Source organism: Balaenoptera physalus, assembly GCF_965194825.1.
Source record: "Balaenoptera physalus genome assembly, chromosome: 5".
In the NCBI taxonomy this organism is placed as follows: Eukaryota; Metazoa; Chordata; class Mammalia; order Artiodactyla; family Balaenopteridae; genus Balaenoptera; species Balaenoptera physalus.
Window position 1 is genome coordinate 42603346 of NC_138884.1, and position 143302 is coordinate 42746647.

Genomic DNA, 143302 nt, shown 5'->3' on the forward strand with positions numbered 1-143302 from the left:
CCAACTAGGAACTGGAAGCGCAAGGTTTCGTACGGGAAAACTCAATATCTTCTCAGAACCGTGCAGGCAGTGACTAAAACCCCGACAACAACAATGCTTTTCAGGTAGCTTCGAGGCCGCATGAACGGAGCTTTCCTAATGGGAGAAGAAGGCTTGTGCCATCAGTCTACAATTTCTAGGTTGATACGCAGCATCCACGCAGGACCAGAGCTTCCTGTCTCTAGGCAGTTTTCTGATACCGAAACGTGTGCTGAAGCAAGGTTCCTAGGAGTCTTGGAAAGCTTACTACCGTTAAACTAAAGCAGAACTGCCATGAAGGCCTCATGGAGCTGCCTCATGCCTCCTGATTTGCAAGGATAATTAGGGCCTTACTTGGAGGTAACTGCTCACGTTGATTTTCACTTTTGGTATAGAGGAGAGCAGGGTGAGCTTCCAACTAGGAACTGGAAGGACAAGGTTTCTTTGGTGAAAATTCATTTTCTTCTCTGAGCCGGCAGTAACTAACAGCCTGGTAACAGCAGTGCTTTTCAGGTAGTTTCAAGACTGCATGAGTGGTGCTTTCAAAGTTGGAAACAATCTTTGGGCCATCAGTCTGCCATTTCCAGATGACACGCAGCATAAGTACAGGGTGATGCTAACAAGTCAAAAGAGATTCACGATACCCACTGGAGCTTTCCCTAATTCTAATTTTTTCTACGACCGCTTTTTTGCGTGCAGTCAAGTGCCTAAACAAAGGATGCGCGAGGGCGATATAGGGGCCTGTGCTTCTTCCAAAGTCCTGCCGTGTTATACCAAGAACTGTGCTTAAATTGTACTTGGAATGCAAGCCGACCACCTCCTGAGGATGCGTGACTCTAAGTGTAATAGGGGAAAAGGGATTAAAAAGAGTGTTCTTCTCAAAAGAGTTCAACTAGGGGAATGAGGTTACATCCATTTAATGGAGGACAGTCTAGAAGTGTGTTCCTTAATCCTGTGTAGAGCTGAGGTAAACTGGCTCTCTCAAGGAAGAGTGCAGTGTGTTGCCTTTCTCTAGCCAACACTGGGGTGTCCCAAAAGGCCTACGGGGCTGAAGTTCCTTACCTGACCCTGAGCTTCCTGGCTTTACTCAGTATAATGGTAGCAGAACGGGTGTGCAACAAGGTCCCTAGAAGTGTGGAAAAGCTTACTACCGAGAAACTAAAGCAGAACAGTGAAGAAGGCCTGATGGAGCGTCTCCATACCTCCCGTTTGGCAAGGCAAATCATGGCCTTACTTCGGGGCTAGGGCTCACGTGGACTTTCACTTTAGATATAGAGCAGAGCAGGGTGAGCTACCAAGTAGGAAGTGGAAGCACAAGGTTTCGGACGGGAAAACTCAATATCTTCTCAGAACCGTGCAGGCAGTGACTAAAACCACGGCAACAACAATGCTTTTCAGGTATAAAGGAGGCCGCATGAACAGAGCTTTCCAAATGGGCAAGGAAACCTTGTGCCATCAGTCTCCAAATAGTAAGTTGGTACGCAGCATACACGCAGGACCAGAGCTTCCCGGCTCTAGGCAGTTTTCTGATTGCGATAGGGGTGCTGAAGCAAGGTCTCTAGGAGTCTAGGAAAACTTACTACGGTTAAACTAAAGAACAGCGATGAAGGCCTCATGGAGCTGCTGCACGCCTCCCGTTTTGCCAGGATAATCAGGGCATTACTTCGAGGCTAGTGTTCCCTGACTTTCACTTTAGTTATAGAGCAGAGCAGTTGAGCTTCCAACTAGGAACTGGAAGCACAAGGTTTCTTTCGAGAGAACTCATTTTCTTCGCAGAAGCAGGCAGGCAGTAACTAAAAGGACGGTAACAAGAGTGCTTTTCAGGTAGCTTCCAGACTGCATGAGTGGAGCTTTCAAAATGGGAAAACAAGATTTGTGTCTCAGTCTCACATTTCCAGATTCACACGCAGCATAAGGAGATGTTGATGCTAACAAGTCAAAAGAGATTCACGCTACCCACTGGGGCTTTCCCTAATTCTAATTTTTTCTAGGTCCGATTTTTGCGTGCAGCCAAGTGCCTAAACAAAGGATGCGCCAGGAAACTTAGGGGCCTGTGCATCTTCCAAAGACCTGCAGTGTTACACCAAGAACTGTGCTTAAATTGTACTTGGAATGCAAGGCGACTGCCTCCTTGAGGATGCGTGACTCTAAGTGTAAAAGGTGAAAAGGGATTAGAAGCAGAGTGTTTTTCTCAATAGAGTTATGCTAGGCGAATGAGGTTACATCCATTGCATGGAGGACAGTCGAGAAGTGTGTTCCTGAAACCTGTGTAGAGCTGAGGTAATCTGGCTCTCCCAAGGAAGAGTGCCGTGTGTTGCCTTTCTCTAGCTAACCCTGCAGTGTTCCAAAAGGCCTACGGGGCTGAAGTTGTTAACTGCCCCTGAGGTTCTTGGCTCTACTCAGTATACTGGTACCGAAGCAGGTGCTGAAGCAAGGTCCCTAGGAGTCTTGAAAAGCTTACTACAGTGAAACTAAAGCAGAACACTGAAGAAGGCCTGATGGAGCTGCTCCATACCTCCCTTTTGGCAAGGCAATTCAGGGCCTTACTTCGAGGCTAAGGCTCACGTGGACTTTCACTTTAGGTATAGAGCAGAGCAGGGTGAGCTTCCAACTAGGAACTGGAAGCGCAAGGTTTCGTACGAAAAAACTCCATATCTTCTCAAAACCATGCAGGCAGTGACTAAAACCCCGGCAACAACAATGCTTTTCAGGTATAAAGGAGGCCGCATGAACAGAGCTTTCCAAATGGGCAAAGAAGCCTTGTGCCATCAGTCTCCAAATAGTAAGTTGGTACGCAGCATACACGCATGACCAGAGCTTCCCGACTCTAGGCAGTTTTCTGATTCCGATATGGGTGCTGAAGCAAGGTCTCTAGGAGTCTTGGAAAACATACTACCATTAAACTAAAGGAGAACAGCGATGAAGGCCTCATGGAGCTGCTGCACGCCTCCTCTTTCGCCAGGATAATCAGGGCATTACTTCGAGGCTAGTGCTCCCCTTGACTTTCACTTCAGTTATAGAGCAGAGCAGGTGAGCTTCCAACTAGGAACCGGAAGCACAAGGTTTCTTTCGGGAGAACTCATTTTCTACGCAGAAGCAGGCAGGCAGTAAGTAAAAGGACGGTAACAAGAGTGCTTTTCAAGTAGCTTCAAGACTGCATGAGTGGAGCTTTCAAAGTTGGAAAACAATCTTTGTGCCATCAGTCTCCCATTTCCAGATTGACACGCAGCATAAGGACATGTTGATGCTAACAAGTCAAAAAGATTCACGATACCCACTGGGGCTTTCCCTTATTCAACCTGTTTCTACGACCACTTTTCTGCATGCAGCCAAGTGCCTAAACAAAGGATGCGACATGGAGACATAGGGGCCTGTGCATCCTCCAAAGACCTGCAGTGTTACACCAAGAACTGTGCTTAAATTGTACTTGGAATGCAAGGCGATCGCCTCCTTGAGGATGCGTGACTCTTAGTGTAAAAGGTGAAAAGGGATTAGAAGCAGAGTGTTTTTCTCAATAGAGTTCAGCTATGGGAATGAGGTTACATCCATTGCATGGAGGAGTGTCTAGAAGTGTGTTCCTGAAACCTGTGTAGAGCTGAGGTAATCTGGCTCTCCCAAGGAAGAGTGCCGTGTGTTGCCTTTCTCTAGCTAACCCAGCAGTGTTCCAAAAGGCCTACGGGGCTGAAGTTTTTAGCCGCCCCTGAGGTTCTTGGCTCTACTCAGTATACTGGTACCGAAACAGGTGCTGAAGCAAGGTCCCTAGGAGTCTTAAAAAGCTTACTACAGTGAAACTAAAGCAGAACACTGAAGAAGGCCTGATGGAGCTGCTCCATACCTCCCGTTTGACAAGGCAATTCAGGGCCTTACTTCGAGGCTAAGGCTCACGTGGACTTTCACTTTAGGTATAGAGCAGAGCAGGGTGAGCTTCCAACTAGGAACTGGAAGCGCAAGGTTTCGTACGGGAAAACTCAATATCTTCTCAGAACCGTGCAGGCAGTGACTAAAACCCCGACAACAACAATGCTTTTCAGGTAGCTTCGAGGCCGCATGAACGGAGCTTTCCTAATGGGAGAAGAAGGCTTGTGCCATCAGTCTACAATTTCTAGGTTGATACGCAGCATCCACGCAGGACCAGAGCTTCCTGTCTCTAGGCAGTTTTCTGATACCGAAACGTGTGCTGAAGCAAGGTTCCTAGGAGTCTTGGAAAGCTTACTACCGTTAAACTAAAGCAGAACTGCCATGAAGGCCTCATGGAGCTGCCTCATGCCTCCTGATTTGCAAGGATAATTAGGGCCTTACTTGGAGGTAACTGCTCACGTTGATTTTCACTTTTGGTATAGAGGAGAGCAGGGTGAGCTTCCAACTAGGAACTGGAAGGACAAGGTTTCTTTGGTGAAAATTCATTTTCTTCTCTGAGCCGGCAGTAACTAAGAGCCTGGTAACAGCAGTGCTTTTCAGGTAGTTTCAAGACTGCATGAGTGGTGCTTTCAAAGTTGGAAACAATCTTTGGGCCATCAGTCTGCCATTTCCAGATGACACGCAGCATAAGTACATGGTGATGCTAACAAGTCAAAAGAGATTCACGATACCCACTGGAGCTTTCCCTAATTCTAATTTTTTCTACGACCGCTTTTTTGCGTGCAGTCAAGTGCCTAAACAAAGGATGCGCGAGGGCGATATAGGGGCCTGTGCTTCTTCCAAAGTCCTGCCGTGTTATACCAAGAACTGTGCTTAAATTGTACTTGGAATGCAAGCCGACCACCTCCTGAGGATGCGTGACTCTAAGTGTAATAGGGGAAAAGGGATTAAAAAGAGTGTTCTTCTCAAAAGAGTTCAACTAGGGGAATGAGGTTACATCCATTTAATGGAGGACAGTCTAGAAGTGTGTTCCTTAATCCTGTGTAGAGCTGAGGTAAACTGGCTCTCTCAAGGAAGAGTGCAGTGTGTTGCCTTTCTCTAGCCAACACTGGGGTGTCCCAAAAGGCCTACGGGGCTGAAGTTCCTTACCTGACCCTGAGCTTCCTGGCTTTACTCAGTATAATGGTAGCAGAACGGGTGTGCAACAAGGTCCCTAGGAGTGTGGAAAAGCTTACTACCGTGAAACTAAAGCAGAACAGTGAAGAAGGCCTGATGGAGCTTCTCCATACCTCCCGTTTGGCAAGGCAAATCATGGCCTTACTTCGGGGCTAGGGCTCACGTGGACTTTCACTTTAGATATAGAGCAGAGCAGGGTGAGCTACCAAGTAGGAAGTGGAAGCACAAGGTTTCGGACGGGAAAACTCAATATCTTCTCAGAACCGTGCAGGCAGTGACTAAAACCACGGCAACAACAATGCTTTTCAGGTATAAAGGAGGCCGCATGAACAGAGCTTTCCAAATGGGCAAAGAAACCTTGTGCCATCAGTCTCCAAATAGTAAGTTGGTACGCAGCATACACGCAGGACCAGAGCTTCCCGGCTCTAGGCAGTTTTCTGATTGCGATAGGGGTGCTGAAGCAAGGTCTCTAGGAGTCTAGGAAAACTTACTACGGTTAAACTAAAGAACAGCGATGAAGGCCTCATGGAGCTGCTGCACGCCTCCCGTTTTGCCAGGATAATCAGGGCATTACTTCGAGGCTAGTGTTCCCTGACTTTCACTTTAGTTATAGAGCAGAGCAGTTGAGCTTCCAACTAGGAACTGGAAGCACAAGGTTTCTTTCGAGAGAACTCATTTTCTTCGCAGAAGCAGGCAGGCAGTAACTAAAAGGACGGTAACAAGAGTGCTTTTCAGGTAGCTTCCAGACTGCATGAGTGGAGCTTTCAAAATGGGAAAACAAGATTTGTGTCTCAGTCTCACATTTCCAGATTCACACGCAGCATAAGGAGATGTTGATGCTAACAAGTCAAAAGAGATTCACGCTACCCACTGGGGCTTTCCCTAATTCTAATTTTTTCTAGGTCCGATTTTTGCGTGCAGCCAAGTGCCTAAACAAAGGATGCGCCAGGAAACTTAGGGGCCTGTGCATCTTCCAAAGACCTGCAGTGTTACACCAAGAACTGTGCTTAAATTGTACTTGGAATGCAAGGCGACTGCCTCCTTGAGGATGCGTGACTCTAAGTGTAAAAGGTGAAAAGGGATTAGAAGCAGAGTGTTTTTCTCAATAGAGTTATGCTAGGCGAATGAGGTTACATCCATTGCATGGAGGACAGTCGAGAAGTGTGTTCCTGAAACCTGTGTAGAGCTGAGGTAATCTGGCTCTCCCAAGGAAGAGTGCCGTGTGTTGCCTTTCTCTAGCTAACCCTGCAGTGTTCCAAAAGGCCTACGGGGCTGAAGTTGTTAACTGCCCCTAATGTTCTTGGCTCTACTCAGTATACTGGTACCGAAACAGGTGCTGAAGCAAGGTCCCTAGGAGTCTTGAAAAGCTTACTACAGTGAAACTAAAGCAGAACACTGAAGAAGGCCTGATGGAGCTGCTCCATACCTCCCGTTTGGCAAGGCAAATCAGGGCCTACTTCGAGGCTAGGACTCACTACCGTTAAACTAAAGGAGAACAGCGAGGAAGGCCTCATGGAGCTGCTGCACGCCTCCCGTTTTGCCAGGTTAATCAGGGCTTTACTTCGAGGCTAGTGCTCCCCTTGACTTTCACTTTAGTTATAGAGCAGAGCAGGTGAGCTTCCAACTAGGATTTGGAAGCACAAGGTTTCTTTCGGGAGAACTCATTTTCTTCGCAGAAGCAGGCAGGCAGTAACTAAAAGGACAGTAACAACAGTGCTTTTCAGGTAGCTTCGAGACTGCATGAGTGGAGCTTTCAAAATGGGAAAACAAGATTTGTGTCTCAGTCTCACATTTCCAGATTCACACGCAGCATAAGGAGATGTTGATGCTAACAAGTCAAAAGAGATTCACGAAACCCACTGGGGCTTTCGTATTCAACCTTTTTCTACGACCACTTTTCTGCATGCAGCCAAGTGCCTAAACAAAGGATGCGACATGGAGACTTAGGGGCCTGTGCATCTTCCAAAGACCTGCAGTGTTACACCAAGAACTGTGCTTAAATTGTACTTGGAATGCAAGGCGACCGCCTCCTTGAGGATGCGTGACTAAGTGTAAATGGTGAAAAGGGATTAGAAGCAGAGTGTTTTTATCAATAGAGTTCAGCTAGGGGAATGAGGTTACATCCATTGCTTGGAGGACAGTCTAGAATTATGTTCCTGAAACCTGTGTAGAGCTGAGGTAATCTGGCTCTCCCAAGGAAGAGTTCTATGTGTTGCCTTTCTCTAGCCAACACTGGAGTGTTCCAAAAGGCCTACGGGGCTGAAGTTGTTAGCTGCCCCTGAGGTTCTTGGCTCTACTCAGTATACTGGTACCGAAACAGGTGCTGAAGCAAGGTCCCTAGGAGTCTTGAAAAGCTTACTACAGTGAAACTAAAGCAGAGCACTGAAGAAGGCCTGATGGAGCTGCTCCATAACTCCCGTTTGGCAAGGCAAATCAGGGCCTACTTCGAGGCTAGGACTCACTACCGTTAAACTAAAGGAGAACAGCGATGAAGGCCTCATGGAGCTGCTGCACGCCTTCCGTTTTGCCAGGATAATCAGGGCATTACTTCGAGGCTAGTGCTCCCCTTGACTTTCACTTTAGTTATAGAGCAGAGCAGGTGAGCTTCCAACTAGGAACTGGAAGCACGAGGTTTCTTTCGGGAGAACTCATTTTCTTCCCTGAAGCAGGCAGGCAGTAACTAAAAGGACAGTAACAACAGTGCTTTTCAGGTAGCTTCGAGACTGCATGAGTGAAGCTTTCAAAATAGGAAAACAAGATTTGTGTCTCAGTCTCACATTTCCAGATTCACACGCAGCATAAGGAGATGTTGATGCTAACAAGTGAAAAGAGATTCACGCTACCCACTGGGGCTTTCCCTAATTCTAATTTTTTCTAGGTCCGATTTTTGCGTGCAGCCAAGTGCCTAAACAAAGGATGCGACATGGAGACTTAGGGGCCTGTGCATCTTCCAAAGACCTGCAGTGTTACACCAAGAACTGTGCTTAAATTGTACTTGGAATGCAAGGCGACTGCCTCCTTGAGGATGCGTGACTCTAAGTGTAAAAGGTGAAAAGGGATTAGAAGCAGAGTATTTTTCTCAGTAGAGTTCAGCTAGGGGAATGAGGTTACATCCATTGCATGGAGGAGTGTCTAGAAGTGTGTTCCTGAAACCTGTGTAGAGCTGAGGTAATCTGGCTCTCCCAAGGAAGAGTGCCGTGTGTTGCCTTTCTCTAGCTAACCCTGCAGTGTTCCAAAAGGCCTACGGGGCTGAAGTTGTTAACTGCCCCTGAGGTTCTTGGCTCTACTCAGTATACTGGTACCGAAGCAGGTGCTGAAGCAAGGTCCCTAGGAGTCTTGAAAAGCTTACTACAGTGAAACTAAAGCAGAACACTGAAGAAGGCCTGATGGAGCTGCTCCATACCTCCCTTTTGGCAAGGCAATTCAGGGCCTTACTTCGAGGCTAAGGCTCACGTGGACTTTCACTTTAGGTATAGAGCAGAGCAGGGTGAGCTTCCAACTAGGAACTGGAAGCGCAAGGTTTCGTACGAAAAAACTCCATATCTTCTCAAAACCATGCAGGCAGTGACTAAAACCCCGGCAACAACAATGCTTTTCAGGTATAAAGGAGGCCGCATGAACAGAGCTTTCCAAATGGGCAAAGAAGCCTTGTGCCATCAGTCTCCAAATAGTAAGTTGGTACGCAGCATACACGCATGACCAGAGCTTCCCGACTCTAGGCAGTTTTCTGATTCCGATATGGGTGCTGAAGCAAGGTCTCTAGGAGTCTTGGAAAACATACTACCATTAAACTAAAGGAGAACAGCGATGAAGGCCTCATGGAGCTGCTGCACGCCTCCTCTTTCGCCAGGATAATCAGGGCATTACTTCGAGGCTAGTGCTCCCCTTGACTTTCACTTCAGTTATAGAGCAGAGCAGGTGAGCTTCCAACTAGGAACCGGAAGCACAAGGTTTCTTTCGGGAGAACTCATTTTCTACGCAGAAGCAGGCAGGCAGTAAGTAAAAGGACGGTAACAAGAGTGCTTTTCAAGTAGCTTCAAGACTGCATGAGTGGAGCTTTCAAAGTTGGAAAACAATCTTTGTGCCATCAGTCTCCCATTTCCAGATTGACACGCAGCATAAGGACATGTTGATGCTAACAAGTCAAAAAGATTCACGATACCCACTGGGGCTTTCCCTTATTCAACCTGTTTCTACGACCACTTTTCTGCATGCAGCCAAGTGCCTAAACAAAGGATGCGACATGGAGACATAGGGGCCTGTGCATCCTCCAAAGACCTGCAGTGTTACACCAAGAACTGTGCTTAAATTGTACTTGGAATGCAAGGCGATCGCCTCCTTGAGGATGCGTGACTCTTAGTGTAAAAGGTGAAAAGGGATTAGAAGCAGAGTGTTTTTCTCAATAGAGTTCAGCTATGGGAATGAGGTTACATCCATTGCATGGAGGAGTGTCTAGAAGTGTGTTCCTGAAACCTGTGTAGAGCTGAGGTAATCTGGCTCTCCCAAGGAAGAGTGCCGTGTGTTGCCTTTCTCTAGCTAACCCAGCAGTGTTCCAAAAGGCCTACGGGGCTGAAGTTTTTAGCCGCCCCTGAGGTTCTTGGCTCTACTCAGTATACTGGTACCGAAACAGGTGCTGAAGCAAGGTCCCTAGGAGTCTTAAAAAGCTTACTACAGTGAAACTAAAGCAGAACACTGAAGAAGGCCTGATGGAGCTGCTCCATACCTCCCGTTTGACAAGGCAATTCAGGGCCTTACTTCGAGGCTAAGGCTCACGTGGACTTTCACTTTAGGTATAGAGCAGAGCAGGGTGAGCTTCCAACTAGGAACTGGAAGCGCAAGGTTTCGTACGGGAAAACTCAATATCTTCTCAGAACCGTGCAGGCAGTGACTAAAACCCCGACAACAACAATGCTTTTCAGGTAGCTTCGAGGCCGCATGAACGGAGCTTTCCTAATGGGAGAAGAAGGCTTGTGCCATCAGTCTACAATTTCTAGGTTGATACGCAGCATCCACGCAGGACCAGAGCTTCCTGTCTCTAGGCAGTTTTCTGATACCGAAACGTGTGCTGAAGCAAGGTTCCTAGGAGTCTTGGAAAGCTTACTACCGTTAAACTAAAGCAGAACTGCCATGAAGGCCTCATGGAGCTGCCTCATGCCTCCTGATTTGCAAGGATAATTAGGGCCTTACTTGGAGGTAACTGCTCACGTTGATTTTCACTTTTGGTATAGAGGAGAGCAGGGTGAGCTTCCAACTAGGAACTGGAAGGACAAGGTTTCTTTGGTGAAAATTCATTTTCTTCTCTGAGCCGGCAGTAACTAACAGCCTGGTAACAGCAGTGCTTTTCAGGTAGTTTCAAGACTGCATGAGTGGTGCTTTCAAAGTTGGAAACAATCTTTGGGCCATCAGTCTGCCATTTCCAGATGACACGCAGCATAAGTACATGGTGATGCTAACAAGTCAAAAGAGATTCACGATACCCACTGGAGCTTTCCCTAATTCTAATTTTTTCTACGACCGCTTTTTTGCGTGCAGTCAAGTGCCTAAACAAAGGATGCGCGAGGGCGATATAGGGGCCTGTGCTTCTTCCAAAGTCCTGCCGTGTTATACCAAGAACTGTGCTTAAATTGTACTTGGAATGCAAGCCGACCACCTCCTGAGGATGCGTGACTCTAAGTGTAATAGGGGAAAAGGGATTAAAAAGAGTGTTCTTCTCAAAAGAGTTCAACTAGGGGAATGAGGTTACATCCATTTAATGGAGGACAGTCTAGAAGTGTGTTCCTTAATCCTGTGTAGAGCTGAGGTAAACTGGCTCTCTCAAGGAAGAGTGCAGTGTGTTGCCTTTCTCTAGCCAACACTGGGGTGTCCCAAAAGGCCTACGGGGCTGAAGTTCCTTACCTGACCCTGAGCTTCCTGGCTTTACTCAGTATAATGGTAGCAGAACGGGTGTGCAACAAGGTCCCTAGGAGTGTGGAAAAGCTTACTACCGTGAAACTAAAGCAGAACAGTGAAGAAGGCCTGATGGAGCTTCTCCATACCTCCCGTTTGGCAAGGCAAATCATGGCCTTACTTCGGGGCTAGGGCTCACGTGGACTTTCACTTTAGATATAGAGCAGAGCAGGGTGAGCTACCAAGTAGGAAGTGGAAGCACAAGGTTTCGGACGGGAAAACTCAATATCTTCTCAGAACCGTGCAGGCAGTGACTAAAACCACGGCAACAACAATGCTTTTCAGGTATAAAGGAGGCCGCATGAACAGAGCTTTCCAAATGGGCAAAGAAACCTTGTGCCATCAGTCTCCAAATAGTAAGTTGGTACGCAGCATACACGCAGGACCAGAGCTTCCCGGCTCTAGGCAGTTTTCTGATTGCGATAGGGGTGCTGAAGCATGGTCTCTAGGAGTCTAGGAAAACTTACTACGGTTAAACTAAAGAACAGCGATGAAGGCCTCATGGAGCTGCTGCACGCCTCCCGTTTTGCCAGGATAATCAGGGCATTACTTCGAGGCTAGTGTTCCCTGACTTTCACTTTAGTTATAGAGCAGAGCAGTTGAGCTTCCAACTAGGAACTGGAAGCACAAGGTTTCTTTCGAGAGAACTCATTTTCTTCGCAGAAGCAGGCAGGCAGTAACTAAAAGGACGGTAACAAGAGTGCTTTTCAGGTAGCTTCCAGACTGCATGAGTGGAGCTTTCAAAATGGGAAAACAAGATTTGTGTCTCAGTCTCACATTTCCAGATTCACACGCAGCATAAGGAGATGTTGATGCTAACAAGTCAAAAGAGATTCACGCTACCCACTGGGGCTTTCCCTAATTCTAATTTTTTCTAGGTCCGATTTTTGCGTGCAGCCAAGTGCCTAAACAAAGGATGCGCCAGGAAACTTAGGGGCCTGTGCATCTTCCAAAGACCTGCAGTGTTACACCAAGAACTGTGCTTAAATTGTACTTGGAATGCAAGGCGACTGCCTCCTTGAGGATGCGTGACTCTAAGTGTAAAAGGTGAAAAGGGATTAGAAGCAGAGTGTTTTTCTCAATAGAGTTATGCTAGGCGAATGAGGTTACATCCATTGCATGGAGGACAGTCGAGAAGTGTGTTCCTGAAACCTGTGTAGAGCTGAGGTAATCTGGCTCTCCCAAGGAAGAGTGCCGTGTGTTGCCTTTCTCTAGCTAACCCTGCAGTGTTCCAAAAGGCCTACGGGGCTGAAGTTGTTAACTGCCCCTAATGTTCTTGGCTCTACTCAGTATACTGGTACCGAAACAGGTGCTGAAGCAAGGTCCCTAGGAGTCTTGAAAAGCTTACTACAGTGAAACTAAAGCAGAACACTGAAGAAGGCCTGATGGAGCTGCTCCATACCTCCCGTTTGGCAAGGCAAATCAGGGCCTACTTCGAGGCTAGGACTCACTACCGTTAAACTAAAGGAGAACAGCGAGGAAGGCCTCATGGAGCTGCTGCACGCCTCCCGTTTTGCCAGGTTAATCAGGGCTTTACTTCGAGGCTAGTGCTCCCCTTGACTTTCACTTTAGTTATAGAGCAGAGCAGGTGAGCTTCCAACTAGGATTTGGAAGCACAAGGTTTCTTTCGGGAGAACTCATTTTCTTCGCAGAAGCAGGCAGGCAGTAACTAAAAGGACAGTAACAACAGTGCTTTTCAGGTAGCTTCGAGACTGCATGAGTGGAGCTTTCAAAATGGGAAAACAAGATTTGTGTCTCAGTCTCACATTTCCAGATTCACACGCAGCATAAGGAGATGTTGATGCTAACAAGTCAAAAGAGATTCACGAAACCCACTGGGGCTTTCCCGTATTCAACCTTTTTCTACGACCACTTTTCTGCATGCAGCCAAGTGCCTAAACAAAGGATGCGACATGGAGACTTAGGGTCCTGTGCATCTTCCAAAGACCTGCAGTGTTACACCAAGAACTGTGCTTAAATTGTACTTGGAATGCAAGGCGACTGCCTCCTTGAGGATGCGTGACTCTAAGTGTAAAAGGTGAAAAGGGATTAGAAGCAGAGTATTTTTCTCAGTAGAGTTCAGCTAGGGGAATGAGGTTACATCCATTGCATGGAGGAGTGTCTAGAAGTGTGTTCCTGAAACCTGTGTAGAGCTGAGGTAATCTGGCTCTCCCAAGGAAGAGTGCCGTGTGTTGCCTTTCTCTAGCTAACCCTGCAGTGTTCCAAAAGGCCTACGGGGCTGAAGTTGTTAACTGCCCCTGAGGTTCTTGGCTCTACTCAGTATACTGGTACCGAAGCAGGTGCTGAAGCAAGGTCCCTAGGAGTCTTGAAAAGCTTACTACAGTGAAACTAAAGCAGAACACTGAAGAAGGCCTGATGGAGCTGCTCCATACCTCCCTTTTGGCAAGGCAATTCAGGGCCTTACTTCGAGGCTAAGGCTCACGTGGACTTTCACTTTAGGTATAGAGCAGAGCAGGGTGAGCTTCCAACTAGGAACTGGAAGCGCAAGGTTTCGTACGAGAAAACTCAATATCTTCTCAAAACCATGCAGGCAGTGACTAAAACCCCGGCAACAACAATGCTTTTCAGGTATAAAGGAGGCCGCATGAACAGAGCTTTCCAAATGGGCAAAGAAGCCTTGTGCCATCAGTCTCCAAATAGTAAGTTGGTACGCAGCATACACGCATGACCAGAGCTTCCCGACTCTAGGCAGTTTTCTGATTCCGATATGGGTGCTGAAGCAAGGTCTCTAGGAGTCTTGGAAAACATACTACCATTAAACTAAAGGAGAACAGCGATGAAGGCCTCATGGAGCTGCTGCACGCCTCCTCTTTCGCCAGGATAATCAGGGCATTACTTCGAGGCTAGTGCTCCCCTTGACTTTCACTTCAGTTATAGAGCAGAGCAGGTGAGCTTCCAACTAGGAACCGGAAGCACAAGGTTTCTTTCGGGAGAACTCATTTTCTACGCAGAAGCAGGCAGGCAGTAAGTAAAAGGACGGTAACAAGAGTGCTTTTCAAGTAGCTTCAAGACTGCATGAGTGGAGCTTTCAAAGTTGGAAAACAATCTTTGTGCCATCAGTCTCCCATTTCCAGATTGACACGCAGCATAAGGACATGTTGATGCTAACAAGTCAAAAAGATTCACGATACCCACTGGGGCTTTCCCTTATTCAACCTGTTTCTACGACCACTTTTCTGCATGCAGCCAAGTGCCTAAACAAAGGATGCGACATGGAGACATAGGGGCCTGTGCATCCTCCAAAGACCTGCAGTGTTACACCAAGAACTGTGCTTAAATTGTACTTGGAATGCAAGGCGATCGCCTCCTTGAGGATGCGTGACTCTTAGTGTAAAAGGTGAAAAGGGATTAGAAGCAGAGTGTTTTTCTCAATAGAGTTCAGCTATGGGAATGAGGTTACATCCATTGCATGGAGGAGTGTCTAGAAGTGTGTTCCTGAAACCTGTGTAGAGCTGAGGTAATCTGGCTCTGCCAAGGAAGAGTGCCGTGTGTTGCCTTTCTCTAGCTAACCCAGCAGTGTTCCAAAAGGCCTACGGGGCTGAAGTTTTTAGCCGCCCCTGAGGTTCTTGGCTCTACTCAGTATACTGGTACCGAAACAGGTGCTGAAGCAAGGTCCCTAGGAGTCTTAAAAAGCTTACTACAGTGAAACTAAAGCAGAACACTGAAGAAGGCCTGATGGAGCTGCTCCATACCTCCCGTTTGACAAGGCAATTCAGGGCCTTACTTCGAGGCTAAGGCTCACGTGGACTTTCACTTTAGGTATAGAGCAGAGCAGGGTGAGCTTCCAACTAGGAACTGGAAGCGCAAGGTTTCGTACGGGAAAACTCAATATCTTCTCAGAACCGTGCAGGCAGTGACTAAAACCCCGACAACAACAATGCTTTTCAGGTAGCTTCGAGGCCGCATGAACGGAGCTTTCCTAATGGGAGAAGAAGGCTTGTGCCATCAGTCTACAATTTCTAGGTTGATACGCAGCATCCACGCAGGACCAGAGCTTCCTGTCTCTAGGCAGTTTTCTGATACCGAAACGTGTGCTGAAGCAAGGTTCCTAGGAGTCTTGGAAAGCTTACTACCGTTAAACTAAAGCAGAACTGCCATGAAGGCCTCATGGAGCTGCCTCATGCCTCCTGATTTGCAAGGATAATTAGGGCCTTACTTGGAGGTAACTGCTCACGTTGATTTTCACTTTTGGTATAGAGGAGAGCAGGGTGAGCTTCCAACTAGGAACTGGAAGGACAAGGTTTCTTTGGTGAAAATTCATTTTCTTCTCTGAGCCGGCAGTAACTAAGAGCCTGGTAACAGCAGTGCTTTTCAGGTAGTTTCAAGACTGCATGAGTGGTGCTTTCAAAGTTGGAAACAATCTTTGGGCCATCAGTCTGCCATTTCCAGATGACACGCAGCATAAGTACAGGGTGATGCTAACAAGTCAAAAGAGATTCACGATACCCACTGGAGCTTTCCCTAATTCTAATTTTTTCTACGACCGCTTTTTTGCGTGCAGTCAAGTGCCTAAACAAAGGATGCGCGAGGGCGATATAGGGGCCTGTGCTTCTTCCAAAGTCCTGCCGTGTTATACCAAGAACTGTGCTTAAATTGTACTTGGAATGCAAGCCGACCACCTCCTGAGGATGCGTGACTCTAAGTGTAATAGGGGAAAAGGGATTAAAAAGAGTGTTCTTCTCAAAAGAGTTCAACTAGGGGAATGAGGTTACATCCATTTAATGGAGGACAGTCTAGAAGTGTGTTCCTTAATCCTGTGTAGAGCTGAGGTAAACTGGCTCTCTCAAGGAAGAGTGCAGTGTGTTGCCTTTCTCTAGCCAACACTGGGGTGTCCCAAAAGGCCTACGGGGCTGAAGTTCCTTACCTGACCCTGAGCTTCCTGGCTTTACTCAGTATAATGGTAGCAGAACGGGTGTGCAACAAGGTCCCTAGAAGTGTGGAAAAGCTTACTACCGAGAAACTAAAGCAGAACAGTGAAGAAGGCCTGATGGAGCGTCTCCATACCTCCCGTTTGGCAAGGCAAATCATGGCCTTACTTCGGGGCTAGGGCTCACGTGGACTTTCACTTTAGATATAGAGCAGAGCAGGGTGAGCTACCAAGTAGGAAGTGGAAGCACAAGGTTTCGGACGGGAAAACTCAATATCTTCTCAGAACCGTGCAGGCAGTGACTAAAACCACGGCAACAACAATGCTTTTCAGGTATAAAGGAGGCCGCATGAACAGAGCTTTCCAAATGGGCAAGGAAACCTTGTGCCATCAGTCTCCAAATAGTAAGTTGGTACGCAGCATACACGCAGGACCAGAGCTTCCCGGCTCTAGGCAGTTTTCTGATTGCGATAGGGGTGCTGAAGCAAGGTCTCTAGGAGTCTAGGAAAACTTACTACGGTTAAACTAAAGAACAGCGATGAAGGCCTCATGGAGCTGCTGCACGCCTCCCGTTTTGCCAGGATAATCAGGGCATTACTTCGAGGCTAGTGTTCCCTGACTTTCACTTTAGTTATAGAGCAGAGCAGTTGAGCTTCCAACTAGGAACTGGAAGCACAAGGTTTCTTTCGAGAGAACTCATTTTCTTCGCAGAAGCAGGCAGGCAGTAACTAAAAGGACGGTAACAAGAGTGCTTTTCAGGTAGCTTCCAGACTGCATGAGTGGAGCTTTCAAAATGGGAAAACAAGATTTGTGTCTCAGTCTCACATTTCCAGATTCACACGCAGCATAAGGAGATGTTGATGCTAACAAGTCAAAAGAGATTCACGCTACCCACTGGGGCTTTCCCTAATTCTAATTTTTTCTAGGTCCGATTTTTGCGTGCAGCCAAGTGCCTAAACAAAGGATGCGCCAGGAAACTTAGGGGCCTGTGCATCTTCCAAAGACCTGCAGTGTTACACCAAGAACTGTGCTTAAATTGTACTTGGAATGCAAGGCGACTGCCTCCTTGAGGATGCGTGACTCTAAGTGTAAAAGGTGAAAAGGGATTAGAAGCAGAGTGTTTTTCTCAATAGAGTTATGCTAGGCGAATGAGGTTACATCCATTGCATGGAGGACAGTCGAGAAGTGTGTTCCTGAAACCTGTGTAGAGCTGAGGTAATCTGGCTCTCCCAAGGAAGAGTGCCGTGTGTTGCCTTTCTCTAGCTAACCCTGCAGTGTTCCAAAAGGCCTACGGGGCTGAAGTTGTTAACTGCCCCTGAGGTTCTTGGCTCTACTCAGTATACTGGTACCGAAGCAGGTGCTGAAGCAAGGTCCCTAGGAGTCTTGAAAAGCTTACTACAGTGAAACTAAAGCAGAACACTGAAGAAGGCCTGATGGAGCTGCTCCATACCTCCCTTTTGGCAAGGCAATTCAGGGCCTTACTTCGAGGCTAAGGCTCACGTGGACTTTCACTTTAGGTATAGAGCAGAGCAGGGTGAGCTTCCAACTAGGAACTGGAAGCGCAAGGTTTCGTACGAAAAAACTCCATATCTTCTCAAAACCATGCAGGCAGTGACTAAAACCCCGGCAACAACAATGCTTTTCAGGTATAAAGGAGGCCGCATGAACAGAGCTTTCCAAATGGGCAAAGAAGCCTTGTGCCATCAGTCTCCAAATAGTAAGTTGGTACGCAGCATACACGCATGACCAGAGCTTCCCGACTCTAGGCAGTTTTCTGATTCCGATATGGGTGCTGAAGCAAGGTCTCTAGGAGTCTTGGAAAACATACTACCATTAAACTAAAGGAGAACAGCGATGAAGGCCTCATGGAGCTGCTGCACGCCTCCTCTTTCGCCAGGATAATCAGGGCATTACTTCGAGGCTAGTGCTCCCCTTGACTTTCACTTCAGTTATAGAGCAGAGCAGGTGAGCTTCCAACTAGGAACCGGAAGCACAAGGTTTCTTTCGGGAGAACTCATTTTCTACGCAGAAGCAGGCAGGCAGTAAGTAAAAGGACGGTAACAAGAGTGCTTTTCAAGTAGCTTCAAGACTGCATGAGTGGAGCTTTCAAAGTTGGAAAACAATCTTTGTGCCATCAGTCTCCCATTTCCAGATTGACACGCAGCATAAGGACATGTTGATGCTAACAAGTCAAAAAGATTCACGATACCCACTGGGGCTTTCCCTTATTCAACCTGTTTCTACGACCACTTTTCTGCATGCAGCCAAGTGCCTAAACAAAGGATGCGACATGGAGACATAGGGGCCTGTGCATCCTCCAAAGACCTGCAGTGTTACACCAAGAACTGTGCTTAAATTGTACTTGGAATGCAAGGCGATCGCCTCCTTGAGGATGCGTGACTCTTAGTGTAAAAGGTGAAAAGGGATTAGAAGCAGAGTGTTTTTCTCAATAGAGTTCAGCTATGGGAATGAGGTTACATCCATTGCATGGAGGAGTGTCTAGAAGTGTGTTCCTGAAACCTGTGTAGAGCTGAGGTAATCTGGCTCTCCCAAGGAAGAGTGCCGTGTGTTGCCTTTCTCTAGCTAACCCAGCAGTGTTCCAAAAGGCCTACGGGGCTGAAGTTTTTAGCCGCCCCTGAGGTTCTTGGCTCTACTCAGTATACTGGTACCGAAACAGGTGCTGAAGCAAGGTCCCTAGGAGTCTTAAAAAGCTTACTACAGTGAAACTAAAGCAGAACACTGAAGAAGGCCTGATGGAGCTGCTCCATACCTCCCGTTTGACAAGGCAATTCAGGGCCTTACTTCGAGGCTAAGGCTCACGTGGACTTTCACTTTAGGTATAGAGCAGAGCAGGGTGAGCTTCCAACTAGGAACTGGAAGCGCAAGGTTTCGTACGGGAAAACTCAATATCTTCTCAGAACCGTGCAGGCAGTGACTAAAACCCCGACAACAACAATGCTTTTCAGGTAGCTTCGAGGCCGCATGAACGGAGCTTTCCTAATGGGAGAAGAAGGCTTGTGCCATCAGTCTACAATTTCTAGGTTGATACGCAGCATCCACGCAGGACCAGAGCTTCCTGTCTCTAGGCAGTTTTCTGATACCGAAACGTGTGCTGAAGCAAGGTTCCTAGGAGTCTTGGAAAGCTTACTACCGTTAAACTAAAGCAGAACTGCCATGAAGGCCTCATGGAGCTGCCTCATGCCTCCTGATTTGCAAGGATAATTAGGGCCTTACTTGGAGGTAACTGCTCACGTTGATTTTCACTTTTGGTATAGAGGAGAGCAGGGTGAGCTTCCAACTAGGAACTGGAAGGACAAGGTTTCTTTGGTGAAAATTCATTTTCTTCTCTGAGCCGGCAGTAACTAAGAGCCTGGTAACAGCAGTGCTTTTCAGGTAGTTTCAAGACTGCATGAGTGGTGCTTTCAAAGTTGGAAACAATCTTTGGGCCATCAGTCTGCCATTTCCAGATGACACGCAGCATAAGTACATGGTGATGCTAACAAGTCAAAAGAGATTCACGATACCCACTGGAGCTTTCCCTAATTCTAATTTTTTCTACGACCGCTTTTTTGCGTGCAGTCAAGTGCCTAAACAAAGGATGCGCGAGGGCGATATAGGGGCCTGTGCTTCTTCCAAAGTCCTGCCGTGTTATACCAAGAACTGTGCTTAAATTGTACTTGGAATGCAAGCCGACCACCTCCTGAGGATGCGTGACTCTAAGTGTAATAGGGGAAAAGGGATTAAAAAGAGTGTTCTTCTCAAAAGAGTTCAACTAGGGGAATGAGGTTACATCCATTTAATGGAGGACAGTCTAGAAGTGTGTTCCTTAATCCTGTGTAGAGCTGAGGTAAACTGGCTCTCTCAAGGAAGAGTGCAGTGTGTTGCCTTTCTCTAGCCAACACTGGGGTGTCCCAAAAGGCCTACGGGGCTGAAGTTCCTTACCTGACCCTGAGCTTCCTGGCTTTACTCAGTATAATGGTAGCAGAACGGGTGTGCAACAAGGTCCCTAGGAGTGTGGAAAAGCTTACTACCGTGAAACTAAAGCAGAACAGTGAAGAAGGCCTGATGGAGCTTCTCCATACCTCCCGTTTGGCAAGGCAAATCATGGCCTTACTTCGGGGCTAGGGCTCACGTGGACTTTCACTTTAGATATAGAGCAGAGCAGGGTGAGCTACCAAGTAGGAAGTGGAAGCACAAGGTTTCGGACGGGAAAACTCAATATCTTCTCAGAACCGTGCAGGCAGTGACTAAAACCACGGCAACAACAATGCTTTTCAGGTATAAAGGAGGCCGCATGAACAGAGCTTTCCAAATGGGCAAAGAAACCTTGTGCCATCAGTCTCCAAATAGTAAGTTGGTACGCAGCATACACGCAGGACCAGAGCTTCCCGGCTCTAGGCAGTTTTCTGATTGCGATAGGGGTGCTGAAGCAAGGTCTCTAGGAGTCTAGGAAAACTTACTACGGTTAAACTAAAGAACAGCGATGAAGGCCTCATGGAGCTGCTGCACGCCTCCCGTTTTGCCAGGATAATCAGGGCATTACTTCGAGGCTAGTGTTCCCTGACTTTCACTTTAGTTATAGAGCAGAGCAGTTGAGCTTCCAACTAGGAACTGGAAGCACAAGGTTTCTTTCGAGAGAACTCATTTTCTTCGCAGAAGCAGGCAGGCAGTAACTAAAAGGACGGTAACAAGAGTGCTTTTCAGGTAGCTTCCAGACTGCATGAGTGGAGCTTTCAAAATGGGAAAACAAGATTTGTGTCTCAGTCTCACATTTCCAGATTCACACGCAGCATAAGGAGATGTTGATGCTAACAAGTCAAAAGAGATTCACGCTACCCACTGGGGCTTTCCCTAATTCTAATTTTTTCTAGGTCCGATTTTTGCGTGCAGCCAAGTGCCTAAACAAAGGATGCGCCAGGAAACTTAGGGGCCTGTGCATCTTCCAAAGACCTGCAGTGTTACACCAAGAACTGTGCTTAAATTGTACTTGGAATGCAAGGCGACTGCCTCCTTGAGGATGCGTGACTCTAAGTGTAAAAGGTGAAAAGGGATTAGAAGCAGAGTGTTTTTCTCAATAGAGTTATGCTAGGCGAATGAGGTTACATCCATTGCATGGAGGACAGTCGAGAAGTGTGTTCCTGAAACCTGTGTAGAGCTGAGGTAATCTGGCTCTCCCAAGGAAGAGTGCCGTGTGTTGCCTTTCTCTAGCTAACCCTGCAGTGTTCCAAAAGGCCTACGGGGCTGAAGTTGTTAACTGCCCCTAATGTTCTTGGCTCTACTCAGTATACTGGTACCGAAACAGGTGCTGAAGCAAGGTCCCTAGGAGTCTTGAAAAGCTTACTACAGTGAAACTAAAGCAGAACACTGAAGAAGGCCTGATGGAGCTGCTCCATACCTCCCGTTTGGCAAGGCAAATCAGGGCCTACTTCGAGGCTAGGACTCACTACCGTTAAACTAAAGGAGAACAGCGAGGAAGGCCTCATGGAGCTGCTGCACGCCTCCCGTTTTGCCAGGTTAATCAGGGCTTTACTTCGAGGCTAGTGCTCCCCTTGACTTTCACTTTAGTTATAGAGCAGAGCAGGTGAGCTTCCAACTAGGATTTGGAAGCACAAGGTTTCTTTCGGGAGAACTCATTTTCTTCGCAGAAGCAGGCAGGCAGTAACTAAAAGGACAGTAACAACAGTGCTTTTCAGGTAGCTTCGAGACTGCATGAGTGGAGCTTTCAAAATGGGAAAACAAGATTTGTGTCTCAGTCTCACATTTCCAGATTCACACGCAGCATAAGGAGATGTTGATGCTAACAAGTCAAAAGAGATTCACGAAACCCACTGGGGCTTTCGTATTCAACCTTTTTCTACGACCACTTTTCTGCATGCAGCCAAGTGCCTAAACAAAGGATGCGACATGGAGACTTAGGGGCCTGTGCATCTTCCAAAGACCTGCAGTGTTACACCAAGAACTGTGCTTAAATTGTACTTGGAATGCAAGGCGACCGCCTCCTTGAGGATGCGTGACTAAGTGTAAATGGTGAAAAGGGATTAGAAGCAGAGTGTTTTTATCAATAGAGTTCAGCTAGGGGAATGAGGTTACATCCATTGCTTGGAGGACAGTCTAGAATTATGTTCCTGAAACCTGTGTAGAGCTGAGGTAATCTGGCTCTCCCAAGGAAGAGTTCTATGTGTTGCCTTTCTCTAGCCAACACTGGAGTGTTCCAAAAGGCCTACGGGGCTGAAGTTGTTAGCTGCCCCTGAGGTTCTTGGCTCTACTCAGTATACTGGTACCGAAACAGGTGCTGAAGCAAGGTCCCTAGGAGTCTTGAAAAGCTTACTACAGTGAAACTAAAGCAGAGCACTGAAGAAGGCCTGATGGAGCTGCTCCATAACTCCCGTTTGGCAAGGCAAATCAGGGCCTACTTCGAGGCTAGGACTCACTACCGTTAAACTAAAGGAGAACAGCGATGAAGGCCTCATGGAGCTGCTGCACGCCTTCCGTTTTGCCAGGATAATCAGGGCATTACTTCGAGGCTAGTGCTCCCCTTGACTTTCACTTTAGTTATAGAGCAGAGCAGGTGAGCTTCCAACTAGGAACTGGAAGCACGAGGTTTCTTTCGGGAGAACTCATTTTCTTCCCTGAAGCAGGCAGGCAGTAACTAAAAGGACAGTAACAACAGTGCTTTTCAGGTAGCTTCGAGACTGCATGAGTGAAGCTTTCAAAATAGGAAAACAAGATTTGTGTCTCAGTCTCACATTTCCAGATTCACACGCAGCATAAGGAGATGTTGATGCTAACAAGTGAAAAGAGATTCACGCTACCCACTGGGGCTTTCCCTAATTCTAATTTTTTCTAGGTCCGATTTTTGCGTGCAGCCAAGTGCCTAAACAAAGGATGCGACATGGAGACTTAGGGGCCTGTGCATCTTCCAAAGACCTGCAGTGTTACACCAAGAACTGTGCTTAAATTGTACTTGGAATGCAAGGCGACTGCCTCCTTGAGGATGCGTGACTCTAAGTGTAAAAGGTGAAAAGGGATTAGAAGCAGAGTATTTTTCTCAGTAGAGTTCAGCTAGGGGAATGAGGTTACATCCATTGCATGGAGGAGTGTCTAGAAGTGTGTTCCTGAAACCTGTGTAGAGCTGAGGTAATCTGGCTCTCCCAAGGAAGAGTGCCGTGTGTTGCCTTTCTCTAGCTAACCCTGCAGTGTTCCAAAAGGCCTACGGGGCTGAAGTTGTTAACTGCCCCTGAGGTTCTTGGCTCTACTCAGTATACTGGTACCGAAGCAGGTGCTGAAGCAAGGTCCCTAGGAGTCTTGAAAAGCTTACTACAGTGAAACTAAAGCAGAACACTGAAGAAGGCCTGATGGAGCTGCTCCATACCTCCCTTTTGGCAAGGCAATTCAGGGCCTTACTTCGAGGCTAAGGCTCACGTGGACTTTCACTTTAGGTATAGAGCAGAGCAGGGTGAGCTTCCAACTAGGAACTGGAAGCGCAAGGTTTCGTACGAAAAAACTCCATATCTTCTCAAAACCATGCAGGCAGTGACTAAAACCCCGGCAACAACAATGCTTTTCAGGTATAAAGGAGGCCGCATGAACAGAGCTTTCCAAATGGGCAAAGAAGCCTTGTGCCATCAGTCTCCAAATAGTAAGTTGGTACGCAGCATACACGCATGACCAGAGCTTCCCGACTCTAGGCAGTTTTCTGATTCCGATATGGGTGCTGAAGCAAGGTCTCTAGGAGTCTTGGAAAACATACTACCATTAAACTAAAGGAGAACAGCGATGAAGGCCTCATGGAGCTGCTGCACGCCTCCTCTTTCGCCAGGATAATCAGGGCATTACTTCGAGGCTAGTGCTCCCCTTGACTTTCACTTCAGTTATAGAGCAGAGCAGGTGAGCTTCCAACTAGGAACCGGAAGCACAAGGTTTCTTTCGGGAGAACTCATTTTCTACGCAGAAGCAGGCAGGCAGTAAGTAAAAGGACGGTAACAAGAGTGCTTTTCAAGTAGCTTCAAGACTGCATGAGTGGAGCTTTCAAAGTTGGAAAACAATCTTTGTGCCATCAGTCTCCCATTTCCAGATTGACACGCAGCATAAGGACATGTTGATGCTAACAAGTCAAAAAGATTCACGATACCCACTGGGGCTTTCCCTTATTCAACCTGTTTCTACGACCACTTTTCTGCATGCAGCCAAGTGCCTAAACAAAGGATGCGACATGGAGACATAGGGGCCTGTGCATCCTCCAAAGACCTGCAGTGTTACACCAAGAACTGTGCTTAAATTGTACTTGGAATGCAAGGCGATCGCCTCCTTGAGGATGCGTGACTCTTAGTGTAAAAGGTGAAAAGGGATTAGAAGCAGAGTGTTTTTCTCAATAGAGTTCAGCTATGGGAATGAGGTTACATCCATTGCATGGAGGAGTGTCTAGAAGTGTGTTCCTGAAACCTGTGTAGAGCTGAGGTAATCTGGCTCTCCCAAGGAAGAGTGCCGTGTGTTGCCTTTCTCTAGCTAACCCAGCAGTGTTCCAAAAGGCCTACGGGGCTGAAGTTTTTAGCCGCCCCTGAGGTTCTTGGCTCTACTCAGTATACTGGTACCGAAACAGGTGCTGAAGCAAGGTCCCTAGGAGTCTTAAAAAGCTTACTACAGTGAAACTAAAGCAGAACACTGAAGAAGGCCTGATGGAGCTGCTCCATACCTCCCGTTTGACAAGGCAATTCAGGGCCTTACTTCGAGGCTAAGGCTCACGTGGACTTTCACTTTAGGTATAGAGCAGAGCAGGGTGAGCTTCCAACTAGGAACTGGAAGCGCAAGGTTTCGTACGGGAAAACTCAATATCTTCTCAGAACCGTGCAGGCAGTGACTAAAACCCCGACAACAACAATGCTTTTCAGGTAGCTTCGAGGCCGCATGAACGGAGCTTTCCTAATGGGAGAAGAAGGCTTGTGCCATCAGTCTACAATTTCTAGGTTGATACGCAGCATCCACGCAGGACCAGAGCTTCCTGTCTCTAGGCAGTTTTCTGATACCGAAACGTGTGCTGAAGCAAGGTTCCTAGGAGTCTTGGAAAGCTTACTACCGTTAAACTAAAGCAGAACTGCCATGAAGGCCTCATGGAGCTGCCTCATGCCTCCTGATTTGCAAGGATAATTAGGGCCTTACTTGGAGGTAACTGCTCACGTTGATTTTCACTTTTGGTATAGAGGAGAGCAGGGTGAGCTTCCAACTAGGAACTGGAAGGACAAGGTTTCTTTGGTGAAAATTCATTTTCTTCTCTGAGCCGGCAGTAACTAAGAGCCTGGTAACAGCAGTGCTTTTCAGGTAGTTTCAAGACTGCATGAGTGGTGCTTTCAAAGTTGGAAACAATCTTTGGGCCATCAGTCTGCCATTTCCAGATGACACGCAGCATAAGTACATGGTGATGCTAACAAGTCAAAAGAGATTCACGATACCCACTGGAGCTTTCCCTAATTCTAATTTTTTCTACGACCGCTTTTTTGCGTGCAGTCAAGTGCCTAAACAAAGGATGCGCGAGGGCGATATAGGGGCCTGTGCTTCTTCCAAAGTCCTGCCGTGTTATACCAAGAACTGTGCTTAAATTGTACTTGGAATGCAAGCCGACCACCTCCTGAGGATGCGTGACTCTAAGTGTAATAGGGGAAAAGGGATTAAAAAGAGTGTTCTTCTCAAAAGAGTTCAACTAGGGGAATGAGGTTACATCCATTTAATGGAGGACAGTCTAGAAGTGTGTTCCTTAATCCTGTGTAGAGCTGAGGTAAACTGGCTCTCTCAAGGAAGAGTGCAGTGTGTTGCCTTTCTCTAGCCAACACTGGGGTGTCCCAAAAGGCCTACGGGGCTGAAGTTCCTTACCTGACCCTGAGCTTCCTGGCTTTACTCAGTATAATGGTAGCAGAACGGGTGTGCAACAAGGTCCCTAGGAGTGTGGAAAAGCTTACTACCGTGAAACTAAAGCAGAACAGTGAAGAAGGCCTGATGGAGCTTCTCCATACCTCCCGTTTGGCAAGGCAAATCATGGCCTTACTTCGGGGCTAGGGCTCACGTGGACTTTCACTTTAGATATAGAGCAGAGCAGGGTGAGCTACCAAGTAGGAAGTGGAAGCACAAGGTTTCGGACGGGAAAACTCAATATCTTCTCAGAACCGTGCAGGCAGTGACTAAAACCACGGCAACAACAATGCTTTTCAGGTATAAAGGAGGCCGCATGAACAGAGCTTTCCAAATGGGCAAAGAAACCTTGTGCCATCAGTCTCCAAATAGTAAGTTGGTACGCAGCATACACGCAGGACCAGAGCTTCCCGGCTCTAGGCAGTTTTCTGATTGCGATAGGGGTGCTGAAGCAAGGTCTCTAGGAGTCTAGGAAAACTTACTACGGTTAAACTAAAGAACAGCGATGAAGGCCTCATGGAGCTGCTGCACGCCTCCCGTTTTGCCAGGATAATCAGGGCATTACTTCGAGGCTAGTGTTCCCTGACTTTCACTTTAGTTATAGAGCAGAGCAGTTGAGCTTCCAACTAGGAACTGGAAGCACAAGGTTTCTTTCGAGAGAACTCATTTTCTTCGCAGAAGCAGGCAGGCAGTAACTAAAAGGACGGTAACAAGAGTGCTTTTCAGGTAGCTTCCAGACTGCATGAGTGGAGCTTTCAAAATGGGAAAACAAGATTTGTGTCTCAGTCTCACATTTCCAGATTCACACGCAGCATAAGGAGATGTTGATGCTAACAAGTCAAAAGAGATTCACGCTACCCACTGGGGCTTTCCCTAATTCTAATTTTTTCTAGGTCCGATTTTTGCGTGCAGCCAAGTGCCTAAACAAAGGATGCGCCAGGAAACTTAGGGGCCTGTGCATCTTCCAAAGACCTGCAGTGTTACACCAAGAACTGTGCTTAAATTGTACTTGGAATGCAAGGCGACTGCCTCCTTGAGGATGCGTGACTCTAAGTGTAAAAGGTGAAAAGGGATTAGAAGCAGAGTGTTTTTCTCAATAGAGTTATGCTAGGCGAATGAGGTTACATCCATTGCATGGAGGACAGTCGAGAAGTGTGTTCCTGAAACCTGTGTAGAGCTGAGGTAATCTGGCTCTCCCAAGGAAGAGTGCCGTGTGTTGCCTTTCTCTAGCTAACCCTGCAGTGTTCCAAAAGGCCTACGGGGCTGAAGTTGTTAACTGCCCCTAATGTTCTTGGCTCTACTCAGTATACTGGTACCGAAACAGGTGCTGAAGCAAGGTCCCTAGGAGTCTTGAAAAGCTTACTACAGTGAAACTAAAGCAGAACACTGAAGAAGGCCTGATGGAGCTGCTCCATACCTCCCGTTTGGCAAGGCAAATCAGGGCCTACTTCGAGGCTAGGACTCACTACCGTTAAACTAAAGGAGAACAGCGAGGAAGGCCTCATGGAGCTGCTGCACGCCTCCCGTTTTGCCAGGTTAATCAGGGCTTTACTTCGAGGCTAGTGCTCCCCTTGACTTTCACTTTAGTTATAGAGCAGAGCAGGTGAGCTTCCAACTAGGATTTGGAAGCACAAGGTTTCTTTCGGGAGAACTCATTTTCTTCGCAGAAGCAGGCAGGCAGTAACTAAAAGGACAGTAACAACAGTGCTTTTCAGGTAGCTTCGAGACTGCATGAGTGGAGCTTTCAAAATGGGAAAACAAGATTTGTGTCTCAGTCTCACATTTCCAGATTCACACGCAGCATAAGGAGATGTTGATGCTAACAAGTCAAAAGAGATTCACGAAACCCACTGGGGCTTTCCCGTATTCAACCTTTTTCTACGACCACTTTTCTGCATGCAGCCAAGTGCCTAAACAAAGGATGCGACATGGAGACTTAGGGTCCTGTGCATCTTCCAAAGACCTGCAGTGTTACACCAAGAACTGTGCTTAAATTGTACTTGGAATGCAAGGCGACTGCCTCCTTGAGGATGCGTGACTCTAAGTGTAAAAGGTGAAAAGGGATTAGAAGCAGAGTATTTTTCTCAGTAGAGTTCAGCTAGGGGAATGAGGTTACATCCATTGCATGGAGGAGTGTCTAGAAGTGTGTTCCTGAAACCTGTGTAGAGCTGAGGTAATCTGGCTCTCCCAAGGAAGAGTGCCGTGTGTTGCCTTTCTCTAGCTAACCCTGCAGTGTTCCAAAAGGCCTACGGGGCTGAAGTTGTTAACTGCCCCTGAGGTTCTTGGCTCTACTCAGTATACTGGTACCGAAGCAGGTGCTGAAGCAAGGTCCCTAGGAGTCTTGAAAAGCTTACTACAGTGAAACTAAAGCAGAACACTGAAGAAGGCCTGATGGAGCTGCTCCATACCTCCCTTTTGGCAAGGCAATTCAGGGCCTTACTTCGAGGCTAAGGCTCACGTGGACTTTCACTTTAGGTATAGAGCAGAGCAGGGTGAGCTTCCAACTAGGAACTGGAAGCGCAAGGTTTCGTACGAGAAAACTCAATATCTTCTCAAAACCATGCAGGCAGTGACTAAAACCCCGGCAACAACAATGCTTTTCAGGTATAAAGGAGGCCGCATGAACAGAGCTTTCCAAATGGGCAAAGAAGCCTTGTGCCATCAGTCTCCAAATAGTAAGTTGGTACGCAGCATACACGCATGACCAGAGCTTCCCGACTCTAGGCAGTTTTCTGATTCCGATATGGGTGCTGAAGCAAGGTCTCTAGGAGTCTTGGAAAACATACTACCATTAAACTAAAGGAGAACAGCGATGAAGGCCTCATGGAGCTGCTGCACGCCTCCTCTTTCGCCAGGATAATCAGGGCATTACTTCGAGGCTAGTGCTCCCCTTGACTTTCACTTCAGTTATAGAGCAGAGCAGGTGAGCTTCCAACTAGGAACCGGAAGCACAAGGTTTCTTTCGGGAGAACTCATTTTCTACGCAGAAGCAGGCAGGCAGTAAGTAAAAGGACGGTAACAAGAGTGCTTTTCAAGTAGCTTCAAGACTGCATGAGTGGAGCTTTCAAAGTTGGAAAACAATCTTTGTGCCATCAGTCTCCCATTTCCAGATTGACACGCAGCATAAGGACATGTTGATGCTAACAAGTCAAAAAGATTCACGATACCCACTGGGGCTTTCCCTTATTCAACCTGTTTCTACGACCACTTTTCTGCATGCAGCCAAGTGCCTAAACAAAGGATGCGACATGGAGACATAGGGGCCTGTGCATCCTCCAAAGACCTGCAGTGTTACACCAAGAACTGTGCTTAAATTGTACTTGGAATGCAAGGCGATCGCCTCCTTGAGGATGCGTGACTCTTAGTGTAAAAGGTGAAAAGGGATTAGAAGCAGAGTGTTTTTCTCAATAGAGTTCAGCTATGGGAATGAGGTTACATCCATTGCATGGAGGAGTGTCTAGAAGTGTGTTCCTGAAACCTGTGTAGAGCTGAGGTAATCTGGCTCTGCCAAGGAAGAGTGCCGTGTGTTGCCTTTCTCTAGCTAACCCAGCAGTGTTCCAAAAGGCCTACGGGGCTGAAGTTTTTAGCCGCCCCTGAGGTTCTTGGCTCTACTCAGTATACTGGTACCGAAACAGGTGCTGAAGCAAGGTCCCTAGGAGTCTTAAAAAGCTTACTACAGTGAAACTAAAGCAGAACACTGAAGAAGGCCTGATGGAGCTGCTCCATACCTCCCGTTTGACAAGGCAATTCAGGGCCTTACTTCGAGGCTAAGGCTCACGTGGACTTTCACTTTAGGTATAGAGCAGAGCAGGGTGAGCTTCCAACTAGGAACTGGAAGCGCAAGGTTTCGTACGGGAAAACTCAATATCTTCTCAGAACCGTGCAGGCAGTGACTAAAACCCCGACAACAACAATGCTTTTCAGGTAGCTTCGAGGCCGCATGAACGGAGCTTTCCTAATGGGAGAAGAAGGCTTGTGCCATCAGTCTACAATTTCTAGGTTGATACGCAGCATCCACGCAGGACCAGAGCTTCCTGTCTCTAGGCAGTTTTCTGATACCGAAACGTGTGCTGAAGCAAGGTTCCTAGGAGTCTTGGAAAGCTTACTACCGTTAAACTAAAGCAGAACTGCCATGAAGGCCTCATGGAGCTGCCTCATGCCTCCTGATTTGCAAGGATAATTAGGGCCTTACTTGGAGGTAACTGCTCACGTTGATTTTCACTTTTGGTATAGAGGAGAGCAGGGTGAGCTTCCAACTAGGAACTGGAAGGACAAGGTTTCTTTGGTGAAAATTCATTTTCTTCTCTGAGCCGGCAGTAACTAAGAGCCTGGTAACAGCAGTGCTTTTCAGGTAGTTTCAAGACTGCATGAGTGGTGCTTTCAAAGTTGGAAACAATCTTTGGGCCATCAGTCTGCCATTTCCAGATGACACGCAGCATAAGTACAGGGTGATGCTAACAAGTCAAAAGAGATTCACGATACCCACTGGAGCTTTCCCTAATTCTAATTTTTTCTACGACCGCTTTTTTGCGTGCAGTCAAGTGCCTAAACAAAGGATGCGCGAGGGCGATATAGGGGCCTGTGCTTCTTCCAAAGTCCTGCCGTGTTATACCAAGAACTGTGCTTAAATTGTACTTGGAATGCAAGCCGACCACCTCCTGAGGATGCGTGACTCTAAGTGTAATAGGGGAAAAGGGATTAAAAAGAGTGTTCTTCTCAAAAGAGTTCAACTAGGGGAATGAGGTTACATCCATTTAATGGAGGACAGTCTAGAAGTGTGTTCCTTAATCCTGTGTAGAGCTGAGGTAAACTGGCTCTCTCAAGGAAGAGTGCAGTGTGTTGCCTTTCTCTAGCCAACACTGGGGTGTCCCAAAAGGCCTACGGGGCTGAAGTTCCTTACCTGACCCTGAGCTTCCTGGCTTTACTCAGTATAATGGTAGCAGAACGGGTGTGCAACAAGGTCCCTAGAAGTGTGGAAAAGCTTACTACCGAGAAACTAAAGCAGAACAGTGAAGAAGGCCTGATGGAGCGTCTCCATACCTCCCGTTTGGCAAGGCAAATCATGGCCTTACTTCGGGGCTAGGGCTCACGTGGACTTTCACTTTAGATATAGAGCAGAGCAGGGTGAGCTACCAAGTAGGAAGTGGAAGCACAAGGTTTCGGACGGGAAAACTCAATATCTTCTCAGAACCGTGCAGGCAGTGACTAAAACCACGGCAACAACAATGCTTTTCAGGTATAAAGGAGGCCGCATGAACAGAGCTTTCCAAATGGGCAAGGAAACCTTGTGCCATCAGTCTCCAAATAGTAAGTTGGTACGCAGCATACACGCAGGACCAGAGCTTCCCGGCTCTAGGCAGTTTTCTGATTGCGATAGGGGTGCTGAAGCAAGGTCTCTAGGAGTCTAGGAAAACTTACTACGGTTAAACTAAAGAACAGCGATGAAGGCCTCATGGAGCTGCTGCACGCCTCCCGTTTTGCCAGGATAATCAGGGCATTACTTCGAGGCTAGTGTTCCCTGACTTTCACTTTAGTTATAGAGCAGAGCAGTTGAGCTTCCAACTAGGAACTGGAAGCACAAGGTTTCTTTCGAGAGAACTCATTTTCTTCGCAGAAGCAGGCAGGCAGTAACTAAAAGGACGGTAACAAGAGTGCTTTTCAGGTAGCTTCCAGACTGCATGAGTGGAGCTTTCAAAATGGGAAAACAAGATTTGTGTCTCAGTCTCACATTTCCAGATTCACACGCAGCATAAGGAGATGTTGATGCTAACAAGTCAAAAGAGATTCACGCTACCCACTGGGGCTTTCCCTAATTCTAATTTTTTCTAGGTCCGATTTTTGCGTGCAGCCAAGTGCCTAAACAAAGGATGCGCCAGGAAACTTAGGGGCCTGTGCATCTTCCAAAGACCTGCAGTGTTACACCAAGAACTGTGCTTAAATTGTACTTGGAATGCAAGGCGACTGCCTCCTTGAGGATGCGTGACTCTAAGTGTAAAAGGTGAAAAGGGATTAGAAGCAGAGTGTTTTTCTCAATAGAGTTATGCTAGGCGAATGAGGTTACATCCATTGCATGGAGGACAGTCGAGAAGTGTGTTCCTGAAACCTGTGTAGAGCTGAGGTAATCTGGCTCTCCCAAGGAAGAGTGCCGTGTGTTGCCTTTCTCTAGCTAACCCTGCAGTGTTCCAAAAGGCCTACGGGGCTGAAGTTGTTAACTGCCCCTAATGTTCTTGGCTCTACTCAGTATACTGGTACCGAAACAGGTGCTGAAGCAAGGTCCCTAGGAGTCTTGAAAAGCTTACTACAGTGAAACTAAAGCAGAACACTGAAGAAGGCCTGATGGAGCTGCTCCATACCTCCCGTTTGGCAAGGCAAATCAGGGCCTACTTCGAGGCTAGGACTCACTACCGTTAAACTAAAGGAGAACAGCGAGGAAGGCCTCATGGAGCTGCTGCACGCCTCCCGTTTTGCCAGGATAATCAGGGCTTTACTTCGAGGCTAGTGCTCCCCTTGACTTTCACTTTAGTTATAGAGCAGAGCAGGTGAGCTTCCAACTAGGAACTGGAAGCACGAGGTTTCTTTCGGGAGAACTCATTTTCTTCCCTGAAGCAGGCAGGCAGTAACTAAAAGGACAGTAACAACAGTGCTTTTCAGGTAGCTTCGAGACTGCATGAGTGAAGCTTTCAAAATAGGAAAACAAGATTTGTGTCTCAGTCTCACATTTCCAGATTCACACGCAGCATAAGGAGATGTTGATGCTAACAAGTGAAAAGAGATTCACGCTACCCACTGGGGCTTTCCCTAATTCTAATTTTTTCTAGGTCCGATTTTTGCGTGCAGCCAAGTGCCTAAACAAAGGATGCGACATGGAGACTTAGGGGCCTGTGCATCTTCCAAAGACCTGCAGTGTTACACCAAGAACTGTGCTTAAATTGTACTTGGAATGCAAGGCGACTGCCTCCTTGAGGATGCGTGACTCTAAGTGTAAAAGGTGAAAAGGGATTAGAAGCAGAGTATTTTTCTCAGTAGAGTTCAGCTAGGGGAATGAGGTTACATCCATTGCATGGAGGAGTGTCTAGAAGTGTGTTCCTGAAACCTGTGTAGAGCTGAGGTAATCTGGCTCTCCCAAGGAAGAGTGCCGTGTGTTGCCTTTCTCTAGCTAACCCTGCAGTGTTCCAAAAGGCCTACGGGGCTGAAGTTGTTAACTGCCCCTGAGGTTCTTGGCTCTACTCAGTATACTGGTACCGAAGCAGGTGCTGAAGCAAGGTCCCTAGGAGTCTTGAAAAGCTTACTACAGTGAAACTAAAGCAGAACACTGAAGAAGGCCTGATGGAGCTGCTCCATACCTCCCTTTTGGCAAGGCAATTCAGGGCCTTACTTCGAGGCTAAGGCTCACGTGGACTTTCACTTTAGGTATAGAGCAGAGCAGGGTGAGCTTCCAACTAGGAACTGGAAGCGCAAGGTTTCGTACGAAAAAACTCCATATCTTCTCAAAACCATGCAGGCAGTGACTAAAACCCCGGCAACAACAATGCTTTTCAGGTATAAAGGAGGCCGCATGAACAGAGCTTTCCAAATGGGCAAAGAAGCCTTGTGCCATCAGTCTCCAAATAGTAAGTTGGTACGCAGCATACACGCATGACCAGAGCTTCCCGACTCTAGGCAGTTTTCTGATTCCGATATGGGTGCTGAAGCAAGGTCTCTAGGAGTCTTGGAAAACATACTACCATTAAACTAAAGGAGAACAGCGATGAAGGCCTCATGGAGCTGCTGCACGCCTCCTCTTTCGCCAGGATAATCAGGGCATTACTTCGAGGCTAGTGCTCCCCTTGACTTTCACTTCAGTTATAGAGCAGAGCAGGTGAGCTTCCAACTAGGAACCGGAAGCACAAGGTTTCTTTCGGGAGAACTCATTTTCTACGCAGAAGCAGGCAGGCAGTAAGTAAAAGGACGGTAACAAGAGTGCTTTTCAAGTAGCTTCAAGACTGCATGAGTGGAGCTTTCAAAGTTGGAAAACAATCTTTGTGCCATCAGTCTCCCATTTCCAGATTGACACGCAGCATAAGGACATGTTGATGCTAACAAGTCAAAAAGATTCACGATACCCACTGGGGCTTTCCCTTATTCAACCTGTTTCTACGACCACTTTTCTGCATGCAGCCAAGTGCCTAAACAAAGGATGCGACATGGAGACATAGGGGCCTGTGCATCCTCCAAAGACCTGCAGTGTTACACCAAGAACTGTGCTTAAATTGTACTTGGAATGCAAGGCGATCGCCTCCTTGAGGATGCGTGACTCTTAGTGTAAAAGGTGAAAAGGGATTAGAAGCAGAGTGTTTTTCTCAATAGAGTTCAGCTATGGGAATGAGGTTACATCCATTGCATGGAGGAGTGTCTAGAAGTGTGTTCCTGAAACCTGTGTAGAGCTGAGGTAATCTGGCTCTGCCAAGGAAGAGTGCCGTGTGTTGCCTTTCTCTAGCTAACCCAGCAGTGTTCCAAAAGGCCTACGGGGCTGAAGTTTTTAGCCGCCCCTGAGGTTCTTGGCTCTACTCAGTATACTGGTACCGAAACAGGTGCTGAAGCAAGGTCCCTAGGAGTCTTAAAAAGCTTACTACAGTGAAACTAAAGCAGAACACTGAAGAAGGCCTGATGGAGCTGCTCCATACCTCCCGTTTGACAAGGCAATTCAGGGCCTTACTTCGAGGCTAAGGCTCACGTGGACTTTCACTTTAGGTATAGAGCAGAGCAGGGTGAGCTTCCAACTAGGAACTGGAAGCGCAAGGTTTCGTACGGGAAAACTCAATATCTTCTCAGAACCGTGCAGGCAGTGACTAAAACCCCGACAACAACAATGCTTTTCAGGTAGCTTCGAGGCCGCATGAACGGAGCTTTCCTAATGGGAGAAGAAGGCTTGTGCCATCAGTCTACAATTTCTAGGTTGATACGCAGCATCCACGCAGGACCAGAGCTTCCTGTCTCTAGGCAGTTTTCTGATACCGAAACGTGTGCTGAAGCAAGGTTCCTAGGAGTCTTGGAAAGCTTACTACCGTTAAACTAAAGCAGAACTGCCATGAAGGCCTCATGGAGCTGCCTCATGCCTCCTGATTTGCAAGGATAATTAGGGCCTTACTTGGAGGTAACTGCTCACGTTGATTTTCACTTTTGGTATAGAGGAGAGCAGGGTGAGCTTCCAACTAGGAACTGGAAGGACAAGGTTTCTTTGGTGAAAATTCATTTTCTTCTCTGAGCCGGCAGTAACTAAGAGCCTGGTAACAGCAGTGCTTTTCAGGTAGTTTCAAGACTGCATGAGTGGTGCTTTCAAAGTTGGAAACAATCTTTGGGCCATCAGTCTGCCATTTCCAGATGACACGCAGCATAAGTACAGGGTGATGCTAACAAGTCAAAAGAGATTCACGATACCCACTGGAGCTTTCCCTAATTCTAATTTTTTCTACGACCGCTTTTTTGCGTGCAGTCAAGTGCCTAAACAAAGGATGCGCGAGGGCGATATAGGGGCCTGTGCTTCTTCCAAAGTCCTGCCGTGTTATACCAAGAACTGTGCTTAAATTGTACTTGGAATGCAAGCCGACCACCTCCTGAGGATGCGTGACTCTAAGTGTAATAGGGGAAAAGGGATTAAAAAGAGTGTTCTTCTCAAAAGAGTTCAACTAGGGGAATGAGGTTACATCCATTTAATGGAGGACAGTCTAGAAGTGTGTTCCTTAATCCTGTGTAGAGCTGAGGTAAACTGGCTCTCTCAAGGAAGAGTGCAGTGTGTTGCCTTTCTCTAGCCAACACTGGGGTGTCCCAAAAGGCCTACGGGGCTGAAGTTCCTTACCTGACCCTGAGCTTCCTGGCTTTACTCAGTATAATGGTAGCAGAACGGGTGTGCAACAAGGTCCCTAGAAGTGTGGAAAAGCTTACTACCGAGAAACTAAAGCAGAACAGTGAAGAAGGCCTGATGGAGCGTCTCCATACCTCCCGTTTGGCAAGGCAAATCATGGCCTTACTTCGGGGCTAGGGCTCACGTGGACTTTCACTTTAGATATAGAGCAGAGCAGGGTGAGCTACCAAGTAGGAAGTGGAAGCACAAGGTTTCGGACGGGAAAACTCAATATCTTCTCAGAACCGTGCAGGCAGTGACTAAAACCACGGCAACAACAATGCTTTTCAGGTATAAAGGAGGCCGCATGAACAGAGCTTTCCAAATGGGCAAGGAAACCTTGTGCCATCAGTCTCCAAATAGTAAGTTGGTACGCAGCATACACGCAGGACCAGAGCTTCCCGGCTCTAGGCAGTTTTCTGATTGCGATAGGGGTGCTGAAGCAAGGTCTCTAGGAGTCTAGGAAAACTTACTACGGTTAAACTAAAGAACAGCGATGAAGGCCTCATGGAGCTGCTGCACGCCTCCCGTTTTGCCAGGATAATCAGGGCATTACTTCGAGGCTAGTGTTCCCTGACTTTCACTTTAGTTATAGAGCAGAGCAGTTGAGCTTCCAACTAGGAACTGGAAGCACAAGGTTTCTTTCGAGAGAACTCATTTTCTTCGCAGAAGCAGGCAGGCAGTAACTAAAAGGACGGTAACAAGAGTGCTTTTCAGGTAGCTTCCAGACTGCATGAGTGGAGCTTTCAAAATGGGAAAACAAGATTTGTGTCTCAGTCTCACATTTCCAGATTCACACGCAGCATAAGGAGATGTTGATGCTAACAAGTCAAAAGAGATTCACGCTACCCACTGGGGCTTTCCCTAATTCTAATTTTTTCTAGGTCCGATTTTTGCGTGCAGCCAAGTGCCTAAACAAAGGATGCGCCAGGAAACTTAGGGGCCTGTGCATCTTCCAAAGACCTGCAGTGTTACACCAAGAACTGTGCTTAAATTGTACTTGGAATGCAAGGCGACTGCCTCCTTGAGGATGCGTGACTCTAAGTGTAAAAGGTGAAAAGGGATTAGAAGCAGAGTGTTTTTCTCAATAGAGTTATGCTAGGCGAATGAGGTTACATCCATTGCATGGAGGACAGTCGAGAAGTGTGTTCCTGAAACCTGTGTAGAGCTGAGGTAATCTGGCTCTCCCAAGGAAGAGTGCCGTGTGTTGCCTTTCTCTAGCTAACCCTGCAGTGTTCCAAAAGGCCTACGGGGCTGAAGTTGTTAACTGCCCCTAATGTTCTTGGCTCTACTCAGTATACTGGTACCGAAACAGGTGCTGAAGCAAGGTCCCTAGGAGTCTTGAAAAGCTTACTACAGTGAAACTAAAGCAGAACACTGAAGAAGGCCTGATGGAGCTGCTCCATACCTCCCGTTTGGCAAGGCAAATCAGGGCCTACTTCGAGGCTAGGACTCACTACCGTTAAACTAAAGGAGAACAGCGAGGAAGGCCTCATGGAGCTGCTGCACGCCTCCCGTTTTGCCAGGTTAATCAGGGCTTTACTTCGAGGCTAGTGCTCCCCTTGACTTTCACTTTAGTTATAGAGCAGAGCAGGTGAGCTTCCAACTAGGATTTGGAAGCACAAGGTTTCTTTCGGGAGAACTCATTTTCTTCGCAGAAGCAGGCAGGCAGTAACTAAAAGGACAGTAACAGCAGTGCTTTTTAGGTAGCTTCGAGACTGCATAAGTGGAGCTTTCAAAATGGGAAAACAAGATTTGTGTCTCAGTCTCACATTTCCAGATTCACACGCAGCATAAGGAGATGTTGATGCTAACAAGTCAAAAGAGATTCACGAAACCCACTGGGGCTTTCCCGTATTCAACCTTTTTCTACGACCACTTTTCTGCATGCAGCCAAGTGCCTAAACAAAGGATGCGACATGGAGACTTAGGGGCCTGTGCATCATCCAAAGACCTGCAGTGTTACACCAAGAACTGTGCTTAAATTGTACTTGGAATGCAAGGCGACCGCCTCCTTGAGGATACGTGACTAAGTGTAAATGGTGAAAAGGGATTAGAAGCAGAGTGTTTTTATCAATAGAGTTCAGCTAGGGGAATGAGGTTACATCCATTGCATGGAGGACAGTCTAGAATTATGTTCCTGAAACCTGTGTAGAGCTGAGGTAATCTGGCTCTCCCAAGGAAGAGTTCTATGTGTTGCCTTTCTCTAGCCAACACTGGAGTGTTCCAAAAGGCCTACGGGGCTGAAGTTGTTAGCTGCCCCTGAGGTTCTTGGCTCTACTCAGTATACTGGTACCGAAACAGGTGCTGAAGCAAGGTCCCTAGGAGTCTTGAAAAGCTTACTACAGTGAAACTAAAGCAGAGCACTGAAGAAGGCCTGATGGAGCTGCTCCATAACTCCCGTTTGGCAAGGCAAATCAGGGCCTACTTCGAGGCTAGGACTCACTACCGTTAAACTAAAGGAGAACAGCGATGAAGGCCTCATGGAGCTGCTGCACGCCTTCCGTTTTGCCAGGATAATCAGGGCATTACTTCGAGGCTAGTGCTCCCCTTGACTTTCACTTTAGTTATAGAGCAGAGCAGGTGAGCTTCCAACTAGGAACTGGAAGCACGAGGTTTCTTTCGGGAGAACTCATTTTCTTCCCTGAAGCAGGCAGGCAGTAACTAAAAGGACAGTAACAACAGTGCTTTTCAGGTAGCTTCGAGACTGCATGAGTGAAGCTTTCAAAATAGGAAAACAAGATTTGTGTCTCAGTCTCACATTTCCAGATTCACACGCAGCATAAGGAGATGTTGATGCTAACAAGTGAAAAGAGATTCACGCTACCCACTGGGGCTTTCCCTAATTCTAATTTTTTCTAGGTCCGATTTTTGCGTGCAGCCAAGTGCCTAAACAAAGGATGCGACATGGAGACTTAGGGGCCTGTGCATCTTCCAAAGACCTGCAGTGTTACACCAAGAACTGTGCTTAAATTGTACTTGGAATGCAAGGCGACTGCCTCCTTGAGGATGCGTGACTCTAAGTGTAAAAGGTGAAAAGGGATTAGAAGCAGAGTATTTTTCTCAGTAGAGTTCAGCTAGGGGAATGAGGTTACATCCATTGCATGGAGGAGTGTCTAGAAGTGTGTTCCTGAAACCTGTGTAGAGCTGAGGTAATCTGGCTCTCCCAAGGAAGAGTGCCGTGTGTTGCCTTTCTCTAGCTAACCCTGCAGTGTTCCAAAAGGCCTACGGGGCTGAAGTTGTTAACTGCCCCTGAGGTTCTTGGCTCTACTCAGTATACTGGTACCGAAGCAGGTGCTGAAGCAAGGTCCCTAGGAGTCTTGAAAAGCTTACTACAGTGAAACTAAAGCAGAACACTGAAGAAGGCCTGATGGAGCTGCTCCATACCTCCCTTTTGGCAAGGCAATTCAGGGCCTTACTTCGAGGCTAAGGCTCACGTGGACTTTCACTTTAGGTATAGAGCAGAGCAGGGTGAGCTTCCAACTAGGAACTGGAAGCGCAAGGTTTCGTACGAAAAAACTCCATATCTTCTCAAAACCATGCAGGCAGTGACTAAAACCCCTGCAACAACAATGCTTTTCAGGTATAAAGGAGGCCGCATGAACAGAGCTTTCCAAATGGGCAAAGAAGCCTTGTGCCATCAGTCTCCAAATAGTAAGTTGGTACGCAGCATACACGCATGACCAGAGCTTCCCGACTCTAGGCAGTTTTCTGATTCCGATATGGGTGCTGAAGCAAGGTCTCTTGGAGTCTTGGAAAACATACTACCATTAAACTAAAGGAGAACAGCGATGAAGGCCTCATGGAGCTGCTGCACGCCTCCTCTTTCGCCAGGATAATCAGGGCATTACTTCGAGGCTAGTGCTCCCCTTGACTTTCACTTCAGTTATAGAGCAGAGCAGGTGAGCTTCCAACTAGGAACCGGAAGCACAAGGTTTCTTTCGGGAGAACTCATTTTCTACGCAGAAGCAGGCAGGCAGTAAGTAAAAGGACGGTAACAAGAGTGCTTTTCAAGTAGCTTCAAGACTGCATGAGTGGAGCTTTCAAAGTTGGAAAACAATCTTTGTGCCATCAGTCTCCCATTTCCAGATTGACACGCAGCATAAGGACATGTTGATGCTAACAAGTCAAAAAGATTCACGATACCCACTGGGGCTTTCCCTTATTCAACCTGTTTCTACGACCACTTTTCTGCATGCAGCCAAGTGCCTAAACAAAGGATGCGACATGGAGACATAGGGGCCTGTGCATCCTCCAAAGACCTGCAGTGTTACACCAAGAACTGTGCTTAAATTGTACTTGGAATGCAAGGCGATCGCCTCCTTGAGGATGCGTGACTCTTAGTGTAAAAGGTGAAAAGGGATTAGAAGCAGAGTGTTTTTCTCAATAGAGTTCAGCTATGGGAATGAGGTTACATCCATTGCATGGAGGAGTGTCTAGAAGTGTGTTCCTGAAACCTGTGTAGAGCTGAGGTAATCTGGCTCTCCCAAGGAAGAGTGCCGTGTGTTGCCTTTCTCTAGCTAACCCAGCAGTGTTCCAAAAGGCCTACGGGGCTGAAGTTTTTAGCCGCCCCTGAGGTTCTTGGCTCTACTCAGTATACTGGTACCGAAACAGGTGCTGAAGCAAGGTCCCTAGGAGTCTTAAAAAGCTTACTACAGTGAAACTAAAGCAGAACACTGAAGAAGGCCTGATGGAGCTGCTCCATACCTCCCGTTTGACAAGGCAATTCAGGGCCTTACTTCGAGGCTAAGGCTCACGTGGACTTTCACTTTAGGTATAGAGCAGAGCAGGGTGAGCTTCCAACTAGGAACTGGAAGCGCAAGGTTTCGTACGGGAAAACTCAATATCTTCTCAGAACCGTGCAGGCAGTGACTAAAACCCCGACAACAACAATGCTTTTCAGGTAGCTTCGAGGCCGCATGAACGGAGCTTTCCTAATGGGAGAAGAAGGCTTGTGCCATCAGTCTACAATTTCTAGGTTGATACGCAGCATCCACGCAGGACCAGAGCTTCCTGTCTCTAGGCAGTTTTCTGATACCGAAACGTGTGCTGAAGCAAGGTTCCTAGGAGTCTTGGAAAGCTTACTACCGTTAAACTAAAGCAGAACTGCCATGAAGGCCTCATGGAGCTGCCTCATGCCTCCTGATTTGCAAGGATAATTAGGGCCTTACTTGGAGGTAACTGCTCACGTTGATTTTCACTTTTGGTATAGAGGAGAGCAGGGTGAGCTTCCAACTAGGAACTGGAAGGACAAGGTTTCTTTGGTGAAAATTCATTTTCTTCTCTGAGCCGGCAGTAACTAACAGCCTGGTAACAGCAGTGCTTTTCAGGTAGTTTCAAGACTGCATGAGTGGTGCTTTCAAAGTTGGAAACAATCTTTGGGCCATCAGTCTGCCATTTCCAGATGACACGCAGCATAAGTACATGGTGATGCTAACAAGTCAAAAGAGATTCACGATACCCACTGGAGCTTTCCCTAATTCTAATTTTTTCTACGACCGCTTTTTTGCGTGCAGTCAAGTGCCTAAACAAAGGATGCGCGAGGGCGATATAGGGGCCTGTGCTTCTTCCAAAGTCCTGCCGTGTTATACCAAGAACTGTGCTTAAATTGTACTTGGAATGCAAGCCGACCACCTCCTGAGGATGCGTGACTCTAAGTGTAATAGGGGAAAAGGGATTAAAAAGAGTGTTCTTCTCAAAAGAGTTCAACTAGGGGAATGAGGTTACATCCATTTAATGCAGGACAGTCTAGAAGTGTGTTCCTTAATCCTGTGTAGAGCTGAGGTAAACTGGCTCTCTCAAGGAAGAGTGCAGTGTGTTGCCTTTCTCTAGCCAACACTGGGGTGTCCCAAAAGGCCTACGGGGCTGAAGTTCCTTACCTGACCCTGAGCTTCCTGGCTTTACTCAGTATAATGGTAGCAGAACGGGTGTGCAACAAGGTCCCTAGGAGTGTGGAAAAGCTTACTACCGTGAAACTAAAGCAGAACAGTGAAGAAGGCCTGATGGAGCTTCTCCATACCTCCCGTTTGGCAAGGCAAATCATGGCCTTACTTCGGGGCTAGGGCTCACGTGGACTTTCACTTTAGATATAGAGCAGAGCAGGGTGAGCTACCAAGTAGGAAGTGGAAGCACAAGGTTTCGGACGGGAAAACTCAATATCTTCTCAGAACCGTGCAGGCAGTGACTAAAACCACGGCAACAACAATGCTTTTCAGGTATAAAGGAGGCCGCATGAACAGAGCTTTCCAAATGGGCAAAGAAACCTTGTGCCATCAGTCTCCAAATAGTAAGTTGGTACGCAGCATACACGCAGGACCAGAGCTTCCCGGCTCTAGGCAGTTTTCTGATTGCGATAGGGGTGCTGAAGCAAGGTCTCTAGGAGTCTAGGAAAACTTACTACGGTTAAACTAAAGAACAGCGATGAAGGCCTCATGGAGCTGCTGCACGCCTCCCGTTTTGCCAGGATAATCAGGGCATTACTTCGAGGCTAGTGTTCCCTGACTTTCACTTTAGTTATAGAGCAGAGCAGTTGAGCTTCCAACTAGGAACTGGAAGCACAAGGTTTCTTTCGAGAGAACTCATTTTCTTCGCAGAAGCAGGCAGGCAGTAACTAAAAGGACGGTAACAAGAGTGCTTTTCAGGTAGCTTCCAGACTGCATGAGTGGAGCTTTCAAAATGGGAAAACAAGATTTGTGTCTCAGTCTCACATTTCCAGATTCACACGCAGCATAAGGAGATGTTGATGCTAACAAGTCAAAAGAGATTCACGCTACCCACTGGGGCTTTCCCTAATTCTAATTTTTTCTAGGTCCGATTTTTGCGTGCAGCCAAGTGCCTAAACAAAGGATGCGCCAGGAAACTTAGGGGCCTGTGCATCTTCCAAAGACCTGCAGTGTTACACCAAGAACTGTGCTTAAATTGTACTTGGAATGCAAGGCGACTGCCTCCTTGAGGATGCGTGACTCTAAGTGTAAAAGGTGAAAAGGGATTAGAAGCAGAGTGTTTTTCTCAATAGAGTTATGCTAGGCGAATGAGGTTACATCCATTGCATGGAGGACAGTCGAGAAGTGTGTTCCTGAAACCTGTGTAGAGCTGAGGTAATCTGGCTCTCCCAAGGAAGAGTGCCGTGTGTTGCCTTTCTCTAGCTAACCCTGCAGTGTTCCAAAAGGCCTACGGGGCTGAAGTTGTTAACTGCCCCTAATGTTCTTGGCTCTACTCAGTATACTGGTACCGAAACAGGTGCTGAAGCAAGGTCCCTAGGAGTCTTGAAAAGCTTACTACAGTGAAACTAAAGCAGAACACTGAAGAAGGCCTGATGGAGCTGCTCCATACCTCCCGTTTGGCAAGGCAAATCAGGGCCTACTTCGAGGCTAGGACTCACTACCGTTAAACTAAAGGAGAACAGCGAGGAAGGCCTCATGGAGCTGCTGCACGCCTCCCGTTTTGCCAGGTTAATCAGGGCTTTACTTCGAGGCTAGTGCTCCCCTTGACTTTCACTTTAGTTATAGAGCAGAGCAGGTGAGCTTCCAACTAGGATTTGGAAGCACAAGGTTTCTTTCGGGAGAACTCATTTTCTTCGCAGAAGCAGGCAGGCAGTAACTAAAAGGACAGTAACAACAGTGCTTTTCAGGTAGCTTCGAGACTGCATGAGTGGAGCTTTCAAAATGGGAAAACAAGATTTGTGTCTCAGTCTCACATTTCCAGATTCACACGCAGCATAAGGAGATGTTGATGCTAACAAGTCAAAAGAGATTCACGAAACCCACTGGGGCTTTCCCGTATTCAACCTTTTTCTACGACCACTTTTCTGCATGCAGCCAAGTGCCTAAACAAAGGATGCGACATGGAGACTTAGGGGCCTGTGCATCTTCCAAAGACCTGCAGTGTTACACCAAGAACTGTGCTTAAATTGTACTTGGAATGCAAGGCGACCGCCTCCTTGAGGATGCGTGACTAAGTGTAAATGGTGAAAAGGGATTAGAAGCAGAGTGTTTTTATCAATAGAGTTCAGCTAGGGGAATGAGGTTACATCCATTGCTTGGAGGACAGTCTAGAATTATGTTCCTGAAACCTGTGTAGAGCTGAGGTAATCTGGCTCTCCCAAGGAAGAGTTCTATGTGTTGCCTTTCTCTAGCCAACACTGGAGTGTTCCAAAAGGCCTACGGGGCTGAAGTTGTTAGCTGCCCCTGAGGTTCTTGGCTCTACTCAGTATACTGGTACCGAAACAGGTGCTGAAGCAAGGTCCCTAGGAGTCTTGAAAAGCTTACTACAGTGAAACTAAAGCAGAGCACTGAAGAAGGCCTGATGGAGCTGCTCCATAACTCCCGTTTGGCAAGGCAAATCAGGGCCTACTTCGAGGCTAGGACTCACTACCGTTAAACTAAAGGAGAACAGCGATGAAGGCCTCATGGAGCTGCTGCACGCCTTCCGTTTTGCCAGGATAATCAGGGCATTACTTCGAGGCTAGTGCTCCCCTTGACTTTCACTTTAGTTATAGAGCAGAGCAGGTGAGCTTCCAACTAGGAACTGGAAGCACGAGGTTTCTTTCGGGAGAACTCATTTTCTTCCCTGAAGCAGGCAGGCAGTAACTAAAAGGACAGTAACAACAGTGCTTTTCAGGTAGCTTCGAGACTGCATGAGTGAAGCTTTCAAAATAGGAAAACAAGATTTGTGTCTCAGTCTCACATTTCCAGATTCACACGCAGCATAAGGAGATGTTGATGCTAACAAGTGAAAAGAGATTCACGCTACCCACTGGGGCTTTCCCTAATTCTAATTTTTTCTAGGTCCGATTTTTGCGTGCAGCCAAGTGCCTAAACAAAGGATGCGACATGGAGACTTAGGGGCCTGTGCATCTTCCAAAGACCTGCAGTGTTACACCAAGAACTGTGCTTAAATTGTACTTGGAATGCAAGGCGACTGCCTCCTTGAGGATGCGTGACTCTAAGTGTAAAAGGTGAAAAGGGATTAGAAGCAGAGTATTTTTCTCAGTAGAGTTCAGCTAGGGGAATGAGGTTACATCCATTGCATGGAGGAGTGTCTAGAAGTGTGTTCCTGAAACCTGTGTAGAGCTGAGGTAATCTGGCTCTCCCAAGGAAGAGTGCCGTGTGTTGCCTTTCTCTAGCTAACCCTGCAGTGTTCCAAAAGGCCTACGGGGCTGAAGTTGTTAACTGCCCCTGAGGTTCTTGGCTCTACTCAGTATACTGGTACCGAAGCAGGTGCTGAAGCAAGGTCCCTAGGAGTCTTGAAAAGCTTACTACAGTGAAACTAAAGCAGAACACTGAAGAAGGCCTGATGGAGCTGCTCCATACCTCCCTTTTGGCAAGGCAATTCAGGGCCTTACTTCGAGGCTAAGGCTCACGTGGACTTTCACTTTAGGTATAGAGCAGAGCAGGGTGAGCTTCCAACTAGGAACTGGAAGCGCAAGGTTTCGTACGAAAAAACTCCATATCTTCTCAAAACCATGCAGGCAGTGACTAAAACCCCGGCAACAACAATGCTTTTCAGGTATAAAGGAGGCCGCATGAACAGAGCTTTCCAAATGGGCAAAGAAGCCTTGTGCCATCAGTCTCCAAATAGTAAGTTGGTACGCAGCATACACGCATGACCAGAGCTTCCCGACTCTAGGCAGTTTTCTGATTCCGATATGGGTGCTGAAGCAAGGTCTCTAGGAGTCTTGGAAAACATACTACCATTAAACTAAAGGAGAACAGCGATGAAGGCCTCATGGAGCTGCTGCACGCCTCCTCTTTCGCCAGGATAATCAGGGCATTACTTCGAGGCTAGTGCTCCCCTTGACTTTCACTTCAGTTATAGAGCAGAGCAGGTGAGCTTCCAACTAGGAACCGGAAGCACAAGGTTTCTTTCGGGAGAACTCATTTTCTACGCAGAAGCAGGCAGGCAGTAAGTAAAAGGACGGTAACAAGAGTGCTTTTCAAGTAGCTTCAAGACTGCATGAGTGGAGCTTTCAAAGTTGGAAAACAATCTTTGTGCCATCAGTCTCCCATTTCCAGATTGACACGCAGCATAAGGACATGTTGATGCTAACAAGTCAAAAAGATTCACGATACCCACTGGGGCTTTCCCTTATTCAACCTGTTTCTACGACCACTTTTCTGCATGCAGCCAAGTGCCTAAACAAAGGATGCGACATGGAGACATAGGGGCCTGTGCATCCTCCAAAGACCTGCAGTGTTACACCAAGAACTGTGCTTAAATTGTACTTGGAATGCAAGGCGATCGCCTCCTTGAGGATGCGTGACTCTTAGTGTAAAAGGTGAAAAGGGATTAGAAGCAGAGTGTTTTTCTCAATAGAGTTCAGCTATGGGAATGAGGTTACATCCATTGCATGGAGGAGTGTCTAGAAGTGTGTTCCTGAAACCTGTGTAGAGCTGAGGTAATCTGGCTCTCCCAAGGAAGAGTGCCGTGTGTTGCCTTTCTCTAGCTAACCCAGCAGTGTTCCAAAAGGCCTACGGGGCTGAAGTTTTTAGCCGCCCCTGAGGTTCTTGGCTCTACTCAGTATACTGGTACCGAAACAGGTGCTGAAGCAAGGTCCCTAGGAGTCTTAAAAAGCTTACTACAGTGAAACTAAAGCAGAACACTGAAGAAGGCCTGATGGAGCTGCTCCATACCTCCCGTTTGACAAGGCAATTCAGGGCCTTACTTCGAGGCTAAGGCTCACGTGGACTTTCACTTTAGGTATAGAGCAGAGCAGGGTGAGCTTCCAACTAGGAACTGGAAGCGCAAGGTTTCGTACGGGAAAACTCAATATCTTCTCAGAACCGTGCAGGCAGTGACTAAAACCCCGACAACAACAATGCTTTTCAGGTAGCTTCGAGGCCGCATGAACGGAGCTTTCCTAATGGGAGAAGAAGGCTTGTGCCATCAGTCTACAATTTCTAGGTTGATACGCAGCATCCACGCAGGACCAGAGCTTCCTGTCTCTAGGCAGTTTTCTGATACCGAAACGTGTGCTGAAGCAAGGTTCCTAGGAGTCTTGGAAAGCTTACTACCGTTAAACTAAAGCAGAACTGCCATGAAGGCCTCATGGAGCTGCCTCATGCCTCCTGATTTGCAAGGATAATTAGGGCCTTACTTGGAGGTAACTGCTCACGTTGATTTTCACTTTTGGTATAGAGGAGAGCAGGGTGAGCTTCCAACTAGGAACTGGAAGGACAAGGTTTCTTTGGTGAAAATTCATTTTCTTCTCTGAGCCGGCAGTAACTAACAGCCTGGTAACAGCAGTGCTTTTCAGGTAGTTTCAAGACTGCATGAGTGGTGCTTTCAAAGTTGGAAACAATCTTTGGGCCATCAGTCTGCCATTTCCAGATGACACGCAGCATAAGTACATGGTGATGCTAACAAGTCAAAAGAGATTCACGATACCCACTGGAGCTTTCCCTAATTCTAATTTTTTCTACGACCGCTTTTTTGCGTGCAGTCAAGTGCCTAAACAAAGGATGCGCGAGGGCGATATAGGGGCCTGTGCTTCTTCCAAAGTCCTGCCGTGTTATACCAAGAACTGTGCTTAAATTGTACTTGGAATGCAAGCCGACCACCTCCTGAGGATGCGTGACTCTAAGTGTAATAGGGGAAAAGGGATTAAAAAGAGTGTTCTTCTCAAAAGAGTTCAACTAGGGGAATGAGGTTACATCCATTTAATGCAGGACAGTCTAGAAGTGTGTTCCTTAATCCTGTGTAGAGCTGAGGTAAACTGGCTCTCTCAAGGAAGAGTGCAGTGTGTTGCCTTTCTCTAGCCAACACTGGGGTGTCCCAAAAGGCCTACGGGGCTGAAGTTCCTTACCTGACCCTGAGCTTCCTGGCTTTACTCAGTATAATGGTAGCAGAACGGGTGTGCAACAAGGTCCCTAGGAGTGTGGAAAAGCTTACTACCGTGAAACTAAAGCAGAACAGTGAAGAAGGCCTGATGGAGCTTCTCCATACCTCCCGTTTGGCAAGGCAAATCATGGCCTTACTTCGGGGCTAGGGCTCACGTGGACTTTCACTTTAGATATAGAGCAGAGCAGGGTGAGCTACCAAGTAGGAAGTGGAAGCACAAGGTTTCGGACGGGAAAACTCAATATCTTCTCAGAACCGTGCAGGCAGTGACTAAAACCACGGCAACAACAATGCTTTTCAGGTATAAAGGAGGCCGCATGAACAGAGCTTTCCAAATGGGCAAAGAAACCTTGTGCCATCAGTCTCCAAATAGTAAGTTGGTACGCAGCATACACGCAGGACCAGAGCTTCCCGGCTCTAGGCAGTTTTCTGATTGCGATAGGGGTGCTGAAGCAAGGTCTCTAGGAGTCTAGGAAAACTTACTACGGTTAAACTAAAGAACAGCGATGAAGGCCTCATGGAGCTGCTGCACGCCTCCCGTTTTGCCAGGATAATCAGGGCATTACTTCGAGGCTAGTGTTCCCTGACTTTCACTTTAGTTATAGAGCAGAGCAGTTGAGCTTCCAACTAGGAACTGGAAGCACAAGGTTTCTTTCGAGAGAACTCATTTTCTTCGCAGAAGCAGGCAGGCAGTAACTAAAAGGACGGTAACAAGAGTGCTTTTCAGGTAGCTTCCAGACTGCATGAGTGGAGCTTTCAAAATGGGAAAACAAGATTTGTGTCTCAGTCTCACATTTCCAGATTCACACGCAGCATAAGGAGATGTTGATGCTAACAAGTCAAAAGAGATTCACGCTACCCACTGGGGCTTTCCCTAATTCTAATTTTTTCTAGGTCCGATTTTTGCGTGCAGCCAAGTGCCTAAACAAAGGATGCGCCAGGAAACTTAGGGGCCTGTGCATCTTCCAAAGACCTGCAGTGTTACACCAAGAACTGTGCTTAAATTGTACTTGGAATGCAAGGCGACTGCCTCCTTGAGGATGCGTGACTCTAAGTGTAAAAGGTGAAAAGGGATTAGAAGCAGAGTGTTTTTCTCAATAGAGTTATGCTAGGCGAATGAGGTTACATCCATTGCATGGAGGACAGTCGAGAAGTGTGTTCCTGAAACCTGTGTAGAGCTGAGGTAATCTGGCTCTCCCAAGGAAGAGTGCCGTGTGTTGCCTTTCTCTAGCTAACCCTGCAGTGTTCCAAAAGGCCTACGGGGCTGAAGTTGTTAACTGCCCCTAATGTTCTTGGCTCTACTCAGTATACTGGTACCGAAACAGGTGCTGAAGCAAGGTCCCTAGGAGTCTTGAAAAGCTTACTACAGTGAAACTAAAGCAGAACACTGAAGAAGGCCTGATGGAGCTGCTCCATACCTCCCGTTTGGCAAGGCAAATCAGGGCCTACTTCGAGGCTAGGACTCACTACCGTTAAACTAAAGGAGAACAGCGAGGAAGGCCTCATGGAGCTGCTGCACGCCTCCCGTTTTGCCAGGTTAATCAGGGCTTTACTTCGAGGCTAGTGCTCCCCTTGACTTTCACTTTAGTTATAGAGCAGAGCAGGTGAGCTTCCAACTAGGATTTGGAAGCACAAGGTTTCTTTCGGGAGAACTCATTTTCTTCGCAGAAGCAGGCAGGCAGTAACTAAAAGGACAGTAACAACAGTGCTTTTCAGGTAGCTTCGAGACTGCATGAGTGGAGCTTTCAAAATGGGAAAACAAGATTTGTGTCTCAGTCTCACATTTCCAGATTCACACGCAGCATAAGGAGATGTTGATGCTAACAAGTCAAAAGAGATTCACGAAACCCACTGGGGCTTTCCCGTATTCAACCTTTTTCTACGACCACTTTTCTGCATGCAGCCAAGTGCCTAAACAAAGGATGCGACATGGAGACTTAGGGGCCTGTGCATCTTCCAAAGACCTGCAGTGTTACACCAAGAACTGTGCTTAAATTGTACTTGGAATGCAAGGCGACCGCCTCCTTGAGGATGCGTGACTAAGTGTAAATGGTGAAAAGGGATTAGAAGCAGAGTGTTTTTATCAATAGAGTTCAGCTAGGGGAATGAGGTTACATCCATTGCTTGGAGGACAGTCTAGAATTATGTTCCTGAAACCTGTGTAGAGCTGAGGTAATCTGGCTCTCCCAAGGAAGAGTTCTATGTGTTGCCTTTCTCTAGCCAACACTGGAGTGTTCCAAAAGGCCTACGGGGCTGAAGTTGTTAGCTGCCCCTGAGGTTCTTGGCTCTACTCAGTATACTGGTACCGAAACAGGTGCTGAAGCAAGGTCCCTAGGAGTCTTGAAAAGCTTACTACAGTGAAACTAAAGCAGAGCACTGAAGAAGGCCTGATGGAGCTGCTCCATAACTCCCGTTTGGCAAGGCAAATCAGGGCCTACTTCGAGGCTAGGACTCACTACCGTTAAACTAAAGGAGAACAGCGATGAAGGCCTCATGGAGCTGCTGCACGCCTTCCGTTTTGCCAGGATAATCAGGGCATTACTTCGAGGCTAGTGCTCCCCTTGACTTTCACTTTAGTTATAGAGCAGAGCAGGTGAGCTTCCAACTAGGAACTGGAAGCACGAGGTTTCTTTCGGGAGAACTCATTTTCTTCCCTGAAGCAGGCAGGCAGTAACTAAAAGGACAGTAACAACAGTGCTTTTCAGGTAGCTTCGAGACTGCATGAGTGAAGCTTTCAAAATAGGAAAACAAGATTTGTGTCTCAGTCTCACATTTCCAGATTCACACGCAGCATAAGGAGATGTTGATGCTAACAAGTGAAAAGAGATTCACGCTACCCACTGGGGCTTTCCCTAATTCTAATTTTTTCTAGGTCCGATTTTTGCGTGCAGCCAAGTGCCTAAACAAAGGATGCGACATGGAGACTTAGGGGCCTGTGCATCTTCCAAAGACCTGCAGTGTTACACCAAGAACTGTGCTTAAATTGTACTTGGAATGCAAGGCGACTGCCTCCTTGAGGATGCGTGACTCTAAGTGTAAAAGGTGAAAAGGGATTAGAAGCAGAGTATTTTTCTCAGTAGAGTTCAGCTAGGGGAATGAGGTTACATCCATTGCATGGAGGAGTGTCTAGAAGTGTGTTCCTGAAACCTGTGTAGAGCTGAGGTAATCTGGCTCTCCCAAGGAAGAGTGCCGTGTGTTGCCTTTCTCTAGCTAACCCTGCAGTGTTCCAAAAGGCCTACGGGGCTGAAGTTGTTAACTGCCCCTGAGGTTCTTGGCTCTACTCAGTATACTGGTACCGAAGCAGGTGCTGAAGCAAGGTCCCTAGGAGTCTTGAAAAGCTTACTACAGTGAAACTAAAGCAGAACACTGAAGAAGGCCTGATGGAGCTGCTCCATACCTCCCTTTTGGCAAGGCAATTCAGGGCCTTACTTCGAGGCTAAGGCTCACGTGGACTTTCACTTTAGGTATAGAGCAGAGCAGGGTGAGCTTCCAACTAGGAACTGGAAGCGCAAGGTTTCGTACGAAAAAACTCCATATCTTCTCAAAACCATGCAGGCAGTGACTAAAACCCCGGCAACAACAATGCTTTTCAGGTATAAAGGAGGCCGCATGAACAGAGCTTTCCAAATGGGCAAAGAAGCCTTGTGCCATCAGTCTCCAAATAGTAAGTTGGTACGCAGCATACACGCATGACCAGAGCTTCCCGACTCTAGGCAGTTTTCTGATTCCGATATGGGTGCTGAAGCAAGGTCTCTAGGAGTCTTGGAAAACATACTACCATTAAACTAAAGGAGAACAGCGATGAAGGCCTCATGGAGCTGCTGCACGCCTCCTCTTTCGCCAGGATAATCAGGGCATTACTTCGAGGCTAGTGCTCCCCTTGACTTTCACTTCAGTTATAGAGCAGAGCAGGTGAGCTTCCAACTAGGAACCGGAAGCACAAGGTTTCTTTCGGGAGAACTCATTTTCTACGCAGAAGCAGGCAGGCAGTAAGTAAAAGGACGGTAACAAGAGTGCTTTTCAAGTAGCTTCAAGACTGCATGAGTGGAGCTTTCAAAGTTGGAAAACAATCTTTGTGCCATCAGTCTCCCATTTCCAGATTGACACGCAGCATAAGGACATGTTGATGCTAACAAGTCAAAAAGATTCACGATACCCACTGGGGCTTTCCCTTATTCAACCTGTTTCTACGACCACTTTTCTGCATGCAGCCAAGTGCCTAAACAAAGGATGCGACATGGAGACATAGGGGCCTGTGCATCCTCCAAAGACCTGCAGTGTTACACCAAGAACTGTGCTTAAATTGTACTTGGAATGCAAGGCGATCGCCTCCTTGAGGATGCGTGACTCTTAGTGTAAAAGGTGAAAAGGGATTAGAAGCAGAGTGTTTTTCTCAATAGAGTTCAGCTATGGGAATGAGGTTACATCCATTGCATGGAGGAGTGTCTAGAAGTGTGTTCCTGAAACCTGTGTAGAGCTGAGGTAATCTGGCTCTCCCAAGGAAGAGTGCCGTGTGTTGCCTTTCTCTAGCTAACCCAGCAGTGTTCCAAAAGGCCTACGGGGCTGAAGTTTTTAGCCGCCCCTGAGGTTCTTGGCTCTACTCAGTATACTGGTACCGAAACAGGTGCTGAAGCAAGGTCCCTAGGAGTCTTAAAAAGCTTACTACAGTGAAACTAAAGCAGAACACTGAAGAAGGCCTGATGGAGCTGCTCCATACCTCCCGTTTGACAAGGCAATTCAGGGCCTTACTTCGAGGCTAAGGCTCACGTGGACTTTCACTTTAGGTATAGAGCAGAGCAGGGTGAGCTTCCAACTAGGAACTGGAAGCGCAAGGTTTCGTACGGGAAAACTCAATATCTTCTCAGAACCGTGCAGGCAGTGACTAAAACCCCGACAACAACAATGCTTTTCAGGTAGCTTCGAGGCCGCATGAACGGAGCTTTCCTAATGGGAGAAGAAGGCTTGTGCCATCAGTCTACAATTTCTAGGTTGATACGCAGCATCCACGCAGGACCAGAGCTTCCTGTCTCTAGGCAGTTTTCTGATACCGAAACGTGTGCTGAAGCAAGGTTCCTAGGAGTCTTGGAAAGCTTACTACCGTTAAACTAAAGCAGAACTGCCATGAAGGCCTCATGGAGCTGCCTCATGCCTCCTGATTTGCAAGGATAATTAGGGCCTTACTTGGAGGTAACTGCTCACGTTGATTTTCACTTTTGGTATAGAGGAGAGCAGGGTGAGCTTCCAACTAGGAACTGGAAGGACAAGGTTTCTTTGGTGAAAATTCATTTTCTTCTCTGAGCCGGCAGTAACTAACAGCCTGGTAACAGCAGTGCTTTTCAGGTAGTTTCAAGACTGCATGAGTGGTGCTTTCAAAGTTGGAAACAATCTTTGGGCCATCAGTCTGCCATTTCCAGATGACACGCAGCATAAGTACATGGTGATGCTAACAAGTCAAAAGAGATTCACGATACCCACTGGAGCTTTCCCTAATTCTAATTTTTTCTACGACCGCTTTTTTGCGTGCAGTCAAGTGCCTAAACAAAGGATGCGCGAGGGCGATATAGGGGCCTGTGCTTCTTCCAAAGTCCTGCCGTGTTATACCAAGAACTGTGCTTAAATTGTACTTGGAATGCAAGCCGACCACCTCCTGAGGATGCGTGACTCTAAGTGTAATAGGGGAAAAGGGATTAAAAAGAGTGTTCTTCTCAAAAGAGTTCAACTAGGGGAATGAGGTTACATCCATTTAATGCAGGACAGTCTAGAAGTGTGTTCCTTAATCCTGTGTAGAGCTGAGGTAAACTGGCTCTCTCAAGGAAGAGTGCAGTGTGTTGCCTTTCTCTAGCCAACACTGGGGTGTCCCAAAAGGCCTACGGGGCTGAAGTTCCTTACCTGACCCTGAGCTTCCTGGCTTTACTCAGTATAATGGTAGCAGAACGGGTGTGCAACAAGGTCCCTAGGAGTGTGGAAAAGCTTACTACCGTGAAACTAAAGCAGAACAGTGAAGAAGGCCTGATGGAGCTTCTCCATACCTCCCGTTTGGCAAGGCAAATCATGGCCTTACTTCGGGGCTAGGGCTCACGTGGACTTTCACTTTAGATATAGAGCAGAGCAGGGTGAGCTACCAAGTAGGAAGTGGAAGCACAAGGTTTCGGACGGGAAAACTCAATATCTTCTCAGAACCGTGCAGGCAGTGACTAAAACCACGGCAACAACAATGCTTTTCAGGTATAAAGGAGGCCGCATGAACAGAGCTTTCCAAATGGGCAAAGAAACCTTGTGCCATCAGTCTCCAAATAGTAAGTTGGTACGCAGCATACACGCAGGACCAGAGCTTCCCGGCTCTAGGCAGTTTTCTGATTGCGATAGGGGTGCTGAAGCAAGGTCTCTAGGAGTCTAGGAAAACTTACTACGGTTAAACTAAAGAACAGCGATGAAGGCCTCATGGAGCTGCTGCACGCCTCCCGTTTTGCCAGGATAATCAGGGCATTACTTCGAGGCTAGTGTTCCCTGACTTTCACTTTAGTTATAGAGCAGAGCAGTTGAGCTTCCAACTAGGAACTGGAAGCACAAGGTTTCTTTCGAGAGAACTCATTTTCTTCGCAGAAGCAGGCAGGCAGTAACTAAAAGGACGGTAACAAGAGTGCTTTTCAGGTAGCTTCCAGACTGCATGAGTGGAGCTTTCAAAATGGGAAAACAAGATTTGTGTCTCAGTCTCACATTTCCAGATTCACACGCAGCATAAGGAGATGTTGATGCTAACAAGTCAAAAGAGATTCACGCTACCCACTGGGGCTTTCCCTAATTCTAATTTTTTCTAGGTCCGATTTTTGCGTGCAGCCAAGTGCCTAAACAAAGGATGCGCCAGGAAACTTAGGGGCCTGTGCATCTTCCAAAGACCTGCAGTGTTACACCAAGAACTGTGCTTAAATTGTACTTGGAATGCAAGGCGACTGCCTCCTTGAGGATGCGTGACTCTAAGTGTAAAAGGTGAAAAGGGATTAGAAGCAGAGTGTTTTTCTCAATAGAGTTATGCTAGGCGAATGAGGTTACATCCATTGCATGGAGGACAGTCTAGAAGTGTGTTCCTGAAACCTGTGTAGAGCTGAGGTAATCTGGCTCTCCCAAGGAAGAGTGCCGTGTGTTGCCTTTCTCTAGCTAACCCTGCAGTGTTCCAAAAGGCCTACGGGGCTGAAGTTGTTAACTGCCCCTAATGTTCTTGGCTCTACTCAGTATACTGGTACCGAAACAGGTGCTGAAGCAAGGTCCCTAGGAGTCTTGAAAAGCTTACTACAGTGAAACTAAAGCAGAACACTGAAGAAGGCCTGATGGAGCTGCTCCATACCTCCCGTTTGGCAAGGCAAATCAGGGCCTACTTCGAGGCTAGGACTCACTACCGTTAAACTAAAGGAGAACAGCGAGGAAGGCCTCATGGAGCTGCTGCACGCCTCCCGTTTTGCCAGGTTAATCAGGGCTTTACTTCGAGGCTAGTGCTCCCCTTGACTTTCACTTTAGTTATAGAGCAGAGCAGGTGAGCTTCCAACTAGGATTTGGAAGCACAAGGTTTCTTTCGGGAGAACTCATTTTCTTCGCAGAAGCAGGCAGGCAGTAACTAAAAGGACAGTAACAACAGTGCTTTTCAGGTAGCTTCGAGACTGCATGAGTGGAGCTTTCAAAATGGGAAAACAAGATTTGTGTCTCAGTCTCACATTTCCAGATTCACACGCAGCATAAGGAGATGTTGATGCTAACAAGTCAAAAGAGATTCACGAAACCCACTGGGGCTTTCCCGTATTCAACCTTTTTCTACGACCACTTTTCTGCATGCAGCCAAGTGCCTAAACAAAGGATGCGACATGGAGACTTAGGGGCCTGTGCATCTTCCAAAGACCTGCAGTGTTACACCAAGAACTGTGCTTAAATTGTACTTGGAATGCAAGGCGACTGCCTCCTTGAGGATGCGTGACTCTAAGTGTAAAAGGTGAAAAGGGATTAGAAGCAGAGTATTTTTCTCAGTAGAGTTCAGCTAGGGGAATGAGGTTACATCCATTGCATGGAGGAGTGTCTAGAAGTGTGTTCCTGAAACCTGTGTAGAGCTGAGGTAATCTGGCTCTCCCAAGGAAGAGTGCCGTGTGTTGCCTTTCTCTAGCTAACCCTGCAGTGTTCCAAAAGGCCTACGGGGCTGAAGTTGTTAACTGCCCCTGAGGTTCTTGGCTCTACTCAGTATACTGGTACCGAAGCAGGTGCTGAAGCAAGGTCCCTAGGAGTCTTGAAAAGCTTACTACAGTGAAACTAAAGCAGAACACTGAAGAAGGCCTGATGGAGCTGCTCCATACCTCCCTTTTGGCAAGGCAATTCAGGGCCTTACTTCGAGGCTAAGGCTCACGTGGACTTTCACTTTAGGTATAGAGCAGAGCAGGGTGAGCTTCCAACTAGGATTTGGAAGCACAAGGTTTCTTTCGGGAGAACTCATTTTCTTCGCAGAAGCAGGCAGGCAGTAACTAAAAGGACAGTAACAACAGTGCTTTTCAGGTAGCTTCGAGACTGCATGAGTGGAGCTTTCAAAATGGGAAAACAAGATTTGTGTCTCAGTCTCACATTTCCAGATTCACACGCAGCATAAGGAGATGTTGATGCTAACAAGTCAAAAGAGATTCACGAAACCCACTGGGGCTTTCCCGTATTCAACCTTTTTCTACGACCACTTTTCTGCATGCAGCCAAGTGCCTAAACAAAGGATGCGACATGGAGACTTAGGGTCCTGTGCATCTTCCAAAGACCTGCAGTGTTACACCAAGAACTGTGCTTAAATTGTACTTGGAATGCAAGGCGACTGCCTCCTTGAGGATGCGTGACTCTAAGTGTAAAAGGTGAAAAGGGATTAGAAGCAGAGTATTTTTCTCAGTAGAGTTCAGCTAGGGGAATGAGGTTACATCCATTGCATGGAGGAGTGTCTAGAAGTGTGTTCCTGAAACCTGTGTAGAGCTGAGGTAATCTGGCTCTCCCAAGGAAGAGTGCCGTGTGTTGCCTTTCTCTAGCTAACCCTGCAGTGTTCCAAAAGGCCTACGGGGCTGAAGTTGTTAACTGCCCCTGAGGTTCTTGGCTCTACTCAGTATACTGGTACCGAAGCAGGTGCTGAAGCAAGGTCCCTAGGAGTCTTGAAAAGCTTACTACAGTGAAACTAAAGCAGAACACTGAAGAAGGCCTGATGGAGCTGCTCCATACCTCCCTTTTGGCAAGGCAATTCAGGGCCTTACTTCGAGGCTAAGGCTCACGTGGACTTTCACTTTAGGTATAGAGCAGAGCAGGGTGAGCTTCCAACTAGGAACTGGAAGCGCAAGGTTTCGTACGAAAAAACTCCATATCTTCTCAAAACCATGCAGGCAGTGACTAAAACCCCTGCAACAACAATGCTTTTCAGGTATAAAGGAGGCCGCATGAACAGAGCTTTCCAAATGGGCAAAGAAGCCTTGTGCCATCAGTCTCCAAATAGTAAGTTGGTACGCAGCATACACGCATGACCAGAGCTTCCCGACTCTAGGCAGTTTTCTGATTCCGATATGGGTGCTGAAGCAAGGTCTCTTGGAGTCTTGGAAAACATACTACCATTAAACTAAAGGAGAACAGCGATGAAGGCCTCATGGAGCTGCTGCACGCCTCCTCTTTCGCCAGGATAATCAGGGCATTACTTCGAGGCTAGTGCTCCCCTTGACTTTCACTTCAGTTATAGAGCAGAGCAGGTGAGCTTCCAACTAGGAACCGGAAGCACAAGGTTTCTTTCGGGAGAACTCATTTTCTACGCAGAAGCAGGCAGGCAGTAAGTAAAAGGACGGTAACAAGAGTGCTTTTCAAGTAGCTTCAAGACTGCATGAGTGGAGCTTTCAAAGTTGGAAAACAATCTTTGTGCCATCAGTCTCCCATTTCCAGATTGACACGCAGCATAAGGACATGTTGATGCTAACAAGTCAAAAAGATTCACGATACCCACTGGGGCTTTCCCTTATTCAACCTGTTTCTACGACCACTTTTCTGCATGCAGCCAAGTGCCTAAACAAAGGATGCGACATGGAGACATAGGGGCCTGTGCATCCTCCAAAGACCTGCAGTGTTACACCAAGAACTGTGCTTAAATTGTACTTGGAATGCAAGGCGATCGCCTCCTTGAGGATGCGTGACTCTTAGTGTAAAAGGTGAAAAGGGATTAGAAGCAGAGTGTTTTTCTCAATAGAGTTCAGCTATGGGAATGAGGTTACATCCATTGCATGGAGGAGTGTCTAGAAGTGTGTTCCTGAAACCTGTGTAGAGCTGAGGTAATCTGGCTCTGCCAAGGAAGAGTGCCGTGTGTTGCCTTTCTCTAGCTAACCCAGCAGTGTTCCAAAAGGCCTACGGGGCTGAAGTTTTTAGCCGCCCCTGAGGTTCTTGGCTCTACTCAGTATACTGGTACCGAAACAGGTGCTGAAGCAAGGTCCCTAGGAGTCTTAAAAAGCTTACTACAGTGAAACTAAAGCAGAACACTGAAGAAGGCCTGATGGAGCTGCTCCATACCTCCCGTTTGACAAGGCAATTCAGGGCCTTACTTCGAGGCTAAGGCTCACGTGGACTTTCACTTTAGGTATAGAGCAGAGCAGGGTGAGCTTCCAACTAGGAACTGGAAGCGCAAGGTTTCGTACGGGAAAACTCAATATCTTCTCAGAACCGTGCAGGCAGTGACTAAAACCCCGACAACAACAATGCTTTTCAGGTAGCTTCGAGGCCGCATGAACGGAGCTTTCCTAATGGGAGAAGAAGGCTTGTGCCATCAGTCTACAATTTCTAGGTTGATACGCAGCATCCACGCAGGACCAGAGCTTCCTGTCTCTAGGCAGTTTTCTGATACCGAAACGTGTGCTGAAGCAAGGTTCCTAGGAGTCTTGGAAAGCTTACTACCGTTAAACTAAAGCAGAACTGCCATGAAGGCCTCATGGAGCTGCCTCATGCCTCCTGATTTGCAAGGATAATTAGGGCCTTACTTGGAGGTAACTGCTCACGTTGATTTTCACTTTTGGTATAGAGGAGAGCAGGGTGAGCTTCCAACTAGGAACTGGAAGGACAAGGTTTCTTTGGTGAAAATTCATTTTCTTCTCTGAGCCGGCAGTAACTAACAGCCTGGTAACAGCAGTGCTTTTCAGGTAGTTTCAAGACTGCATGAGTGGTGCTTTCAAAGTTGGAAACAATCTTTGGGCCATCAGTCTGCCATTTCCAGATGACACGCAGCATAAGGAGATGTTGATGCTAACAAGTCAAAAGAGATTCACGATACCCACTGGAGCTTTCCCTAATTCTAATTTTTTCTACGACCGCTTTTTTGCGTGCAGTCAAGTGCCTAAACAAAGGATGCGCGAGGGCGATATAGGGGCCTGTGCTTCTTCCAAAGTCCTGCCGTGTTATACCAAGAACTGTGCTTAAATTGTACTTGGAATGCAAGCCGACCACCTCCTGAGGATGCGTGACTCTAAGTGTAATAGGGGAAAAGGGATTAAAAAGAGTGTTCTTCTCAAAAGAGTTCAACTAGGGGAATGAGGTTACATCCATTTAATGGAGGACAGTCTAGAAGTGTGTTCCTTAATCCTGTGTAGAGCTGAGGTAAACTGGCTCTCTCAAGGAAGAGTGCAGTGTGTTGCCTTTCTCTAGCCAACACTGGGGTGTCCCAGAAGGCCTACGGGGCTGAAGTTCCTTACCTGACCCTGAGCTTCCTGGCTTTACTCAGTATAATGGTAGCAGAACGGGTGTGCAACAAGGTCCCTAGAAGTGTGGAAAAGCTTACTACCGAGAAACTAAAGCAGAACAGTGAAGAAGGCCTGATGGAGCGTCTCCATACCTCCCGTTTGGCAAGGCAAATCAGGGCCTTACTTCGGGGCTAGGGCTCACGTGGACTTTCACTTTAGATATAGAGCAGAGCAGGGTGAGCTTCCAAGTAGGAAGTGGAAGCACAAGGTTTCGGACGGGAAAACTCAATATCTTCTCAGAACCGTGCAGGCAGTGACTAAAACCCCGGCAACAACAATGCTTTTCAGGTATAAAGGAGGCCGCATGAACAGAGCTTTCCAAACGGGCAAGGAAATCTTGTGCCATCAGTCTCCAAATAGTAAGTTGGTACGCAGCATACACGCAGGACCAGAGCTTCCCGGCTCTAGGCAGTTTTCTGATTGCGATAGGGGTGCTGAAGCAAGGTCTCTAGGAGTCTAGGAAAACTTACTACGGTTAAACTAAAGAACAGCGATGAAGGCCTCATGGAGCTGCTGCACGCCTCCCGTTTTGCCAGGATAATCAGGGCATTACTTCGAGGCTAGTGTTCCCTGACTTTCACTTTAGTTATAGAGGAGAGCAGGTGAGCTTCCAACTAGGAACTGGAAGCACAAGGTTTCTTTCGGGAGAACTCATTTTCTTCGCAGAAGCAGGCAGGCAGTAACTAAAAGGACGGTAACAAGAGTGCTTTTCAGGTAGCTTCCAGACTGCATGAGTGGAGCTTTCAAAATGGGAAAACAAAATTTGTGTCTCAGTCTCACATTTCCAGATTCACACGCAGCATAAGGAGATGTTGATGCTAACAAGTCAAAAGACATTCACGCTACCCACTGGGGCTTTCCCTAATTCTAATTTTTTCTAGGTCCGATTTTTGCGTGCAGCCAAGTGCCTAAACAAAGGATGCGACATGGAGACTTAGGGGCCTGTGCATCCTCCAAAGACCTGCAGTGTTACACCAAGAACTGTGCTTAAATTGTACTTGGAATGCAAGGCGATCGCCTCCTTGAGGATGCGTGACTCTAAGTGTAAAAGGTGAAAAGGGATTAGAAGCAGAGTGTTTTTCTCAATAGAGTTCAGCTAAGGGAATGAGGTTACATCCATTGCATGGAGGAGTGTCTAGAAGTGTGTTCCTGAAACCTGTGTAGAGCTGAGGTAATCTGGCTCTGCCAAGGAAGAGTGTCGTGTGTTGCCTTTCTCTAGCCAACACTGGAGTGTTCCAAAAGGCCTAGGGGGCAGAAGTTGTTAGCTGCCCCTGAGGTTCTTGGCTCTACTCAGTATACTGGTACCGAAACAGGTGCTGAAACAAGGTCCCTAGGAGTCTTGAAAAGCTTACTACAGTGAAACTAAAGCAGAACACTGAAGAAGGCCTGATGGAGCTGCTCCATACCTCCCGTTTGGCAAGGCAAATCAGGGCCTACTTCGAGGCTAGGACTCACTACCGTTAAACTAAAGGAGAACAGCGAGGAAGGCCTCATGGAGCTGCTGCACGCCTCCCGTTTTGCCATGATAATCTGGGCATTACTTCGAGGCTAGTGCTCCCCTTGACTTTCACTTTAGTTATAGAGCAGAGCAGGTGAGCTTCCAACTAGGAACTGGAAGCACAAGGTTTCTATCGGGAGAACTCATTTTCTTCGCAGAAGCAGGCAGGCAGTAACTAAAAGGACAGTAACAACAGTGCTTTTCAGGTAGCTTCCAGACTGCATGAGTGGAGCTTTCAAAATAGGAAAACAAGATTTGTGTCTCAGTCTCACATTTCCAGATTCACACGCAGCATAAGGAGATGTTGATGCTAACAAGTCAAAAGAGATTCACGATACCCACTGGAGCTTTCCCTAATTCTAATTTTTTCTACGACCGCTTTTTTGCGTGCAGTCAAGTGCCTAAACAAAGGATGCGCGAGGGCGATATAGGGGCCTGTGCTTCTTCCAAAGTCCTGCCGTGTTATACCAAGAACTGTGCTTAAATTGTACTTGGAATGCAAGCCGACCACCTCCTGAGGATGCGTGACTCTAAGTGTAATAGGGGAAAAGGGATTAAAAAGAGTGTTCTTCTCAAAAGAGTTCAACTAGGGGAATGAGGTTACATCCATTTAATGGAGGACAGTCTAGAAGTGTGTTCCTTAATCCTGTGTAGAGCTGAGGTAAACTGGCTCTCTCAAGGAAGAGTGCAGTGTGTTGCCTTTCTCTAGCCAACACTGGGGTGTCCCAGAAGGCCTACGGGGCTGAAGTTCCTTACCTGACCCTGAGCTTCCTGGCTTTACTCAGTATAATGGTAGCAGAACGGGTGTGCAACAAGGTCCCTAGAAGTGTGGAAAAGCTTACTACCGAGAAACTAAAGCAGAACAGTGAAGAAGGCCTGATGGAGCGTCTCCATACCTCCCGTTTGGCAAGGCAAATCAGGGCCTTACTTCGGGGCTAGGGCTCACGTGGACTTTCACTTTAGATATAGAGCAGAGCAGGGTGAGCTTCCAAGTAGGAAGTGGAAGCACAAGGTTTCGGACGGGAAAACTCAATATCTTCTCAGAACCGTGCAGGCAGTGACTAAAACCCCGGCAACAACAATGCTTTTCAGGTATAAAGGAGGCCGCATGAACAGAGCTTTCCAAACGGGCAAGGAAATCTTGTGCCATCAGTCTCCAAATAGTAAGTTGGTACGCAGCATACACGCAGGACCAGAGCTTCCCGGCTCTAGGCAGTTTTCTGATTGCGATAGGGGTGCTGAAGCAAGGTCTCTAGGAGTCTAGGAAAACTTACTACGGTTAAACTAAAGAACAGCGATGAAGGCCTCATGGAGCTGCTGCACGCCTCCCGTTTTGCCAGGATAATCAGGGCATTACTTCGAGGCTAGTGTTCCCTGACTTTCACTTTAGTTATAGAGGAGAGCAGGTGAGCTTCCAACTAGGAACTGGAAGCACAAGGTTTCTTTCGGGAGAACTCATTTTCTTCGCAGAAGCAGGCAGGCAGTAACTAAAAGGACGGTAACAAGAGTGCTTTTCAGGTAGCTTCCAGACTGCATGAGTGGAGCTTTCAAAATGGGAAAACAAAATTTGTGTCTCAGTCTCACATTTCCAGATTCACACGCAGCATAAGGAGATGTTGATGCTAACAAGTCAAAAGAGATTCACGCTACCCACTGGGGCTTTCCCTAATTCTAATTTTTTCTAGGTCCGATTTTTGCGTGCAGCCAAGTGCCTAAACAAAGGATGCGACATGGAGACTTAGGGGCCTGTGCATCCTCCAAAGACCTGCAGTGTTACACCAAGAACTGTGCTTAAATTGTACTTGGAATGCAAGGCGATCGCCTCCTTGAGGATGCGTGACTCTAAGTGTAAAAGGTGAAAAGGGATTAGAAGCAGAGTGTTTTTCTCAATAGAGTTCAGCTAAGGGAATGAGGTTACATCCATTGCATGGAGGAGTGTCTAGAAGTGTGTTCCTGAAACCTGTGTAGAGCTGAGGTAATCTGGCTCTGCCAAGGAAGAGTGTCGTGTGTTGCCTTTCTCTAGCCAACACTGGAGTGTTCCAAAAGGCCTAGGGGGCAGAAGTTGTTAGCTGCCCCTGAGGTTCTTGGCTCTACTCAGTATACTGGTACCGAAACAGGTGCTGAAACAAGGTCCCTAGGAGTCTTGAAAAGCTTACTACAGTGAAACTAAAGCAGAACACTGAAGAAGGCCTGATGGAGCTGCTCCATACCTCCCGTTTGGCAAGGCAAATCAGGGCCTACTTCGAGGCTAGGACTCACTACCGTTAAACTAAAGGAGAACAGCGAGGAAGGCCTCATGGAGCTGCTGCACGCCTCCCGTTTTGCCATGATAATCTGGGCATTACTTCGAGGCTAGTGCTCCCCTTGACTTTCACTTTAGTTATAGAGCAGAGCAGGTGAGCTTCCAACTAGGAACTGGAAGCACAAGGTTTCTATCGGGAGAACTCATTTTCTTCGCAGAAGCAGGCAGGCAGTAACTAAAAGGACAGTAACAACAGTGCTTTTCAGGTAGCTTCCAGACTGCATGAGTGGAGGTTTCAAAATAGGAAAACAAGATTTGTGTCTCAGTCTCACATTTCCAGATTCACACGCAGCATAAGGAGATGTTGATGCTAACAAGTCAAAAGAGATTCACGATACCCACTGGAGCTTTCCCTAATTCTAATTTTTTCTACGACCGCTTTTTTGCGTGCAGTCAAGTGCCTAAACAAAGGATGCGCGAGGGCGATATAGGGGCCTGTGCTTCTTCCAAAGTCCTGCCGTGTTATACCAAGAACTGTGCTTAAATTGTACTTGGAATGCAAGCCGACCACCTCCTGAGGATGCGTGACTCTAAGTGTAATAGGGGAAAAGGGATTAAAAAGAGTGTTCTTCTCAAAAGAGTTCAACTAGGGGAATGAGGTTACATCCATTTAATGGAGGACAGTCTAGAAGTGTGTTCCTTAATCCTGTGTAGAGCTGAGGTAAACTGGCTCTCTCAAGGAAGAGTGCAGTGTGTTGCCTTTCTCTAGCCAACACTGGGGTGTCCCAGAAGGCCTACGGGGCTGAAGTTCCTTACCTGACCCTGAGCTTCCTGGCTTTACTCAGTATAATGGTAGCAGAACGGGTGTGCAACAAGGTCCCTAGAAGTGTGGAAAAGCTTACTACCGAGAAACTAAAGCAGAACAGTGAAGAAGGCCTGATGGAGCGTCTCCATACCTCCCGTTTGGCAAGGCAAATCAGGGCCTTACTTCGGGGCTAGGGCTCACGTGGACTTTCACTTTAGATATAGAGCAGAGCAGGGTGAGCTTCCAAGTAGGAAGTGGAAGCACAAGGTTTCGGACGGGAAAACTCAATATCTTCTCAGAACCGTGCAGGCAGTGACTAAAACCCCGGCAACAACAATGCTTTTCAGGTATAAAGGAGGCCGCATGAACAGAGCTTTCCAAACGGGCAAGGAAATCTTGTGCCATCAGTCTCCAAATAGTAAGTTGGTACGCAGCATACACGCAGGACCAGAGCTTCCCGGCTCTAGGCAGTTTTCTGATTGCGATAGGGGTGCTGAAGCAAGGTCTCTAGGAGTCTAGGAAAACTTACTACGGTTAAACTAAAGAACAGCGATGAAGGCCTCATGGAGCTGCTGCACGCCTCCCGTTTTGCCAGGATAATCAGGGCATTACTTCGAGGCTAGTGTTCCCTGACTTTCACTTTAGTTATAGAGGAGAGCAGGTGAGCTTCCAACTAGGAACTGGAAGCACAAGGTTTCTTTCGGGAGAACTCATTTTCTTCGCAGAAGCAGGCAGGCAGTAACTAAAAGGACGGTAACAAGAGTGCTTTTCAGGTAGCTTCCAGACTGCATGAGTGGAGCTTTCAAAATGGGAAAACAAAATTTGTGTCTCAGTCTCACATTTCCAGATTCACACGCAGCATAACGAGATGTTGATGCTAACAAGTCAAAAGAGATTCACGCTACCCACTGGGGCTTTCCCTAATTCTAATTTTTTCTAGGTCCGATTTTTGCGTGCAGCCAAGTGCCTAAACAAAGGATGCGACATGGAGACTTAGGGGCCTGTGCATCATCCAAAGACCTGCAGTGTTACACCAAGAACTGTGCTTAAATTGTACTTGGAATGCAAGGCGATCGCCTCCTTGAGGATGCGTGACTCTAAGTGTAAAAGGTGAAAAGGGATTAGAAGCAGAGTGTTTTTCTCAATAGAGTTCAGCTAGGGGAATGAGGTTACATCCACTGCATGGAGGAGTGTCTAGAAGTGTGTTCCTGAAACCTGTGTAGAGCTGAGGTAATCTGGCTCTCCCAAGGAAGAGTGCTGTGTGTTGCCTTTCTCTAGCTAACCCAGCAGTGTTCCAAAAGGCCTACGGGGCTGAAGTTTTCAGCTGCCCCTGAGGTTCTTGGCTCTACTCAGTATACTGGTACAGAAACAGGTGCTGAAGCAAGGTCCCTAGGAGTCTTGAAAAGCTTACTACAGTGAAACTAAAGCAGAACACTGAAGAAGGCCTGATGGAGCTGCTCCATACCTCCCGTTTGGCAAGGCAAATCAGGGCCTACTTCGAGGCTAGGACTCACTACCGTTAAACTAAAGGAGAACAGCGAGGAAGGCCTCATGGAGCTGCTGCACGCCTCCCGTTTTGCCAGGATAATCTGGGCATTACTTCGAGGCTAGTGCTCCCCTTGACTTTCACTTTAGTTATAGAGCAGAGCAGGTGAGCTTCCAACTAGGAACTGGAAGCACGAGGTTTCTTTCGGGAGAACTCATTTTCTTCCCTGAAGCAGGCAGGCAGTAACTAAAAGGACAGTAACAACAGTGCTTTTCAGGTAGCTTCCAGACTGCATGAGTGGAGCTTTCAAAATAGGAAAACAAGATTTGTGTCTCAGTCTCACATTTCCAGATTCACACGCAGCATAAGGAGATGTTGATGCTAACAAGTCAAAAGAGATTCACGCTACCCACTGGGGCTTTCCCTAATTCTAATTTTTTCTAGGTCCGATTTTTGCGTGCAGCCAAGTGCCTAAACAAAGGATGCGACATGGAGACTTAGGGGCCTGTGCATCTTCCAAAGACCTGCAGTGTTACACCAAGAACTGTGCTTAAATTGTACTTGGAATGCAAGGCGACTGCCTCCTTGAGGATGCGTGACTCTAAGTGTAAAAGGTGAAAAGGGATTAGAAGCAGAGTATTTTTCTCAGTAGAGTTCAGCTAGGGGAATGAGGTTACATCCATTGCATGGAGGAGTGTCTAGAAGTGTGTTCCTGAAACCTGTGTAGAGCTGAGGTAATCTGGCTCTCCCAAGGAAGAGTGCCGTGTGTTGCCTTTCTCTAGCTAACCCTGCAGTGTTCCAAAAGGCCTACGGGGCTGAAGTTGTTAACTGCCCCTGAGGTTCTTGGCTCTACTCAGTATACTGGTACCGAAGCAGGTGCTGAAGCAAGGTCCCTAGGAGTCTTGAAAAGCTTACTACAGTGAAACTAAAGCAGAACACTGAAGAAGGCCTGATGGAGCTGCTCCATACCTCCCTTTTGGCAAGGCAATTCAGGGCCTTACTTCGAGGCTAAGGCTCACGTGGACTTTCACTTTAGGTATAGAGCAGAGCAGGGTGAGCTTCCAACTAGGAACTGGAAGCGCAAGGTTTCGTACGAAAAAACTCCATATCTTCTCAAAACCATGCAGGCAGTGACTAAAACCCCGGCAACAACAATGCTTTTCAGGTATAAAGGAGGCCGCATGAACAGAGCTTTCCAAATGGGCAAAGAAGCCTTGTGCCATCAGTCTCCAAATAGTAAGTTGGTACGCAGCATACACGCATGACCAGAGCTTCCCGACTCTAGGCAGTTTTCTGATTCCGATATGGGTGCTGAAGCAAGGTCTCTAGGAGTCTTGGAAAACATACTACCATTAAACTAAAGGAGAACAGCGATGAAGGCCTCATGGAGCTGCTGCACGCCTCCTCTTTCGCCAGGATAATCAGGGCATTACTTCGAGGCTAGTGCTCCCCTTGACTTTCACTTCAGTTATAGAGCAGAGCAGGTGAGCTTCCAACTAGGAACCGGAAGCACAAGGTTTCTTTCGGGAGAACTCATTTTCTACGCAGAAGCAGGCAGGCAGTAAGTAAAAGGACGGTAACAAGAGTGCTTTTCAAGTAGCTTCAAGACTGCATGAGTGGAGCTTTCAAAGTTGGAAAACAATCTTTGTGCCATCAGTCTCCCATTTCCAGATTGACACGCAGCATAAGGACATGTTGATGCTAACAAGTCAAAAAGATTCACGATACCCACTGGGGCTTTCCCTTATTCAACCTGTTTCTACGACCACTTTTCTGCATGCAGCCAAGTGCCTAAACAAAGGATGCGACATGGAGACATAGGGGCCTGTGCATCCTCCAAAGACCTGCAGTGTTACACCAAGAACTGTGCTTAAATTGTACTTGGAATGCAAGGCGATCGCCTCCTTGAGGATGCGTGACTCTTAGTGTAAAAGGTGAAAAGGGATTAGAAGCAGAGTGTTTTTCTCAATAGAGTTCAGCTATGGGAATGAGGTTACATCCATTGCATGGAGGAGTGTCTAGAAGTGTGTTCCTGAAACCTGTGTAGAGCTGAGGTAATCTGGCTCTCCCAAGGAAGAGTGCCGTGTGTTGCCTTTCTCTAGCTAACCCAGCAGTGTTCCAAAAGGCCTACGGGGCTGAAGTTTTTAGCCGCCCCTGAGGTTCTTGGCTCTACTCAGTATACTGGTACCGAAACAGGTGCTGAAGCAAGGTCCCTAGGAGTCTTAAAAAGCTTACTACAGTGAAACTAAAGCAGAACACTGAAGAAGGCCTGATGGAGCTGCTCCATACCTCCCGTTTGACAAGGCAATTCAGGGCCTTACTTCGAGGCTAAGGCTCACGTGGACTTTCACTTTAGGTATAGAGCAGAGCAGGGTGAGCTTCCAACTAGGAACTGGAAGCGCAAGGTTTCGTACGGGAAAACTCAATATCTTCTCAGAACCGTGCAGGCAGTGACTAAAACCCCGACAACAACAATGCTTTTCAGGTAGCTTCGAGGCCGCATGAACGGAGCTTTCCTAATGGGAGAAGAAGGCTTGTGCCATCAGTCTACAATTTCTAGGTTGATACGCAGCATCCACGCAGGACCAGAGCTTCCTGTCTCTAGGCAGTTTTCTGATACCGAAACGTGTGCTGAAGCAAGGTTCCTAGGAGTCTTGGAAAGCTTACTACCGTTAAACTAAAGCAGAACTGCCATGAAGGCCTCATGGAGCTGCCTCATGCCTCCTGATTTGCAAGGATAATTAGGGCCTTACTTGGAGGTAACTGCTCACGTTGATTTTCACTTTTGGTATAGAGGAGAGCAGGGTGAGCTTCCAACTAGGAACTGGAAGGACAAGGTTTCTTTGGTGAAAATTCATTTTCTTCTCTGAGCCGGCAGTAACTAAGAGCCTGGTAACAGCAGTGCTTTTCAGGTAGTTTCAAGACTGCATGAGTGGTGCTTTCAAAGTTGGAAACAATCTTTGGGCCATCAGTCTGCCATTTCCAGATGACACGCAGCATAAGTACAGGGTGATGCTAACAAGTCAAAAGAGATTCACGATACCCACTGGAGCTTTCCCTAATTCTAATTTTTTCTACGACCGCTTTTTTGCGTGCAGTCAAGTGCCTAAACAAAGGATGCGCGAGGGCGATATAGGGGCCTGTGCTTCTTCCAAAGTCCTGCCGTGTTATACCAAGAACTGTGCTTAAATTGTACTTGGAATGCAAGCCGACCACCTCCTGAGGATGCGTGACTCTAAGTGTAATAGGGGAAAAGGGATTAAAAAGAGTGTTCTTCTCAAAAGAGTTCAACTAGGGGAATGAGGTTACATCCATTTAATGGAGGACAGTCTAGAAGTGTGTTCCTTAATCCTGTGTAGAGCTGAGGTAAACTGGCTCTCTCAAGGAAGAGTGCAGTGTGTTGCCTTTCTCTAGCCAACACTGGGGTGTCCCAAAAGGCCTACGGGGCTGAAGTTCCTTACCTGACCCTGAGCTTCCTGGCTTTACTCAGTATAATGGTAGCAGAACGGGTGTGCAACAAGGTCCCTAGAAGTGTGGAAAAGCTTACTACCGAGAAACTAAAGCAGAACAGTGAAGAAGGCCTGATGGAGCGTCTCCATACCTCCCGTTTGGCAAGGCAAATCATGGCCTTACTTCGGGGCTAGGGCTCACGTGGACTTTCACTTTAGATATAGAGCAGAGCAGGGTGAGCTACCAAGTAGGAAGTGGAAGCACAAGGTTTCGGACGGGAAAACTCAATATCTTCTCAGAACCGTGCAGGCAGTGACTAAAACCACGGCAACAACAATGCTTTTCAGGTATAAAGGAGGCCGCATGAACAGAGCTTTCCAAATGGGCAAGGAAACCTTGTGCCATCAGTCTCCAAATAGTAAGTTGGTACGCAGCATACACGCAGGACCAGAGCTTCCCGGCTCTAGGCAGTTTTCTGATTGCGATAGGGGTGCTGAAGCAAGGTCTCTAGGAGTCTAGGAAAACTTACTACGGTTAAACTAAAGAACAGCGATGAAGGCCTCATGGAGCTGCTGCACGCCTCCCGTTTTGCCAGGATAATCAGGGCATTACTTCGAGGCTAGTGTTCCCTGACTTTCACTTTAGTTATAGAGCAGAGCAGTTGAGCTTCCAACTAGGAACTGGAAGCACAAGGTTTCTTTCGAGAGAACTCATTTTCTTCGCAGAAGCAGGCAGGCAGTAACTAAAAGGACGGTAACAAGAGTGCTTTTCAGGTAGCTTCCAGACTGCATGAGTGGAGCTTTCAAAATGGGAAAACAAGATTTGTGTCTCAGTCTCACATTTCCAGATTCACACGCAGCATAAGGAGATGTTGATGCTAACAAGTCAAAAGAGATTCACGCTACCCACTGGGGCTTTCCCTAATTCTAATTTTTTCTAGGTCCGATTTTTGCGTGCAGCCAAGTGCCTAAACAAAGGATGCGCCAGGAAACTTAGGGGCCTGTGCATCTTCCAAAGACCTGCAGTGTTACACCAAGAACTGTGCTTAAATTGTACTTGGAATGCAAGGCGACTGCCTCCTTGAGGATGCGTGACTCTAAGTGTAAAAGGTGAAAAGGGATTAGAAGCAGAGTGTTTTTCTCAATAGAGTTATGCTAGGCGAATGAGGTTACATCCATTGCATGGAGGACAGTCGAGAAGTGTGTTCCTGAAACCTGTGTAGAGCTGAGGTAATCTGGCTCTCCCAAGGAAGAGTGCCGTGTGTTGCCTTTCTCTAGCTAACCCTGCAGTGTTCCAAAAGGCCTACGGGGCTGAAGTTGTTAACTGCCCCTAATGTTCTTGGCTCTACTCAGTATACTGGTACCGAAACAGGTGCTGAAGCAAGGTCCCTAGGAGTCTTGAAAAGCTTACTACAGTGAAACTAAAGCAGAACACTGAAGAAGGCCTGATGGAGCTGCTCCATACCTCCCGTTTGGCAAGGCAAATCAGGGCCTACTTCGAGGCTAGGACTCACTACCGTTAAACTAAAGGAGAACAGCGAGGAAGGCCTCATGGAGCTGCTGCACGCCTCCCGTTTTGCCAGGTTAATCAGGGCTTTACTTCGAGGCTAGTGCTCCCCTTGACTTTCACTTTAGTTATAGAGCAGAGCAGGTGAGCTTCCAACTAGGATTTGGAAGCACAAGGTTTCTTTCGGGAGAACTCATTTTCTTCGCAGAAGCAGGCAGGCAGTAACTAAAAGGACAGTAACAACAGTGCTTTTCAGGTAGCTTCGAGACTGCATGAGTGGAGCTTTCAAAATGGGAAAACAAGATTTGTGTCTCAGTCTCACATTTCCAGATTCACACGCAGCATAAGGAGATGTTGATGCTAACAAGTCAAAAGAGATTCACGAAACCCACTGGGGCTTTCCCGTATTCAACCTTTTTCTACGACCACTTTTCTGCATGCAGCCAAGTGCCTAAACAAAGGATGCGACATGGAGACTTAGGGGCCTGTGCATCTTCCAAAGACCTGCAGTGTTACACCAAGAACTGTGCTTAAATTGTACTTGGAATGCAAGGCGACCGCCTCCTTGAGGATGCGTGACTAAGTGTAAATGGTGAAAAGGGATTAGAAGCAGAGTGTTTTTATCAATAGAGTTCAGCTAGGGGAATGAGGTTACATCCATTGCTTGGAGGACAGTCTAGAATTATGTTCCTGAAACCTGTGTAGAGCTGAGGTAATCTGGCTCTCCCAAGGAAGAGTTCTATGTGTTGCCTTTCTCTAGCCAACACTGGAGTGTTCCAAAAGGCCTACGGGGCTGAAGTTGTTAGCTGCCCCTTAGGTTCTTGGCTCTACTCAGTATACTGGTACCGAAACAGGTGCTGAAGCAAGGTCCCTAGGAGTCTTGAAAAGCTTACTACAGTGAAACTAAAGCAGAGCACTGAAGAAGGCCTGATGGAGCTGCTCCATAACTCCCGTTTGGCAAGGCAAATCAGGGCCTACTTCGAGGCTAGGACTCACTACCGTTAAACTAAAGGAGAACAGCGATGAAGGCCTCATGGAGCTGCTGCACGCCTTCCGTTTTGCCAGGATAATCAGGGCATTACTTCGAGGCTAGTGCTCCCCTTGACTTTCACTTTAGTTATAGAGCAGAGCAGGTGAGCTTCCAACTAGGAACTGGAAGCACGAGGTTTCTTTCGGGAGAACTCATTTTCTTCCCTGAAGCAGGCAGGCAGTAACTAAAAGGACAGTAACAACAGTGCTTTTCAGGTAGCTTCGAGACTGCATGAGTGAAGCTTTCAAAATAGGAAAACAAGATTTGTGTCTCAGTCTCACATTTCCAGATTCACACGCAGCATAAGGAGATGTTGATGCTAACAAGTGAAAAGAGATTCACGCTACCCACTGGGGCTTTCCCTAATTCTAATTTTTTCTAGGTCCGATTTTTGCGTGCAGCCAAGTGCCTAAACAAAGGATGCGACATGGAGACTTAGGGGCCTGTGCATCTTCCAAAGACCTGCAGTGTTACACCAAGAACTGTGCTTAAATTGTACTTGGAATGCAAGGCGACTGCCTCCTTGAGGATGCGTGACTCTAAGTGTAAAAGGTGAAAAGGGATTAGAAGCAGAGTATTTTTCTCAGTAGAGTTCAGCTAGGGGAATGAGGTTACATCCATTGCATGGAGGAGTGTCTAGAAGTGTGTTCCTGAAACCTGTGTAGAGCTGAGGTAATCTGGCTCTCCCAAGGAAGAGTGCCGTGTGTTGCCTTTCTCTAGCTAACCCTGCAGTGTTCCAAAAGGCCTACGGGGCTGAAGTTGTTAACTGCCCCTGAGGTTCTTGGCTCTACTCAGTATACTGGTACCGAAGCAGGTGCTGAAGCAAGGTCCCTAGGAGTCTTGAAAAGCTTACTACAGTGAAACTAAAGCAGAACACTGAAGAAGGCCTGATGGAGCTGCTCCATACCTCCCTTTTGGCAAGGCAATTCAGGGCCTTACTTCGAGGCTAAGGCTCACGTGGACTTTCACTTTAGGTATAGAGCAGAGCAGGGTGAGCTTCCAACTAGGAACTGGAAGCGCAAGGTTTCGTACGAAAAAACTCCATATCTTCTCAAAACCATGCAGGCAGTGACTAAAACCCCGGCAACAACAATGCTTTTCAGGTATAAAGGAGGCCGCATGAACAGAGCTTTCCAAATGGGCAAAGAAGCCTTGTGCCATCAGTCTCCAAATAGTAAGTTGGTACGCAGCATACACGCATGACCAGAGCTTCCCGACTCTAGGCAGTTTTCTGATTCCGATATGGGTGCTGAAGCAAGGTCTCTAGGAGTCTTGGAAAACATACTACCATTAAACTAAAGGAGAACAGCGATGAAGGCCTCATGGAGCTGCTGCACGCCTCCTCTTTCGCCAGGATAATCAGGGCATTACTTCGAGGCTAGTGCTCCCCTTGACTTTCACTTCAGTTATAGAGCAGAGCAGGTGAGCTTCCAACTAGGAACCGGAAGCACAAGGTTTCTTTCGGGAGAACTCATTTTCTACGCAGAAGCAGGCAGGCAGTAAGTAAAAGGACGGTAACAAGAGTGCTTTTCAAGTAGCTTCAAGACTGCATGAGTGGAGCTTTCAAAGTTGGAAAACAATCTTTGTGCCATCAGTCTCCCATTTCCAGATTGACACGCAGCATAAGGACATGTTGATGCTAACAAGTCAAAAAGATTCACGATACCCACTGGGGCTTTCCCTTATTCAACCTGTTTCTACGACCACTTTTCTGCATGCAGCCAAGTGCCTAAACAAAGGATGCGACATGGAGACATAGGGGCCTGTGCATCCTCCAAAGACCTGCAGTGTTACACCAAGAACTGTGCTTAAATTGTACTTGGAATGCAAGGCGATCGCCTCCTTGAGGATGCGTGACTCAGTGTAAAAGGTGAAAAGGGATTAGAAGCAGAGTGTTTTTCTCAATAGAGTTCAGCTATGGGAATGAGGTTACATCCATTGCATGGAGGAGTGTCTAGAAGTGTGTTCCTGAAACCTGTGTAGAGCTGAGGTAATCTGGCTCTCCCAAGGAAGAGTGCCGTGTGTTGCCTTTCTCTAGCTAACCCAGCAGTGTTCCAAAAGGCCTACGGGGCTGAAGTTTTTAGCCGCCCCTGAGGTTCTTGGCTCTACTCAGTATACTGGTACCGAAACAGGTGCTGAAGCAAGGTCCCTAGGAGTCTTAAAAAGCTTACTACAGTGAAACTAAAGCAGAACACTGAAGAAGGCCTGATGGAGCTGCTCCATACCTCCCGTTTGACAAGGCAATTCAGGGCCTTACTTCGAGGCTAAGGCTCACGTGGACTTTCACTTTAGGTATAGAGCAGAGCAGGGTGAGCTTCCAACTAGGAACTGGAAGCGCAAGGTTTCGTACGGGAAAACTCAATATCTTCTCAGAACCGTGCAGGCAGTGACTAAAACCCCGACAACAACAATGCTTTTCAGGTAGCTTCGAGGCCGCATGAACGGAGCTTTCCTAATGGGAGAAGAAGGCTTGTGCCATCAGTCTACAATTTCTAGGTTGATACGCAGCATCCACGCAGGACCAGAGCTTCCTGTCTCTAGGCAGTTTTCTGATACCGAAACGTGTGCTGAAGCAAGGTTCCTAGGAGTCTTGGAAAGCTTACTACCGTTAAACTAAAGCAGAACTGCCATGAAGGCCTCATGGAGCTGCCTCATGCCTCCTGATTTGCAAGGATAATTAGGGCCTTACTTGGAGGTAACTGCTCACGTTGATTTTCACTTTTGGTATAGAGGAGAGCAGGGTGAGCTTCCAACTAGGAACTGGAAGGACAAGGTTTCTTTGGTGAAAATTCATTTTCTTCTCTGAGCCGGCAGTAACTAACAGCCTGGTAACAGCAGTGCTTTTCAGGTAGTTTCAAGACTGCATGAGTGGTGCTTTCAAAGTTGGAAACAATCTTTGGGCCATCAGTCTGCCATTTCCAGATGACACGCAGCATAAGTACATGGTGATGCTAACAAGTCAAAAGAGATTCACGATACCCACTGGAGCTTTCCCTAATTCTAATTTTTTCTACGACCGCTTTTTTGCGTGCAGTCAAGTGCCTAAACAAAGGATGCGCGAGGGCGATATAGGGGCCTGTGCTTCTTCCAAAGTCCTGCCGTGTTATACCAAGAACTGTGCTTAAATTGTACTTGGAATGCAAGCCGACCACCTCCTGAGGATGCGTGACTCTAAGTGTAATAGGGGAAAAGGGATTAAAAAGAGTGTTCTTCTCAAAAGAGTTCAACTAGGGGAATGAGGTTACATCCATTTAATGCAGGACAGTCTAGAAGTGTGTTCCTTAATCCTGTGTAGAGCTGAGGTAAACTGGCTCTCTCAAGGAAGAGTGCAGTGTGTTGCCTTTCTCTAGCCAACACTGGGGTGTCCCAAAAGGCCTACGGGGCTGAAGTTCCTTACCTGACCCTGAGCTTCCTGGCTTTACTCAGTATAATGGTAGCAGAACGGGTGTGCAACAAGGTCCCTAGGAGTGTGGAAAAGCTTACTACCGTGAAACTAAAGCAGAACAGTGAAGAAGGCCTGATGGAGCTTCTCCATACCTCCCGTTTGGCAAGGCAAATCATGGCCTTACTTCGGGGCTAGGGCTCACGTGGACTTTCACTTTAGATATAGAGCAGAGCAGGGTGAGCTACCAAGTAGGAAGTGGAAGCACAAGGTTTCGGACGGGAAAACTCAATATCTTCTCAGAACCGTGCAGGCAGTGACTAAAACCACGGCAACAACAATGCTTTTCAGGTATAAAGGAGGCCGCATGAACAGAGCTTTCCAAATGGGCAAAGAAACCTTGTGCCATCAGTCTCCAAATAGTAAGTTGGTACGCAGCATACACGCAGGACCAGAGCTTCCCGGCTCTAGGCAGTTTTCTGATTGCGATAGGGGTGCTGAAGCAAGGTCTCTAGGAGTCTAGGAAAACTTACTACGGTTAAACTAAAGAACAGCGATGAAGGCCTCATGGAGCTGCTGCACGCCTCCCGTTTTGCCAGGATAATCAGGGCATTACTTCGAGGCTAGTGTTCCCTGACTTTCACTTTAGTTATAGAGCAGAGCAGTTGAGCTTCCAACTAGGAACTGGAAGCACAAGGTTTCTTTCGAGAGAACTCATTTTCTTCGCAGAAGCAGGCAGGCAGTAACTAAAAGGACGGTAACAAGAGTGCTTTTCAGGTAGCTTCCAGACTGCATGAGTGGAGCTTTCAAAATGGGAAAACAAGATTTGTGTCTCAGTCTCACATTTCCAGATTCACACGCAGCATAAGGAGATGTTGATGCTAACAAGTCAAAAGAGATTCACGCTACCCACTGGGGCTTTCCCTAATTCTAATTTTTTCTAGGTCCGATTTTTGCGTGCAGCCAAGTGCCTAAACAAAGGATGCGCCAGGAAACTTAGGGGCCTGTGCATCTTCCAAAGACCTGCAGTGTTACACCAAGAACTGTGCTTAAATTGTACTTGGAATGCAAGGCGACTGCCTCCTTGAGGATGCGTGACTCTAAGTGTAAAAGGTGAAAAGGGATTAGAAGCAGAGTGTTTTTCTCAATAGAGTTATGCTAGGCGAATGAGGTTACATCCATTGCATGGAGGACAGTCTAGAAGTGTGTTCCTGAAACCTGTGTAGAGCTGAGGTAATCTGGCTCTCCCAAGGAAGAGTGCCGTGTGTTGCCTTTCTCTAGCTAACCCTGCAGTGTTCCAAAAGGCCTACGGGGCTGAAGTTGTTAACTGCCCCTAATGTTCTTGGCTCTACTCAGTATACTGGTACCGAAACAGGTGCTGAAGCAAGGTCCCTAGGAGTCTTGAAAAGCTTACTACAGTGAAACTAAAGCAGAACACTGAAGAAGGCCTGATGGAGCTGCTCCATACCTCCCGTTTGGCAAGGCAAATCAGGGCCTACTTCGAGGCTAGGACTCACTACCGTTAAACTAAAGGAGAACAGCGAGGAAGGCCTCATGGAGCTGCTGCACGCCTCCCGTTTTGCCAGGTTAATCAGGGCTTTACTTCGAGGCTAGTGCTCCCCTTGACTTTCACTTTAGTTATAGAGCAGAGCAGGTGAGCTTCCAACTAGGATTTGGAAGCACAAGGTTTCTTTCGGGAGAACTCATTTTCTTCGCAGAAGCAGGCAGGCAGTAACTAAAAGGACAGTAACAACAGTGCTTTTCAGGTAGCTTCGAGACTGCATGAGTGGAGCTTTCAAAATGGGAAAACAAGATTTGTGTCTCAGTCTCACATTTCCAGATTCACACGCAGCATAAGGAGATGTTGATGCTAACAAGTCAAAAGAGATTCACGAAACCCACTGGGGCTTTCCCGTATTCAACCTTTTTCTACGACCACTTTTCTGCATGCAGCCAAGTGCCTAAACAAAGGATGCGACATGGAGACTTAGGGGCCTGTGCATCTTCCAAAGACCTGCAGTGTTACACCAAGAACTGTGCTTAAATTGTACTTGGAATGCAAGGCGACTGCCTCCTTGAGGATGCGTGACTCTAAGTGTAAAAGGTGAAAAGGGATTAGAAGCAGAGTATTTTTCTCAGTAGAGTTCAGCTAGGGGAATGAGGTTACATCCATTGCATGGAGGAGTGTCTAGAAGTGTGTTCCTGAAACCTGTGTAGAGCTGAGGTAATCTGGCTCTCCCAAGGAAGAGTGCCGTGTGTTGCCTTTCTCTAGCTAACCCTGCAGTGTTCCAAAAGGCCTACGGGGCTGAAGTTGTTAACTGCCCCTGAGGTTCTTGGCTCTACTCAGTATACTGGTACCGAAGCAGGTGCTGAAGCAAGGTCCCTAGGAGTCTTGAAAAGCTTACTACAGTGAAACTAAAGCAGAACACTGAAGAAGGCCTGATGGAGCTGCTCCATACCTCCCTTTTGGCAAGGCAATTCAGGGCCTTACTTCGAGGCTAAGGCTCACGTGGACTTTCACTTTAGGTATAGAGCAGAGCAGGGTGAGCTTCCAACTAGGATTTGGAAGCACAAGGTTTCTTTCGGGAGAACTCATTTTCTTCGCAGAAGCAGGCAGGCAGTAACTAAAAGGACAGTAACAACAGTGCTTTTCAGGTAGCTTCGAGACTGCATGAGTGGAGCTTTCAAAATGGGAAAACAAGATTTGTGTCTCAGTCTCACATTTCCAGATTCACACGCAGCATAAGGAGATGTTGATGCTAACAAGTCAAAAGAGATTCACGAAACCCACTGGGGCTTTCCCGTATTCAACCTTTTTCTACGACCACTTTTCTGCATGCAGCCAAGTGCCTAAACAAAGGATGCGACATGGAGACTTAGGGTCCTGTGCATCTTCCAAAGACCTGCAGTGTTACACCAAGAACTGTGCTTAAATTGTACTTGGAATGCAAGGCGACTGCCTCCTTGAGGATGCGTGACTCTAAGTGTAAAAGGTGAAAAGGGATTAGAAGCAGAGTATTTTTCTCAGTAGAGTTCAGCTAGGGGAATGAGGTTACATCCATTGCATGGAGGAGTGTCTAGAAGTGTGTTCCTGAAACCTGTGTAGAGCTGAGGTAATCTGGCTCTCCCAAGGAAGAGTGCCGTGTGTTGCCTTTCTCTAGCTAACCCTGCAGTGTTCCAAAAGGCCTACGGGGCTGAAGTTGTTAACTGCCCCTGAGGTTCTTGGCTCTACTCAGTATACTGGTACCGAAGCAGGTGCTGAAGCAAGGTCCCTAGGAGTCTTGAAAAGCTTACTACAGTGAAACTAAAGCAGAACACTGAAGAAGGCCTGATGGAGCTGCTCCATACCTCCCTTTTGGCAAGGCAATTCAGGGCCTTACTTCGAGGCTAAGGCTCACGTGGACTTTCACTTTAGGTATAGAGCAGAGCAGGGTGAGCTTCCAACTAGGAACTGGAAGCGCAAGGTTTCGTACGAAAAAACTCCATATCTTCTCAAAACCATGCAGGCAGTGACTAAAACCCCTGCAACAACAATGCTTTTCAGGTATAAAGGAGGCCGCATGAACAGAGCTTTCCAAATGGGCAAAGAAGCCTTGTGCCATCAGTCTCCAAATAGTAAGTTGGTACGCAGCATACACGCATGACCAGAGCTTCCCGACTCTAGGCAGTTTTCTGATTCCGATATGGGTGCTGAAGCAAGGTCTCTTGGAGTCTTGGAAAACATACTACCATTAAACTAAAGGAGAACAGCGATGAAGGCCTCATGGAGCTGCTGCACGCCTCCTCTTTCGCCAGGATAATCAGGGCATTACTTCGAGGCTAGTGCTCCCCTTGACTTTCACTTCAGTTATAGAGCAGAGCAGGTGAGCTTCCAACTAGGAACCGGAAGCACAAGGTTTCTTTCGGGAGAACTCATTTTCTACGCAGAAGCAGGCAGGCAGTAAGTAAAAGGACGGTAACAAGAGTGCTTTTCAAGTAGCTTCAAGACTGCATGAGTGGAGCTTTCAAAGTTGGAAAACAATCTTTGTGCCATCAGTCTCCCATTTCCAGATTGACACGCAGCATAAGGACATGTTGATGCTAACAAGTCAAAAAGATTCACGATACCCACTGGGGCTTTCCCTTATTCAACCTGTTTCTACGACCACTTTTCTGCATGCAGCCAAGTGCCTAAACAAAGGATGCGACATGGAGACATAGGGGCCTGTGCATCCTCCAAAGACCTGCAGTGTTACACCAAGAACTGTGCTTAAATTGTACTTGGAATGCAAGGCGATCGCCTCCTTGAGGATGCGTGACTCTTAGTGTAAAAGGTGAAAAGGGATTAGAAGCAGAGTGTTTTTCTCAATAGAGTTCAGCTATGGGAATGAGGTTACATCCATTGCATGGAGGAGTGTCTAGAAGTGTGTTCCTGAAACCTGTGTAGAGCTGAGGTAATCTGGCTCTCCCAAGGAAGAGTGCCGTGTGTTGCCTTTCTCTAGCTAACCCAGCAGTGTTCCAAAAGGCCTACGGGGCTGAAGTTTTTAGCCGCCCCTGAGGTTCTTGGCTCTACTCAGTATACTGGTACCGAAACAGGTGCTGAAGCAAGGTCCCTAGGAGTCTTAAAAAGCTTACTACAGTGAAACTAAAGCAGAACACTGAAGAAGGCCTGATGGAGCTGCTCCATACCTCCCGTTTGACAAGGCAATTCAGGGCCTTACTTCGAGGCTAAGGCTCACGTGGACTTTCACTTTAGGTATAGAGCAGAGCAGGGTGAGCTTCCAACTAGGAACTGGAAGCGCAAGGTTTCGTACGGGAAAACTCAATATCTTCTCAGAACCGTGCAGGCAGTGACTAAAACCCCGACAACAACAATGCTTTTCAGGTAGCTTCGAGGCCGCATGAACGGAGCTTTCCTAATGGGAGAAGAAGGCTTGTGCCATCAGTCTACAATTTCTAGGTTGATACGCAGCATCCACGCAGGACCAGAGCTTCCTGTCTCTAGGCAGTTTTCTGATCCCGAAACGTGTGCTGAAGCAAGGTTCCTAGGAGTCTTGGAAAGCTTACTACCGTTAAACTAAAGCAGAACTGCCATGAAGGCCTCATGGAGCTGCCTCATGCCTCCTGATTTGCAAGGATAATTAGGGCCTTACTTGGAGGTAACTGCTCACGTTGATTTTCACTTTTGGTATAGAGGAGAGCAGGGTGAGCTTCCAACTAGGAACTGGAAGGACAAGGTTTCTTTGGTGAAAATTCATTTTCTTCTCTGAGCCGGCAGTAACTAACAGCCTGGTAACAGCAGTGCTTTTCAGGTAGTTTCAAGACTGCATGAGTGGTGCTTTCAAAGTTGGAAACAATCTTTGGGCCATCAGTCTGCCATTTCCAGATGACACGCAGCATAAGTACATGGTGATGCTAACAAGTCAAAAGAGATTCACGATACCCACTGGAGCTTTCCCTAATTCTAATTTTTTCTACGACCGCTTTTTTGCGTGCAGTCAAGTGCCTAAACAAAGGATGCGCGAGGGCGATATAGGGGCCTGTGCTTCTTCCAAAGTCCTGCCGTGTTATACCAAGAACTGTGCTTAAATTGTACTTGGAATGCAAGCCGACCACCTCCTGAGGATGCGTGACTCTAAGTGTAATAGGGGAAAAGGGATTAAAAAGAGTGTTCTTCTCAAAAGAGTTCAACTAGGGGAATGAGGTTACATCCATTTAATGCAGGACAGTCTAGAAGTGTGTTCCTTAATCCTGTGTAGAGCTGAGGTAAACTGGCTCTCTCAAGGAAGAGTGCAGTGTGTTGCCTTTCTCTAGCCAACACTGGGGTGTCCCAAAAGGCCTACGGGGCTGAAGTTCCTTACCTGACCCTGAGCTTCCTGGCTTTACTCAGTATAATGGTAGCAGAACGGGTGTGCAACAAGGTCCCTAGGAGTGTGGAAAAGCTTACTACCGTGAAACTAAAGCAGAACAGTGAAGAAGGCCTGATGGAGCTTCTCCATACCTCCCGTTTGGCAAGGCAAATCATGGCCTTACTTCGGGGCTAGGGCTCACGTGGACTTTCACTTTAGATATAGAGCAGAGCAGGGTGAGCTACCAAGTAGGAAGTGGAAGCACAAGGTTTCGGACGGGAAAACTCAATATCTTCTCAGAACCGTGCAGGCAGTGACTAAAACCACGGCAACAACAATGCTTTTCAGGTATAAAGGAGGCCGCATGAACAGAGCTTTCCAAATGGGCAAAGAAACCTTGTGCCATCAGTCTCCAAATAGTAAGTTGGTACGCAGCATACACGCAGGACCAGAGCTTCCCGGCTCTAGGCAGTTTTCTGATTGCGATAGGGGTGCTGAAGCAAGGTCTCTAGGAGTCTAGGAAAACTTACTACGGTTAAACTAAAGAACAGCGATGAAGGCCTCATGGAGCTGCTGCACGCCTCCCGTTTTGCCAGGATAATCAGGGCATTACTTCGAGGCTAGTGTTCCCTGACTTTCACTTTAGTTATAGAGCAGAGCAGTTGAGCTTCCAACTAGGAACTGGAAGCACAAGGTTTCTTTCGAGAGAACTCATTTTCTTCGCAGAAGCAGGCAGGCAGTAACTAAAAGGACGGTAACAAGAGTGCTTTTCAGGTAGCTTCCAGACTGCATGAGTGGAGCTTTCAAAATGGGAAAACAAGATTTGTGTCTCAGTCTCACATTTCCAGATTCACACGCAGCATAAGGAGATGTTGATGCTAACAAGTCAAAAGAGATTCACGCTACCCACTGGGGCTTTCCCTAATTCTAATTTTTTCTAGGTCCGATTTTTGCGTGCAGCCAAGTGCCTAAACAAAGGATGCGCCAGGAAACTTAGGGGCCTGTGCATCTTCCAAAGACCTGCAGTGTTACACCAAGAACTGTGCTTAAATTGTACTTGGAATGCAAGGCGACTGCCTCCTTGAGGATGCGTGACTCTAAGTGTAAAAGGTGAAAAGGGATTAGAAGCAGAGTGTTTTTCTCAATAGAGTTATGCTAGGCGAATGAGGTTACATCCATTGCATGGAGGACAGTCGAGAAGTGTGTTCCTGAAACCTGTGTAGAGCTGAGGTAATCTGGCTCTCCCAAGGAAGAGTGCCGTGTGTTGCCTTTCTCTAGCTAACCCTGCAGTGTTCCAAAAGGCCTACGGGGCTGAAGTTGTTAACTGCCCCTAATGTTCTTGGCTCTACTCAGTATACTGGTACCGAAACAGGTGCTGAAGCAAGGTCCCTAGGAGTCTTGAAAAGCTTACTACAGTGAAACTAAAGCAGAACACTGAAGAAGGCCTGATGGAGCTGCTCCATACCTCCCGTTTGGCAAGGCAAATCAGGGCCTACTTCGAGGCTAGGACTCACTACCGTTAAACTAAAGGAGAACAGCGAGGAAGGCCTCATGGAGCTGCTGCACGCCTCCCGTTTTGCCAGGTTAATCAGGGCTTTACTTCGAGGCTAGTGCTCCCCTTGACTTTCACTTTAGTTATAGAGCAGAGCAGGTGAGCTTCCAACTAGGATTTGGAAGCACAAGGTTTCTTTCGGGAGAACTCATTTTCTTCGCAGAAGCAGGCAGGCAGTAACTAAAAGGACAGTAACAACAGTGCTTTTCAGGTAGCTTCGAGACTGCATGAGTGGAGCTTTCAAAATGGGAAAACAAGATTTGTGTCTCAGTCTCACATTTCCAGATTCACACGCAGCATAAGGAGATGTTGATGCTAACAAGTCAAAAGAGATTCACGAAACCCACTGGGGCTTTCCCGTATTCAACCTTTTTCTACGACCACTTTTCTGCATGCAGCCAAGTGCCTAAACAAAGGATGCGACATGGAGACTTAGGGGCCTGTGCATCTTCCAAAGACCTGCAGTGTTACACCAAGAACTGTGCTTAAATTGTACTTGGAATGCAAGGCGACCGCCTCCTTGAGGATGCGTGACTAAGTGTAAATGGTGAAAAGGGATTAGAAGCAGAGTGTTTTTATCAATAGAGTTCAGCTAGGGGAATGAGGTTACATCCATTGCTTGGAGGACAGTCTAGAATTATGTTCCTGAAACCTGTGTAGAGCTGAGGTAATCTGGCTCTCCCAAGGAAGAGTTCTATGTGTTGCCTTTCTCTAGCCAACACTGGAGTGTTCCAAAAGGCCTACGGGGCTGAAGTTGTTAGCTGCCCCTGAGGTTCTTGGCTCTACTCAGTATACTGGTACCGAAACAGGTGCTGAAGCAAGGTCCCTAGGAGTCTTGAAAAGCTTACTACAGTGAAACTAAAGCAGAGCACTGAAGAAGGCCTGATGGAGCTGCTCCATAACTCCCGTTTGGCAAGGCAAATCAGGGCCTACTTCGAGGCTAGGACTCACTACCGTTAAACTAAAGGAGAACAGCGATGAAGGCCTCATGGAGCTGCTGCACGCCTTCCGTTTTGCCAGGATAATCAGGGCATTACTTCGAGGCTAGTGCTCCCCTTGACTTTCACTTTAGTTATAGAGCAGAGCAGGTGAGCTTCCAACTAGGAACTGGAAGCACGAGGTTTCTTTCGGGAGAACTCATTTTCTTCCCTGAAGCAGGCAGGCAGTAACTAAAAGGACAGTAACAACAGTGCTTTTCAGGTAGCTTCGAGACTGCATGAGTGAAGCTTTCAAAATAGGAAAACAAGATTTGTGTCTCAGTCTCACATTTCCAGATTCACACGCAGCATAAGGAGATGTTGATGCTAACAAGTGAAAAGAGATTCACGCTACCCACTGGGGCTTTCCCTAATTCTAATTTTTTCTAGGTCCGATTTTTGCGTGCAGCCAAGTGCCTAAACAAAGGATGCGACATGGAGACTTAGGGGCCTGTGCATCTTCCAAAGACCTGCAGTGTTACACCAAGAACTGTGCTTAAATTGTACTTGGAATGCAAGGCGACTGCCTCCTTGAGGATGCGTGACTCTAAGTGTAAAAGGTGAAAAGGGATTAGAAGCAGAGTATTTTTCTCAGTAGAGTTCAGCTAGGGGAATGAGGTTACATCCATTGCATGGAGGAGTGTCTAGAAGTGTGTTCCTGAAACCTGTGTAGAGCTGAGGTAATCTGGCTCTCCCAAGGAAGAGTGCCGTGTGTTGCCTTTCTCTAGCTAACCCTGCAGTGTTCCAAAAGGCCTACGGGGCTGAAGTTGTTAACTGCCCCTGAGGTTCTTGGCTCTACTCAGTATACTGGTACCGAAGCAGGTGCTGAAGCAAGGTCCCTAGGAGTCTTGAAAAGCTTACTACAGTGAAACTAAAGCAGAACACTGAAGAAGGCCTGATGGAGCTGCTCCATACCTCCCTTTTGGCAAGGCAATTCAGGGCCTTACTTCGAGGCTAAGGCTCACGTGGACTTTCACTTTAGGTATAGAGCAGAGCAGGGTGAGCTTCCAACTAGGAACTGGAAGCGCAAGGTTTCGTACGAAAAAACTCCATATCTTCTCAAAACCATGCAGGCAGTGACTAAAACCCCGGCAACAACAATGCTTTTCAGGTATAAAGGAGGCCGCATGAACAGAGCTTTCCAAATGGGCAAAGAAGCCTTGTGCCATCAGTCTCCAAATAGTAAGTTGGTACGCAGCATACACGCATGACCAGAGCTTCCCGACTCTAGGCAGTTTTCTGATTCCGATATGGGTGCTGAAGCAAGGTCTCTAGGAGTCTTGGAAAACATACTACCATTAAACTAAAGGAGAACAGCGATGAAGGCCTCATGGAGCTGCTGCACGCCTCCTCTTTCGCCAGGATAATCAGGGCATTACTTCGAGGCTAGTGCTCCCCTTGACTTTCACTTCAGTTATAGAGCAGAGCAGGTGAGCTTCCAACTAGGAACCGGAAGCACAAGGTTTCTTTCGGGAGAACTCATTTTCTACGCAGAAGCAGGCAGGCAGTAAGTAAAAGGACGGTAACAAGAGTGCTTTTCAAGTAGCTTCAAGACTGCATGAGTGGAGCTTTCAAAGTTGGAAAACAATCTTTGTGCCATCAGTCTCCCATTTCCAGATTGACACGCAGCATAAGGACATGTTGATGCTAACAAGTCAAAAAGATTCACGATACCCACTGGGGCTTTCCCTTATTCAACCTGTTTCTACGACCACTTTTCTGCATGCAGCCAAGTGCCTAAACAAAGGATGCGACATGGAGACATAGGGGCCTGTGCATCCTCCAAAGACCTGCAGTGTTACACCAAGAACTGTGCTTAAATTGTACTTGGAATGCAAGGCGATCGCCTCCTTGAGGATGCGTGACTCTTAGTGTAAAAGGTGAAAAGGGATTAGAAGCAGAGTGTTTTTCTCAATAGAGTTCAGCTATGGGAATGAGGTTACATCCATTGCATGGAGGAGTGTCTAGAAGTGTGTTCCTGAAACCTGTGTAGAGCTGAGGTAATCTGGCTCTCCCAAGGAAGAGTGCCGTGTGTTGCCTTTCTCTAGCTAACCCAGCAGTGTTCCAAAAGGCCTACGGGGCTGAAGTTTTTAGCCGCCCCTGAGGTTCTTGGCTCTACTCAGTATACTGGTACCGAAACAGGTGCTGAAGCAAGGTCCCTAGGAGTCTTAAAAAGCTTACTACAGTGAAACTAAAGCAGAACACTGAAGAAGGCCTGATGGAGCTGCTCCATACCTCCCGTTTGACAAGGCAATTCAGGGCCTTACTTCGAGGCTAAGGCTCACGTGGACTTTCACTTTAGGTATAGAGCAGAGCAGGGTGAGCTTCCAACTAGGAACTGGAAGCGCAAGGTTTCGTACGGGAAAACTCAATATCTTCTCAGAACCGTGCAGGCAGTGACTAAAACCCCGACAACAACAATGCTTTTCAGGTAGCTTCGAGGCCGCATGAACGGAGCTTTCCTAATGGGAGAAGAAGGCTTGTGCCATCAGTCTACAATTTCTAGGTTGATACGCAGCATCCACGCAGGACCAGAGCTTCCTGTCTCTAGGCAGTTTTCTGATACCGAAACGTGTGCTGAAGCAAGGTTCCTAGGAGTCTTGGAAAGCTTACTACCGTTAAACTAAAGCAGAACTGCCATGAAGGCCTCATGGAGCTGCCTCATGCCTCCTGATTTGCAAGGATAATTAGGGCCTTACTTGGAGGTAACTGCTCACGTTGATTTTCACTTTTGGTATAGAGGAGAGCAGGGTGAGCTTCCAACTAGGAACTGGAAGGACAAGGTTTCTTTGGTGAAAATTCATTTTCTTCTCTGAGCCGGCAGTAACTAACAGCCTGGTAACAGCAGTGCTTTTCAGGTAGTTTCAAGACTGCATGAGTGGTGCTTTCAAAGTTGGAAACAATCTTTGGGCCATCAGTCTGCCATTTCCAGATGACACGCAGCATAAGTACATGGTGATGCTAACAAGTCAAAAGAGATTCACGATACCCACTGGAGCTTTCCCTAATTCTAATTTTTTCTACGACCGCTTTTTTGCGTGCAGTCAAGTGCCTAAACAAAGGATGCGCGAGGGCGATATAGGGGCCTGTGCTTCTTCCAAAGTCCTGCCGTGTTATACCAAGAACTGTGCTTAAATTGTACTTGGAATGCAAGCCGACCACCTCCTGAGGATGCGTGACTCTAAGTGTAATAGGGGAAAAGGGATTAAAAAGAGTGTTCTTCTCAAAAGAGTTCAACTAGGGGAATGAGGTTACATCCATTTAATGCAGGACAGTCTAGAAGTGTGTTCCTTAATCCTGTGTAGAGCTGAGGTAAACTGGCTCTCTCAAGGAAGAGTGCAGTGTGTTGCCTTTCTCTAGCCAACACTGGGGTGTCCCAAAAGGCCTACGGGGCTGAAGTTCCTTACCTGACCCTGAGCTTCCTGGCTTTACTCAGTATAATGGTAGCAGAACGGGTGTGCAACAAGGTCCCTAGGAGTGTGGAAAAGCTTACTACCGTGAAACTAAAGCAGAACAGTGAAGAAGGCCTGATGGAGCTTCTCCATACCTCCCGTTTGGCAAGGCAAATCATGGCCTTACTTCGGGGCTAGGGCTCACGTGGACTTTCACTTTAGATATAGAGCAGAGCAGGGTGAGCTACCAAGTAGGAAGTGGAAGCACAAGGTTTCGGACGGGAAAACTCAATATCTTCTCAGAACCGTGCAGGCAGTGACTAAAACCACGGCAACAACAATGCTTTTCAGGTATAAAGGAGGCCGCATGAACAGAGCTTTCCAAATGGGCAAAGAAACCTTGTGCCATCAGTCTCCAAATAGTAAGTTGGTACGCAGCATACACGCAGGACCAGAGCTTCCCGGCTCTAGGCAGTTTTCTGATTGCGATAGGGGTGCTGAAGCAAGGTCTCTAGGAGTCTAGGAAAACTTACTACGGTTAAACTAAAGAACAGCGATGAAGGCCTCATGGAGCTGCTGCACGCCTCCCGTTTTGCCAGGATAATCAGGGCATTACTTCGAGGCTAGTGTTCCCTGACTTTCACTTTAGTTATAGAGCAGAGCAGTTGAGCTTCCAACTAGGAACTGGAAGCACAAGGTTTCTTTCGAGAGAACTCATTTTCTTCGCAGAAGCAGGCAGGCAGTAACTAAAAGGACGGTAACAAGAGTGCTTTTCAGGTAGCTTCCAGACTGCATGAGTGGAGCTTTCAAAATGGGAAAACAAGATTTGTGTCTCAGTCTCACATTTCCAGATTCACACGCAGCATAAGGAGATGTTGATGCTAACAAGTCAAAAGAGATTCACGCTACCCACTGGGGCTTTCCCTAATTCTAATTTTTTCTAGGTCCGATTTTTGCGTGCAGCCAAGTGCCTAAACAAAGGATGCGCCAGGAAACTTAGGGGCCTGTGCATCTTCCAAAGACCTGCAGTGTTACACCAAGAACTGTGCTTAAATTGTACTTGGAATGCAAGGCGACTGCCTCCTTGAGGATGCGTGACTCTAAGTGTAAAAGGTGAAAAGGGATTAGAAGCAGAGTGTTTTTCTCAATAGAGTTATGCTAGGCGAATGAGGTTACATCCATTGCATGGAGGACAGTCTAGAAGTGTGTTCCTGAAACCTGTGTAGAGCTGAGGTAATCTGGCTCTCCCAAGGAAGAGTGCCGTGTGTTGCCTTTCTCTAGCTAACCCTGCAGTGTTCCAAAAGGCCTACGGGGCTGAAGTTGTTAACTGCCCCTAATGTTCTTGGCTCTACTCAGTATACTGGTACCGAAACAGGTGCTGAAGCAAGGTCCCTAGGAGTCTTGAAAAGCTTACTACAGTGAAACTAAAGCAGAACACTGAAGAAGGCCTGATGGAGCTGCTCCATACCTCCCGTTTGGCAAGGCAAATCAGGGCCTACTTCGAGGCTAGGACTCACTACCGTTAAACTAAAGGAGAACAGCGAGGAAGGCCTCATGGAGCTGCTGCACGCCTCCCGTTTTGCCAGGTTAATCAGGGCTTTACTTCGAGGCTAGTGCTCCCCTTGACTTTCACTTTAGTTATAGAGCAGAGCAGGTGAGCTTCCAACTAGGATTTGGAAGCACAAGGTTTCTTTCGGGAGAACTCATTTTCTTCGCAGAAGCAGGCAGGCAGTAACTAAAAGGACAGTAACAACAGTGCTTTTCAGGTAGCTTCGAGACTGCATGAGTGGAGCTTTCAAAATGGGAAAACAAGATTTGTGTCTCAGTCTCACATTTCCAGATTCACACGCAGCATAAGGAGATGTTGATGCTAACAAGTCAAAAGAGATTCACGAAACCCACTGGGGCTTTCCCGTATTCAACCTTTTTCTACGACCACTTTTCTGCATGCAGCCAAGTGCCTAAACAAAGGATGCGACATGGAGACTTAGGGGCCTGTGCATCTTCCAAAGACCTGCAGTGTTACACCAAGAACTGTGCTTAAATTGTACTTGGAATGCAAGGCGACTGCCTCCTTGAGGATGCGTGACTCTAAGTGTAAAAGGTGAAAAGGGATTAGAAGCAGAGTATTTTTCTCAGTAGAGTTCAGCTAGGGGAATGAGGTTACATCCATTGCATGGAGGAGTGTCTAGAAGTGTGTTCCTGAAACCTGTGTAGAGCTGAGGTAATCTGGCTCTCCCAAGGAAGAGTGCCGTGTGTTGCCTTTCTCTAGCTAACCCTGCAGTGTTCCAAAAGGCCTACGGGGCTGAAGTTGTTAACTGCCCCTGAGGTTCTTGGCTCTACTCAGTATACTGGTACCGAAGCAGGTGCTGAAGCAAGGTCCCTAGGAGTCTTGAAAAGCTTACTACAGTGAAACTAAAGCAGAACACTGAAGAAGGCCTGATGGAGCTGCTCCATACCTCCCTTTTGGCAAGGCAATTCAGGGCCTTACTTCGAGGCTAAGGCTCACGTGGACTTTCACTTTAGGTATAGAGCAGAGCAGGGTGAGCTTCCAACTAGGATTTGGAAGCACAAGGTTTCTTTCGGGAGAACTCATTTTCTTCGCAGAAGCAGGCAGGCAGTAACTAAAAGGACAGTAACAACAGTGCTTTTCAGGTAGCTTCGAGCCTGCATGAGTGGAGCTTTCAAAATGGGAAAACAAGATTTGTGTCTCAGTCTCACATTTCCAGATTCACACGCAGCATAAGGAGATGTTGATGCTAACAAGTCAAAAGAGATTCACGAAACCCACTGGGGCTTTCCCGTATTCAACCTTTTTCTACGACCACTTTTCTGCATGCAGCCAAGTGCCTAAACAAAGGATGCGACATGGAGACTTAGGGTCCTGTGCATCTTCCAAAGACCTGCAGTGTTACACCAAGAACTGTGCTTAAATTGTACTTGGAATGCAAGGCGACTGCCTCCTTGAGGATGCGTGACTCTAAGTGTAAAAGGTGAAAAGGGATTAGAAGCAGAGTATTTTTCTCAGTAGAGTTCAGCTAGGGGAATGAGGTTACATCCATTGCATGGAGGAGTGTCTAGAAGTGTGTTCCTGAAACCTGTGTAGAGCTGAGGTAATCTGGCTCTCCCAAGGAAGAGTGCCGTGTGTTGCCTTTCTCTAGCTAACCCTGCAGTGTTCCAAAAGGCCTACGGGGCTGAAGTTGTTAACTGCCCCTGAGGTTCTTGGCTCTACTCAGTATACTGGTACCGAAGCAGGTGCTGAAGCAAGGTCCCTAGGAGTCTTGAAAAGCTTACTACAGTGAAACTAAAGCAGAACACTGAAGAAGGCCTGATGGAGCTGCTCCATACCTCCCTTTTGGCAAGGCAATTCAGGGCCTTACTTCGAGGCTAAGGCTCACGTGGACTTTCACTTTAGGTATAGAGCAGAGCAGGGTGAGCTTCCAACTAGGATTTGGAAGCACAAGGTTTCTTTCGGGAGAACTCATTTTCTTCGCAGAAGCAGGCAGGCAGTAACTAAAAGGACAGTAACAACAGTGCTTTTCAGGTAGCTTCGAGACTGCATGAGTGGAGCTTTCAAAATGGGAAAACAAGATTTGTGTCTCAGTCTCACATTTCCAGATTCACACGCAGCATAAGGAGATGTTGATGCTAACAAGTCAAAAGAGATTCACGAAACCCACTGGGGCTTTCCCGTATTCAACCTTTTTCTACGACCACTTTTCTGCATGCAGCCAAGTGCCTAAACAAAGGATGCGACATGGAGACTTAGGGTCCTGTGCATCTTCCAAAGACCTGCAGTGTTACACCAAGAACTGTGCTTAAATTGTACTTGGAATGCAAGGCGACTGCCTCCTTGAGGATGCGTGACTCTAAGTGTAAAAGGTGAAAAGGGATTAGAAGCAGAGTATTTTTCTCAGTAGAGTTCAGCTAGGGGAATGAGGTTACATCCATTGCATGGAGGAGTGTCTAGAAGTGTGTTCCTGAAACCTGTGTAGAGCTGAGGTAATCTGGCTCTCCCAAGGAAGAGTGCCGTGTGTTGCCTTTCTCTAGCTAACCCTGCAGTGTTCCAAAAGGCCTACGGGGCTGAAGTTGTTAACTGCCCCTGAGGTTCTTGGCTCTACTCAGTATACTGGTACCGAAGCAGGTGCTGAAGCAAGGTCCCTAGGAGTCTTGAAAAGCTTACTACAGTGAAACTAAAGCAGAACACTGAAGAAGGCCTGATGGAGCTGCTCCATACCTCCCTTTTGGCAAGGCAATTCAGGGCCTTACTTCGAGGCTAAGGCTCACGTGGACTTTCACTTTAGGTATAGAGCAGAGCAGGGTGAGCTTCCAACTAGGAACTGGAAGCGCAAGGTTTCGTACGAAAAAACTCCATATCTTCTCAAAACCATGCAGGCAGTGACTAAAACCCCTGCAACAACAATGCTTTTCAGGTATAAAGGAGGCCGCATGAACAGAGCTTTCCAAATGGGCAAAGAAGCCTTGTGCCATCAGTCTCCAAATAGTAAGTTGGTACGCAGCATACACGCATGACCAGAGCTTCCCGACTCTAGGCAGTTTTCTGATTCCGATATGGGTGCTGAAGCAAGGTCTCTTGGAGTCTTGGAAAACATACTACCATTAAACTAAAGGAGAACAGCGATGAAGGCCTCATGGAGCTGCTGCACGCCTCCTCTTTCGCCAGGATAATCAGGGCATTACTTCGAGGCTAGTGCTCCCCTTGACTTTCACTTCAGTTATAGAGCAGAGCAGGTGAGCTTCCAACTAGGAACCGGAAGCACAAGGTTTCTTTCGGGAGAACTCATTTTCTACGCAGAAGCAGGCAGGCAGTAAGTAAAAGGACGGTAACAAGAGTGCTTTTCAAGTAGCTTCAAGACTGCATGAGTGGAGCTTTCAAAGTTGGAAAACAATCTTTGTGCCATCAGTCTCCCATTTCCAGATTGACACGCAGCATAAGGACATGTTGATGCTAACAAGTCAAAAAGATTCACGATACCCACTGGGGCTTTCCCTTATTCAACCTGTTTCTACGACCACTTTTCTGCATGCAGCCAAGTGCCTAAACAAAGGATGCGACATGGAGACATAGGGGCCTGTGCATCCTCCAAAGACCTGCAGTGTTACACCAAGAACTGTGCTTAAATTGTACTTGGAATGCAAGGCGATCGCCTCCTTGAGGATGCGTGACTCTTAGTGTAAAAGGTGAAAAGGGATTAGAAGCAGAGTGTTTTTCTCAATAGAGTTCAGCTATGGGAATGAGGTTACATCCATTGCATGGAGGAGTGTCTAGAAGTGTGTTCCTGAAACCTGTGTAGAGCTGAGGTAATCTGGCTCTCCCAAGGAAGAGTGCCGTGTGTTGCCTTTCTCTAGCTAACCCAGCAGTGTTCCAAAAGGCCTACGGGGCTGAAGTTTTTAGCCGCCCCTGAGGTTCTTGGCTCTACTCAGTATACTGGTACCGAAACAGGTGCTGAAGCAAGGTCCCTAGGAGTCTTAAAAAGCTTACTACAGTGAAACTAAAGCAGAACACTGAAGAAGGCCTGATGGAGCTGCTCCATACCTCCCGTTTGACAAGGCAATTCAGGGCCTTACTTCGAGGCTAAGGCTCACGTGGACTTTCACTTTAGGTATAGAGCAGAGCAGGGTGAGCTTCCAACTAGGAACTGGAAGCGCAAGGTTTCGTACGGGAAAACTCAATATCTTCTCAGAACCGTGCAGGCAGTGACTAAAACCCCGACAACAACAATGCTTTTCAGGTAGCTTCGAGGCCGCATGAACGGAGCTTTCCTAATGGGAGAAGAAGGCTTGTGCCATCAGTCTACAATTTCTAGGTTGATACGCAGCATCCACGCAGGACCAGAGCTTCCTGTCTCTAGGCAGTTTTCTGATACCGAAACGTGTGCTGAAGCAAGGTTCCTAGGAGTCTTGGAAAGCTTACTACCGTTAAACTAAAGCAGAACTGCCATGAAGGCCTCATGGAGCTGCCTCATGCCTCCTGATTTGCAAGGATAATTAGGGCCTTACTTGGAGGTAACTGCTCACGTTGATTTTCACTTTTGGTATAGAGGAGAGCAGGGTGAGCTTCCAACTAGGAACTGGAAGGACAAGGTTTCTTTGGTGAAAATTCATTTTCTTCTCTGAGCCGGCAGTAACTAACAGCCTGGTAACAGCAGTGCTTTTCAGGTAGTTTCAAGACTGCATGAGTGGTGCTTTCAAAGTTGGAAACAATCTTTGGGCCATCAGTCTGCCATTTCCAGATGACACGCAGCATAAGTACATGGTGATGCTAACAAGTCAAAAGAGATTCACGATACCCACTGGAGCTTTCCCTAATTCTAATTTTTTCTACGACCGCTTTTTTGCGTGCAGTCAAGTGCCTAAACAAAGGATGCGCGAGGGCGATATAGGGGCCTGTGCTTCTTCCAAAGTCCTGCCGTGTTATACCAAGAACTGTGCTTAAATTGTACTTGGAATGCAAGCCGACCACCTCCTGAGGATGCGTGACTCTAAGTGTAATAGGGGAAAAGGGATTAAAAAGAGTGTTCTTCTCAAAAGAGTTCAACTAGGGGAATGAGGTTACATCCATTTAATGCAGGACAGTCTAGAAGTGTGTTCCTTAATCCTGTGTAGAGCTGAGGTAAACTGGCTCTCTCAAGGAAGAGTGCAGTGTGTTGCCTTTCTCTAGCCAACACTGGGGTGTCCCAAAAGGCCTACGGGGCTGAAGTTCCTTACCTGACCCTGAGCTTCCTGGCTTTACTCAGTATAATGGTAGCAGAACGGGTGTGCAACAAGGTCCCTAGGAGTGTGGAAAAGCTTACTACCGTGAAACTAAAGCAGAACAGTGAAGAAGGCCTGATGGAGCTTCTCCATACCTCCCGTTTGGCAAGGCAAATCATGGCCTTACTTCGGGGCTAGGGCTCACGTGGACTTTCACTTTAGATATAGAGCAGAGCAGGGTGAGCTACCAAGTAGGAAGTGGAAGCACAAGGTTTCGGACGGGAAAACTCAATATCTTCTCAGAACCGTGCAGGCAGTGACTAAAACCACGGCAACAACAATGCTTTTCAGGTATAAAGGAGGCCGCATGAACAGAGCTTTCCAAATGGGCAAAGAAACCTTGTGCCATCAGTCTCCAAATAGTAAGTTGGTACGCAGCATACACGCAGGACCAGAGCTTCCCGGCTCTAGGCAGTTTTCTGATTGCGATAGGGGTGCTGAAGCAAGGTCTCTAGGAGTCTAGGAAAACTTACTACGGTTAAACTAAAGAACAGCGATGAAGGCCTCATGGAGCTGCTGCACGCCTCCCGTTTTGCCAGGATAATCAGGGCATTACTTCGAGGCTAGTGTTCCCTGACTTTCACTTTAGTTATAGAGCAGAGCAGTTGAGCTTCCAACTAGGAACTGGAAGCACAAGGTTTCTTTCGAGAGAACTCATTTTCTTCGCAGAAGCAGGCAGGCAGTAACTAAAAGGACGGTAACAAGAGTGCTTTTCAGGTAGCTTCCAGACTGCATGAGTGGAGCTTTCAAAATGGGAAAACAAGATTTGTGTCTCAGTCTCACATTTCCAGATTCACACGCAGCATAAGGAGATGTTGATGCTAACAAGTCAAAAGAGATTCACGCTACCCACTGGGGCTTTCCCTAATTCTAATTTTTTCTAGGTCCGATTTTTGCGTGCAGCCAAGTGCCTAAACAAAGGATGCGCCAGGAAACTTAGGGGCCTGTGCATCTTCCAAAGACCTGCAGTGTTACACCAAGAACTGTGCTTAAATTGTACTTGGAATGCAAGGCGACTGCCTCCTTGAGGATGCGTGACTCTAAGTGTAAAAGGTGAAAAGGGATTAGAAGCAGAGTGTTTTTCTCAATAGAGTTATGCTAGGCGAATGAGGTTACATCCATTGCATGGAGGACAGTCGAGAAGTGTGTTCCTGAAACCTGTGTAGAGCTGAGGTAATCTGGCTCTCCCAAGGAAGAGTGCCGTGTGTTGCCTTTCTCTAGCTAACCCTGCAGTGTTCCAAAAGGCCTACGGGGCTGAAGTTGTTAACTGCCCCTAATGTTCTCGGCTCTACTCAGTATACTGGTACCGAAACAGGTGCTGAAGCAAGGTCCCTAGGAGTCTTGAAAAGCTTACTACAGTGAAACTAAAGCAGAACACTGAAGAAGGCCTGATGGAGCTGCTCCATACCTCCCGTTTGGCAAGGCAAATCAGGGCCTACTTCGAGGCTAGGACTCACTACCGTTAAACTAAAGGAGAACAGCGAGGAAGGCCTCATGGAGCTGCTGCACGCCTCCCGTTTTGCCAGGTTAATCAGGGCTTTACTTCGAGGCTAGTGCTCCCCTTGACTTTCACTTTAGTTATAGAGCAGAGCAGGTGAGCTTCCAACTAGGATTTGGAAGCACAAGGTTTCTTTCGGGAGAACTCATTTTCTTCGCAGAAGCAGGCAGGCAGTAACTAAAAGGACAGTAACAACAGTGCTTTTCAGGTAGCTTCGAGACTGCATGAGTGGAGCTTTCAAAATGGGAAAACAAGATTTGTGTCTCAGTCTCACATTTCCAGATTCACACGCAGCATAAGGAGATGTTGATGCTAACAAGTCAAAAGAGATTCACGAAACCCACTGGGGCTTTCCCGTATTCAACCTTTTTCTACGACCACTTTTCTGCATGCAGCCAAGTGCCTAAACAAAGGATGCGACATGGAGACTTAGGGGCCTGTGCATCTTCCAAAGACCTGCAGTGTTACACCAAGAACTGTGCTTAAATTGTACTTGGAATGCAAGGCGATCGCCTCCTTGAGGATGCGTGACTCTTAGTGTAAAAGGTGAAAAGGGATTAGAAGCAGAGTGTTTTTCTCAATAGAGTTCAGCTATGGGAATGAGGTTACATCCATTGCATGGAGGAGTGTCTAGAAGTGTGTTCCTGAAACCTGTGTAGAGCTGAGGTAATCTGGCTCTCCCAAGGAAGAGTGCCGTGTGTTGCCTTTCTCTAGCTAACCCAGCAGTGTTCCAAAAGGCCTACGGGGCTGAAGTTTTTAGCCGCCCCTGAGGTTCTTGGCTCTACTCAGTATACTGGTACCGAAACAGGTGCTGAAGCAAGGTCCCTAGGAGTCTTAAAAAGCTTACTACAGTGAAACTAAAGCAGAACACTGAAGAAGGCCTGATGGAGCTGCTCCATACCTCCCGTTTGACAAGGCAATTCAGGGCCTTACTTCGAGGCTAAGGCTCACGTGGACTTTCACTTTAGGTATAGAGCAGAGCAGGGTGAGCTTCCAACTAGGAACTGGAAGCGCAAGGTTTCGTACGGGAAAACTCAATATCTTCTCAGAACCGTGCAGGCAGTGACTAAAACCCCGACAACAACAATGCTTTTCAGGTAGCTTCGAGGCCGCATGAACGGAGCTTTCCTAATGGGAGAAGAAGGCTTGTGCCATCAGTCTACAATTTCTAGGTTGATACGCAGCATCCACGCAGGACCAGAGCTTCCTGTCTCTAGGCAGTTTTCTGATACCGAAACGTGTGCTGAAGCAAGGTTCCTAGGAGTCTTGGAAAGCTTACTACCGTTAAACTAAAGCAGAACTGCCATGAAGGCCTCATGGAGCTGCCTCATGCCTCCTGATTTGCAAGGATAATTAGGGCCTTACTTGGAGGTAACTGCTCACGTTGATTTTCACTTTTGGTATAGAGGAGAGCAGGGTGAGCTTCCAACTAGGAACTGGAAGGACAAGGTTTCTTTGGTGAAAATTCATTTTCTTCTCTGAGCCGGCAGTAACTAACAGCCTGGTAACAGCAGTGCTTTTCAGGTAGTTTCAAGACTGCATGAGTGGTGCTTTCAAAGTTGGAAACAATCTTTGGGCCATCAGTCTGCCATTTCCAGATGACACGCAGCATAAGTACATGGTGATGCTAACAAGTCAAAAGAGATTCACGATACCCACTGGAGCTTTCCCTAATTCTAATTTTTTCTACGACCGCTTTTTTGCGTGCAGTCAAGTGCCTAAACAAAGGATGCGCGAGGGCGATATAGGGGCCTGTGCTTCTTCCAAAGTCCTGCCGTGTTATACCAAGAACTGTGCTTAAATTGTACTTGGAATGCAAGCCGACCACCTCCTGAGGATGCGTGACTCTAAGTGTAATAGGGGAAAAGGGATTAAAAAGAGTGTTCTTCTCAAAAGAGTTCAACTAGGGGAATGAGGTTACATCCATTTAATGCAGGACAGTCTAGAAGTGTGTTCCTTAATCCTGTGTAGAGCTGAGGTAAACTGGCTCTCTCAAGGAAGAGTGCAGTGTGTTGCCTTTCTCTAGCCAACACTGGGGTGTCCCAAAAGGCCTACGGGGCTGAAGTTCCTTACCTGACCCTGAGCTTCCTGGCTTTACTCAGTATAATGGTAGCAGAACGGGTGTGCAACAAGGTCCCTAGGAGTGTGGAAAAGCTTACTACCGTGAAACTAAAGCAGAACAGTGAAGAAGGCCTGATGGAGCTTCTCCATACCTCCCGTTTGGCAAGGCAAATCATGGCCTTACTTCGGGGCTAGGGCTCACGTGGACTTTCACTTTAGATATAGAGCAGAGCAGGGTGAGCTACCAAGTAGGAAGTGGAAGCACAAGGTTTCGGACGGGAAAACTCAATATCTTCTCAGAACCGTGCAGGCAGTGACTAAAACCACGGCAACAACAATGCTTTTCAGGTATAAAGGAGGCCGCATGAACAGAGCTTTCCAAATGGGCAAAGAAACCTTGTGCCATCAGTCTCCAAATAGTAAGTTGGTACGCAGCATACACGCAGGACCAGAGCTTCCCGGCTCTAGGCAGTTTTCTGATTGCGATAGGGGTGCTGAAGCAAGGTCTCTAGGAGTCTAGGAAAACTTACTACGGTTAAACTAAAGAACAGCGATGAAGGCCTCATGGAGCTGCTGCACGCCTCCCGTTTTGCCAGGATAATCAGGGCATTACTTCGAGGCTAGTGTTCCCTGACTTTCACTTTAGTTATAGAGCAGAGCAGTTGAGCTTCCAACTAGGAACTGGAAGCACAAGGTTTCTTTCGAGAGAACTCATTTTCTTCGCAGAAGCAGGCAGGCAGTAACTAAAAGGACGGTAACAAGAGTGCTTTTCAGGTAGCTTCCAGACTGCATGAGTGGAGCTTTCAAAATGGGAAAACAAGATTTGTGTCTCAGTCTCACATTTCCAGATTCACACGCAGCATAAGGAGATGTTGATGCTAACAAGTCAAAAGAGATTCACGCTACCCACTGGGGCTTTCCCTAATTCTAATTTTTTCTAGGTCCGATTTTTGCGTGCAGCCAAGTGCCTAAACAAAGGATGCGCCAGGAAACTTAGGGGCCTGTGCATCTTCCAAAGACCTGCAGTGTTACACCAAGAACTGTGCTTAAATTGTACTTGGAATGCAAGGCGACTGCCTCCTTGAGGATGCGTGACTCTAAGTGTAAAAGGTGAAAAGGGATTAGAAGCAGAGTGTTTTTCTCAATAGAGTTATGCTAGGCGAATGAGGTTACATCCATTGCATGGAGGACAGTCTAGAAGTGTGTTCCTGAAACCTGTGTAGAGCTGAGGTAATCTGGCTCTCCCAAGGAAGAGTGCCGTGTGTTGCCTTTCTCTAGCTAACCCTGCAGTGTTCCAAAAGGCCTACGGGGCTGAAGTTGTTAACTGCCCCTAATGTTCTTGGCTCTACTCAGTATACTGGTACCGAAACAGGTGCTGAAGCAAGGTCCCTAGGAGTCTTGAAAAGCTTACTACAGTGAAACTAAAGCAGAACACTGAAGAAGGCCTGATGGAGCTGCTCCATACCTCCCGTTTGGCAAGGCAAATCAGGGCCTACTTCGAGGCTAGGACTCACTACCGTTAAACTAAAGGAGAACAGCGAGGAAGGCCTCATGGAGCTGCTGCACGCCTCCCGTTTTGCCAGGTTAATCAGGGCTTTACTTCGAGGCTAGTGCTCCCCTTGACTTTCACTTTAGTTATAGAGCAGAGCAGGTGAGCTTCCAACTAGGATTTGGAAGCACAAGGTTTCTTTCGGGAGAACTCATTTTCTTCGCAGAAGCAGGCAGGCAGTAACTAAAAGGACAGTAACAACAGTGCTTTTCAGGTAGCTTCGAGACTGCATGAGTGGAGCTTTCAAAATGGGAAAACAAGATTTGTGTCTCAGTCTCACATTTCCAGATTCACACGCAGCATAAGGAGATGTTGATGCTAACAAGTCAAAAGAGATTCACGAAACCCACTGGGGCTTTCCCGTATTCAACCTTTTTCTACGACCACTTTTCTGCATGCAGCCAAGTGCCTAAACAAAGGATGCGACATGGAGACTTAGGGGCCTGTGCATCTTCCAAAGACCTGCAGTGTTACACCAAGAACTGTGCTTAAATTGTACTTGGAATGCAAGGCGACTGCCTCCTTGAGGATGCGTGACTCTAAGTGTAAAAGGTGAAAAGGGATTAGAAGCAGAGTATTTTTCTCAGTAGAGTTCAGCTAGGGGAATGAGGTTACATCCATTGCATGGAGGAGTGTCTAGAAGTGTGTTCCTGAAACCTGTGTAGAGCTGAGGTAATCTGGCTCTCCCAAGGAAGAGTGCCGTGTGTTGCCTTTCTCTAGCTAACCCTGCAGTGTTCCAAAAGGCCTACGGGGCTGAAGTTGTTAACTGCCCCTGAGGTTCTTGGCTCTACTCAGTATACTGGTACCGAAGCAGGTGCTGAAGCAAGGTCCCTAGGAGTCTTGAAAAGCTTACTACAGTGAAACTAAAGCAGAACACTGAAGAAGGCCTGATGGAGCTGCTCCATACCTCCCTTTTGGCAAGGCAATTCAGGGCCTTACTTCGAGGCTAAGGCTCACGTGGACTTTCACTTTAGGTATAGAGCAGAGCAGGGTGAGCTTCCAACTAGGAACTGGAAGCGCAAGGTTTCGTACGAAAAAACTCCATATCTTCTCAAAACCATGCAGGCAGTGACTAAAACCCCGGCAACAACAATGCTTTTCAGGTATAAAGGAGGCCGCATGAACAGAGCTTTCCAAATGGGCAAAGAAGCCTTGTGCCATCAGTCTCCAAATAGTAAGTTGGTACGCAGCATACACGCATGACCAGAGCTTCCCGACTCTAGGCAGTTTTCTGATTCCGATATGGGTGCTGAAGCAAGGTCTCTAGGAGTCTTGGAAAACATACTACCATTAAACTAAAGGAGAACAGCGATGAAGGCCTCATGGAGCTGCTGCACGCCTCCTCTTTCGCCAGGATAATCAGGGCATTACTTCGAGGCTAGTGCTCCCCTTGACTTTCACTTCAGTTATAGAGCAGAGCAGGTGAGCTTCCAACTAGGAACCGGAAGCACAAGGTTTCTTTCGGGAGAACTCATTTTCTACGCAGAAGCAGGCAGGCAGTAAGTAAAAGGACGGTAACAAGAGTGCTTTTCAAGTAGCTTCAAGACTGCATGAGTGGAGCTTTCAAAGTTGGAAAACAATCTTTGTGCCATCAGTCTCCCATTTCCAGATTGACACGCAGCATAAGGACATGTTGATGCTAACAAGTCAAAAAGATTCACGATACCCACTGGGGCTTTCCCTTATTCAACCTGTTTCTACGACCACTTTTCTGCATGCAGCCAAGTGCCTAAACAAAGGATGCGACATGGAGACATAGGGGCCTGTGCATCCTCCAAAGACCTGCAGTGTTACACCAAGAACTGTGCTTAAATTGTACTTGGAATGCAAGGCGATCGCCTCCTTGAGGATGCGTGACTCTTAGTGTAAAAGGTGAAAAGGGATTAGAAGCAGAGTGTTTTTCTCAATAGAGTTCAGCTATGGGAATGAGGTTACATCCATTGCATGGAGGAGTGTCTAGAAGTGTGTTCCTGAAACCTGTGTAGAGCTGAGGTAATCTGGCTCTCCCAAGGAAGAGTGCCGTGTGTTGCCTTTCTCTAGCTAACCCAGCAGTGTTCCAAAAGGCCTACGGGGCTGAAGTTTTTAGCCGCCCCTGAGGTTCTTGGCTCTACTCAGTATACTGGTACCGAAACAGGTGCTGAAGCAAGGTCCCTAGGAGTCTTAAAAAGCTTACTACAGTGAAACTAAAGCAGAACACTGAAGAAGGCCTGATGGAGCTGCTCCATACCTCCCGTTTGACAAGGCAATTCAGGGCCTTACTTCGAGGCTAAGGCTCACGTGGACTTTCACTTTAGGTATAGAGCAGAGCAGGGTGAGCTTCCAACTAGGAACTGGAAGCGCAAGGTTTCGTACGGGAAAACTCAATATCTTCTCAGAACCGTGCAGGCAGTGACTAAAACCCCGACAACAACAATGCTTTTCAGGTAGCTTCGAGGCCGCATGAACGGAGCTTTCCTAATGGGAGAAGAAGGCTTGTGCCATCAGTCTACAATTTCTAGGTTGATACGCAGCATCCACGCAGGACCAGAGCTTCCTGTCTCTAGGCAGTTTTCTGATACCGAAACGTGTGCTGAAGCAAGGTTCCTAGGAGTCTTGGAAAGCTTACTACCGTTAAACTAAAGCAGAACTGCCATGAAGGCCTCATGGAGCTGCCTCATGCCTCCTGATTTGCAAGGATAATTAGGGCCTTACTTGGAGGTAACTGCTCACGTTGATTTTCACTTTTGGTATAGAGGAGAGCAGGGTGAGCTTCCAACTAGGAACTGGAAGGACAAGGTTTCTTTGGTGAAAATTCATTTTCTTCTCTGAGCCGGCAGTAACTAACAGCCTGGTAACAGCAGTGCTTTTCAGGTAGTTTCAAGACTGCATGAGTGGTGCTTTCAAAGTTGGAAACAATCTTTGGGCCATCAGTCTGCCATTTCCAGATGACACGCAGCATAAGTACATGGTGATGCTAACAAGTCAAAAGAGATTCACGATACCCACTGGAGCTTTCCCTAATTCTAATTTTTTCTACGACCGCTTTTTTGCGTGCAGTCAAGTGCCTAAACAAAGGATGCGCGAGGGCGATATAGGGGCCTGTGCTTCTTCCAAAGTCCTGCCGTGTTATACCAAGAACTGTGCTTAAATTGTACTTGGAATGCAAGCCGACCACCTCCTGAGGATGCGTGACTCTAAGTGTAATAGGGGAAAAGGGATTAAAAAGAGTGTTCTTCTCAAAAGAGTTCAACTAGGGGAATGAGGTTACATCCATTTAATGCAGGACAGTCTAGAAGTGTGTTCCTTAATCCTGTGTAGAGCTGAGGTAAACTGGCTCTCTCAAGGAAGAGTGCAGTGTGTTGCCTTTCTCTAGCCAACACTGGGGTGTCCCAAAAGGCCTACGGGGCTGAAGTTCCTTACCTGACCCTGAGCTTCCTGGCTTTACTCAGTATAATGGTAGCAGAACGGGTGTGCAACAAGGTCCCTAGGAGTGTGGAAAAGCTTACTACCGTGAAACTAAAGCAGAACAGTGAAGAAGGCCTGATGGAGCTTCTCCATACCTCCCGTTTGGCAAGGCAAATCATGGCCTTACTTCGGGGCTAGGGCTCACGTGGACTTTCACTTTAGATATAGAGCAGAGCAGGGTGAGCTACCAAGTAGGAAGTGGAAGCACAAGGTTTCGGACGGGAAAACTCAATATCTTCTCAGAACCGTGCAGGCAGTGACTAAAACCACGGCAACAACAATGCTTTTCAGGTATAAAGGAGGCCGCATGAACAGAGCTTTCCAAATGGGCAAAGAAACCTTGTGCCATCAGTCTCCAAATAGTAAGTTGGTACGCAGCATACACGCAGGACCAGAGCTTCCCGGCTCTAGGCAGTTTTCTGATTGCGATAGGGGTGCTGAAGCAAGGTCTCTAGGAGTCTAGGAAAACTTACTACGGTTAAACTAAAGAACAGCGATGAAGGCCTCATGGAGCTGCTGCACGCCTCCCGTTTTGCCAGGATAATCAGGGCATTACTTCGAGGCTAGTGTTCCCTGACTTTCACTTTAGTTATAGAGCAGAGCAGTTGAGCTTCCAACTAGGAACTGGAAGCACAAGGTTTCTTTCGAGAGAACTCATTTTCTTCGCAGAAGCAGGCAGGCAGTAACTAAAAGGACGGTAACAAGAGTGCTTTTCAGGTAGCTTCCAGACTGCATGAGTGGAGCTTTCAAAATGGGAAAACAAGATTTGTGTCTCAGTCTCACATTTCCAGATTCACACGCAGCATAAGGAGATGTTGATGCTAACAAGTCAAAAGAGATTCACGCTACCCACTGGGGCTTTCCCTAATTCTAATTTTTTCTAGGTCCGATTTTTGCGTGCAGCCAAGTGCCTAAACAAAGGATGCGCCAGGAAACTTAGGGGCCTGTGCATCTTCCAAAGACCTGCAGTGTTACACCAAGAACTGTGCTTAAATTGTACTTGGAATGCAAGGCGACTGCCTCCTTGAGGATGCGTGACTCTAAGTGTAAAAGGTGAAAAGGGATTAGAAGCAGAGTATTTTTCTCAGTAGAGTTCAGCTAGGGGAATGAGGTTACATCCATTGCATGGAGGAGTGTCTAGAAGTGTGTTCCTGAAACCTGTGTAGAGCTGAGGTAATCTGGCTCTCCCAAGGAAGAGTGCCGTGTGTTGCCTTTCTCTAGCTAACCCTGCAGTGTTCCAAAAGGCCTACGGGGCTGAAGTTGTTAACTGCCCCTGAGGTTCTTGGCTCTACTCAGTATACTGGTACCGAAGCAGGTGCTGAAGCAAGGTCCCTAGGAGTCTTGAAAAGCTTACTACAGTGAAACTAAAGCAGAACACTGAAGAAGGCCTGATGGAGCTGCTCCATACCTCCCTTTTGGCAAGGCAATTCAGGGCCTTACTTCGAGGCTAAGGCTCACGTGGACTTTCACTTTAGGTATAGAGCAGAGCAGGGTGAGCTTCCAACTAGGAACTGGAAGCGCAAGGTTTCGTACGAAAAAACTCCATATCTTCTCAAAACCATGCAGGCAGTGACTAAAACCCCTGCAACAACAATGCTTTTCAGGTATAAAGGAGGCCGCATGAACAGAGCTTTCCAAATGGGCAAAGAAGCCTTGTGCCATCAGTCTCCAAATAGTAAGTTGGTACGCAGCATACACGCATGACCAGAGCTTCCCGACTCTAGGCAGTTTTCTGATTCCGATATGGGTGCTGAAGCAAGGTCTCTTGGAGTCTTGGAAAACATACTACCATTAAACTAAAGGAGAACAGCGATGAAGGCCTCATGGAGCTGCTGCACGCCTCCTCTTTCGCCAGGATAATCAGGGCATTACTTCGAGGCTAGTGCTCCCCTTGACTTTCACTTCAGTTATAGAGCAGAGCAGGTGAGCTTCCAACTAGGAACCGGAAGCACAAGGTTTCTTTCGGGAGAACTCATTTTCTACGCAGAAGCAGGCAGGCAGTAAGTAAAAGGACGGTAACAAGAGTGCTTTTCAAGTAGCTTCAAGACTGCATGAGTGGAGCTTTCAAAGTTGGAAAACAATCTTTGTGCCATCAGTCTCCCATTTCCAGATTGACACGCAGCATAAGGACATGTTGATGCTAACAAGTCAAAAAGATTCACGATACCCACTGGGGCTTTCCCTTATTCAACCTGTTTCTACGACCACTTTTCTGCATGCAGCCAAGTGCCTAAACAAAGGATGCGACATGGAGACATAGGGGCCTGTGCATCCTCCAAAGACCTGCAGTGTTACACCAAGAACTGTGCTTAAATTGTACTTGGAATGCAAGGCGATCGCCTCCTTGAGGATGCGTGACTCTTAGTGTAAAAGGTGAAAAGGGATTAGAAGCAGAGTGTTTTTCTCAATAGAGTTCAGCTATGGGAATGAGGTTACATCCATTGCATGGAGGAGTGTCTAGAAGTGTGTTCCTGAAACCTGTGTAGAGCTGAGGTAATCTGGCTCTCCCAAGGAAGAGTGCCGTGTGTTGCCTTTCTCTAGCTAACCCAGCAGTGTTCCAAAAGGCCTACGGGGCTGAAGTTTTTAGCCGCCCCTGAGGTTCTTGGCTCTACTCAGTATACTGGTACCGAAACAGGTGCTGAAGCAAGGTCCCTAGGAGTCTTAAAAAGCTTACTACAGTGAAACTAAAGCAGAACACTGAAGAAGGCCTGATGGAGCTGCTCCATACCTCCCGTTTGACAAGGCAATTCAGGGCCTTACTTCGAGGCTAAGGCTCACGTGGACTTTCACTTTAGGTATAGAGCAGAGCAGGGTGAGCTTCCAACTAGGAACTGGAAGCGCAAGGTTTCGTACGGGAAAACTCAATATCTTCTCAGAACCGTGCAGGCAGTGACTAAAACCCCGACAACAACAATGCTTTTCAGGTAGCTTCGAGGCCGCATGAACGGAGCTTTCCTAATGGGAGAAGAAGGCTTGTGCCATCAGTCTACAATTTCTAGGTTGATACGCAGCATCCACGCAGGACCAGAGCTTCCTGTCTCTAGGCAGTTTTCTGATACCGAAACGTGTGCTGAAGCAAGGTTCCTAGGAGTCTTGGAAAGCTTACTACCGTTAAACTAAAGCAGAACTGCCATGAAGGCCTCATGGAGCTGCCTCATGCCTCCTGATTTGCAAGGATAATTAGGGCCTTACTTGGAGGTAACTGCTCACGTTGATTTTCACTTTTGGTATAGAGGAGAGCAGGGTGAGCTTCCAACTAGGAACTGGAAGGACAAGGTTTCTTTGGTGAAAATTCATTTTCTTCTCTGAGCCGGCAGTAACTAACAGCCTGGTAACAGCAGTGCTTTTCAGGTAGTTTCAAGACTGCATGAGTGGTGCTTTCAAAGTTGGAAACAATCTTTGGGCCATCAGTCTGCCATTTCCAGATGACACGCAGCATAAGTACATGGTGATGCTAACAAGTCAAAAGAGATTCACGATACCCACTGGAGCTTTCCCTAATTCTAATTTTTTCTACGACCGCTTTTTTGCGTGCAGTCAAGTGCCTAAACAAAGGATGCGCGAGGGCGATATAGGGGCCTGTGCTTCTTCCAAAGTCCTGCCGTGTTATACCAAGAACTGTGCTTAAATTGTACTTGGAATGCAAGCCGACCACCTCCTGAGGATGCGTGACTCTAAGTGTAATAGGGGAAAAGGGATTAAAAAGAGTGTTCTTCTCAAAAGAGTTCAACTAGGGGAATGAGGTTACATCCATTTAATGCAGGACAGTCTAGAAGTGTGTTCCTTAATCCTGTGTAGAGCTGAGGTAAACTGGCTCTCTCAAGGAAGAGTGCAGTGTGTTGCCTTTCTCTAGCCAACACTGGGGTGTCCCAAAAGGCCTACGGGGCTGAAGTTCCTTACCTGACCCTGAGCTTCCTGGCTTTACTCAGTATAATGGTAGCAGAACGGGTGTGCAACAAGGTCCCTAGGAGTGTGGAAAAGCTTACTACCGTGAAACTAAAGCAGAACAGTGAAGAAGGCCTGATGGAGCTTCTCCATACCTCCCGTTTGGCAAGGCAAATCATGGCCTTACTTCGGGGCTAGGGCTCACGTGGACTTTCACTTTAGATATAGAGCAGAGCAGGGTGAGCTACCAAGTAGGAAGTGGAAGCACAAGGTTTCGGACGGGAAAACTCAATATCTTCTCAGAACCGTGCAGGCAGTGACTAAAACCACGGCAACAACAATGCTTTTCAGGTATAAAGGAGGCCGCATGAACAGAGCTTTCCAAATGGGCAAAGAAACCTTGTGCCATCAGTCTCCAAATAGTAAGTTGGTACGCAGCATACACGCAGGACCAGAGCTTCCCGGCTCTAGGCAGTTTTCTGATTGCGATAGGGGTGCTGAAGCAAGGTCTCTAGGAGTCTAGGAAAACTTACTACGGTTAAACTAAAGAACAGCGATGAAGGCCTCATGGAGCTGCTGCACGCCTCCCGTTTTGCCAGGATAATCAGGGCATTACTTCGAGGCTAGTGTTCCCTGACTTTCACTTTAGTTATAGAGCAGAGCAGTTGAGCTTCCAACTAGGAACTGGAAGCACAAGGTTTCTTTCGAGAGAACTCATTTTCTTCGCAGAAGCAGGCAGGCAGTAACTAAAAGGACGGTAACAAGAGTGCTTTTCAGGTAGCTTCCAGACTGCATGAGTGGAGCTTTCAAAATGGGAAAACAAGATTTGTGTCTCAGTCTCACATTTCCAGATTCACACGCAGCATAAGGAGATGTTGATGCTAACAAGTCAAAAGAGATTCACGCTACCCACTGGGGCTTTCCCTAATTCTAATTTTTTCTAGGTCCGATTTTTGCGTGCAGCCAAGTGCCTAAACAAAGGATGCGCCAGGAAACTTAGGGGCCTGTGCATCTTCCAAAGACCTGCAGTGTTACACCAAGAACTGTACTTAAATTGTACTTGGAATGCAAGGCGACTGCCTCCTTGAGGATGCGTGACTCTAAGTGTAAAAGGTGAAAAGGGATTAGAAGCAGAGTGTTTTTCTCAATAGAGTTATGCTAGGCGAATGAGGTTACATCCATTGCATGGAGGACAGTCGAGAAGTGTGTTCCTGAAACCTGTGTAGAGCTGAGGTAATCTGGCTCTCCCAAGGAAGAGTGCCGTGTGTTGCCTTTCTCTAGCTAACCCTGCAGTGTTCCAAAAGGCCTACGGGGCTGAAGTTGTTAACTGCCCCTGAGGTTCTTGGCTCTACTCAGTATACTGGTACCGAAGCAGGTGCTGAAGCAAGGTCCCTAGGAGTCTTGAAAAGCTTACTACAGTGAAACTAAAGCAGAACACTGAAGAAGGCCTGATGGAGCTGCTCCATACCTCCCTTTTGGCAAGGCAATTCAGGGCCTTACTTCGAGGCTAAGGCTCACGTGGACTTTCACTTTAGGTATAGAGCAGAGCAGGGTGAGCTTCCAACTAGGAACTGGAAGCGCAAGGTTTCGTACGAAAAAACTCCATATCTTCTCAAAACCATGCAGGCAGTGACTAAAACCCCGGCAACAACAATGCTTTTCAGGTATAAAGGAGGCCGCATGAACAGAGCTTTCCAAATGGGCAAAGAAGCCTTGTGCCATCAGTCTCCAAATAGTAAGTTGGTACGCAGCATACACGCATGACCAGAGCTTCCCGACTCTAGGCAGTTTTCTGATTCCGATATGGGTGCTGAAGCAAGGTCTCTAGGAGTCTTGGAAAACATACTACCATTAAACTAAAGGAGAACAGCGATGAAGGCCTCATGGAGCTGCTGCACGCCTCCTCTTTCGCCAGGATAATCAGGGCATTACTTCGAGGCTAGTGCTCCCCTTGACTTTCACTTCAGTTATAGAGCAGAGCAGGTGAGCTTCCAACTAGGAACCGGAAGCACAAGGTTTCTTTCGGGAGAACTCATTTTCTACGCAGAAGCAGGCAGGCAGTAAGTAAAAGGACGGTAACAAGAGTGCTTTTCAAGTAGCTTCAAGACTGCATGAGTGGAGCTTTCAAAGTTGGAAAACAATCTTTGTGCCATCAGTCTCCCATTTCCAGATTGACACGCAGCATAAGGACATGTTGATGCTAACAAGTCAAAAAGATTCACGATACCCACTGGGGCTTTCCCTTATTCAACCTGTTTCTACGACCACTTTTCTGCATGCAGCCAAGTGCCTAAACAAAGGATGCGACATGGAGACATAGGGGCCTGTGCATCCTCCAAAGACCTGCAGTGTTACACCAAGAACTGTGCTTAAATTGTACTTGGAATGCAAGGCGATCGCCTCCTTGAGGATGCGTGACTCTTAGTGTAAAAGGTGAAAAGGGATTAGAAGCAGAGTGTTTTTCTCAATAGAGTTCAGCTATGGGAATGAGGTTACATCCATTGCATGGAGGAGTGTCTAGAAGTGTGTTCCTGAAACCTGTGTAGAGCTGAGGTAATCTGGCTCTCCCAAGGAAGAGTGCCGTGTGTTGCCTTTCTCTAGCTAACCCAGCAGTGTTCCAAAAGGCCTACGGGGCTGAAGTTTTTAGCCGCCCCTGAGGTTCTTGGCTCTACTCAGTATACTGGTACCGAAACAGGTGCTGAAGCAAGGTCCCTAGGAGTCTTAAAAAGCTTACTACAGTGAAACTAAAGCAGAACACTGAAGAAGGCCTGATGGAGCTGCTCCATACCTCCCGTTTGACAAGGCAATTCAGGGCCTTACTTCGAGGCTAAGGCTCACGTGGACTTTCACTTTAGGTATAGAGCAGAGCAGGGTGAGCTTCCAACTAGGAACTGGAAGCGCAAGGTTTCGTACGGGAAAACTCAATATCTTCTCAGAACCGTGCAGGCAGTGACTAAAACCCCGACAACAACAATGCTTTTCAGGTAGCTTCGAGGCCGCATGAACGGAGCTTTCCTAATGGGAGAAGAAGGCTTGTGCCATCAGTCTACAATTTCTAGGTTGATACGCAGCATCCACGCAGGACCAGAGCTTCCTGTCTCTAGGCAGTTTTCTGATACCGAAACGTGTGCTGAAGCAAGGTTCCTAGGAGTCTTGGAAAGCTTACTACCGTTAAACTAAAGCAGAACTGCCATGAAGGCCTCATGGAGCTGCCTCATGCCTCCTGATTTGCAAGGATAATTAGGGCCTTACTTGGAGGTAACTGCTCACGTTGATTTTCACTTTTGGTATAGAGGAGAGCAGGGTGAGCTTCCAACTAGGAACTGGAAGGACAAGGTTTCTTTGGTGAAAATTCATTTTCTTCTCTGAGCCGGCAGTAACTAACAGCCTGGTAACAGCAGTGCTTTTCAGGTAGTTTCAAGACTGCATGAGTGGTGCTTTCAAAGTTGGAAACAATCTTTGGGCCATCAGTCTGCCATTTCCAGATGACACGCAGCATAAGTACATGGTGATGCTAACAAGTCAAAAGAGATTCACGATACCCACTGGAGCTTTCCCTAATTCTAATTTTTTCTACGACCGCTTTTTTGCGTGCAGTCAAGTGCCTAAACAAAGGATGCGCGAGGGCGATATAGGGGCCTGTGCTTCTTCCAAAGTCCTGCCGTGTTATACCAAGAACTGTGCTTAAATTGTACTTGGAATGCAAGCCGACCACCTCCTGAGGATGCGTGACTCTAAGTGTAATAGGGGAAAAGGGATTAAAAAGAGTGTTCTTCTCAAAAGAGTTCAACTAGGGGAATGAGGTTACATCCATTTAATGCAGGACAGTCTAGAAGTGTGTTCCTTAATCCTGTGTAGAGCTGAGGTAAACTGGCTCTCTCAAGGAAGAGTGCAGTGTGTTGCCTTTCTCTAGCCAACACTGGGGTGTCCCAAAAGGCCTACGGGGCTGAAGTTCCTTACCTGACCCTGAGCTTCCTGGCTTTACTCAGTATAATGGTAGCAGAACGGGTGTGCAACAAGGTCCCTAGGAGTGTGGAAAAGCTTACTACCGTGAAACTAAAGCAGAACAGTGAAGAAGGCCTGATGGAGCTTCTCCATACCTCCCGTTTGGCAAGGCAAATCATGGCCTTACTTCGGGGCTAGGGCTCACGTGGACTTTCACTTTAGATATAGAGCAGAGCAGGGTGAGCTACCAAGTAGGAAGTGGAAGCACAAGGTTTCGGACGGGAAAACTCAATATCTTCTCAGAACCGTGCAGGCAGTGACTAAAACCACGGCAACAACAATGCTTTTCAGGTATAAAGGAGGCCGCATGAACAGAGCTTTCCAAATGGGCAAAGAAACCTTGTGCCATCAGTCTCCAAATAGTAAGTTGGTACGCAGCATACACGCAGGACCAGAGCTTCCCGGCTCTAGGCAGTTTTCTGATTGCGATAGGGGTGCTGAAGCAAGGTCTCTAGGAGTCTAGGAAAACTTACTACGGTTAAACTAAAGAACAGCGATGAAGGCCTCATGGAGCTGCTGCACGCCTCCCGTTTTGCCAGGATAATCAGGGCATTACTTCGAGGCTAGTGTTCCCTGACTTTCACTTTAGTTATAGAGCAGAGCAGTTGAGCTTCCAACTAGGAACTGGAAGCACAAGGTTTCTTTCGAGAGAACTCATTTTCTTCGCAGAAGCAGGCAGGCAGTAACTAAAAGGACGGTAACAAGAGTGCTTTTCAGGTAGCTTCCAGACTGCATGAGTGGAGCTTTCAAAATGGGAAAACAAGATTTGTGTCTCAGTCTCACATTTCCAGATTCACACGCAGCATAAGGAGATGTTGATGCTAACAAGTCAAAAGAGATTCACGCTACCCACTGGGGCTTTCCCTAATTCTAATTTTTTCTAGGTCCGATTTTTGCGTGCAGCCAAGTGCCTAAACAAAGGATGCGCCAGGAAACTTAGGGGCCTGTGCATCTTCCAAAGACCTGCAGTGTTACACCAAGAACTGTGCTTAAATTGTACTTGGAATGCAAGGCGACTGCCTCCTTGAGGATGCGTGACTCTAAGTGTAAAAGGTGAAAAGGGATTAGAAGCAGAGTGTTTTTCTCAATAGAGTTATGCTAGGCGAATGAGGTTACATCCATTGCATGGAGGACAGTCTAGAAGTGTGTTCCTGAAACCTGTGTAGAGCTGAGGTAATCTGGCTCTCCCAAGGAAGAGTGCCGTGTGTTGCCTTTCTCTAGCTAACCCTGCAGTGTTCCAAAAGGCCTACGGGGCTGAAGTTGTTAACTGCCCCTAATGTTCTCGGCTCTACTCAGTATACTGGTACCGAAACAGGTGCTGAAGCAAGGTCCCTAGGAGTCTTGAAAAGCTTACTACAGTGAAACTAAAGCAGAACACTGAAGAAGGCCTGATGGAGCTGCTCCATACCTCCCGTTTGGCAAGGCAAATCAGGGCCTACTTCGAGGCTAGGACTCACTACCGTTAAACTAAAGGAGAACAGCGAGGAAGGCCTCATGGAGCTGCTGCACGCCTCCCGTTTTGCCAGGTTAATCAGGGCTTTACTTCGAGGCTAGTGCTCCCCTTGACTTTCACTTTAGTTATAGAGCAGAGCAGGTGAGCTTCCAACTAGGATTTGGAAGCACAAGGTTTCTTTCGGGAGAACTCATTTTCTTCGCAGAAGCAGGCAGGCAGTAACTAAAAGGACAGTAACAACAGTGCTTTTCAGGTAGCTTCGAGACTGCATGAGTGGAGCTTTCAAAATGGGAAAACAAGATTTGTGTCTCAGTCTCACATTTCCAGATTCACACGCAGCATAAGGAGATGTTGATGCTAACAAGTCAAAAGAGATTCACGAAACCCACTGGGGCTTTCCCGTATTCAACCTTTTTCTACGACCACTTTTCTGCATGCAGCCAAGTGCCTAAACAAAGGATGCGACATGGAGACTTAGGGGCCTGTGCATCTTCCAAAGACCTGCAGTGTTACACCAAGAACTGTGCTTAAATTGTACTTGGAATGCAAGGCGACCGCCTCCTTGAGGATGCGTGACTAAGTGTAAATGGTGAAAAGGGATTAGAAGCAGAGTGTTTTTATCAATAGAGTTCAGCTAGGGGAATGAGGTTACATCCATTGCATGGAGGACAGTCTAGAATTATGTTCCTGAAACCTGTGTAGAGCTGAGGTAATCTGGCTCTCCCAAGGAAGAGTTCTATGTGTTGCCTTTCTCTAGCCAACACTGGAGTGTTCCAAAAGGCCTACGGGGCTGAAGTTGTTAGCTGCCCCTGAGGTTCTTGGCTCTACTCAGTATACTGGTACCGAAACAGGTGCTGAAGCAAGGTCCCTAGGAGTCTTGAAAAGCTTACTACAGTGAAACTAAAGCAGAGCACTGAAGAAGGCCTGATGGAGCTGCTCCATAACTCCCGTTTGGCAAGGCAAATCAGGGCCTACTTCGAGGCTAGGACTCACTACCGTTAAACTAAAGGAGAACAGCGATGAAGGCCTCATGGAGCTGCTGCACGCCTTCCGTTTTGCCAGGATAATCAGGGCATTACTTCGAGGCTAGTGCTCCCCTTGACTTTCACTTTAGTTATAGAGCAGAGCAGGTGAGCTTCCAACTAGGAACTGGAAGCACGAGGTTTCTTTCGGGAGAACTCATTTTCTTCCCTGAAGCAGGCAGGCAGTAACTAAAAGGACAGTAACAACAGTGCTTTTCAGGTAGCTTCGAGACTGCATGAGTGAAGCTTTCAAAATAGGAAAACAAGATTTGTGTCTCAGTCTCACATTTCCAGATTCACACGCAGCATAAGGAGATGTTGATGCTAACAAGTGAAAAGAGATTCACGCTACCCACTGGGGCTTTCCCTAATTCTAATTTTTTCTAGGTCCGATTTTTGCGTGCAGCCAAGTGCCTAAACAAAGGATGCGACATGGAGACTTAGGGGCCTGTGCATCTTCCAAAGACCTGCAGTGTTACACCAAGAACTGTGCTTAAATTGTACTTGGAATGCAAGGCGACTGCCTCCTTGAGGATGCGTGACTCTAAGTGTAAAAGGTGAAAAGGGATTAGAAGCAGAGTATTTTTCTCAGTAGAGTTCAGCTAGGGGAATGAGGTTACATCCATTGCATGGAGGAGTGTCTAGAAGTGTGTTCCTGAAACCTGTGTAGAGCTGAGGTAATCTGGCTCTCCCAAGGAAGAGTGCCGTGTGTTGCCTTTCTCTAGCTAACCCTGCAGTGTTCCAAAAGGCCTACGGGGCTGAAGTTGTTAACTGCCCCTGAGGTTCTTGGCTCTACTCAGTATACTGGTACCGAAGCAGGTGCTGAAGCAAGGTCCCTAGGAGTCTTGAAAAGCTTACTACAGTGAAACTAAAGCAGAACACTGAAGAAGGCCTGATGGAGCTGCTCCATACCTCCCTTTTGGCAAGGCAATTCAGGGCCTTACTTCGAGGCTAAGGCTCACGTGGACTTTCACTTTAGGTATAGAGCAGAGCAGGGTGAGCTTCCAACTAGGAACTGGAAGCGCAAGGTTTCGTACGAAAAAACTCCATATCTTCTCAAAACCATGCAGGCAGTGACTAAAACCCCGGCAACAACAATGCTTTTCAGGTATAAAGGAGGCCGCATGAACAGAGCTTTCCAAATGGGCAAAGAAGCCTTGTGCCATCAGTCTCCAAATAGTAAGTTGGTACGCAGCATACACGCATGACCAGAGCTTCCCGACTCTAGGCAGTTTTCTGATTCCGATATGGGTGCTGAAGCAAGGTCTCTAGGAGTCTTGGAAAACATACTACCATTAAACTAAAGGAGAACAGCGATGAAGGCCTCATGGAGCTGCTGCACGCCTCCTCTTTCGCCAGGATAATCAGGGCATTACTTCGAGGCTAGTGCTCCCCTTGACTTTCACTTCAGTTATAGAGCAGAGCAGGTGAGCTTCCAACTAGGAACCGGAAGCACAAGGTTTCTTTCGGGAGAACTCATTTTCTACGCAGAAGCAGGCAGGCAGTAAGTAAAAGGACGGTAACAAGAGTGCTTTTCAAGTAGCTTCAAGACTGCATGAGTGGAGCTTTCAAAGTTGGAAAACAATCTTTGTGCCATCAGTCTCCCATTTCCAGATTGACACGCAGCATAAGGACATGTTGATGCTAACAAGTCAAAAAGATTCACGATACCCACTGGGGCTTTCCCTTATTCAACCTGTTTCTACGACCACTTTTCTGCATGCAGCCAAGTGCCTAAACAAAGGATGCGACATGGAGACATAGGGGCCTGTGCATCCTCCAAAGACCTGCAGTGTTACACCAAGAACTGTGCTTAAATTGTACTTGGAATGCAAGGCGATCGCCTCCTTGAGGATGCGTGACTCTTAGTGTAAAAGGTGAAAAGGGATTAGAAGCAGAGTGTTTTTCTCAATAGAGTTCAGCTATGGGAATGAGGTTACATCCATTGCATGGAGGAGTGTCTAGAAGTGTGTTCCTGAAACCTGTGTAGAGCTGAGGTAATCTGGCTCTCCCAAGGAAGAGTGCCGTGTGTTGCCTTTCTCTAGCTAACCCAGCAGTGTTCCAAAAGGCCTACGGGGCTGAAGTTTTTAGCCGCCCCTGAGGTTCTTGGCTCTACTCAGTATACTGGTACCGAAACAGGTGCTGAAGCAAGGTCCCTAGGAGTCTTAAAAAGCTTACTACAGTGAAACTAAAGCAGAACACTGAAGAAGGCCTGATGGAGCTGCTCCATACCTCCCGTTTGACAAGGCAATTCAGGGCCTTACTTCGAGGCTAAGGCTCACGTGGACTTTCACTTTAGGTATAGAGCAGAGCAGGGTGAGCTTCCAACTAGGAACTGGAAGCGCAAGGTTTCGTACGGGAAAACTCAATATCTTCTCAGAACCGTGCAGGCAGTGACTAAAACCCCGACAACAACAATGCTTTTCAGGTAGCTTCGAGGCCGCATGAACGGAGCTTTCCTAATGGGAGAAGAAGGCTTGTGCCATCAGTCTACAATTTCTAGGTTGATACGCAGCATCCACGCAGGACCAGAGCTTCCTGTCTCTAGGCAGTTTTCTGATACCGAAACGTGTGCTGAAGCAAGGTTCCTAGGAGTCTTGGAAAGCTTACTACCGTTAAACTAAAGCAGAACTGCCATGAAGGCCTCATGGAGCTGCCTCATGCCTCCTGATTTGCAAGGATAATTAGGGCCTTACTTGGAGGTAACTGCTCACGTTGATTTTCACTTTTGGTATAGAGGAGAGCAGGGTGAGCTTCCAACTAGGAACTGGAAGGACAAGGTTTCTTTGGTGAAAATTCATTTTCTTCTCTGAGCCGGCAGTAACTAAGAGCCTGGTAACAGCAGTGCTTTTCAGGTAGTTTCAAGACTGCATGAGTGGTGCTTTCAAAGTTGGAAACAATCTTTGGGCCATCAGTCTGCCATTTCCAGATGACACGCAGCATAAGTACAGGGTGATGCTAACAAGTCAAAAGAGATTCACGATACCCACTGGAGCTTTCCCTAATTCTAATTTTTTCTACGACCGCTTTTTTGCGTGCAGTCAAGTGCCTAAACAAAGGATGCGCGAGGGCGATATAGGGGCCTGTGCTTCTTCCAAAGTCCTGCCGTGTTATACCAAGAACTGTGCTTAAATTGTACTTGGAATGCAAGCCGACCACCTCCTGAGGATGCGTGACTCTAAGTGTAATAGGGGAAAAGGGATTAAAAAGAGTGTTCTTCTCAAAAGAGTTCAACTAGGGGAATGAGGTTACATCCATTTAATGGAGGACAGTCTAGAAGTGTGTTCCTTAATCCTGTGTAGAGCTGAGGTAAACTGGCTCTCTCAAGGAAGAGTGCAGTGTGTTGCCTTTCTCTAGCCAACACTGGGGTGTCCCAAAAGGCCTACGGGGCTGAAGTTCCTTACCTGACCCTGAGCTTCCTGGCTTTACTCAGTATAATGGTAGCAGAACGGGTGTGCAACAAGGTCCCTAGGAGTGTGGAAAAGCTTACTACCGAGAAACTAAAGCAGAACAGTGAAGAAGGCCTGATGGAGCGTCTCCATACCTCCCGTTTGGCAAGGCAAATCATGGCCTTACTTCGGGGCTAGGGCTCACGTGGACTTTCACTTTAGATATAGAGCAGAGCAGGGTGAGCTACCAAGTAGGAAGTGGAAGCACAAGGTTTCGGACGGGAAAACTCAATATCTTCTCAGAACCGTGCAGGCAGTGACTAAAACCACGGCAACAACAATGCTTTTCAGGTATAAAGGAGGCCGCATGAACAGAGCTTTCCAAATGGGCAAGGAAACCTTGTGCCATCAGTCTCCAAATAGTAAGTTGGTACGCAGCATACACGCAGGACCAGAGCTTCCCGGCTCTAGGCAGTTTTCTGATTGCGATAGGGGTGCTGAAGCAAGGTCTCTAGGAGTCTAGGAAAACTTACTACGGTTAAACTAAAGAACAGCGATGAAGGCCTCATGGAGCTGCTGCACGCCTCCCGTTTTGCCAGGATAATCAGGGCATTACTTCGAGGCTAGTGTTCCCTGACTTTCACTTTAGTTATAGAGCAGAGCAGTTGAGCTTCCAACTAGGAACTGGAAGCACAAGGTTTCTTTCGAGAGAACTCATTTTCTTCGCAGAAGCAGGCAGGCAGTAACTAAAAGGACGGTAACAAGAGTGCTTTTCAGGTAGCTTCCAGACTGCATGAGTGGAGCTTTCAAAATGGGAAAACAAGATTTGTGTCTCAGTCTCACATTTCCAGATTCACACGCAGCATAAGGAGATGTTGATGCTAACAAGTCAAAAGAGATTCACGCTACCCACTGGGGCTTTCCCTAATTCTAATTTTTTCTAGGTCCGATTTTTGCGTGCAGCCAAGTGCCTAAACAAAGGATGCGCCAGGAAACTTAGGGGCCTGTGCATCTTCCAAAGACCTGCAGTGTTACACCAAGAACTGTGCTTAAATTGTACTTGGAATGCAAGGCGACTGCCTCCTTGAGGATGCGTGACTCTAAGTGTAAAAGGTGAAAAGGGATTAGAAGCAGAGTGTTTTTCTCAATAGAGTTATGCTAGGCGAATGAGGTTACATCCATTGCATGGAGGACAGTCTAGAAGTGTGTTCCTGAAACCTGTGTAGAGCTGAGGTAATCTGGCTCTCCCAAGGAAGAGTGCCGTGTGTTGCCTTTCTCTAGCTAACCCTGCAGTGTTCCAAAAGGCCTACGGGGCTGAAGTTGTTAACTGCCCCTAATGTTCTCGGCTCTACTCAGTATACTGGTACCGAAACAGGTGCTGAAGCAAGGTCCCTAGGAGTCTTGAAAAGCTTACTACAGTGAAACTAAAGCAGAACACTGAAGAAGGCCTGATGGAGCTGCTCCATACCTCCCGTTTGGCAAGGCAAATCAGGGCCTACTTCGAGGCTAGGACTCACTACCGTTAAACTAAAGGAGAACAGCGAGGAAGGCCTCATGGAGCTGCTGCACGCCTCCCGTTTTGCCAGGTTAATCAGGGCTTTACTTCGAGGCTAGTGCTCCCCTTGACTTTCACTTTAGTTATAGAGCAGAGCAGGTGAGCTTCCAACTAGGATTTGGAAGCACAAGGTTTCTTTCGGGAGAACTCATTTTCTTCGCAGAAGCAGGCAGGCAGTAACTAAAAGGACAGTAACAACAGTGCTTTTCAGGTAGCTTCGAGACTGCATGAGTGGAGCTTTCAAAATGGGAAAACAAGATTTGTGTCTCAGTCTCACATTTCCAGATTCACACGCAGCATAAGGAGATGTTGATGCTAACAAGTCAAAAGAGATTCACGAAACCCACTGGGGCTTTCCCGTATTCAACCTTTTTCTACGACCACTTTTCTGCATGCAGCCAAGTGCCTAAACAAAGGATGCGACATGGAGACTTAGGGGCCTGTGCATCTTCCAAAGACCTGCAGTGTTACACCAAGAACTGTGCTTAAATTGTACTTGGAATGCAAGGCGACCGCCTCCTTGAGGATGCGTGACTAAGTGTAAATGGTGAAAAGGGATTAGAAGCAGAGTGTTTTTATCAATAGAGTTCAGCTAGGGGAATGAGGTTACATCCATTGCATGGAGGACAGTCTAGAATTATGTTCCTGAAACCTGTGTAGAGCTGAGGTAATCTGGCTCTCCCAAGGAAGAGTTCTATGTGTTGCCTTTCTCTAGCCAACACTGGAGTGTTCCAAAAGGCCTACGGGGCTGAAGTTGTTAGCTGCCCCTGAGGTTCTTGGCTCTACTCAGTATACTGGTACCGAAACAGGTGATGAAGCAAGGTCCCTAGGAGTCTTGAAAAGCTTACTACAGTGAAACTAAAGCAGAGCACTGAAGAAGGCCTGATGGAGCTGCTCCATAACTCCCGTTTGGCAAGGCAAATCAGGGCCTACTTCGAGGCTAGGACTCACTACCGTTAAACTAAAGGAGAACAGCGATGAAGGCCTCATGGAGCTGCTGCACGCCTTCCGTTTTGCCAGGATAATCAGGGCATTACTTCGAGGCTAGTGCTCCCCTTGACTTTCACTTTAGTTATAGAGCAGAGCAGGTGAGCTTCCAACTAGGAACTGGAAGCACGAGGTTTCTTTCGGGAGAACTCATTTTCTTCCCTGAAGCAGGCAGGCAGTAACTAAAAGGACAGTAACAACAGTGCTTTTCAGGTAGCTTCGAGACTGCATGAGTGAAGCTTTCAAAATAGGAAAACAAGATTTGTGTCTCAGTCTCACATTTCCAGATTCACACGCAGCATAAGGAGATGTTGATGCTAACAAGTGAAAAGAGATTCACGCTACCCACTGGGGCTTTCCCTAATTCTAATTTTTTCTAGGTCCGATTTTTGCGTGCAGCCAAGTGCCTAAACAAAGGATGCGACATGGAGACTTAGGGGCCTGTGCATCTTCCAAAGACCTGCAGTGTTACACCAAGAACTGTGCTTAAATTGTACTTGGAATGCAAGGCGACTGCCTCCTTGAGGATGCGTGACTCTAAGTGTAAAAGGTGAAAAGGGATTAGAAGCAGAGTATTTTTCTCAGTAGAGTTCAGCTAGGGGAATGAGGTTACATCCATTGCATGGAGGAGTGTCTAGAAGTGTGTTCCTGAAACCTGTGTAGAGCTGAGGTAATCTGGCTCTCCCAAGGAAGAGTGCCGTGTGTTGCCTTTCTCTAGCTAACCCTGCAGTGTTCCAAAAGGCCTACGGGGCTGAAGTTGTTAACTGCCCCTGAGGTTCTTGGCTCTACTCAGTATACTGGTACCGAAGCAGGTGCTGAAGCAAGGTCCCTAGGAGTCTTGAAAAGCTTACTACAGTGAAACTAAAGCAGAACACTGAAGAAGGCCTGATGGAGCTGCTCCATACCTCCCTTTTGGCAAGGCAATTCAGGGCCTTACTTCGAGGCTAAGGCTCACGTGGACTTTCACTTTAGGTATAGAGCAGAGCAGGGTGAGCTTCCAACTAGGAACTGGAAGCGCAAGGTTTCGTACGAAAAAACTCCATATCTTCTCAAAACCATGCAGGCAGTGACTAAAACCCCGGCAACAACAATGCTTTTCAGGTATAAAGGAGGCCGCATGAACAGAGCTTTCCAAATGGGCAAAGAAGCCTTGTGCCATCAGTCTCCAAATAGTAAGTTGGTACGCAGCATACACGCATGACCAGAGCTTCCCGACTCTAGGCAGTTTTCTGATTCCGATATGGGTGCTGAAGCAAGGTCTCTAGGAGTCTTGGAAAACATACTACCATTAAACTAAAGGAGAACAGCGATGAAGGCCTCATGGAGCTGCTGCACGCCTCCTCTTTCGCCAGGATAATCAGGGCATTACTTCGAGGCTAGTGCTCCCCTTGACTTTCACTTCAGTTATAGAGCAGAGCAGGTGAGCTTCCAACTAGGAACCGGAAGCACAAGGTTTCTTTCGGGAGAACTCATTTTCTACGCAGAAGCAGGCAGGCAGTAAGTAAAAGGACGGTAACAAGAGTGCTTTTCAAGTAGCTTCAAGACTGCATGAGTGGAGCTTTCAAAGTTGGAAAACAATCTTTGTGCCATCAGTCTCCCATTTCCAGATTGACACGCAGCATAAGGACATGTTGATGCTAACAAGTCAAAAAGATTCACGATACCCACTGGGGCTTTCCCTTATTCAACCTGTTTCTACGACCACTTTTCTGCATGCAGCCAAGTGCCTAAACAAAGGATGCGACATGGAGACATAGGGGCCTGTGCATCCTCCAAAGACCTGCAGTGTTACACCAAGAACTGTGCTTAAATTGTACTTGGAATGCAAGGCGATCGCCTCCTTGAGGATGCGTGACTCTTAGTGTAAAAGGTGAAAAGGGATTAGAAGCAGAGTGTTTTTCTCAATAGAGTTCAGCTATGGGAATGAGGTTACATCCATTGCATGGAGGAGTGTCTAGAAGTGTGTTCCTGAAACCTGTGTAGAGCTGAGGTAATCTGGCTCTCCCAAGGAAGAGTGCCGTGTGTTGCCTTTCTCTAGCTAACCCAGCAGTGTTCCAAAAGGCCTACGGGGCTGAAGTTTTTAGCCGCCCCTGAGGTTCTTGGCTCTACTCAGTATACTGGTACCGAAACAGGTGCTGAAGCAAGGTCCCTAGGAGTCTTAAAAAGCTTACTACAGTGAAACTAAAGCAGAACACTGAAGAAGGCCTGATGGAGCTGCTCCATACCTCCCGTTTGACAAGGCAATTCAGGGCCTTACTTCGAGGCTAAGGCTCACGTGGACTTTCACTTTAGGTATAGAGCAGAGCAGGGTGAGCTTCCAACTAGGAACTGGAAGCGCAAGGTTTCGTACGGGAAAACTCAATATCTTCTCAGAACCGTGCAGGCAGTGACTAAAACCCCGACAACAACAATGCTTTTCAGGTAGCTTCGAGGCCGCATGAACGGAGCTTTCCTAATGGGAGAAGAAGGCTTGTGCCATCAGTCTACAATTTCTAGGTTGATACGCAGCATCCACGCAGGACCAGAGCTTCCTGTCTCTAGGCAGTTTTCTGATACCGAAACGTGTGCTGAAGCAAGGTTCCTAGGAGTCTTGGAAAGCTTACTACCGTTAAACTAAAGCAGAACTGCCATGAAGGCCTCATGGAGCTGCCTCATGCCTCCTGATTTGCAAGGATAATTAGGGCCTTACTTGGAGGTAACTGCTCACGTTGATTTTCACTTTTGGTATAGAGGAGAGCAGGGTGAGCTTCCAACTAGGAACTGGAAGGACAAGGTTTCTTTGGTGAAAATTCATTTTCTTCTCTGAGCCGGCAGTAACTAAGAGCCTGGTAACAGCAGTGCTTTTCAGGTAGTTTCAAGACTGCATGAGTGGTGCTTTCAAAGTTGGAAACAATCTTTGGGCCATCAGTCTGCCATTTCCAGATGACACGCAGCATAAGTACAGGGTGATGCTAACAAGTCAAAAGAGATTCACGATACCCACTGGAGCTTTCCCTAATTCTAATTTTTTCTACGACCGCTTTTTTGCGTGCAGTCAAGTGCCTAAACAAAGGATGCGCGAGGGCGATATAGGGGCCTGTGCTTCTTCCAAAGTCCTGCCGTGTTATACCAAGAACTGTGCTTAAATTGTACTTGGAATGCAAGCCGACCACCTCCTGAGGATGCGTGACTCTAAGTGTAATAGGGGAAAAGGGATTAAAAAGAGTGTTCTTCTCAAAAGAGTTCAACTAGGGGAATGAGGTTACATCCATTTAATGGAGGACAGTCTAGAAGTGTGTTCCTTAATCCTGTGTAGAGCTGAGGTAAACTGGCTCTCTCAAGGAAGAGTGCAGTGTGTTGCCTTTCTCTAGCCAACACTGGGGTGTCCCAAAAGGCCTACGGGGCTGAAGTTCCTTACCTGACCCTGAGCTTCCTGGCTTTACTCAGTATAATGGTAGCAGAACGGGTGTGCAACAAGGTCCCTAGAAGTGTGGAAAAGCTTACTACCGAGAAACTAAAGCAGAACAGTGAAGAAGGCCTGATGGAGCGTCTCCATACCTCCCGTTTGGCAAGGCAAATCATGGCCTTACTTCGGGGCTAGGGCTCACGTGGACTTTCACTTTAGATATAGAGCAGAGCAGGGTGAGCTACCAAGTAGGAAGTGGAAGCACAAGGTTTCGGACGGGAAAACTCAATATCTTCTCAGAACCGTGCAGGCAGTGACTAAAACCACGGCAACAACAATGCTTTTCAGGTATAAAGGAGGCCGCATGAACAGAGCTTTCCAAATGGGCAAGGAAACCTTGTGCCATCAGTCTCCAAATAGTAAGTTGGTACGCAGCATACACGCAGGACCAGAGCTTCCCGGCTCTAGGCAGTTTTCTGATTGCGATAGGGGTGCTGAAGCAAGGTCTCTAGGAGTCTAGGAAAACTTACTACGGTTAAACTAAAGAACAGCGATGAAGGCCTCATGGAGCTGCTGCACGCCTCCCGTTTTGCCAGGATAATCAGGGCATTACTTCGAGGCTAGTGTTCCCTGACTTTCACTTTAGTTATAGAGCAGAGCAGTTGAGCTTCCAACTAGGAACTGGAAGCACAAGGTTTCTTTCGAGAGAACTCATTTTCTTCGCAGAAGCAGGCAGGCAGTAACTAAAAGGACGGTAACAAGAGTGCTTTTCAGGTAGCTTCCAGACTGCATGAGTGGAGCTTTCAAAATGGGAAAACAAGATTTGTGTCTCAGTCTCACATTTCCAGATTCACACGCAGCATAAGGAGATGTTGATGCTAACAAGTCAAAAGAGATTCACGCTACCCACTGGGGCTTTCCCTAATTCTAATTTTTTCTAGGTCCGATTTTTGCGTGCAGCCAAGTGCCTAAACAAAGGATGCGCCAGGAAACTTAGGGGCCTGTGCATCTTCCAAAGACCTGCAGTGTTACACCAAGAACTGTGCTTAAATTGTACTTGGAATGCAAGGCGACTGCCTCCTTGAGGATGCGTGACTCTAAGTGTAAAAGGTGAAAAGGGATTAGAAGCAGAGTGTTTTTCTCAATAGAGTTATGCTAGGCGAATGAGGTTACATCCATTGCATGGAGGACAGTCTAGAAGTGTGTTCCTGAAACCTGTGTAGAGCTGAGGTAATCTGGCTCTCCCAAGGAAGAGTGCCGTGTGTTGCCTTTCTCTAGCTAACCCTGCAGTGTTCCAAAAGGCCTACGGGGCTGAAGTTGTTAACTGCCCCTAATGTTCTTGGCTCTACTCAGTATACTGGTACCGAAACAGGTGCTGAAGCAAGGTCCCTAGGAGTCTTGAAAAGCTTACTACAGTGAAACTAAAGCAGAACACTGAAGAAGGCCTGATGGAGCTGCTCCATACCTCCCGTTTGGCAAGGCAAATCAGGGCCTACTTCGAGGCTAGGACTCACTACCGTTAAACTAAAGGAGAACAGCGAGGAAGGCCTCATGGAGCTGCTGCACGCCTCCCGTTTTGCCAGGTTAATCAGGGCTTTACTTCGAGGCTAGTGCTCCCCTTGACTTTCACTTTAGTTATAGAGCAGAGCAGGTGAGCTTCCAACTAGGATTTGGAAGCACAAGGTTTCTTTCGGGAGAACTCATTTTCTTCGCAGAAGCAGGCAGGCAGTAACTAAAAGGACAGTAACAACAGTGCTTTTCAGGTAGCTTCGAGACTGCATGAGTGGAGCTTTCAAAATGGGAAAACAAGATTTGTGTCTCAGTCTCACATTTCCAGATTCACACGCAGCATAAGGAGATGTTGATGCTAACAAGTCTAAAGAGATTCACGAAACCCACTGGGGCTTTCCCGTATTCAACCTTTTTCTACGACCACTTTTCTGCATGCAGCCAAGTGCCTAAACAAAGGATGCGACATGGAGACTTAGGGGCCTGTGCATCTTCCAAAGACCTGCAGTGTTACACCAAGAACTGTGCTTAAATTGTACTTGGAATGCAAGGCGACCGCCTCCTTGAGGATACGTGACTAAGTGTAAATGGTGAAAAGGGATTAGAAGCAGAGTGTTTTTATCAATAGAGTTCAGCTAGGGGAATGAGGTTACATCCATTGCATGGACAGTCTAGAATTATGTTCCTGAAACCTGTGTAGAGCTGAGGTAATCTGGCTCTCCCAAGGAAGAGTTCTATGTGTTGCCTTTCTCTAGCCAACACTGGAGTGTTCCAAAAGGCCTACGGGGCTGAAGTTGTTAGCTGCCCCTGAGGTTCTTGGCTCTACTCAGTATACTGGTACCGAAACAGGTGCTGAAGCAAGGTCCTTAGGAGTCTTGAAAAGCTTACTACAGTGAAACTAAAGTAGAGCACTGAAGAAGGCCTGATGGAGCTGCTCCATACCTCCCGTTTGGCAAGGCAAATCAGGGCCTACTTCGAGGCTAGGACTCACTACCGTTAAACTAAAGGAGAACAGCGATGAAGGCCTCATGGAGCTGCTGCACGCCTTCCGTTTTGCCAGGATAATCAGGGCATTACTTCGAGGCTAGTGCTCCCCTTGACTTTCACTTTAGTTATAGAGCAGAGCAGGTGAGCTTCCAACTAGGAACTGGAAGCACGAGGTTTCTTTCGGGAGAACTCATTTTCTTCCCTGAAGCAGGCAGGCAGTAACTAAAAGGACAGTAACAACAGTGCTTTTCAGGTAGCTTCGAGACTGCATGAGTGAAGCTTTCAAAATAGGAAAACAAGATTTGTGTCTCAGTCTCACATTTCCAGATTCACACGCAGCATAAGGAGATGTTGATGCTAACAAGTCAAAAGAGATTCACGCTACCCACTGGGGCTTTCCCTAATTCTAATTTTTTCTAGGTCCGATTTTTGCGTGCAGCCAAGTGCCTAAACAAAGGATGCGCCAGGAAACTTAGGGTCCTGTGCATCTTCCAAAGACCTGCAGTGTTACACCAAGAACTGTGCTTAAATTGTACTTGGAATGCAAGGCGACAGCCTCCTTGAGGATGCGTGACTCTAAGTGTAAAAGGTGAAAAGGGATTAGAAGCAGAGTGTTTTTCTCAATAGAGTTCAGCTAGGGGAATGAGGTTACATCCATTGCATGGAGGACAGTCTAGAAGTGTGTTCCTGAAACCTGTGTAGAGCTGAGGTAATCTGGCTCTCCCAAGGAAGAGTGCCGTGTGTTGCCTTTCTCTAGCTAACCCTGCAGTGTTCCAAAAGGCCTACGGGGCTGAAGTTATTAACTGCCCCTGAAGTTCTTGGCTCTACTCAGTAAACTGGTACCGAAACAGGTGCTGAAGCAAGGTCCCTAGGAGTCTTGCAAAGCTTACTACAGTGAAACTAAAGCAGAACACTGAAGAAGGCCTGATGGAACTGCTCCATACCTCCCGTTTGGCAAGGCAAATCAGGGCCTACTTCGAGGCTAGGACTCACTACCGTTAAACTAAAGGAGAACAGCGATGAAGGCCTCATGGAGCTGCTGCACGCCTCCCGTTTTGCCAGGTTAATCAGAGCTTTTCTTCGAGGCTAGTGCTCCCCTTGACTTTCACTTTAGTTATAGATCAGAGCAGGGTGAGCTTCCAAATAGGAACTGAGAGCACAAGGTTTCTTTCGGGAAAACTCATTTTCTACGCCGAAGCAGGCAGGCAGTGGCTAAATCACCGGCTACAACAATACCTTTTAGGGAGCTTCGAGAATGCATGAACGGAGTAGCAGCTTCTCTCTGTAGACCATGGGTGAGTCTCAGGCATGCCAGAACTCAGAAATATCACCCATTGTATGGATTCGGCTCTTGAAACTTCGGTCGCGTTGCAGTAAGGCTACAGTGCCTCTGCAAGGCCTGCACTACAACGGTTTCCGCACGTTAGTTTAGAGCTGCCTTCAGGTAAAAGAGGCAACGGTGAGTGGCCCAGAAATCTTCTCCACTGCCTAAAGTGATCCGTATTCCAAGCAGAAATAGATTCGACTTGTCAAATGGAGGCAAAAGGAATTTCGCTCACGTCGTACTCTCTGTCCAAGAGGAAACACCAGAGGGCGCAGTGTGTTAGAATGGATGCAGAGCTCTGCAAACCTCTTCCTCTTCAGCCGAATGATAAGAAGCGCTCAGCTTCGTTTCCTAGTGTGACTAGAGTCGAGTGCCTTCAAGTTTGTTTGACAGGCTGCTGTACTACTGCTGAAACATACGTGAGTTTTCCTAGCCACACGGAAGATGCTTCAGAGGAAGTCGACCCCTGTGGCAATGGACTTTCGCCCTTGGATCACTCGAGGAGCGCTTTAGGCATACGGCTTTGCTCCCGGCTGCCTCTAGGGCCGAAACCGAACACCCTCCTCCTTGTGGCATTTAATAGAGAAAGGGAGGAAATAGCCGTCCACCTGCCCAAAGAGACGTAGCTTCCTTTCTGCAGCAGAAAGCCTTTCTTCAGTGCCATGGGAAGGGCCTTCTTTACCTGCCAGCTGAGAAAAGGATATGATTACAGAAGGAGAAATTCGCACTGTTCGTGGATCCCTGGGGGGTGGCTCAGAGTAGTTTGGCCAGGGGCAGCTTTGATTGCGAACGTGGGCCGCTTAGTGGAGGAGTATGGAAGCAAGAGACTTGAGTGTTACCTGTTTATACCGGTCTGTCCTACACGACAGGAGCGTTTGCATACACTCTACTGCAGGGCAAGAGCCCTGCAGGAGCAGCACTCTATCTTTTGGGGGAGGATCATGTGGAAGTCAGGTTCCTGTGGAGCTGTGTTCAATTGACAGTCAAAGCAAGATAAGAAGAGCCACTTGAAAAGTGCACTCATCTCAGCCTACCTGGTAGAAGCAAGTACTGTGTGAAACTTGTATCCTGCCAGCTGCTCCCCTTAGGTCGTGGGGGAGTCGGAAGCACTCTCGATTTTGGAAGTGTCACACACTGCATTGATTCGGCATGTGAAACTCCTCGGTCACAACGGAATCAGGCTACTATTCGCCCGGCAAGCCGGCACTACAACGGGTTCCTCACGGTACTCTCTAGCTGCCTTCAGGTAGGAGGTGCAAGCCTGCGCTGGCCAGAAAGTGTTTCCCCTACCGAGGAAGGCCCGTTTCCCGAGCAGTAAACGTGTTTGTCCTGTCCAATTGAGACGAACCGGGATTTCGCTCACGGTGTACTGTCTCTGTTATGGAGTCCCCACCAGAGGAAGCAGGGTTGGTGGAAGCTTGCAGAGCTCTGAAATACACTTTGTCCTCAGCCGCAAGAAGAGAAGCGCTCAGTTTAGTTTCCTGGGGTGAGTAGAAGTGCATTCCTTTAGTTTGCATGAAAGGCTGGTATCCTGCTGGTAAAATACATGTGAGATTTCCTGGCCAGAAGGAGGATGGTTGAGAAGCAACCAGCAGGGTGTGAGAATGGTGGCAAAGCTGTGCCATACTCTATGACAGCCGAATGACGGGCAGGGCTCAGCTTAATTTCCTCGGTGCCTAGAGGTGAATGCTTTCAAGTTTGTATGAAAGGCTGGTGTCCTAGGGCTAAAAAAAAGTTTGTCCCCGCCTTGTGAAAAATGCCATTGGTAATTTGATAGGGATTACATTGACTCTGTAGATTGCCTTGGGTAGTATATTCATTTTAACAATATTGATTCTTCCAATCTGATAACTCAGTATATTTTTTTTTTTAAGTTTTATTTATTTATTTTTCGCTGTGTTGGGTCTTCATTGCTGCTTATGGGCTTTCTCTAGTTTCGGTGAGCGGGGGCTACTTTTGCTTGTGGTGCACGGGCTTCTCCTTGTGGTGGCTTCTCTTGTTGCAGAACACGGGTTCTAGGCGTGTGCACTTCAGTGGCACGTGAGCTCATTAGTTGTGGCGTGAGGGGTCTAGAGCACAGGGTCAGTAGTTGTGGCACACAGCCTTAGTTGCTCCGTGGCATGTAGGATCTTCCCAGACTAGGGCTCGAACCCGTGTCCCCTGCATTGACAGGCGGATTCTTAACCACTGCACCACCAGGGAAGCTCCTCCTTATATCTTTTCATATATTTGTGTCATCTTCAATTTCTTTCATCAGCATCTTATAGTTTTCAGAGTACAGGTCTTTTGCCTGCTTAGGTAAGTTTATTCCTAGGTATTTTATTTATTGATGTGATGGTAAATGGAATTGTTTCTTTAGTTTCTCTTTCTGAGTTTTCATTGTTAGTGTATAGAAATGGAACAGATTTCTGTGTATTAATTTTGTAACTGGCAACTTTACTGAATTCATTGATGAGTTCTAGTAGTTTTCTGGTGGTGTCTTTAAGATTTTCTGTGTATAATTACATGTTGTCTGCAAACAGTGACTGTTTTACTTCTTCCTTTCCAATTCGGATTCCTTTTATTTCTTTTTCTTCTCTTATTGCTGTGGCTAGGACTTTGCTGTGTTGAATAAAAGTGGTGAGAGTGGGCATTCTTGTTGCTGATTAGAGGAACTGTTTACAGCTTTTCACCATTGAGTATGATGTTAGCTGTGGGTTTGTCATATATGGCCTCTTTATGTTGAGGTAGGTTCCCTCTATGCCCACTTTCTGCAGAGTTTTATAATAAATTGATGTTGAATCCCATCAAAAGTTTTTCTGCATCTATTTAGATGATCACATGTTTTTTATTCTTCAGTTTGTCAATGTGGTGTATCACATTGATGGATATGTGGATATTGAAAAATCCTTACATCCCTGGAATAAATCCCATTTGATCATGGTGTATGATCCTTTTAATGTACTTTTGGATTCAGTTTCCTAGTATTTTTGTTGAGAATTTTTACATATAGTTTCATCAGTGATATTGGCCTAAATTTTCTTTGTAATATCTTTGTCTAGTTTTGGTATCAGGGTGTTAGTGGCTTCATAAAACAGGTTTGGAAGTCTTCCTTCCTGTGCAATTTATGAAATATTTTGAGAAGGATATGTGTTAACTGTTCTCTAAATATTTGGTAGAATGCATCTCTGAAGCCATCTGTTCCTGGACTTTTGTTTGCTGGGAGTTTTAAAATTGCTGATTCTATTTCAGTACTGGTAATTGGTCTGTTTATATTTTCTATTTCTTCCTGGTTCAGTGTTGGTAGATTGTACTTTTCTAAGAATTTGTCCATTTCTTCTAGGTTGTACATTTTATTGGCATATAGTTACTTGTAGTGTTCTTTTATGTTCTTTTGTATTTCTGTGGTGTTGGTCATAACTTCTTTTTCATTTCTGATTTTATTGGTTTGGGCCCTCTTCTTCTCAAAGAACCAGTTTTTAGTTTCATTGATGTTTTCTATTGCTTTTTTTAGCCTCTACCTTATTTATTTCTGCTCTGATCTTTATGATTTCTTTCCTTCTACTAAATTTGGGTTTTGTTTGTTCTTTTTTCTCTTGTTCCTTCAGTTATAAGGTTAGTTTGCTTATTTAAGAGTTTTCTTTTTTCCTGAGGTAAACTTGTATCCCTATAAACTTCCCTCTTAGAGCAGGTTTTGCTACAACCCTAGGTTTTGGATAACTGTGTTTTCATTTCCATTTGTCTCTAGGTATTTTTTACTTCTTCTTCGATTTTTTCTGTGATTCATTGGTTCTTTAGTAGCCTATTGTTTAGCTTCCACGTGTTTTTGTTTTTTGCAGTTTTCTTCTTGTAGTTGATTTCACGTCTCATAGTGCTGTCGTTGAAAAAATGCTTGAAATGATTTCAATTTTCTTAAATTCACTGAGGTTTGTTTTGTGGCCTAGCATGTGATCTAACCTGGAGAATATTCCATGTGCACTTGAAAAGAATGTGTATTCTGATGCTTTCGGATAGAATGCACCCCCACTTGCATCCCCACCCCATCCCCATCCCCATCCCCACCCCCACCCTCACCCCATCTCCACCCCATCCCCATCCCCACTGAGAGCATTACTGATTTTCTGTCTAGATTATCTGTCCATTGATGTAAGTGAGGTGTTAAAGTCTGCTACTATTATATTCATGTCGATTTCTCCTTTTATGTACATTAAGATTTGCTTTATATATTTAGGTTCTCCTTTGCTGGGTGCATATATATTTGCAATTGTTATATCTTCTCTTGGATTGATCCCTTGATCATTATGTAGTGTCTTTCTCTGTCTCTTGTAACAATCTTTATTTTAAAGTTTCTTTTGTCCGATATTAAGTATTGCTATGCTGCCTTTCTTTTGATTTCCATTTGTGTTGAATACATTTTCCATCTCCTCACTTCCAGCCTGTATGCGTCTCTAGATCTGAAGTGAGTCCCTTGTAGGCAGCATATATACGTGTTTGTTTGTTTGTTTGTTTCATCCACTCAGCTAATCTATGTCTTTTGGTTGCAGGATTTAGTCTGTTTACATTTAAGGTAATTATTGATGTGTATGTTATTGCCATTTTATTCATTGTTTTGGACTTATTTTTGTGGGTCTTTTTTTCCCCCTTTCTCCTTTTCTTCTCTTCTCTTGTTTTTGATGGCTATCTTTAGTGTTATGTTTAGGTTCCTTTTTCTTATTTGTGTGTATATCTATTATAGATTTTTGGTTTGCAGCTATAATGAGGTTTTTGTATAACATCCTATATATAAATGTGATTGTTTTCAGTTGCTGATCTCATTGTCAGATTACCCTGCATTTGTACTCTCCTCATCTCACAATTACTGTTTTTGATAACATATTTTACATCTAATTGTTTTATGTATCCCTTAATTTCTTACTGTGGATACAGATGATTTTACTACTTTTGTCTTTAACCTCCCTACTAGCTTTGTGTGTGTATGATTTCTTTCTTTTACTGTATGTTTGCCTTTACAGATGAAGTTCTTCATTTCATAATTTTCTTATTTCTAGTTGTGACCTTTTCTTTTTTGCCTGGAAAATTCCTTTAACATTTGCTGTAAAGCTGGTTTTGTGGTGCTGAATTCTTTTAGGTTTTGTTTTTCTGTTAAGCTTTTGATTTCTCCATCAAATCTGAATATGTGTCTTGCTGGGTAGAATATTTTTGTTTGTAGACTTTTCCCTTTCATCACTTTAAATATATTGTCTCACTCCCTTCTGGCCCTCAGAGTTTCTGCTGAAAAATCAGCTGATAGCCTTATGGGAGTTCCCCTGTATGTTATTTGTTGCTTTTTCCTTGATGCTTTTAATATTCTCTCTTTATTTTTAATTTTTGTCATTTTGATTACAATGTGTCTTGGTGCTTTTCTCTTTTGGTTAATTCTGTATGGGACTCTCTGCACTTCCTGGACTTAGGTGATTGTTTCTTTTCACAGGTTAGGGAATTTTTCAGCTATTATGTCTTCAAATATTTATTCAGGCCCTTTCTCTCTCTCTTCTCCTTCTAGCACCCCTGTAATGAAAATATTAGTGTGCTTGATGTTGTCCTTGAGGTCTCTTAAGCTCTCCTCATTTCTTTTCATTCTTTTTTCTGTTCAGCATCAGTGATTTCCACTACTCTGTCTTCCAGCTCACTGATCTGCTCTGTATCATTTAGTCTATTACTGATTCCTTCTAGTGTATTTTTCATTTTTTTTTGTATTCTTCATCTCTGTTTGATTGTTCTTTTTACTTTCTAACTTTTAAAAAAAACTTCTGACTTCTCGCTGTGTGCAACCATTCTCCTCCCAAGTTCTTTGATCATCTTTACAATCATTACTCTGAACTTTTTCTTGGGCAGGTTGTCCATTTCCACTTCATTTAAGTCGTCTTCTGACTTTTTAAGTTGCTGTTTTTTAATGTGTGTGGTAGGTTAGTCACATTTCTTGATCTTGGAGAAGTGGCCTGCTGTAAGAGATGTCCTATGCATCCTGGTAGTGCACTTCCCTCTCATCATCCAAGCTATAAGCTCTAAGGGTTCACCTAGGAGGGCTCTGTTGGTCCTTCTATTGTGGTGGGCTGACTATGTGGGCTTAGTTGTAGGCTTAGTTGGCCCCTAGTCTGGTTGGTTGCCAGGTCCTTCCTGTGTGAGTGCTGTTGGCTGCTGTTTAGCAGGACCTGGTCATGAGGTGGCTGGTTGCAGAACCCTAGAGGGCTCGAGGGCTAAAGCTGGCTCACTGATAGGTGGAGTCACAGCCCCAAAGTCTCTGAGTCTGTTGCCCACACACTGGCAGTTGAAACCAGGTTCTGGGGTTAGGGCTGAACTACTTGTGGGCAGAGCTTGTTTCTGGAGTCTGGCTGCAGGGTCCAGGGATCCTCAAGGTCGTTTCAGATCATAGGTGGTGGGGGCAGTTCCTAACACAGCTGGGAATGGGGTCCAGGGTGTCACAAGGGTTACATTGGCTTGCTAGTGGTTAGGGCCAGATCCCAGATGGTCCCAGGTAGGGACTGGCCTGCTGTTGGCTGACTCTCTGCAGGCTGTGAGATCATAGTTTTCTTGCTTCTGGTATCTTCCCCTTAGTGGGTGAGGCTGCTCTAGAGGCTAGTGCAGGCTTCCTGGAGTGAAGGGTTGGTGCCTGTCAAATAATGGGTGGAGCTGGATCTTGGCCCTCTGGGGGGCAAAGCCATGTCTAAGGGTGTGTTTAGAGGAGGTTGTAGGCTCAGGAAGTCTTTAGTTAGCCTGTCTGCCAATGGGTGCAATTGTGTCATGCCCAGTCAGTTGTTTGATCTGAGACACCCTAGCACTGGTGCCTGTAGGCTTTTGGTTGGTTTTGGCACTAATGAGGCAAGATGGCAGTCACCAGCAGCAGTGTTCACATGGTTGAATGTTTGCAAATATGTCTGCACCAGTGTCTATGTCCCCAGGGTGAACCACAGCAGCCCCCTGCCTCTTCAAGAGACTCTCCAAGAGAAGGAGGTAGGTCTGGACCAGGGTCCTATCAAATTACTGCTTTTGCTCTGTGTCCTGGTGCATATGATTTTGTGTGTGCCCTTTAAGAGTGAAGTCTCTATTTTGCCCAGTCCTGTGGCACTCCTACAATTAAGCCCTGCTGACCTTCAAAGCCAAATTCTCTGGAGGCTTATCTTCCCAGTGCCAGATCCTTGGGCTGGGGAACTTGATATGGGGCCCACAACTCTCACTCCTGTGGAAGAACCCCTGCAATATAATTATTTCCAGTTTGTTGGTCACCACCCCCCCGGGTGGATATGGGATGTGATTATATTGCAAGTCCGCCCTTCCTATCTGTCTATTTGTGGTCCCTTCTTTATGTCTTTCATTGTAGAAGATCCTCTCTGGTAGGTTCCAATCTTTTACATCAATGGGTTTTCTGCAGATAGTTGTGATTTTGGTGTGCTCGTGAAAGGAAGTGAGCTCGTGGTCTTTCTACTGTGCCATCTTGGCCACTTTCCAAAGGTAAATAAGGCCTCTGGAAGTTGATTGGTCATTGGATGACTGAATAATCCTATCATCAGTGAACATTATCTTGCATAAAGTAGAAAAAAAATAAAAATTAGTGTCCCTGAATTTTGTCATGGAGTTTTCTCTTATTTATTTTGCACACCAGATAATTTTAGTTTCTCTAACATTAATCTGTATATATACCAATCATTTAGTAAAATTTATTGGACAAAAGGTAATTACAGTGATTTTCATTAAAAACAAGGCTTGCTTTCTAGGAGTCAGGTGTTTTCCACAAGCATGTCATCGTTTGACTCTCAGGCTGGAATTCTACATGTTGGCAATGTCAACTGTCTCTAATTATCAGAACTCTTTTTTTTAAGGGCCAATTCAAGTAAGCTTAAGCCTTCATTTGGCATTTTCTTCTTAGCTAGGTCTAGTTGAGAATGAGCTCTACTGGAGAAATTGGTATATTTTGGAGATACAGGACAGATCAAGATTTGTGCTTTACAAACTATTCCACTCCTTTTATTCTCCTGCAGCCCCAGTGAGCATTAGTGGTGTTCCTCTAAGATTTTTCCCCTGACACCTCTTGTTGGGATATTCTTCTTCTAGTAGAGTCACTTATTATTTCTAGTTTATGAAAGGCATTCAATCCTGTTTTAACACTAATACCACATTTCTTTTTAATTTTCTGTTGCACTTTGAGTCATTTCATTGAAGTTTGGAAGAGAACGTGATATAAGTACATGACTAGAAGTATGTTCAATTTAATAGCTGCCTTTATTTTCTTCTGTTTTACAAATGAATGATTTAGCTTTGTTTATTCCCAGGAAGTGTGACTAGTTATAATTACCAAATGCCTTGTATCTGTTAGTAGTGAAACTGAAGCTATAATTATATTCCTACTAAGAATACTAACAGTTAAGTTTCAGAATTCTAAAATTCTAAGAATATATAAATAATTTACCATGGATGAATTTTAAATTACAAAATACTGCATAACAGTCATAGCAAATTGGAACAACTCAGAAAATGTGTATTATAAATCCCAAAGTTCTTCCCCATATTCTGTCCCATTCATGGTAAACAACTGTCCAATAGTTTAGTATTATTCACATTTTTTCTATTTCTCACATCTATCCATTTATCATAGAGTTTTTGTTTATTTTTAAAAATTGCTTCCTCTTCTATATGTCACTGGGTATATGTAAAAGACTTGTTATTGTTTTGTAGCTTGTTTGATCACTCTTATATATCAAGTGTGTTTTATAGTGGTAATAAATGTAAGCATTCTTTAGTATACAGACTATTGCATATCATTTTTTTGGATAAACCATTTGCCTATTTATGAACATTTAGCTCATATTCATAGTTTGTTTAAAAAATGTCTTCCAAGAGCATCTCTTTTCAGTTTTGTGAGAATTTCTTTGTTACATGGAATCTTGGAAGTGAAATTGCTGGTTAATTGTCATGCTTTAGCTTGTGAAACAAATTTCTAGATTGCTCCCCCAAATGAACCAACTTATACTCCATCAAAAGCTGGTGTCCACTTTTCCACACAGCCTACCCCACTGGATGTGATCAATCTACTTTACTTTTTTGGTCAATCAAAATAGCTTCATGGTGCCACAAAAATTATGTAAGTACATGACTCCTAAATCCCATTGGTTTAACACAACTAAAATTTTATTTATCTATGACCAAAATTTTCCCTTCTAAACTTTAATTAAGCCATCTGAAACCAATGTCCTAGAGACACTATTTTTAAACATATAGACACAATATTAACACATATTGCTTCCTCTCACCATCCATTGGCCCTCATCACCTGCTAGTGTTTAAATACTTTAAAAACATACACAAATAATACAAATACATGTTTGGAGGAAATGTCTAAAACTGGAAAATTAGCAAAAAGAGCAAATAAATAATATTTTAAAATCAATAAATAAGAGTCAGAGTGCAAGAAATCCATGTAACAATGACAGAATCAGCAGACCTTGTACACTCACTCACAGGTGAAGGCTGCTTGTTTGCCACTCTGCTTTTATGTTCCCTGCTGAGGGTAAATGGAAAGTTTCCACAATTCTATATTTGATTGGCTTGAATGACCTCTATACACAAAATGTACTGTATGTTAACACATGTATATGGAATCTAAAAAAAAATAAAAAGGTTCTGAAGAACCTAGGGGCAGGACAGGAATAAAGATGCAGATGTAGAGAATGGACGTGAGGACACGGGGAGGGGGAAGGGTAAGCTGGGACGAAGTGAGAGAGTGGCATGGACTTATATATACTACCCAATGTAAAACAGATAGCTAGTGGGAAGCAGCCACATAGCACAGGGAGATCAACTCGGTGCTTTGTGACCACCTAGAGGGGTGCGGTAGGGAGGATGGGAGGGAGATGCAAAAGGGAGGAGATATGAGGATATATGTATATGTATAGCTGATTCACTTTGTTATAAAGCATAAACTAACACACCATTGTAAAGCAATTATACTCCAATAAAGATGTTAAAATAAAATAAAATAAAATAAAATAATCGATCTAAAAAACCAAAACTGCCAACTTTCTCTATATGCTTTTAAATTTATTTACCCTTCAGAAAAAAATCTTTCTGTAAAGGAAAAAATAATGGCACCCTTCCAAGTGAGTACTTCTGGTCTTTTAAAGCAAAACTGCTATTAGAGGATAAGGTTCTAAAGGGGAAACTTCTCATCACAGCTCCCACAGCTGATGTCAAGATAAAAATACTTCCTCCAGGAAAGTGTAACAAAGCAGCTGTGCTCACTTTATTGGGCCACTAAAAACAGGCACCCTATCAGAGAAGGCCACAGATAATAAGTACAATAGGGCAGTGAATACACTTTGCATGATACTGTAGCCATGACTGTATTATCCTCATTTCTCCTGTGAAACACATTTCTCCAGACTCAAATCACATTAGCCATCAACAGCGTTCCAGGAGGGAGCTTGGAATATAGAGCCATCCCTGGGAGCAATGTTTTTAATCCAAGTGTCAAAAGAATTGGGGTTACACATTTGTAAACAAAACAGTGCTCCCACAGTTTTAAGATTAACATAGTAATTTAATTCCATAGGATTTTTTCTTTTTAAACCATCTTTTTTAAGGCATTAACCCAGGGCATAGAATTTACAGTTTCTACTTATTTAATTCACTATCATATTGCTGGGTGCCCAAAATTTCCTGACTTGAGAATGAAAACTGAAATATAAAGACTGAATCCACAAATTACTGCAATGATGGCATACCAAAATGTAATTTAAGATAATTTTCCACAAATTCAAATTCTCTTTTTTTCCAGTAACATTACAAACTGAAAGTTTTGAAGAGCATTTTTTTCCATGTGTATGTCAGTGTCTCATAAAGAAAAACTGGGTGGCCTGACAGTCTCTGGGGACAGATGTATTGTCCTAAAGGAGAGTAAAAAGGACTTTGAGACTTGGCCCCTAACGTTTTCCACCCTACACACCATCACAGCAGTATAGTGAATAATAAGAGATAAATGGCATTACTTTTTACCAGGATCACAAATTCTATTTACTTCAGGGGTATCAGGGTGACATAAATAAATGAAGAGGGCCAGATGAAATTAATGGGCAGTGATTAGGTATAAGATGAATTATATTAGAGTATAATTGTGCTGACTAAAGATGTTCACAATTTTTTAAAGTGTGCCAGTTAAAAATAATGAAATGTGCATAAATGTTTCTAAATTGCATCTGTTACAATCTGCACTTCTCAAAGATGAAGTTAAGCAAAAGTGTTTTTGTATCACTAAGCTCTAGTGTAAAATCTAATATTAAGAGTTTTCTGACCACTACTTGTTTAAGTGAATTGAGAGATTCCTCCCATCATCTCTGAAACCAGATGGGGACAATGGGAAGGTTTACAGAGACTATCAGACAAGCAGAGTACATGGGCATGGCCATGTTATTGGACAAAGAAAAGCAGAACATTTAGAAAACTGGGCATCTTTCTCTGTACTTACAGAAAAGTCTGTGCTACCATCCTGCGGCTTATCTTCCTTGGTCAGTCCTTACAATTGCTCCATCAAAAAAATCAAAGTCTATTTGCATGTTAAATGAATAACCTGTTAACCCAAGATAAATGTGTTAATGATAGAATTTTAATAAGCCATATAGGGCTGTATGAGAAGTGTAAAATACTTCCAGAATTATTAAAACCACCTAATGGATATAAATGTCATACAACACAATATAAAAAAAAAAACCTGATTAAAAATGAGCCAAATACCTTAATAGACATTTTTCCAAAGAAGGTATACTCATGGCCATTGGACACATGAAAAAATGCTCAACATTGTTAATCATCAGAGAAATGCAAATCAAAACCACCATGAGATATCACCTCACTTCTGTCAAAATGGCTATGATCATAAAGTCTATAAATAACAAATATTGGAGAGAATGTGGAGAAAAGGGAACCCTAGTGCACTGTTGGTGGAAATATAAATTGGTTTGGGCACTAAGGAAAACAGTATGGAGATAACTAAAAATAGAACTACCACATGATCCAGCAATTTAACACCTGGGTATATTTCTGAAGAAAATAACAACATTAATTTAAAAAGACACATACACCCCAATGTTCATAGAAACACTATTTACAATAGCAAAGACATTGAAGCAACCTAAATGTCCACTAACAGAATGGATGGATAAAGAAGATGTGATGTATATATGTATATATATAATATATATATACAAGCACAATAGAATACTACTAAGCTATAAAAATAATGAAATTCTGCTATTTGAAACAACACAGACCTAGATGGTATTACACTTAGTGAAATAGGTCAGAGAAAGACAAATATTCTGTTATCATTTATATATGGAATCTGAAAAATAAAACTAAGTGTGTATAACAAAACAGAAACAGACTCACAGATATAGAGAACAAACCAGTGGTTACCAGTGGGGAGACGGAAGTGGGGAAGGATAAGGTAGGGGTAAGGGATTAAGAGGTACAAAGTACTATGTATGAAATAAATAAGCTACAAGAATATATTGTACATCATAGAGAATACAGACATTATTTTGTAATAACTTTAAATGGAGTATAATCAATAAAAATATCAAATCACTGTGCTGTGCCTGAAACACATATAATATTGTAAATTAACTATACTTCAATAAAAAGGATAAGCACAATAAATAAATAAATAAATAAAATTTTAAAATAAATAAATAAAATTTAAAAACTACTCTATAGAGATGAACTTCTACATGAACTTCATGTAAAAGGAGAAATATTCTGGAAATTTAGCTGTAAATTCTGGGAATTTGTCAGTAAAGAATGTAGATGCCATTTGATCCTATCTTACTCTTTTACAAATAGAATAACCGAGACCCAAAAGAGTCATGTCCTTTTAACAAGATGCATAGATAATAATAACAGGGCCAGAACTAGACTTCAAGTATTTTGATTCCAAATCTGATGCTGGTCTTTTCACCACATCATATGGTCTTGCAAAACAAATATATCACAGTAGACTACTCCGTTTCAATATTGACAGGTAGGGAAATAAAAGATAATCTGCAGAAAGGAAAGGCCACTCTCCCAAGGTCTCTGGTAGGGGGAATGAGGGCAAGAGAAATCTTCTTATGTTCTTGTGGAGAATCAGACAAACTTTGAATGGGACAGGGTACAGCAAGTCCATAATAAATGTCATTCTATTAAAAAATAAATATAACAATATAAACTTAAAAAGCTATAATTGATATAAAAATTTGACCTTCATTATCAAAATTCTAAATTAAGCTATTAGTCATTCAAGTTAGCATTTTCAAAAAAACCACTAGATTCTGCCCTGTACTGAAGGATCCAAATTCTCTACATTTTCTCTAAAATGTAGTTTATTTCAAAGAACTTTCAAAGAAGAGATCAAGATGGAAGCGTAGGAGAATGCAGAAGTCACCTTCCCACAAGAACACAACAAAAACACATCTACATTTGGAACAATTCTCACTGAAAACTAACTGGAGGCTGGCAGAAAGACTCCTGTACAACCAAAACTGTAAGAAAGATACACATGGAATCAGGTGGGAAGAGGAGAGAAGTGATCAGGTCAGAACCTGTGTCCCTGGGAGGAGACTCAGAAGAAAAGGGAGATTCCATATGTGGAGATCCTCCCTGGGGAGTGAGTGGTTTGAACCACACATTGGGTGTCCCAGCCCTGGGGTCTGCCACAGGGAAAATGAGCTTCCTTGGCTGGTTGGAGGGCCAGTGGGACCAACAGGAAGGCTGTGGGGATCCTGGACACTGCTCATGAGGAGAGCATGAGCACTTGCTTTCTCCTGGAGCAGGGCAGACAGGGTGGGTTGAAAACTGCATGGGTGGCTGGTTGGTTTCCCATGACCACCCTGGTACATCCCCCAGCCTGAGCCAAGTGGATACTCCAGCTCCACTTGCGAGCTTGGCTGTGAGACACAGAGGTGGCTCAGACCACAAGTGGCATCTAAGCAGGGCAGGGAAAGCCATTATTGGGGCTTACACAGGCAGAAGAAGCCCCAATCTCTGTTTATGACCAGATTATCACAGGCTGTGCCCTGACCCACACTGAGGGACCACACAGGCTCCATCTTCCCTGTAACACAGCTCCACAACAGAAGCTGAAGGGAGAGTCCAGCTATGAGAAAAAAAGGAGGCACAGACCTAAAGTGGCATCTCAGCAAGGTGAGGACAACCACTGCTAACACTTATGCAGGCAATGCATCAGAAGTGTTCTGTATCTCTAAGCCTGGCCAGACCAATATAGCCCATGCCCTGACCTACACCAAGTGCCCACACAAGGCCCTCTTACTCCAGCACTACTCCTCTCTGGGGCAAGAGTGCCAGTACTAGTCATGGAAGAGCACACACTTAGAGGGACTGGAGCAAGCTCAGACCAAACCTCAGGGCATCTCTCCAGCAACCTGGGACCCCACTCTGCCACAAATAGCGTGCTGATGGTTGCCAAGCAGAGAAGCCCTGGCTCACACCTGGATCCAGCCTTAGCCCCTCCATCTCTAGCCCCACCTCCCACCAAGGTGATAGTTGTCAGCCTGAGGAAAGACATGACTTGTGTGCACATCAAATCCAGCTCTCCCAGCAAATTCACTGGGCACACACTGACTGTATAGGGACACTCTCACACAAGGACATCCCTTTAGGCCATGTTAGGTAACTGTGTCACTTAATTTCAAAGAGATAAAGTTATGCAAAATGAGAAAGTAGAGGAACATGTTTTAATTGAAGAACAAGAGAAAACCCCTTGGGGGAGGGCAGAAAGACTCATGAAACAGAAAAAAAAAGATAAAAAATTCAAAGCATTAGTAATAAGAATGCTAACTGAATTAGGGAAAGGAGTAGATAAAACAGTGAGAATTTTAACAAGAAACTAGAAAATATAAAAAATAACAAATCATAATTGAAGAATACAATAACTGAAATGAAAAATACACAGGAAAGAATTAATAGGAGACTAAATGATACAGTAGAAGGTATAGATGATCTGGAAGATAGAATAGTGGAAATCACCCAATCAGAACAGCAAAATGAAAAACAAATAAAAAATAAGAACAGTTTAAGGAATCTATGGGACAACATCAAGCATACCAACATTTGTATTATAGGGATCAAAGGAGAAGAGAGAGAAAAGAATGTTGAAATGTATTTGATAAAATAATAGCTGAAAAATTCTAAAACCTGGTGTAGAAAACATATATCTAGGTACAGAAAGCACAGAGGATCCCAAACAAGATGACTCCAAACAGACAGACACCAAGATATATCATAAAGAAAATGGCAAAATTAAAGAGAATTCTAAAGGCAGCAAGAGAAAAACAGAGTTATATACAAGAAAACCCCCATAAGACTATCAGCTGATTTTTCTGCAAAAATTTACAGCCAGAACCCTGCAACCTAGGATGTTCTACAAAGCAAAATTGTCATTTATAATTCAAGGAGAGGTAAAGAGCTTCTCAGACAAGCAAAAATTAAAAGTTCATCAATACTAAACCTGCCATAAAAGAACTGTAAAAGGGTCTTCTCTAAGTGGAAAAGAAAAGGCTATAACAAGAAGTAAGAATCTATAGAAAGGGAAAAATGCCACTAGTAAGGCAAATATATAGTAAACACTGAGGATCAGCCACTTAAATAAGCTAGTATAAAGATTCTAAGACAAAAAATCATAAAATCAATGATAACTACAATAATCAGTAAAGGTATAAACATGAAGATGTGAAATATGACATCAAAATACAAAATGTGGGGGGGAAGGGAGTAAAAATGTTGATCATTAACAATATGTTTGAACTTAAAGGACTACATATACTAATAGGTCAATATATATAAACCATGGTAACCACAAATCAAAAACCTTCAATAGATAAACAAAAATTGCAGAGGAAGGAACACAAGCACACCAGTAAATTATCAAACCACAAGGCAAGAAACAAAAAAGATAAGAAAAGAACAGAGGAGAACTATAAAAACAACTGGAAATCAAGTAATAAAAGGGCAATAAGCACATACATATCAATAATTACTTTAAATATAAATGGACTAAGTACTCTAATCCAAAGACATAGGGTGGCTGATTGGATTAAAAAACAAGACCCATCTATATGCTGCTTACAAAAGACTCACTTTGGAGCTAAAGACACACATAGACTGAAAGTGAGGGGGTGGAAAATTATACTTCAAGCAAATGGAAATGATAAGAAAGTGAGGGTAGCAATACTCACATGAGACAAAACACATCTTAAAACAAAATCTATAACAAAAGACAAAAAGGGTGTTATATAATGATATAGGATAAATACAAGATGAGGATTTTACACTTGTTAACATATATGCACCCACTACAGGAGAATGTAAATATATAAAGCAAATATTAACATATTAGCATAAAGGGAGAAATTGACAATTATACAATAACACTCCAGTTACATGAATGGGCAAATGATCCAAACAGAATATCAATAAGGCAACAGAGGTCTTAAGTGACACAATAGACTATTTGGACTTAATAGATAGCTACAGGACATTCCATCCAGAAACAGCAGAATACACATTCCTTTCAAGTGCACATGGACAAAACAAGTGTCAACAAATTAAGAGGGAAGAAATTATCAAGAAATTTTTAGACCACAATGATATGAAACTAGAAATCAATTACAGGGGAAAAAAAGGGAAAAGCAAAACATGTGGAGACTAAACAACATGCTACTAAAACAAACAAACCAAAAACAAAAAACCCCAAAAAACAGTGGGTCAATGAAATCAAGGCGGAGTCAAAAAATAACTCAAGACAAATTAAAATGGAAACACACCTTTCCAAAATCTGTGGGATGTAGCAAAAGCAGTTCTAAGAGGAAAATTTATAACAATACATGCCTATCCAAGAAACAAGAAAAATTTTATATAAACAACAGACCTACCATCTAAAGGAATTCAGTAAAGAAGAACAAACAAAACCCAAAATCAGCAGAAGGAAGGAAATAATAAAGCTCAGAGGGGAAACAAATAAAATAGAGAATAAGAAAACAATAGAAAAGATGAAACCAAGAGCTGTTCTTTTTTGAAAGGTAAACAAAATTGATAATCCTTTAGCCAGGCTCATCAAGAAAAGAGAGAAGACTCAGATAAACAAATAAGAAATTCAGGAGGAGAAATAACAACCAATACTATAGAGACTAAAAAAAATCATAGTGGAATACTATGAAAAGTTACATGCCAACAAATTGAACAACCTAGAATAAATGAACAAATTTCTAGAAACATACAACCCGCCAACTGAATCAGGAAGAAATAGTCTGAATAGATTTATCAATAGTACTGAAATTGAATTTTTAATTAAAAAATGCTCATCAAAAAAAACTTCAGGACTGAATGGCTTCACAGGTAAATTCTACCAAATATAAAGAGGAGCTAATACCTATACTTCTCAACATATTCCAAAAAATGGAGGAGGATGAAATACTCCCAAATTCATTCTATGAGGCCACAATTACTCTGATACCAAAACCAGACAAAGACACTCAAAAAAAGAAAATCATAGGCCAATGTCTTTGATGAATATAGATGTAAAAGTCCTCAACAAAATATTAGCAAACAAAATCCAGCAATATATAAAAAGAATCATATACCATGATCCAGTAGGATTTATTCCAGGGATGTAAGGATGTTTCTATATTTGAAAAATAATTAGTGTGATAACCCACAATAACAAAAGGAAGGATAAAAATTATATGATCATCTCAATAGATGCAGGAAAAGCATTTGACAATTTCAACATCAATTCATGATAAAAACCTTCATCAAAGTTGTTATAGAAGGAAGCTACCTCAACATAATAAAGGTCATTTATGACAAACCCACAGCTAACATCATACTCAGTGGTGAAAAGGTGAAAGCTTGTCCCCTAAAATTAGGAACAACACAACAATGCCTACCCTCACCACTTCTATTTGACATAGTATAGTAAGTCCTAGCCACAACAATTAGAGAATAAAAATAAAGAAATAAAAGGCATCCAAATTGTAAGTGAGGAAGTGGAACTCTCACTATT